The 105,742-nt window shown below is 38.6% G+C and overlaps 3 protein-coding genes across 4 annotated transcripts; 1 reads left to right on the top strand and 2 right to left on the bottom strand.

Annotated features, from left to right (window-relative positions):
• Positions 1-3,142: 3,142 nt before the first annotated feature.
• LOC134813427 (E3 ubiquitin-protein ligase HERC2-like) lies at positions 3,143-97,500 on the bottom strand. Of its 2 annotated transcripts, none has more exons than XM_063821202.1 (91): positions 97,366-97,500; positions 96,897-97,070; positions 96,466-96,754; positions 95,589-95,721; positions 89,916-90,066; positions 89,542-89,733; positions 89,183-89,354; positions 88,840-89,013; positions 86,130-86,263; positions 85,786-85,926; positions 85,088-85,211; positions 84,518-84,621; positions 84,144-84,336; positions 83,716-83,972; positions 83,239-83,428; positions 82,912-83,115; positions 82,629-82,751; positions 82,263-82,480; positions 81,723-81,891; positions 81,347-81,445; positions 80,366-80,527; positions 79,811-79,989; positions 72,244-72,343; positions 71,930-72,092; positions 69,161-69,311; positions 67,813-67,986; positions 66,486-66,592; positions 65,851-65,974; positions 65,081-65,341; positions 64,661-64,884; positions 64,391-64,476; positions 64,171-64,283; positions 63,908-63,984; positions 58,921-59,035; positions 58,544-58,721; positions 58,272-58,374; positions 57,882-58,046; positions 54,957-55,112; positions 54,654-54,772; positions 53,462-53,586; positions 53,225-53,354; positions 52,927-53,082; positions 51,271-51,445; positions 51,022-51,142; positions 50,315-50,449; positions 50,021-50,144; positions 49,668-49,805; positions 49,445-49,548; positions 45,254-45,349; positions 32,746-32,852; positions 32,447-32,609; positions 32,093-32,276; positions 31,714-31,916; positions 31,271-31,535; positions 30,975-31,066; positions 30,686-30,841; positions 30,317-30,473; positions 27,760-27,839; positions 27,419-27,574; positions 24,670-24,864; positions 23,956-24,159; positions 21,698-21,925; positions 21,412-21,564; positions 21,133-21,300; positions 20,764-20,898; positions 20,440-20,616; positions 19,829-19,953; positions 19,589-19,676; positions 19,061-19,192; positions 18,781-18,883; positions 18,348-18,540; positions 17,962-18,108; positions 17,576-17,714; positions 17,173-17,281; positions 11,194-11,342; positions 10,891-10,989; positions 10,540-10,704; positions 10,169-10,330; positions 9,913-9,997; positions 9,131-9,249; positions 8,887-8,976; positions 7,688-7,864; positions 7,341-7,532; positions 6,520-6,624; positions 5,842-6,049; positions 5,522-5,656; positions 5,126-5,316; positions 4,626-4,767; positions 4,307-4,461; positions 4,077-4,169; positions 3,143-3,728 (listed from the first exon to the last, which is right to left on the bottom strand). In XM_063821202.1, exons 1-91 carry the CDS (start codon positions 97,435-97,437, stop codon positions 3,597-3,599), a joined length of 13,632 nt encoding a protein of 4,543 aa, XP_063677272.1. In that variant the 5' UTR covers positions 97,438-97,500; the 3' UTR covers positions 3,143-3,596. The 2 variants fall into 2 exon arrangements, with proteins under 2 accessions (XP_063677272.1, XP_063677273.1); XM_063821203.1 differs by having other exon boundaries at positions 45,260-45,349.
• LOC134813428 (uncharacterized) lies at positions 56,598-57,467 on the top strand. Its single transcript, XM_063821204.1, has 2 exons — positions 56,598-56,817; positions 57,123-57,467. Exons 1-2 carry the CDS (start codon positions 56,602-56,604, stop codon positions 57,372-57,374), a joined length of 468 nt encoding a protein of 155 aa, XP_063677274.1. The 5' UTR covers positions 56,598-56,601; the 3' UTR covers positions 57,375-57,467.
• On the bottom strand, positions 59,684-60,417 carry LOC134813429 (uncharacterized). The gene is made up of 2 exons (XM_063821205.1): positions 60,332-60,417; positions 59,684-60,146 (listed from the first exon to the last, which is right to left on the bottom strand). Exons 1-2 carry the CDS (start codon positions 60,335-60,337, stop codon positions 59,709-59,711), a joined length of 444 nt encoding a protein of 147 aa, XP_063677275.1. The 5' UTR covers positions 60,338-60,417; the 3' UTR covers positions 59,684-59,708.
• Positions 97,501-105,742: the final 8,242 nt, after the last annotated feature.

The following is a 105,742-nucleotide window of genomic DNA, read 5'->3' as shown; positions in this document are numbered from 1 at the left end:
GTCATACAACGTATGACAAATTTGATGGTGTGCGGCTTTTGGAGCAAAAGTAGCTGTAAAAATCGAGTAATTTGACAAAATTCTGAAATTCGTTGATTTTTGTTGTATTATTCTGTCATACCTTCGGTTCTTTGAATGATATCATTTTGAAAATTGGTAAAAACCTTCCAATAGGGCTTTCACAATTAATTGTAGGCTGAACTGTCCATGGTCCGTTAATGAACTGACCATGAACTGACCATGATATGACCATTGACCCAGCGCGTGCTACTTCATAGCACTTGTTTCGGGAAGAAAGCGGCTTATAAGTTTATAACCAACCATGAGACACGCGCCGAGTTGGACTCGTCGACGGTCTTAACGGGTGATACTCGTAAAATATTTGTTCCATATATCAGGACCGTCGACGAGTCCTGGTATAGTAGGTTATAAACTTCACCTAACCATGTGTTTTCGCGCCACTGCAGGCGCGCTTGTTTCACAAGTCAAGAGGCGGGCGCGCGCTACTGCAAGCGCAAGGGCTCTGGATAGAGCAAGTTGCAAGTGAAATATTCACATAGCTTGAAAAGTGCAGCGCGAGCGCGCAATTGCAGTTACATTAGGGGGTGCACGATAAAAATAAACTTGCTCGGATTTCAAAAATTTTTGTACCACTATTTTCTAGAGACTGTGAGAATTTTTACAATACCAAATTTGTCATACCTTTTTGGATTAATTGACGATGTCAATTCATGGAAGCTCGGCGCGGCACAGTAGCGCATTTCGCCGATCTTGCTGTGAGAAGTCTCGTTGAGTGCGCGGCGCGGCACAGTAACGCATCGCGCTACAACTTTTTGAAAGATCAGTGAGTTTTGCCTAGATGCCATATTTGATGGTGCGCAGCTTTTGGAGCAAAAGTAGCTGTAAAAGTCGCGTAATTTGATTAACGGGTGCAGGGTGATACTCGTAAAATATTTGTTCCATATATTGGACTGCCGACGAGTCCATTTCGGCGCGCGTCCTGGTAGGTTGTAAACCTAAAAGTAATTTGACCAAATTCGTTGATTTTTGTCGTATTATTCGGATATATCTTCGGTTCCTTGAATGAGATCATTCTGAAAATTGGCGACGACCTTCCAATAGGGCTTTCACAACTGTCCAAAAAATTTGGTGGATATCAGAGTTGATATAGTGATCAAAATGGGGCAAAATACGTTGCTTTTAGCTGTAATATAATGTCTGATGGTTGGATTTACCTGGGGACTTCAGGCTATTATGTTCATAATAGAGATTAGGCGGAATGACAGGCTGAGCGCGGCCCAGTAAGGTTGGATATGCTTTAAATTTTCGGACACTTTCCTTGCGTAAGTCTATGAGTAAGCTTACCAATTTTTGTTGCAATTGGAGGTCGTGAAGGATACTCAATATCTATTTGTTTGAAGAAAATTGTGCTGGCCGAAATTAGCGCTAAAAAACCATCCTACAGTCGGCACGCGCGGCTCACTGTCGATGGCGCACTACCTAGTTACATAACCTACTAGCTATCTACAATTTAGCTAGCTATATAAAATCTTTGCAATTCAAAAACGATGTATAAGACTGCTATTTGGTAACATTCCCAATTTTGATCATAAAGAATACTATTTAACCTGTGCACGTTCAAGAACTTATAACGAACATATGGCTAGCAAGAACTACTGTCTTGAACACACTAAACCGCTATTCACCGAGCAGAAAATTATGAACCTGGAGAATCTGCACATGTACCATACATTTATGGAATTATTCAAAATTCTTAAATTTGATGTCCCCCAGTCGATTAAAGATCTTTTCAAGTTCTGTCCTAGAAATGAAAAACTTCGTCTGATTGTCCCATTACTGAGGTTAGATATCTCCCAACAAAACTTTTTGTACACCTCTACGAAAATTTGGAATGACCTCAGCCCCTATGTATTCGAAATATGTGATGCTAATGTAGATGGGTTGATAATCCCGGGTTCTTCCAAGAATTCAGACTTATCAGCTTCGTCAGGTGTTATTAAATCTAACCTTAAAAAGCACTTGCTATCCCTCCAAAATCGAGATGACCCTAATACATGGTAACTAATCTATATTATATCTCAAACTCTACATCCGGTACGGCTCTGCACACATGATATCTCTCTCTGCCATGAAACATGGCTAACCTTTTAAACTGTGATTCAAAACCTAAAGCTAAACTAAAACTCAACTGGGCTCTCCTTTGTCACCAAACTAAACCAATAAGTAATTTAAGATTATTATATTTTTCTATATTTGTATACTGTAATTAGTATATTGACGTAGTGGATGGTTGAGGGGGTTTCAAGCACAGGTCACTCTCAAATCCTAAAGATAAGCAGTGGCCTTCGGCACTTGAAACCTCTTCAAACCTCCCCTGATTTATTTATTATTGATATTGTTTGATTGTGCCGTAAAAATAAATATTTGTTTTATTAAATATTTGTTTTATTATAGCTTTTATAGCTCGAAGAAGATCAGGACTCACTGCACATGAAATCCCGATTTACCACTGCCATATCATTGATCATTGATCCCCCAATTAATACTTTACATACATTTCCTCCTGCTGCTCAGTGCTCCTGGACTCTCACGTATGCAGCAGAATCTCGAAAAGCGCCGCACATAGGGACAGGCACGCCTGCAGAAGGGTTCCACTTGCTCTAACCAGAGCCCTCTCGCTTGGAGTAGCGCGCGACCACCAAGGCGACGCGCTTATTCTACTTGTGAAACAAGCGCGTCACGCAGTACGCGTGAAGGGTTCCACAAATCCACACCATCATTTAAAAAATTGCAAATTTCAATCCATTCTAACTCGTGGCTTTGCTTACAGCTTATGGGGCATTAAGCTATTATTTCATACGTTGTATTTGTACGGTCCTGGTGCTTAATGCCCTTTAAGTTTACGCACATTTTACATTCAACATTAGTTTCACTTCTACCACACGTATACTGTATATTATACGTAAGTCGTAGATGCACTACTGGGCCGAGACGAGCTATGAAGGATTGACTTCGTTAATCAAATACGTGAGAGAAGCGGCCCATAGACCAGAAAGCTGAGTCATTTTATGTGACAAACCAAACATTGGACATAGGCAAGCTAAACAAGTAAAACAACAAGTTTTATAAAATTCGTTCAACAGCAGATGTGAATAAATTCTATTTCTATAGAATTTGATAAATCGGAGACGTAATACGATTATCGATATTATAACAAAGTACAAGGCGGTATGAACAAATAAGTCCGATTATTATATAGAACATTTATCACATGTTTTAAATATTATTTCGAGTTCGAATGTGTAGAAACTTAATTTACAGAAGATGAGAATCAACAAATTGAAAGGATTGAATTGAAAGTTAAAACGTAACTCAGTTTCAATCAAACAAGTAATAAATTCGTGGAAAGATAATTTGAATTAGAAAAAAGCGAAAACTTGGATATTACATGTAATACAGTACCCGCAAGTGTACGAGACTGTGAGTGTCACCTTGAAAATACTCAAATACTTACTTACACATGCTGCATAATACTGCACTTCGTCTTAACATAATACAAAATATACAATTATCATTTACTGAGATCCCAGTTCGATATCACTGTCCTCCCCATCGCCTATACCCTCGTCACGTGTGATACGGGCGTAGTCATCTGTGTCTATTGATTTGCAGAAGTTGATGGCGTATCGGAGCTTTTCTGTTAGAATCTGGGAGAGGAATGTTACCAACGTGAAATAAAAGTCTTTAAAATAGATTGAATACTTTCTGCGACAAATTTAGGCGCCAAAATTGGTATAATCATGCACAAGATTGGACCATTGATCAATTTACCAAAAACCTAGTGCGTATCATTAAAAAGTCGTTAACAGCCAATGTTGTGGCAGGTAGAAGTTATCATGGGAAAAATTAACAGTGAAAAGTCTGACAGTATAGAAAATTGATTCAATATTGCACCATCTCAAGTTATAATGATACGGTCAGAATTTTTAACTTGAGTGAAAAAAGAAGAAGAAAAGTGAGATCAATCCTGTAAAGTTTCAGTGATAGAAATGAACCTCTTTTGAAGAGTAGCGAGGCATCTTCAGGAGGAAGAAGCAAGTGTAACTCTCCGGCATGTAGTGATCAGGTGGTTGGTATTTGTCCAGAACCTAAGGGAGGATCATTCAGTAATTTAAATCACGTCGTCAGAGAAAGCTTAAGGTTAAGATGTGCGAAAAGCGAAGTCAACAAAATGACTGAAACCATTGCAGCTTAATTCCAGACAAACTGTGAAGTGTTAATGTACCTGCAGAACGAAATCACGACCCCTGAAGTCAGCTATGTTCCGAGGTAATCGAGTTCTACCCCAAACGAAACGCAAGAAGAGTGATCTCTCGCTGGGTGAGAATATTTCCAGAATCTCCCAGAACCACTGGACGAGCGGTGAATTGTATTCCACGCCTGAGTAAAGAATGGTGTAGGAAATCCTAATGTTACTGAAGTGTTCGGTCTAATTTAAATGAGTTTCGACAAGTGGTCGGGTAGTCGTCGACTCCTTTCCTTCCCCTCAATAATTTGAAGGAAAACAAGAGATCTGTCACACAGTAACATTAACAATATTTTACCTTTGTAAACAGCAACAGACTTCAGCATGTCTAGTGGTATGTCAGGATGCCCACATACCATAGTTCTCAGCTCCTCCCCAGTAAACAGTGATAACAGGGGGACCGGTATGACTTTAGCTAAACCTTCCACCACTGCTTGCACCTGAATTGGGACAGATTATTATTACCTTACAGTCGTCGCTAAACAAGTTAACGGGACCTTTTGTAATTGTTGTTACTAGCCCCAAACTAAATAATTAGATAAATACAAAAATAGATTGTTTCATTTGCAGGCAGAGGTTCTATTCAGGTGGGGATAAAAAATCCCTTATCTTTACTATTCTTGCAAAATTACCCGTTAAATACAGAAAGTATACGGCAAGTTAAACAACACCGTATCCAACGCTTGTAAATAGCACCTCTGATAACTGATTGCAGGTACAAATATCGCAGGTAAAAACTAAAAATATCGGCTAGTTACAATGAAACCCCCCGGCCCCCTCCCTAATCCAGATACTGACCTGGAAGTCGAACTCATGCAGCCGGTAATCAAGAGCGCTTTGCACATACTGATCCCTGTTAGTCAGGTTAATACGGTGGTAGGTGGAGCTGAGTGGGACCTCCTGTCCCGCTGCCCCTGGTGTGCTAAATGGCATGTCTATTGCGTCAAACTCCTCTTCTTTGTTCGGTAGATCTCGGAAGAAATTTATGCCTGCGAGAGAGAAATTCTCAGATATATGTTACATGGGGTCATTTTTATATATTGCGGGTTGGTTTCAAAAAGCACGCAACTCGATTCGAAGCACTGCAATTTTCTTTCAAAGCAGACGGTGCTCATCAAAAGAACATTGGAATTCTAAAGAATTGATATTCTTTAGAAAAAAGTGGACTGAATAATAGAAGCGATTGTTTCGTACCAGCCATATAGTCCTTGTCTATTTCAATCATATCATCAATTGAGAGAGGGAGCCCAACTAGTAGCTTCCACATAGGGGGCGCAATGTCCAGAGCTAGAGGAGACCCAGTTCTTACTGATATTCCCATCAATATTCCTGCGGATAAGGCAAGTTTTTAATTGATCACAATCTAAACACAAATATTTAGCATACCTGTCCTGAGTTTTACTAACTTACTAATGTGGACACACTTTCACTGGAAACATAAGGTACATAGCCAGTATTATTTTCATCTAGATAGTCCAAGAGAATTGATAAGCTAATGGAAATGTAGAATTTACCTAGGAATCTGAACATGTTTGTCTCCTCAGGGCTAGTAGCAGCAGGATTAAACAAGTAACAATCCCTGTTAACCCCATTGTCGACCCTGCCGTTGGGGGTCAATATAAAGAGGGGTAGAACCCCCGACTGCAGCTCCTCGCACATCTCCGCTATAGACTCAGAGTATCCGCCCCCAACATCGTCTACGCTCTCCCCCACAAACCGCACCTGGATATGGTTTTACAGTTTTTACATAGGGGGGGGGGGGAGCCAAGTGGATATTTGTAGATATTTGTATATTAATGTAGAATGGATAATCCACGAAAAAAGTGGATGACATTCTACAAATTTATACATTTATCTCCAAAAATTCAGTAGAATTTCTGGGCACATATTTGAGATATACATTTTTTGTAGATAAATGTAGATATTTGTAGATTATTGTAATGGATAATTCACGAAAAAAGTGGATGACATTATCCAAATATCTACAAATATCCACTTGGCTCCCCCCTACATAGTTTTACAGCCCTAGACAAGGACAGTTATATTTCGTATGCCAAATTTTGGCCATTTTAGACTACATCCCCATCCCTACGTAACATGAGAACGATCCCTTATAAAGTCGATGAAACGAAAAATGTAGACTTAAACTATAACGGTGATGCACTATTTAAAGGACACCGCAAAGTTCTTACCTTCCAAGCTCGGTGTGGCAGCAGGAACGATTCAGAAGACACGTTGATCAGCATGGAACACGCTTGAGCGAATATAGTCCTGCTCCAATCTTTAGTACCACGAGCCTGAACACGAATCAGAGTTATACTACAACTCCTTATATGGGGATCACGTGGGTACATATTATTAAGTTAGAATTGGAGAGCATGATTTCTTTTTCTGGATATTGGGTAAGTAGTTGCTACATTTTCTTGTTGCTTTTCGTGGGAGCTAATACGCTTAACGAGTTAAACTTCTTTCATTAGCGTCTCAAATAATGCCTCAACCCTCTCGGTTTTACCAGCTTTGGAGTTCTTGAACCCATTTAATATTTTAGAATACAGCATCGATTTTCTTAAAATAAAGCATACGTTAGTCAATAGTATCAAACAATGCTCTTGATTTCTAGAATGGACAAAAGAGAGTATTATAATATGATTTATGATTATCATGCAATCAGATAAAGAGAGAGCAAGCAGAAATATTTTCAAATCAGAGAGATCTAATATTTCGGGTTCTTTCGTTGAATAAGCGTTTCAGAATTTTTAGCTAATTATTGGCTTGTCCGTGAGATATCATAATTTTTGTTGTTCTAGAAATTTTGCCTTTCAACCGCAGATACACCCAAAATTGTATCATTGATTGTTTAAAATGGCAAAGGCATTTAGACTATAATATCTTACTAAACAGAAACTATATTCATTATTATTTCTATATCTATTTATACTTTATAGCTCTAACTATTATCTGGCAAAGAAAATAGCGTCAATAACAATAATTAATAATAATAGTAGTAACTAACCTGGCTGCTGAACATTCTGTTGAGCTCCAGTATGGGTCCATGCTGGCGGTCTCGTATCATGGTAGCCTGGACAACTTTCTTGAAGGCCGTTTCCTTGTGGGACATAACCAGGGTGTGTCGGAGAGAGCACGTGACCTTGTGACCTTGTGAGGTGGCCTCTAAACTGAACATCCTCAGCGCACATGAGAATATCTGGGGAGGATGTGGTTATGCTTCTATATATTGGTGTACGTGAAAGCAGTTGTATACATTGTATTGCATCAGTCTACATAAAACAGTTAATAATTTAACAGGGCAGAAAAATGACACCAAGAACTGCAGCCATGTGTAAAATGCCACCAATAAACCTCAGAGAAGGAATGGAGGAGGATAAGTCTGTTTCTGAGGTTCTCGATAGGAGTATCCAGTAAGAGAGGGTATTCTGGGGGGATGTTGTCCGGTTGTTTGGTGGAAGCACTTTGTTCTAACGTGCTCCAAGCTATAGCGTGGGCACTTCCGCAGGCTATTCTGTTGATACGTTTACCCTGTAATTATAAGGGAGTTTAAAAACTTGATAGATATTTTATATGGCAATTAAGAAAATATACATTAGATATCACATTATGACCTCGACATTATTGTATAATGTATATGTACCTTGATTATACTATCTGTACAGCTGTAAAATCATCTTAGCCTGCCTGACTCCATTCAAGCTAATCGAAATCCAAAAGCAAATCTAAGGTTATTTTACAACAATAGAATAAAGCTGGCGACATGACGCTTCTTCGCCTCAACCAGGTCTGTTGATTGGGGGACTGGTCCGTAGTACCAGCCAATGTTTATTCAAAAGTAATATATAATTGGAATAAGTTAAATATTCATCCCCGAAGGGCAGAATTCATCCCCGAAGGGCAATAAATTAATGTTGGCCTAATTTTAAATTATTGCTCCGTCATTATCCAAATAGCTGGAGGAAGCTCTTCCTCTTCAGTTTAAGAATTTAAATCTTTGATCACGTGATTGCGTCAGATTTAATATCTTCCGCTCGCTACAACTAATTACGAGGAATTGGTGGCCGAGATTTTCTCGCTGACAGGTTTGAGATTTTCTGAGTTGATTTATGAGTTTTAGTCAAGCATTAAGACAGTGATGTGCTAATATATGAAACATAATTAGATTATCATATCACGTGATATCCAATTTTTTGTAAATGTCTCACGACAGATTGCTAGGGACACCCAGGCAGTTTATATGTTGATCGTTATGTTAAATATCACTTATATTCGAATAATCAAGCAATAATTGTTCGTCAAAGGAGCATCCGATCCCTGTCAATCAGCCCACCATTAATCAGAACAAAATGTCGATTATTAGTTATTATTTTGGTATACTTTGGCTTTCGCTTTTTTGAATTTGAGGGAGGATCTTTCTCGCGCTTATTAAGCTGTCATTTTGCAGGCTATAAACTGATACACTATATACTCATCAGGTTGAAAGATATCAAAAAATTTGTGGCAACTGGCAATTTCAAGTCTGTAAGCAGAGAACAACAAACAAATCAAACCTGCAATGAGTCTATTAGCTGGGGTGTGGGAACAGCGTTTGTTTTTCCGTTACCACACTGACCTTCGTCATTATCACCCCATGCGTACACCTGACACATTTTACCTTGGTTAATACCCAAATATTATTAATTAAGATCTTAGTTATAATACAAACTATCGGTACTTTCTGGAAAAACTCTTGTTAAAATCGTCGAAATAAGTTTTAAATAAATATTTCATTGAAACAAATGAGGGGGAACAAACCTGATGGTCATCGGTAACGCACACACAGAACAAACTGCCGCAACTGATCTCAACCACTTTCTGACCGTTTAGACCAACCACACGTTGTGGCCATCTCACGTGATCCTCACTACTGTGCCCTGAGAAGGAAAACTGTTTTAAAGGAGGATAATTTGTTTAGAAAGTAGAAAAGGTTATTTTGTTCAGAGAGGTATACTTAGTTTAGACCTTCTTATTTTAAATAACTGTTTTAGAGCACTATCATTTACAAAATTATATTTTCATCTGTTTTATTTCAATGCTCTATGTTATATAAGGGACTTACAATGATCAATTACAACCTAATTCTAGAACCGACCCATTTTCTAAGAAATAACCGGGCCAAAATAAATTAAGAACAGACAAAATCTCATGGTTTTCAATTCAAAGAGGATTACGCAAGTCGGGAGAAGTTGCACGGAGCGTTCGTTAATAAGGTATAATGAATAATATAAGTAAAACACCTTGCGTCAGTCGTAGAGTCAGTATATAAATTTAGTTCTCGACAGGGACATGTTTACAAGGAGACCCCCATTCCGTATTCTTACTCCGTTGATAACAACTGCTTGAGTGCTTTCCATACAGCTACTTGCCCCAACGCATAATATATTTCTAATTGTGTATCATCCTCTTTAATGAAAATCCTTCACACTTCTGACAGTCTTTGATTTGCTACCGATAAGGACTATAAAGTTAACAAAGGACGCCCAAAATAAGTCATATAATGGAATCTCTCAAACTGCATGAGTCCAACAGGAACTAACCTAGTCTGTGATAGTCTCCTTTTCCCCAGGTGTAAAGATCACCGTTCCTGCCCAGAGCCATAGAGAACTGACTTCCGCACACAATCTGTAAAGAAAGCAACCTTAACTTGTTTATTTGAGATAAGATAGTGTTTGAGGTAACAGCAACAGTAGCGCGATCCTTGATTAGAATGTTCATGACAACTTGGTACACTTGACATCCACTTAAAATATTACGTTTCTGCATTCCAATGAAATAACAAAAAGAAATATTCACCTTTACTATTTGACACTTGAGCAGTGGATCTATCTTTCTGGGTACCTTGCAGCCGTCACTGCCGCCACGACCCAACTTGCCGTAGTCCCCGTCCCCCCAGGACCACACAACGTCACCCTCTGAGATACAGAGGGTCTGAGCGTCCCCACTTCCACATGCAACCTACAGGCAGGAATTATTATTATTATTCCCTATCACTAGAGTACATGTTAGAGTACATGTTTGAGTACATGTAATAGAGTACAAATCCGAATATATGAATAAAATTGAACTTGTCACCAGCAATTCTCAAGTGAGAACGTTTTTGTGTATTCGGCTAAAGGCCAGATGAAGGAGCGAAATTCTGTCCCAAATCAATATGAGAGGCTGACCTGCGTGACTTTGTAAGTCTTGAGTGCTTCCACCATCTTGGGTTTCAGCTGATCGTCGTAATCTCCGTGACCTAGTCTGCCGTAGCGACCCTTGCCCCACGTGTACAAGCGACCAAGTGTCGTTATTGCTGCACTGTGGGCACCGCCAGCTGACACTTCTATTACCTGGGGAAATGTTATCTGAGCATTAGGTCACATTTTAGAGTCACGTTCAGCAATAAGCTGACTGCTCATCTAAGAAAAACAAAAGAGTTGTACAACTAATGATAACACTCAGTTGTGAGACTTTCAATTGCCGTAACTCCTGAGTTTCATGTGTTACTATGCAGTATACACCGTGTTAAAATTCACCTGTTTTCCCCTGAGAGCCTCGATGACTCGTGGTCGGTCCTGGTTGTTGCGTGAACCGTGTCCAAGTTTCCCGTCGTCCCCTTCACCCCAGCTGAAAACCTGGAAAGGAACATTAACAGGGCCCTTCGGGGGAAAACGCACAGAACTACTAATACTATCGATATTAATACAACTTGTTGGAGAAGTAACAATGACTCAGGGAGTTTACAAATTGTTGGAGAAGTAACAATGACTCAGGGAGTTTACAACTTGTTGGAGAAGTAACAATGACTCAGGGAGTTTAAATGTTAAGTTTTGAAATACCTCGCCGTCTTGAGACAGAGCCAGACAGTGTTTTCCGGTTGAGTGGACTGCTATCTTAGTGATAGTAATGTGTTGGATGGACTTGAGCAGGGTCGGCATGGAAACGGAGTCATTGCTCCCTATACCCAGTCGTCCGTACGTTCCGTTACCTGTCAATACGGAGTGTTAAGTTCACAGTTTCTCGATTAGATGTGGTATGAGGTAGTTGTTATAGAAAGGAATCTAGAAGTTCTGACCCCTTTCTTTATAGAAGTCTTACTCTTTGTGAGGAGGCAAGCTTCATTACCCCTGAATTTAGATAGCCCCTAAATTTAGAGTTATCAGTGTCATTCCTTTGTAATTGCTAGTTTTTTGGTGCCAAAGTTTCGAGCGTTGGATATAGTGAGAAATATAGTCGACTGAAGGGACTTTCACAACAAGTTCTGCTGTACTGGGAAGGGATAATAACGAGGTACGGAAATAGAGTACCTCTATCACAAGAGTTATATAATGATCTATTAGATCTCCCATCATGGTTGTGGATCTCGTACAATTGTGGTGCTTGCTTCAGTTGCGTTTCTTATGGAGTGCTCAGGGGATCGATGAGTTGCAATTGGCATGGAATGAAATGCTCGTGTGATTTTAGGGATTGAATCTGGATTTAGGCCTGAGCGTAATATATACTAATAATCTCAAGATGTATGTTTGTCTGTTCGTTCGCTCTGACGAAGCCAAATGATAAAGGTTTTTTAAATCGGTCGGTGGTAAGTGGTTTAATTGATGGTTTTTACCACAAATGTGACAGAAAATGGATCACTTTTTCTCCCTCCTCCCTCCCTCTCCCATTACTGCATAGGCAGCATTGGTATATAAATCATAATTAATTTAGCCTCGATATTCACTGTCATGTAATACTATAAGCTTATTAGGCACTCATTGCGGTCTGTTTGGACTGTAGAGGGAGTTCATACTTTCATACGACAATGTTATGCGTGTTTTCAAATATAATAGGCGGGTTTATACTTTTGTATTTCAACTGCGATAGTGGTGTCCCGGCCGTAGGCACGAGTTACACTAGTGCTTACATAATGCTGATAATAAATATGGCTTACGCAATATGTGAAGTAAATATTCAGATCAGTACTTTTATTTTAGTCAAATGATGGAGTAGTCCGCTGTTTATTAGTCTCATGATTGAATTACTGATAGTTGGATAATATCCAGTTGGAAGAGACAAGGACAAATGAAACAGGAAGTTAGGAATGTAGGCAAATTTTCGGCGTCAACGCCATTTTCGGGCTCAAATTATTTGTTTTATAGTAATTTTAGTCACTCTCTTAACTGAGATCACATTCAAGTAGTAAAAAAAAGCAAACCTTAGATATCCCCTCATCCTATTCAAATTTTTTAACATTTTCAAAAATATGTTATTCTTACATCGATTGTTAGATCGCTCAAAGGTAAATAATACGGGTGATCAATGCAATCTGCATAACAACGGATTATAGCTGAGAACGGCGAATTATCTCTTATTTGGTAAAAAGTTGGTGAAAGAATTGACCAATCAGCGCTGGCCAAGGTGACCGACTATCTTTTTCATTCTCATTCATTCTGATCTGCACGATATTATGAAGCCACACACAGCACTGTCCTTTATGCAGCCACGTACTACACGGCACCTCATAAATATCTGATTTGAATACATGTTTTGAAAATATTTTGCTTCCATTTTAATCTGTCTCTTAGTGGTACATATTTACATTATTTCCAGTATAGTTCACTACGTTTTTCAGGATTCCTCGGCCATCCGATAACATTTTTGTTATAACGAATGGTTGACGCGAAATTAAGCTTTGTACTGTTTTGCGATTGTGCAAATACCGATCACGTGTTTTACATCTGTTTACATCTACTATTTTTCTTTCAATGGATAGTTCACGTTCATCTACATAAAATTAAACGATCCAGGGAATAAATGTGTCTGTATAACTGCAACTGCCTACAATAAAGTCGCGTCCCAAACTATCGTCAAGTTGATTAATGATTATCCTAGTTTGTAGCAAGAAGGTCCAGTATGCAGATGGAAGTGATCCTACCATATGCCGTGATCGGCATCATGCTGGCCTTCTTGGGTGTGGGAGTGCTACTCATTATCTGCAGTATCGTACAAGTGTGAGTAGCTTGGGATGAGAACCTGCTTATTTCCTTTTTTAAAGAGCTTGAAAACGGCTAGCTCGTTTACTAATTCTTCAACATTGGAATTATAGTTTTGTTAACTTTGTTATATAACCATGCACCCGGCCATGATGGACTTTATTAGCAAAATTATTTATCTTAATCGATAATTTTGTGGTGAAAAACAGTCGATGGTATAGTAAGAAAAAATATAGTAAGAATTTTAAACTTTTTGGAATTTTAGAATTTTGTCACTTTACTGATTACTCTCAAAATGATACTAAAAGCACAATTTTCAGAGTGATCCAAAGGTGCAGAAATCCTGAAAACGGTGACCAAGAAGGTGATCTGGAGAAGAAGATAGATCAATAAGATCCTCCTTCCCAGCTTATTGTCACAGGAACTCGGTGACAGGAACTTAGGAACTAAGTGACAGACACTTAGGAACTAAGTGACAGAAACTTAGGAACTAGGTGACAGGAACTTAGGAACTAGGTGACAGGAACTTAGGAACTAGGTGACAGGAACTTAGGAACTAAGTGACAGAAACTTAGGAACTAGGTGACAGGAACTTGGCAAGACATATCAAAAGCACTTTATAACAGTATAAAACTCTTTGACTCGGAAATCATTTCAAAATTAGCAGAACATATCTCTCAAAATACGCTTGTTTCGACGTGCGAGGAATCGGATGAATTGTACATACTTAGGTTTAAAAATGAGCATCTTGAAATTAATCTTACTTAGGTTATGAGCGCAGTTAATAACATTTGAAATAAAAATAATTCTGAACTGTAGTGTAGTCTTTGTGTAGCAGAAATATTACCTTCAGAATGAATAAAAAGTTGGAATTGTTTTAATAAATGATATGGATCATAATAAGAACTGTTTGAAAGGCTAGCTGATTTGATATCCTGTTTATTTTATTTGTTATAAAATTTCATTCTTCTAATTATATTTTTATCACATTTGACTTACCAAAAAACTAAAAAAAGCGAACATAAATTATGCCATATTTATTATATTATTCATGTTTCAAAGGAAACTTACTTACTACCTTTGCAACAAAGAGTATGTCAACCTTAACAATTAATTTAATTAATTTGATTAATTTGATCATTTAACTATTTAAACACCTTACGAGACATATTTATACTCGACGAAATTCCGGTGACTTAAATGATTTGGGAACGAAAATATGAAATTTTTTTCCAAAAACCAACTCAGTTCGTACCCCAAATTAAATTATGGTATTTGGGGATTTTTTTCATTTCTTTATTTTACAAAAATAATTCCCAATATTTGAGAAAATTAATAAAATAAAATATGAAATGGAAAAAATTAGTCAATTTCTTGTTGATCTTCTTGATCTTCTGGTTCAAGGACGTTTCTATCTCCAGTGTAGTCCCAGGTGTAATATTAGTGTTCATTTGTTAGATAAATCATATTGATAACTTACTATATTGATAGTAAATCGACAAAGTCATAATACAAGAAAATACGTGAAAAATAATTTGGGGAAAAAAATTATGGTGATCTTAATTTTGGTAGTCCGAAAATATGGCGTTTTTTTCGGAAAACCACCAACTTTTGTACTTTTAAAACATGTCTCGTAAGGTAATTGATTGATTATATTAATTTTAATTGCGTTTTGCTCTCTCTTCTCGCTTTTTATCTACCATGGCAACCTACTAGAGAGTTTATGATCTAGATTGTCGTAAAAACTTGAAAAGCTTGATGGCCGTTTTAAGCTGATTGCACGTCTACCTATTTGTTTAAGACTTCAAATTTCACTCCAGCGGGTTGTCATGGTTTGCTGGAAATTTCAATCCTGGGTATTTTTAATTTGCTGATTTTATTTTTTCGTTTGTAGTAAAGAAATAAATTTGTTTTAGTGCCCCACAAATAAAAAGTGAAAACCACAAACTTTGACAATTTAAATAAATCGCCAGCTTCACGGATGCTCAGTTAATGTATTGACGCACGTGGTTACGGCTACCACGATGTTGTTTAAATGAACATCATAATCCAGTTACGACTTTTTATGTTATTACTTAAATGAGACGGTTTTCGTTCATAATCACGTCAAATGGTGATCTGTATCATAAAATCACTCCAGTACTGACACCAAGTACAGTAAAATTCTGATTTACCGCACCCCGATTAAGTTTAACCCCTAACTCGGTAAATCGGGGTTTTACATATATGTCCTTAATTTCTAAGGCATTTTTTTTGTCTACTTCCCTAGGAAACAGGTTCCAAAACTCGGTTGCTTTTACTACCGAAGAGTCCCCCAACGAGTTGAATTGGATCATTTTACGGGAACAATGGCTTTATTACCTTCTTAGTACCAACTAAAATGTATTATTCCCGACATTTTAGCAGAGAGAGAGAGAGAGAGAGAGAGAGAGAGAGAGAGAGAGAGAGAGAGAGAGAGAGAGAGAGAGAGAGAGAGAGAGAGAGAGAGAGAGAGAGAGAGAGAGAGAGAGAGAGAGAGAGAGAGAGAGAGAGAGAGAGGGAGAGAGAGAGAGAGAGAGAGAGAGAGAGAGAGAGAGAGAGAGAGAGAGAGAGAGAGAGAGAGAGAGAGAGAGAGAGAGAGAGAGAGAGAGAGAGAGAGAGAGAGAGAGAGAGAGAGAGATGATCTCACTTCTGCAGAAAGAAGTTCTTTCTGCAGAAGTTGTTGTATCATGCATTGAGAATATATCTAGCGGTGGTAGAATGGGGTCTGTTTTTTCTGATGGACCGCATGTTGCTGTACTTAACTGGAGGGGGTGGGGGCGCCAACAGGGTGGGGCAGTTTACTGATAACCATGCGGACAAATTCGGGTTTGACATATTCGAGTAAATTGTAAATATATAATACACACATGGAACCCCATTATCCTGACTATCTACGTCCTGACACCTTTAGTACTAATCCTATAGTACTATTTAAAATAAAAAACTAATTTACTTAATCTTATACGACTGACACTGAGCTGTATCTCAAGAGACCTTCGCTGTATATGCAAGGAACATCTTAGGTGACTCATTAGCACTTATATTATTAGAAGTGCTATATATATAGCACGTGCAAGTGCGATATATTAGAAGTATATCTAAGGATAGAAGGACTTGGATAACTCTGTCGGCCGATGTAGCTTTCAGTAGATCGACAGAAACATTTTTGGAGATAGATGTTAAATACTTCGCGACTGTAAGAATGTTAGAATAAAGACTTGACACGACCTTCTTAGAAGCGACCTAATACTTATAACAGTTGTTGAGTTGTAGCAAATAATGTGAGACTGATAACGATGTTGACATTGAAATTGATCTGGTAAAACTGTTGTATCCCTTGTCCTATTTCTAGGTGCTACTCATTGAGGAAAAATAACATTTCAGTCGGATATTTATCTTGCGCAATATCTTCTAGAAAATTATGGTCATTCTTACTTAAAGGTAGAAATATTAAATCGCACAATAAATGTTATGTCTTATTTGAATGTGTCTTCTTATAGGACCATTTACGGATTAATCGACAGGAATTTGATATCCCAAAAACTTTCTTTCTGTAAGTGCGAGAGCTGGGGCCGTGATACTTTTATAAGCCATTAATGCTTTGTCTCATGTTATGTGAGTCATAGCAATGGAGACAAAGCATCTAAAAATATCACGGCCTTGCAGCTCTCACACTTACAGTTCAAAGGAAGTATTGAAGGACTTAGTATCGCACCTGCTAATTCACAAGTCACCCCGTGATATGATGAAATGACGTCACACAGCGTGACATGACGTCACACAACGTAAAATGACGTCACACCACGTCAATTATCAGTATCTTACCTGCTGAGTAGACCTTTCCGTCAGAAATGATGAATATGGTTTGTTCTCCGGCAGCCACTTCAGTAGGCTGCAAGGCTGCTATACTCTCGCAAAAGGTTGGTTTTGTCACCTGAAGATGATGCAATAAATCATTATTTTCTCTTAAAAAGTTAAAAGTCTCTTCAAAGTCTTTTCAACTTTTATACTTTTATAGGTCGAACATTATGACAATGATGCCTTATAAGGCTGAAACTGGGGTGCTTTTAACCAGATGAGTCATCAGGCATGATTGTCAGGTCATTCACCTGCATATAAATTGTGCAACAAACACGGCAGAAAACTGCGATAAGGTGACCAAAATTCAATGACAATTAGTATGAGGATACAATCAAACAGGATCAAGAGTTCAGGGGGATTATCAAACCTTTTGTCCCTCTATTCCGCCGAGCTGGCCGCGATGATTGTGACCCCAAAGGTAGAGAGCTCCACTACCAGAGGGTGTCAGACTCCACTGGGTGGGAGAGGCACTCTGACAGGCTAGCAGCTGGATGTCCATCTCTTGTCTGGGGTGAAATAAATCTTAGTCATATAAAGTCTTGTATTAGATCATTTGAGAATTTGAGGTTTTGAGTCAACAGTTCCTTCCTGAACCAAATTATGTTCATTTCACGAGATTATCTGAGCATTATACTATTGTTATTTGTAAATATACTTTACAAATAAAAAAAGTATAAAAATTGAATATTACAACCGTAAAATAAGGTTATCAACTTATCTCAATAAAAGTGCAGAATAATCTTTAGTACTCACGAGAAAAGGGAGTTGTTAGCATAGGACTGGTCACTGACACCAGGACCACATACAGTTAGCACTCTGTCATGCACTTCAGTCAGGAAGGGGGACGGGAAAACAGTTCGTTTGTCCAGAGCATTTGCTACACGGGCTGCTGAACAATATCTGGAATATGCAGGTTTAATATTTTGATGATTCAGTTCCTGCAAAATTCTTTTGAGTTGGGAACTAACAGTAGTTCCCCAACTCAATGTTTCATCAGTTCAATCCTCAGATTTTATGTTTTATGGTAATGGGGATAAGTTTAATTTCGAAAAATTTCATCTAAACGCACTTACAGATAGATCATGACATGACTATCATTCATTCAGTCACACTGACACGGTATCACGTGATCAACTCACTTGATAAACCAGCTCCACTTCTGGATGTCTGAAGACCGCTGAGTGATACATCTGTCCAGCCCCAAGTCGCAGCAGAAGGCCACCAGGGTCTTGAAGAACTCTGTGTGCATCAGCTGCTTGCCTCCCAGTACCAAAGGTGCCTCGTGGTCGTGCTGTTTCTGTAGGACTTCCAGCAGCCCTTTTACCAGCACACCTGGTCAGAGTGGAATTTATTTAGCGGTTTCTGGGAGATATTTTTTCTTTATTTTGGATTCTTGGAACTATTTATGATAGATAATAATGATTCGCAAATATTCCGGTGTAAGTTTGCAAATAGCGAATCCTATTCCGGGTTAATAAAGAATTTTAGAGTCGACTTAAAGACGTGGAAGTTGAATGTCAATGATGGTAGGTCATTCTAGTACCAAAACGGACACCACACAACTTGACATACCTAAAGAATTGTTGATTCCCTCGGAGCTGTTAATCTGGTTTTGTAGAAGTTCTTGTACGTCCAGTGATGGGCAGTTGTCCAGTTGTAGCACACCCCGTAGATGCTGAAAATGTAAGAAAATGCCAGTCACCACCCCATGCAAATTTTTAAACCGTACTTTTATCAATAATTGTGAAACGGTAGTAATCAGGTTTATGCGGGGTCATTTTAGTCATTTCCAGGTTAATATACCAACAATCCTCTCCCCTCATGGTACAAAATACTTTTAAAAATAGTTAACCTGTAAGGCCCAAGTTCGTTTATCAGCTGACAGTTGACTAAGTTGGGCACACGAAGCGAGAGCTGAGGTTAGTCTCTGGATCATACTGGCCACACCACTCTTCTCTAGGTCCTCGTCAAGTAGACACATTACCTGTTACACACGAGTCATTACACATTACACATTACACATTACACACTACCTGTTACACACGAGTCATTACACATTACACATTACACATTACACATTACACATAACACATTACACATTACACATTACCTGTTACACACGAGTCATTACACATTACACATTACAAGCAGTTGTTCAGTTGTTGTTGGTTAAGGGATGATTTCAGGGCAGTATTATACGCGTTATAACGTTATTATAAACAAATTATAGAACAGGCAAGAACCATCAACCATGGCTACAAGTAAACATTCGATTGTTTTATTTATCACTATAATTAATATCATCCGACTGAAATAATAATGGACTCTTTAGGATATTTCTATAAAGATTGAGTTTATGTGTTTTAAGAACAAAACCAACCATTTCGATGCTTGGTTTAGCTTGAACCAATCTGTCGGGCATAGCATCCGCTGATACTGGTGGAGGGAGGATAGGGAAAGCTTTGAACCTGCAAACGTTATTTAATATATTCGGTAACATTTTCACTGGAGACAAATCTAAAATAGGTAGAGGAAATCGCATGAACCAAATTAATTTCTTAGTTGCAAAATTTCTAATGAGTACAGAGGATTCCTAGAAGTGTTTTTACTGAGCACATACTTAAATCCCCATCCAGCAGGCGAGCTGTCGCTGGAGAACTTCCAGTTTATTTCCGTAGTGTTTATGTGGATGTCTTTTGCCCACTCGGACTTGTCTCTTCCGCTCCGCGTTGCGATTATGCGACCCTGAAAGGTATTCAAATTTATTTCAATATATTAACATTTATTTAAATTTGAGTATTATGTAGTCTCTTCAGACCCAAAATAAATCAAGAATTAAAGATAATCAAAAAATATGACGACCAATGCAAATATTGGAAATATACTTGTAGTGGTTGGGTCTTATGGATTTAGTGTTTATGGTAGGTCACCTTGTCCCATTTCTACCCTCTTTAAGATTCAATTTCTACGTAGTGAAGCTTTTGTTAAACTTCGAGTCCAGAGTGGCCGTTACTAGAATTTATTTTAGTGGAGTTCTGCGATTGGGCAGTTCTATGATTGAGTGACTCTTATACTGTTAAAAATGTTTCTATAAGTGACTTTGAAAAGACTTGAGGGGATTAGAGTGGGTGCCTATATAAGGCGAGAGCGAGGGGGTTCGATACACCAATTCGCGCTCTCGGTCATTAAAATTTACAATAAATCTGTATAACATATATACAAGGGAATAACCTTTGTGTCAGCGAATGTCAGACAGTGCTGAGGTTTCTCTGTGCTACACCGTGGATCAAACTCAATCCTGATCCCCACAGCCTTAGGGAACTTTATCTGACCCATGAGGCAGGCGTTGAGAGAGTGAGGGTGAGGAGACTCACGGCAGACCGGCTCTGCGGATCGCTGGTTGTCTACCTGTGGGTTTAGTTGTGTTGTACTTGTAAGTCAACGAGGTACTATTAAAACTATCAGGTGGTTTGAAGTTTAACGGCTGGAAGATTGTTTATCTTGATGAAGTTTAGCGTATTTAACAAAAAGTTTTAAGAAGTACTGAAAAAAAACCTCGGCTACAACGTCTTCCAATTCTGTGATACAAAACTCTAAGAGGATTTCTGCAATTTCAGGATTAGCTTGACCAAGGGATTTAAGGACCCTTGACAGTGCTTGCTTGCCATGCTCACCTGCCCTCCCCACTACCTGATGAGAGAAATATCGTTACCATCAAACATCAATCAAGAATAGGATATAGCAAAATGGTATACGTACACAAGGCTGAAGTAGTCTTTAATTGATTATTCATAAATTCTAGAGTCTACTAAATCATGACAATACATTTATCGTCCAGTGTATTCTTTTGAGATAAGAATAACTAATCGGTTAAGCAACGGTGATAATATTCACACTTCGCCGTAAAATGGTAAAATGACAAACCGCAAGTTTGAGCAGCTCGACAAGGAAGCAGGCGTCCCCAGCGCCCATCAGCTCGAACAGATCGAGTGAGTGCTGGAGTGGTAGGACTCTATCAGTCTCTACAGGAGCTTTAATCCCTTTAACGTGCGTATCTAATGCTGTTATAACACCGTCCCTTGCAAACATCACCTGATGGGTAACACGTTATTACACCGTCCATCGCAAACATCGCCTGATGGGTAACAACTTTCACACTAAGATAGTCACTAAGAGACAATTACAAGTTTTAAAGTTTTTTACCTCCATAGCTTTGATGATAAAGGACAGAGCACCCTGTTTCTGGTCGCCACACTCAAGCCCCAGCATGACTTTAGCCAGTGAAGGCAAAGCTCGAGTTATCTGCAATGATCCGGGAGAGGTGGTGATGGAACATTTACTTGCATCTTTTTTGTTCTGAAAGTTAGAGGATTGAGTCAATACCGGTCAGAAAATCACCGGAGGAAACCAAACATCTAAACAATGCCACATTCCAAGGAAACCTCCAACAGATGCAGAACGAACACGTTCTATCACATAATCCTCAAACCTTGATCATAGAGCTGCCGAGAGGATCAGTAGCGACACTGAACTTAATAGGAGTGTGTTGAGGCTGGAGAATGACCCCGGTCTCAGCCCAGGCCACACAATGGGAGCTCCCACAGGACAGGTGGGTTATCTTCTGAGAGTCCAGACCCACCACTGGTTGGGGGGTCTTGTTTACTGTTGTGCCGCCGTTTCCTTGCTGACCGTGGTCGTTGTCTCCCCATGCGTAGATCTAGAGTGGTAGAGACTGTTATTTTTTGTCGTTATTGAGCCTTATGCGGACGAAGGATAAGCCTTGATCAACAATTATTTGGTTATATTTTGGATTTGCGAGGAGCCTTGTGAACCAGCCTTATTAAGAAGGTGTTTGGGTATATATCTACAGCAACCCGTCTCATCGGTATAGTGAATACAAACATTCATATTGGAAATGGTGGTGTATTTTATGGCGTAATGGTATATTTAAAAAAAATATGCCGTATTCTGGAAGTTTGCGACCTGGAATAGTAACAGCTTGAAAGTGGTTCGATGACAATACCTTTCTTTAACACGCACGTGTGATCAAACATTGGTGAATACCATTTTGAGTTATAGGTCAACCTATAAATTAAAGTACGAGCTATTTCCAGTTGGTGAATACGAATTTCGATTGAGGTCCAACTTTTTAAGTGTCACTTTAACGTGACACTTAAAATTCTTCCTTTAAGGTCGTACTTTAACCAAATTTGGTGAATACGGGCCTTTGTCACGGAAAAGCTTCCAATCCGACAAGCAAGTACCATTTTAGTAAAACACCGAACACGAGATCCGCTTTAGTAACGGAGACAACGCATTAAAATGATCCAGATTAAGAGGAGTGTAATTGCAGTTTCAGCCTTCAGGATTAAATAGTTAGTTAAACGATCACGTCCGTTCAAGACGTGTAGTGGTGCTGGAGTGACATTTACAGTTATTTATAGGAATCAATGATTATTTGTCACGGCGACATTTTGTCAGCCTACGACAGATTGTAACCACGAAACCCTATAAATATGGAGCACCTTTTAAAAGGATCAGCAGCGCCATTTTTCATTTCGTTGATCGACATCATTTTCAATGCAAGAATCTATAAGTCAGTGTAGCAGCAAGGAGAAGGAATTGCTAGTAACTGATGCGTAGTACGCTGTACGATGGAAAATACATTGACATTCATTTGGTCGTATTTTTAGTTTTTTCGTGCGTTTTGGATAAATTGTAAAGCTTTTAAAACAATCGATATAACGTATTTGATTCTTGAAAACTTTTGAAAAATATTCTGTTTCACATTTTTCACCTCTCCGGAACTAAAAAGAGCTAAGCAGTGCAATATATTCACCTTTCACAGAAACAAAGGTGAACAATTTAACGCTACAATTAATTAAAGGGTGCGTGCACAGTAACTACCGGGCTCATGCCTAAAAACTTCTATGGTGGTTGACTATTTAGAAACGAACATAGAACACTAGGTGACTAGAGGGCGGTAATAAGCAGTTACATCACTGCTTATAATGTGATAACATTATTTTCACAACTTTGAGTTGTGAAAATAGTTTTATCCAACGATTTTGACGAGTTGGATAAAACGAGTTATATCCCGAGGTTTGACCGAGGGATATAACTCATGTTATCATATTATAAGCAGTGATGTAAATGCATTCTCTGATGATCTACGAAATGATGTTAGCGAATGCAGCATTTACATCGGAAATTAACGACCGATAATATTACTACATAGAACATTCCAGAGTCAAACTTTCTAGAGGACACATCCTTATCTCTTAAAATTGTTACAGGTCGCTGAGATGTTGCTAATTATTTTAAATTGGTCAAATAAGCTCAGTGAAGCTCACACTCACACAAAACTTGCCACAAATGGTTGACTACTTGTTATTGACATTCTGTAAAATTTTGAAGCAAAAATATTTATCAGAATATAAGTTATACCACTTTCTGTTTTTAAAATAATTAGCAACATCTCAGCGACTAAGGATAGACCAGGGAGATAACAATAGTTATCTCCCTCCCAGTTATTGCACCCCTATTTAATGCATTATATTAGCGTAAACAAGAGTGAGATAACAACTTTTACATTATGGACAGTTACACACTGATCATGAGAGAATCGTTTTTTCCTCTAAAGTAGGAAAACAGTCGATAGAATTGGTAACGTGTAAGATTCTGGACATCATTTCGCACTAAAAGCATTTGCAAAATACTCAGTTTCACATTTCACACATTTCTCACCTCTCCAGAACTAGAAAGAGCTAAGCAGTGCAAGGATCCCACACCGATCTTGACGATTTTAGTGCCAACAAGAGCCTCCACCTCTTGCGGAATCCGGACGTGTGTGTCTGTACCGTGCCCCAGTCTGTAGAACTCACCCTTGCCCCAAGTGTAGACTCTACCTTCCCGACTGAGTGCCACAGAGAACTGAGCTCCGCAGTGGATCTGAGGAGTTTACTGTTAGCACCAACGAATTTCCGGCGAATAAAAAAATTGAGAATAACTACTTCTAGTTTGTTCTATATTCCAATAGTTATAATTCCAGATCCGGGTATTCCTCCCGTAGTATCAAGAGCTTCCTTTATTGTGTGATGCTCAGAAATGGGATCTTCTGGTCCACCACGTTTCACCACAATATGTACACTGAACAGTAACACACCAACAATTAATTTGCTGACATTGGTCAGTCGGTTGGTCACTTTACAATCTCAGCAAGTAAGAAGCTGCCCGAATTTATAACGTATTCAGAACACTAATTCACTAACATTATCCAAAGAAAGTTAAATGGTAAAGCTAGAGTGATGAAGTATGGATGGGTCTTTAAAATGAGATTAAATTGAGTCTTGACTCGCATTCACGCATTGGTAAGTGGTTTCACTTTCAAACAACTTTTAGTTCTGAACAAAGCACTAAGAAGATCCCTTGCACAAAAATAATCCATTAAACTCGGTTAACCTGTACAATCTGAGTCCCGTTGAGACTATCAATGACTTTAGGAACGTGGCACCCTTCGTGACCCCCTCGTCCCAACTTCCCAAAGTCTCCGTCCCCCCAGGACCACACCTGGTCGTTGTCAGTCACTGCTAGTGTTTGTGCGTCCTTGCTGCCACATGCTACCGTCACCACTTTGTAACCCCTGAACGCGGATACCTGCAAGGGACGTTATTAAAAACACTTTTTAAAAAAATACAAATTTGAAATACAAATAAACTTTACATCACGTTGTTGCATATAATGAGTTTCGAACGAAGTTGCTGAATGCTGAGAGATTGATTTCGTAACCCGATATTGCATTATTTATCTATATTGGATGTCGTCACGTCACTTGATAGTTGAAAAAACATTAATGATTTCGTTATTTAATCGATAGTGTTTTGAGATAATACATATTATATTATCATACTATGATTTTTTAGCCTACAATAAAATGCACCCAGAATCAAGATGTTTCAAGTTTAACATAAATCTCCAATACTCGTGCAGGTTTCTATAAGCGTCTGCATGACAGAATCTAAGTATTTTATAAGTGTTTCAATTTAAATTTAAATTTCATGGTGCAACTCTCAAGCTCAGCTTTATGGGCAGCTTGACTCAAAGTCTTTATCCTGATCTGCTATAATATGACAGCAAGCACTAAGCTGGATACTTTTTTATAAAAAGTTGCAAATATTAATGCATATAATTATAACGGTTCGGCAAATGCTCACGTGCAAAGGTTATAATTTGAACGATATTTTGATCTGTTTATACTTTATATTATAGCAATTACGTTGTTTTAGGTGCGTTTCATAATAGGTATTCAGCTATTATTTTGAGCGAAATTATGATCTGTTTTCAGTGCCTATTAAATTTGGATCAGCCGTAACTTCGATTTAATTGGGATGGATATCTTTTGAATCTGTAAACAAAGAATACTATTAGCTCCTTCCTTGTGACAAAAGGTAGAATTATTAAATTTTAGACATGGTGTCAGAACCCAACTATTGACAAATAGTCACTAAGAGGACTAATAGTTAATAATTATCGTCCATTATTAGGTAGGAAATGATAACGCTAAATAGCCAATTGGTTTGAGGGCTGAATACAATAATAATGGTTATCAAAAGAAATTCAGGTCACACACACGAGTATTATCATTAGCCTACAATAAAATGCATATAAAATCAAGATGTTTAGGTATATCTTCAACACTCGTGACTAGCCTCTGTAGTCTGTAAGCGTTCCCATTACTTGATGTAAGAATTCGTTTAATATTTCATGATACTCAAGCTGCGCGCTAAGGTGCATATTACGTATTATATTATTAGCGAGAAAGTACTACTTATAAGCTGGGCAATGAAAATAAGAATCGAGGAATAAATTAATTAAACATTTTTGTCAAGAGGTTACGTTAGAATCAATTAGATTGCTAGAATATTTTCTTGTGTACTTATTGATTTTCAGGCAGGACATTAGGAAAATTTTTAAAACGATCAATTCTGCTTAACGTTTCATTATTCAGATGATGTCGACAAGGAACTCATCATTAAACATGCCTAATCAAACGAGATCGACATGTCATGTTCCAAATGGAAACAGCATTGCACTCCCGCGTCCTACTAGCGATCTGGTGCATAACTGCGATAACCTTCTCAGTGGTCGGCAATCTCGTCGTTCTCATCTCCTCTATTAAATACATTCAATTAAGCTCGACAGGGTCTCAGTGACAATAATCCGGAACATAGCGATTGTGGACATCGCGTTTACCTTCAACGTCGGCATCACACTTGTCTCAGTAATCCAGAACGGATGGAATTTCGGGCAGGTTATGTGCGAGATTTCCAACTACTGGAGTTTGTACTTTGGAATAGCGGAGATTAACCTGATCTGTGCTCTGAACATTAGTAAGCTGACCACGCTGTTGTTCCCTCTGCAGGCCAGGGCCAGGAGGAGAGTCACTGGGGTTATCATCTGCTGCATGATGTGGGTTTTACCACTTTTCAACATTGTTCCAAACATTCTTTTGGGACGAATCGTCGAGTTCAGGCTGTCATTCTTCCGCTGTGAAGGATATTTTGTTGGGAGACTCCTTAAGCTTATACCCTTTATCAATGTGGCGTTGTTTATGCTTTTGCCGATGTTGTTGGTAGCTGCTGGCATCGTTTGGCAGCTCTTCTACCTGAGAAGAATAAGAGGAATCCAGCGACAAGGGATTGTCACCTTACTCTCAATATCCACATGTTACTTCTTCTCCTTCCTTCCGTGGGGCATGTTCTACGTTTTAAGAGGGCCGCTAAACCTAAGTTCTAATGTCTACGCCGCCGTTTATTATTACAGATTTGCGGTTTTTGCTACATATACTAATTTTTCTGCTAATCCGATTATCTATTATGTGTCGTTAAGAAGTTTCCGGGAATATTTATTGACCACCAGTCTTCTGTTGAAGTGTTGGATGAGGGAAAAGGTACAGTCGGTTGCTGTTTTAATTCATCAAATGATTGAAGGTCACGCAGCCTAATTATCAAACTCATGTTAAAAATAAAGATAAAAGACGTAAAAGACGTTTTAATAAAAGTTCTTTTAAATTCGAAATCCTTTTATCAAGAAAGTTTTTTTTGTAAAATAACTCTCTTACACGTCATAAAAAAGAAAATGAATGGAATTAAAAAGCAAAACAAAAACAGAACTAGAAATGAGAGTCAACTAAATCCCCAGAGTCACTAACCAGTTTAGGTTTGTGATAAGTTTTAGTATCCCCGTGTCCCAATCTACCATAGGTCCCCAGACCCCAGGAATAGAGCTCTCCAGAGGAGGTGATAACCGCACTGTGTCCATCTCCGCAAGCTATGTCAACCACACGCTTAGACTTCAGACAATCGATCTAGTGGGGTCGAGTACTATTAATATGGCATGGAGTTAATTGATACAGTGAATTGAACTGTTATAAATCTATAACACGAAACTTAAATTTCACCCTATAATTAGTGATCGTCAAACCAGTAAATTTGAATATAATCTTGGGAGAAACGTTCATATCTTATGAATTAAGATCGATAAGACACGCACCATCTTAGGTTCCTCCAACATGGTGCAGTTTCCGTGCCCTAACTTGCCATCGTCTCCATCACCCCATGAGAATACTCGACCTGAAATAAATAGAGTTATTTAGAAAACAACTCTAAATGCTTGGTAAATACCATTGCATATACCACCCGTATTTACACTTAGTATTGAGTTGGATCATTTTCCGATACGAGATTGGGGACGGGTTCTATAACCAACCAGCCAACAAGCCATGTAGAAAACAAATTGTTTTAACTGACCAGAGCTCCGATCTAATAATTATATGACATAATAACTGATCAATGTCTTTAAAAATTTCCTCAAAAATCCAAAATTTCCTCGCAGATTATCTGTCGCCTTTCTGGGTGTGGGTACAGCACTCTAGTACTCAAAGCCGTATTTCAAAGGGAATGAAGTCAATTTTCAAGAACTAGACCTAATATTGAAGATCCTAAATATATAATATGGTAGATAATATAGAATAATCAGGTCCGTCATTTGTATTCAGTGTCGTTTAACTTGTCACTCGTGTACTGTAGAGCATGTTGTTTACATTATAACCAGGTGATTGTATAGTGGTTATCTTTGACGTACGGCTAGGAGGCTCCGCGCAGACCAACCTACATTACAGTTGAATCATACTTAAACCCAGAATGAGATTGAAATATCCTGTTCTTGTAAATTCGTTTCTTTGAACCTTTAACTGCATTCCCGGTAGTTTCAATTTCCAGTGTTGCAGGTCACTATACTAAAACTCCACTAGAATTTCAACTATACATACAATTTAGGTACTAAACCGTGTACAATTTTCAGCGACCTTAATCATTTTCATGGCAGAAGAAATCTAGCTTAATAAAGGGCCGGGGCCGGGCCGGTTATCTCTACAATTTATTGATTTACACTCCTCACTTTAATTGAAAGTTTTTTATCCTTAATTATGACTTTCAAGTCTGATCTGTTACTCCATAAGCAGAGTTTTAATATATAAATGAAAATAACCACCTTGAACCATCATCACCACAACAGAGATGGACTTAACATTCACCAACTACACTCAATATGGTATCCACAACTCCGCGGTGAGGTACACGTGGGTCTCCTACGGAACCTTCAACATCCTCTCCTCCCTCATCGGGGACTCCATCATACTGGTGGCTTCAACAAAATACAACGCCTTCAAGCTGCACAAGACCATAGTTGCCATCATGCAGCACATTGCAGTTTGTGATCTCATAACCTCGGTTAACCTCACCCTGTTCATCGCCTCGTTGCTAGCTGAACGGAATATCCTGGGAGGGTTTCTCTGCTATGTCAGAGCTTACGTAACCTACTTTTCCTTTCCCGCCAGTTTTTACTTCACAGCAGCTCTGACCACGACCAAGGCTGTTCTCCTCAAGTTCCCACTTCAGGAGCGACACTGGACTAAGAGGAGAGCTCACATGTTGTGTGGGTGGATCTGGGTAAGCTCCTTTTTTACACCCCTTCTTCTTTTAATCGTGGAAAAAGATGACATTCAGTTTGACTACAAAGAGTACGCGTGTAACTACATGTTTTCATCGGATGTCTGGAAATATCTACGGCCCATAGCGGGGATATTCACATCAATGCTGCCCAGCATCATAGTTATCTCCACCACTGCATGGCTTATAATCGAGGCTAGGAAAGTTGCAAAACGGGGTCGTGACAGCCTGCGATGGCAGGGTTTGATGACAGTTATACTAACAGCTGTGGTGTATTGCTTGTCAGTTCTACCCATCACACTCTACCACATTATGGCAGATTTTGTGAAGGATGATCCTAAGGGGTGGTTCCATGTTTATTTCTACAGGTTCTCCCTTGCCGTCATCTGCACTAACGTGATGTCAAACTTCTATATCTACAGTTTGACAGTGAGCAGCTTTAGGAAGTTCCTGCTTTCCAGGGTTACATTGTTAAAGGGGTTATCTCTGGTAAAGGTAAGATCACACAATATATGCTGGACTAGCAAGCTTAATCCCTTTTAATTCTGCATTTTACATAGAAACTGTCAATGTCAAAAAATACAAGGTAAGCTAGATGCACTCACAACTACAATACAACTACAGTTCTTGTTTTCAGGACAAAACAAAGTGAGGAATCAGCGAGTTGTTAGAAGACCAAGACTTGTAACAACGGTGTGATTGTTATACCAAGCATCTTGTTTAACTGATGAGAGACAAGGGCAACTAGAACCCATATCAACTAGAGCCTTTATCAACCTATTTTACTTCTTAAACATTCATCAATACTGAGCAGAGACGTATTATCGTCATTATTTTGGTAACAATTTTGTAATCTCATATTTATCTATTTTTCCTTTTATACATTGACGATTGTTCTGAACTATTTACAACTGCAGATATAGAATTTCTGGTTCCTATTCCAACATTCTTTACGAAAGAAGGTCACTATTCTGCCGACCTCACGTGCAGTGTGTAACAATATCCCGAAGATTTAATACTCAACCTAAATATTGACAACACAACGTCTCCCACAAGTATCATGGTATAAAAATACAACTTTACACCCTGAGCTAACTTACCGGCTGTGTTAATAGCAAGGCAGTGTTTTCCAACAGAATGTATGGCCACCTTCTTGATAACATACTGACTGAGCCCCTTTATTAGCTGAGGTACTGACACGTTGTTGCTGTGTCCCAGACCCAGTCTTCCTTTACTGCCCTCCCCACACGCGTACACCTGATATTATAATACTTCGTTTAGTAACCAATAATTCACACTCTTAATCACAGTACAAATTGTCATGAATTAAATTCTACAATAAGCTAATAAGACTGAAATACAAGTTACAGAATCATACCCGTATTCTCATTACACTTAGATTTCCATGAGTTCCATCCAAATGAACTACAAAATTACGATGGTTACAACCATGTAGAGTGTAGACTAACCTTGCCGTCACTGGTGCAAGCGAAGAGACTCTTACTTCCGCCAGCAACGTGGGTGACCCCAAGTTCAGTAAACACTGGTGACAGAGACGGTGTCTTCACTTTGCTGCCCCTTAAACCTCCCAACTGTTCTTTATCGTTCAGACCCCATAGGTAAACCTGGGTAAATGCGTGGACTTATGGGGCATGTATTACCTGGGTATTAAAGACTCAAAAGAGGTGGGTGATCAAATGGTTTTTTTACTTCCAAAATATTGAAGTTCACCTAGCTGTGTGTTGATTTAGTACTCACATTAATACCGCTGTCCTCCTGAGACGCACTAGTTCCTTCTCCTGTTTCTGCAGTTGGAGAAACCGCGCTCTCCGCCAGCAAGTAGGACAAACCTGCGATAGAAAGTGCATTACTATTCCTTAATTTAAGATTATGACCGACGTGGTTGGAAAAATAATTAGAGAATTTTACCAGAAACATTTAGATAATTTCTAAACTTCTGTTTAACAATTTGTAATTTAACCTTCAAGTCAAAAATTTTACATTTAGGTTTTACACCATGTCATATTATAATAATACCCCCAATAATAATGTACCTTTAGCAATGTCATCCTGTACAGTCCTTGGCCGGCACACAACTCCAATGTTCTTCACTTTTATATCGATACCAGGTCGTTTGCCTCTGATAACTAGCTCAATATACCGGTGCTCCTCGGAACAGTTCCTGAGCAGGGTGGTAACATACTCTCCAGGGTTCATCTCCACAGTGTTCAGCTCCTTCAGAGTCCAGATAGTGTCCCCTCCCAGGACTGTGACTGACATGGGGTGGTAGATCTGCTCTGAGGCTTCCGTTAACATCGTCTAAAAATATAATTATATAGTAGATAGATAGTTGTCAATGGTTCAAGAATTTAATCGAGTTGATGTGAAAAACTCTAATCTGTTCCTTTTCCATAGTTGTTCAACAATAGATCCGACGGTACAACACAGGTACGTGTAGTAAAAAACTTCCACAGTTCTTTTAATGACTGATCCTCACCATGGTAAGCTTGGTAACGAGCACGTTCTGATGCATCTCCAGTCTTATCCAGTGTTTGACCCCACTCCCAGTCCAGTACTGATCACTACCATCACACAGGTAGTTAGCCTGACCCTCCCTGGAACTCACACTCAGGCTCTTTACACACTTCCTCCACTCGTATATCAGGCTGTGTCGGCGTCGCTTACTCCGACCTGGCTTTCCTAGAGATAATCTAGGTAAACATACACACTTTTTTAGACCATACAATATAAGTTTAGTGGAATACGGAATTATATTTATAACTTAAGTGATACAGATTACAGATGAATTTGAATTTATATCCAGAATCTTGATGCTACAATATCCACAAAAATGGGTAACTAGGGTAATAACATACCAGCTGGCATGGGGATGTCTCCAGGTTCGTTGATCCTGTTGAAAGGGTGGGAATGGTTTCTGACGCTCTTAAAGCAGGTGAGGCACATGTCAACTCCTCTACACAGGGTGCAGGAGAAGAGAGGACCTTGAATTGGACACTGGTTACACTGAGTGCAGAAAGTGCCCACGTGCGATACCGGGATCTGCAGGGAGGAGAGATGGGTTAAATGGAATAAATTAGAATAGTCGATAATAATTTGTAGCAAGTTCTACCGTTAGATAGGCTCAAATGCTTAATTACAAAATATGCATAGTCTATCATTATTCATGATAATATTTAAAATATTTCCCGTATGACGGAATAAAAACAAACCTTTTCCATTTCGGAGATGTGTCCAGTCCACTTTTTCTGTTCCGGAAAGTCGACATACACGTCCTGTTTGCTGGCGATGACTTCCGACACTATCCCGATACTTTGGTGGGAGACACTGCCCCACTTGTACTTGGGCGTGGTCACACTCGCTTTCACTCGTACTCTAGGGAGGAGGGGAGTTTCACATTCGGTAAAAACAAAATTGTCGTCGCGGATTATTGGGATAAGACAGCTATGGTTAAAGTTAAGAATTTGGCCTGCATACTTTAATTGAAATGCAGTTAATAAAGATAGCAAACCTGTCTCCTTTCTTGATAGGTTGGTCGTCTTGAAAACCGGTCTGTCCAAGAAGCTGAATATTCACGTACTTAACCCAGTAGTTACCAGCTTTCCTTGTCCAGTTAACCTGGAAATGGTTTGTTTAGAATAATTTAGAGAGAATTAAATTGGGATACGAAGATTTCAGAGACACATAGAATGATAGTTCTCTAATTTAGATGTACCACATTTCATACACAAGAGCTCATCACTACTTATGAACAAAGTTGGTGCAGTAAAGTTTTATTTTTAACTTAGATCTGAAAATTGAGTAACAAGGGACACCGTTACACATTGTTTTTGTGATATGATACATTTAGCTGAAGTGAGGCTCATAATCAAATCATACTCCCAGTTTTCGCTGGAATTGGCCTTTGTACTTTGTTGTGGCCGAATCAAGCTTATTATGATAAACTTGACAAACTGTGATGGTTTCTCGAATGCTTCATTCAACAGTAGCTTCGTGCTGCAGGTGAAGAACATATTGACAGTCCCTTCACTCTTGCTTCTCGGAGCAGCTCTTCTTCTTGCTGCAATAATACAGCTCGCTCTAATTTTATCAAACTGTTTCAAGTTCCCTAATTCTCTTTTATACTTCAACATTGTTCTCGTGGATGCCATCATGGCTGCAGCTGGGATTCTAATGGTATTAATTCCAACCAACTCTTCCGTTTGGTCAAATTATTACGATTTAGCTGGAACACTTCTTGTTTTAAGGTAAGATGTCACCTAAACATATTTTTAGTAAAAACACGCTACTTAACAGATCGAAAGCCAGAAGTTTGTTTCGAGTATTAACAAGTCTGATCTGTTTGAAAGCCAGCTCTAACAACATTATATGCCCAGGTCGGTGTGGTCTCTTACTGTGCTGAGTATGATGATAAACCGGTACAGGATCATCAGTGGAAAACCAGGGTTTTCTATCAGGACCACTTATGTTCTCGTAATACTCATTTGGACGGAGAGCGTAGCATAAGCGGTCTGTTGGTACCTAATTGCCCCAGGAGCCCCTTGGAACCGAGCCAATACAGACATCATTGTTAGAGTTATTCTGAGAAATTTGCTGGTCCTAGTTTTTGCTCTGCCCCTGCCCATTGTAATAGTCCTAATGATGATGATCTCTGTAAAGGCCAGAAAACTCCTTAGAAGAATTGCCAGCCAAGAGAACACACTGTTATCGACCCCAGCCGTGCAACAAATGAGAGCTGACTTGAGGCTTCTCTACGCTTTTGGGGCTGTCTACATCGTAGGGTATGGTCTAAATTTCGTTGTCAGCATAAACAGTTTGATCAACCTCAGCGGATTCCTGCAAGTTCTGCCACACTGGGAAAGCAACGAAACATTCTGTGAATATCTGTTTGCTTCTGACGGACTAGCCAACATACTTATAAACTTCTCAAACTCACTGATAGTTGTTCAAAGCAGACATGTACAGGGTGCACTGAAGAAGATGTACCGAAACACTTCCAGGGTTGTGAGAAAGGTAACAGGACGGGAGGACAGGGAGAGGCTTATCAAGGAAGAAGTCCGAAATGTAGCATCTTGATTCTTGAATCTTTCAGAGTTGGATAATGCTGATCAGAACTTGCCTGCTGAAGTACATATTGATCTTTGCCGAAAACATTTTTAATCTATGGAATTGTTGTCGCGGACCGCGGTGGAGATTATGATTTGTAAATCGTCTGCTTTTATCTGATTTAAGAGACATACAAAATTAAAATACCTTAATTTAGTATACATTTTTTATTTATATATACATTTTTTTTGGTGACCTTAGCCCCTTAATTAATATGGCACAAATGTGGATGAGAAATTCATGTACTTATTCGAGCCCCTCTCTCCACGTTAAAATATTTTAATAAGGTCGTTCCACTTCTTATTCGGTAATAGGGCGTATGAATTTATTGCTACTCAGTGACGAGATGTTAGTGGTTGAGTGTGGGCTGGGATTCCGCGGAGACCATTTATACTCGTGGACAAGGCTTCCACAATATACATATACAAAATATTCTTACAGAAAGAAAACACTTACAATTTTACACTATCAGCGTTCATTGAGTAGATTGGAGCAGCTTTAGAGTAGATTGAGTAGATTAAGACAGTTATTTCTTACAGCCACATTTTATTTACCGCGCCAGTTCTTTAGTGTTCCCCTAATCCGAACCAGTCACTGCTCGCATGATTAATTTGAATAACTGCGACAGTTTATCAAATGCTTCGATGAACAGTAGCTCCGTGCTGCAGATAAAGAACATGATGGTAGTTCCTTCACTCTTGCTTCTGGGAGCAGCTCTTTTCCTGGCTGCAATAATAATGCTCGCTCTAATTTTATCAAAATGCTACAAGTTCCCAAATTCTCTTCTATACTTCAACATTGCTCTCGCAGATGCCATCATGGCTGTAACAGGGATTTGTATGGTATTAGTTCCAGCCAACTTTGCCGTTTGGGTGAAATTGCACCAGTTATCGTTAGCCTTGCACGTCCTAAGGTAATATTATCGTTTAAGAGTCGAATTCAATAAATTTTCAGGTTACAAATTCCATTGATACTTGGATAAAAAGTAACACTTCCAACACTTTTATAAGCTAGCTCTAACAACATTATATGCCCAGGTCGGTGTGGTCTCTTACTGTGCTGAGTATGATGATAAACCGGTACAGGATCATCAGTGGAAAACCAGGGTTTTCTATCAGGACCACATATACTGCAGTGATACTCATTTGGATTGTGAGCCCAGCACATTCAACATTGTGGTATCTGACTCGCAAAGAAGGCGCTCCTTGGAAAAAGCTTAACAGTGAGATCACTGGAGTTATCCTGAGAAACATTCTGGTCCTGGTATTTGCTCTTCCTTTTCCTATTGTGATAATCCTACTGTTGACGATCTTTCTAACCGCTAAAAAAAACCTTAGCAGAATTGCTGACATCGAGAACACGCCATCAGTTCCCGCATTACAGCAAATGAAAGCTGACTTGAGGCTTCTCTACGCTTTTGGGGGTGTTTACATCTTAGGATTTGGTCTAAATTTCGTTGTAAACATGAACAGTTTGATCAACCTCAGCGGATTCCTAGAAGTTCTTCCACACTGGGAAAGCAACGAGTCATTTTGTGAATACCTATTCGCTTTTGATGGCCTGGCCAACATACTTGTAAACTTCTTAAACTCATTGATAGTTGTACATAGCAGACATGTACAGGGTGCACTTAAGAAGATGTACCGAAAAACATCCAGGGTTGTAAGAAAGGTAACCGGGAGGCAAGGCAGGGAGGGACTTATCACTGAAGAAGTCAGAAATGCAACATCTTAACTTAAGATTCTTAAGTATGTGAGAGTTGGGTATTGCTTGATTTTTGAATGTTGATCGGCATATTTTTGCTTTAGTAGATATAATTCTTTGACGGAGACATTAATGTTTAGTTCGAAATTTTTGATGCGGTAGATAAGATTGTTTGACTTGTATTTGATTTGGAATATTGCAACATATTTTAAATACGCTATTACATCTCTTATTAAATTTTGTTCAGCTGCCATTTACGCAGTGCATTTTTATTCCAAAAAGTTTACGAAGTTGTTTCTGTGGTGTCCTAAATCTCTTGAACCTTCATAAACATGTAAGGGAAATTTGTACCTATTCATGTCAGTCCTACAGTGTGAGTAAACCTGTAATTCAACACTGTAAACGTTGATTGAGTAGCTTGAACAGCTTTTATCTAGTAAACGGAGGGATCCTAAGATGAGTTCTTCACAACCACATTTTGCTTCCTGCATTCCCGCACCAGTTCTTTAGTTTTAAGTCTATCCGAACATCAAGCTGCCAGTTCCACTGGTAGTATAATCGTAGTGGTTATATAAATTTGCATGATATACAACGAAGCATGATTAATTTGAATAACTGCGACAGTTTATCAAATGCTTCATTAAACAGCAGTTCCGTGTTGCAGATAAAGAACATGATGACAGTTCCTTCACTCTTGCTTCTGGGAGCAGTTCTTTTCCTGGCTGCAATAATAATGCTCGCTCTAATTTTATCAAAATGCTACAAGTTCCCAAATTCTCTTCTATACTTCAACATTGCTCTCGCAGATGCCATCATGGCTGTAACAGGGATTTGTATGGTCTTAGTTCCAGCCAATTTTGCCATTTGGGTGAAATTGCACCAGTTATCTTTAGCCTTGCACGTCCTAAGGTAATATTATCGTTTAAAAGTCGAATTCAATAAATTTTCAGGTTACAAATTCCATTGATACTTGGATAAAAAGTAACACGTCCAACACTTTTATAAGCTAGCTCTAACAACATTATATGCCCAGGTCGGTGTGGTCTCTTACTGTGCTGAGTATGATGATAAACCGGTACAGGATCATCAGTGGAAAACCAGGGTTTTCTATCAGGACCACTTATGCTGTAGTGATACTCATTTGGATTGTGAGTGCAGCACATTCAACATTGTGGTATCTGACTCGGCAAGAAGGCGCTCCTTGGAAAAAGCTTAACAGTGAGATCACTGGAGTTGTCCTGAAAAACATTCTGGTCCTGGTATTTGCTCTTCCTTTTCCTATTGTGATAATCCTACTGTTGACGATCTTTCTAACCGCTAAAAAAACCTTAGCAGAATTGCTGACATCGAGAACACGCCATCGGTTCCCGCATTACAGCAAATGAAAGCTGACTTGAGGCTTCTCTACGCTTTTGGGGGTGTTTACATCTTAGGATTTGGTCTAAATTTCGTTGTAAACATGAACAGTTTGATCAACCTCAGCGGATTCCTAGAAGTTCTTCCACACTGGGAAAGCAACGAGACATTTTGTGAATACCTATTCGCTTTTGATGGCCTGGCCAACATACTTGTAAACTTCTTAAACTCATTGATAGTTGTACATAGCAGACATGTACAGGGTGCACTTAAGAAGATGTACCGAAACACTTCCAGGGTTGTAAGAAAGGTAACCGGGAGGCAAGGCAGGGAGGGACTTATCACTGAAGAAGTCGGAAATGCAACATCTTAACTTAACATTCTTAAGTATGTGAGAGTTGGGTATCGCTTGATTTTTGAATGTTGATCAGCATATTTTTGCTTTAGTAGATATAATTCCTTGACGGAGACATTAATGTTTAGTTCGAAATTTTTGATGCGGTAGATAAGATTGTTTGACTTGTATTTGATTTGGAATATTGCAACATATTTTAAATACGCTATTACATCTCTTATTAAATTTTGTTCAGCTGCCATTTACGCAGTGCATTTTTATTCCAAAAAGTTTACGAAGTTGTTTCTGTGGTGTCCTAAATCTCTTGAACCTTCATAAACATGTAAGGGAAATTTGTACCTATTCATGTCAGTCCTACAGTGTGAGTAAACCTGTAATTCAACACTGTAAACGTTGATTGAGTAGCTTGAACAGCTTTTATCTAGTAAACGGAGGGATCCTAAGATGAGTTCTTCACAACCACATTTTGCTTCCTGCATTCCCGCACCAGTTCTTTAGTTTTAAGTCTATCCGAACATCAAGCTGCCAGTTCCACTGGTAGTATAATCGTAGTGGTTATATAAATTTGCATGATATACAACGAAGCATGATTAATTTGAATAACTGCGACAGTTTATCAAATGCTTCATTAAACAGCAGTTCCGTGTTGCAGATAAAGAACATGATGACAGTTCCTTCACTCTTGCTTCTGGGAGCAGTTCTTTTCCTGGCTGCAATAATAATGCTCGCTCTAATTTTATCAAAATGCTACAAGTTCCCAAGTTCTCTTTTGTACTTCAACATTTCTCTCGCGGATGCCATCATGGCTGCAGCTGGGATTGTTGCGGTCTTAATTCCAACCAACTCTTCTGCGTGGATAAACTTCCACGAATTATCTTTAGCCTTCCTTGTTCTAAGGTAACATTTTCCTTTAAAATTTATTCACAATCAAAATACTTTTAGGATACAAATTCTATTGATGACGATTTTAATTAACAAAAACGGTAATTTCTCGAGCCGACTCAACATTCAACAACATTATATTATGCCCAGGTCGGTGTGGTCTCTTACTGTGCTGAGTATGATGATAAACCGGTACAGGATCATCAGTGGAAAACCAGGGTTTTCTATCAGGACCACTTATGCTGTAGTGATACTCATTTGGATTGAGTGCACATCACAATCGTCATTGTGGTATCTGACGAGGCAAGAAGGCGCTCCTTGGAAGAAGCTTAACAGTGAGATCAGTGGAGTGATCCTGAGAAATATTCTGGTCCTAGCATTTGCCCTACCCTTACCCATTGTGATAATCCTACTGATGATGATCTCTTGCACGGCTAGAAAACACCTTAGCAGACTCGTCGACGTCGAGAACACACAATCGGTTCCCGCAATTCAGGAAATGAAAGCTGACTTGAGGCTTCTCTATGCTTTTGGGGCTGTCTATATTGTAGGATTTGGTCTGAATTTCGTTGTCAGTGTGAACAGTTAAATAATCAACCTCAGCGGATTCTTACAAGTTCTACCAAACTGGGAAAGCAACGAAACAATCTGCGAGTATGTTTTTGCTTGTGATGGCCTAGCCTGCGTACTTATAAACTTCTTAAACTCATTGATAGTTGTTCAAAGCAGACATGTACAGGGTGCACTGAAGAAGATGTACCGAAACACTTCTAGGGTTGTGATAAAGGTAACCGGGCGGGAGCGCAGGGAGAGACTTATCCAGGAAGAAGTAGGAAATGTAGCATCTTGAGTCTGGGAGAGTTGGATAATGCTGATCAGTACTTATCAGACCGCAGGGAGAAGAGACTTATCACGGAAGAGGAAGACTATCCAATACCTTGAGTACGCTAGAGCAAAATACGTAAATAGTGAATATTACTAGATATTTAATCTTATGTAGCTGCTCTGTGGTGGAGATATTCAGAACACTTATTGCGGTGAATACGATTATTTTAAATCACCCTTTTCTATCTTATTGTTGATATTGAAAATCGAAACTACAAAACACGTTTTTATAATCAATTGTATTATTAAATTTACCGATTGTTAAAAAATAATGTTTTCGGATTTTCAATCGATCCAAGTTCCAACAAACAATGGATTATTTAACAGATTTTGTTCAGTATTTGTACTGCAGCTTTTGCATTCCAAATTCACCTGATGAAATTGTTTCTTTTGTATCTTGAGCACATTTAACTGTCATAGATTGGTAAGAAAATATCGGCATCTAATCATATTCGAGACCTCTCCAGTATTCATTGGCAAACAGCCAGGGAAGAGTGAGAAGGATGAGATTGCACAAAGATCAGCATTATTTATGGATGAGCTTTGGTTCCCGCGATACACATAAAATGAAGTCCCACAGTTTAAAAACACCTGTAATTTAACACTGTAAGCGTTGATTGAGTAGCTTTTAATAGCAATTTTGTCCGGTAAACAGAACAATTTATAAGATTACCTAAAATCATGCTCAAATTTATTTTCCGCACCAGTTCTACTGTCTAAGCTGCTAGCAATGATTAACTTGAATAATTGCGACAGTCTTGCAAACGCCTCACTAAACAACAGTTCGGTGAAGCAGATTAAGAACATGTTAACAGTACCCTCTCTCTTCCTTCTGGGAGCAGCTCTTGTTTTGGCTGTAATAATACTGTTCGCTCTTGTGTCTTCCAAGTGTTTCAAGTTTCCAAATACTCTTCTATACTTCAACATTGCTCTCACGGATGCCTTTATGACGGTAGCAGGGATTATAATGCTATCAGTTTCAACCAAGACAGCCGCTTGGTCTTCTATGGCTCTAAACTTTGACATTTTGAGGTACGATTTCCCTTCGCTCTCGTTTATCAGAATTATAAATCAACGATCTGTCAAGTTGGGCAAAGATAGCTTTATATTTAATTTCCATGAGAAACATATTTTGATATCGCATAGAATTCACAATAGATAAAAAGCGCTCAGAGTTTTTAACTTTAATGAGCCGGCTCTAACAACATTATATGCCCAGGTCGGTGTGGTCTCTTACTGTGCTGAGTATGATGATAAACCGGTACAGGATCATCAGTGGAAAACCAGGGTTTTCTATCAAGACCACATATGCTGTAGTGATACTCATTTGGATTGTGAGCGCAGCACATTCAACATTGTGGTATCTGACTCGGCAAGAAGGCGCTCCTTGGAAAAAGCTTAACAGTGAGATTACTGGAGTTATCCTGAGAAATATTCTGGTCCTGGTATTTGCTCTTCCCTTTCCCATCGTGATAGTTCTACTGGTGATGATCTCACGCACGGCTAAAAAACACCTTAGAAAAATTGCTGATATCGAGAACACGCCATCGGTTGCCGCATTACAACAAATAAAAGCTGACTTAAGGCTTCTCTGTGCATTTGGGGCTGTTTATATTGTAGGATTTGGTGTAAATTTTGTTTTCAGTGTCAACACTTTGGTTAACCTCAGCGGATTTCTACAAGTTGTACCACACTGGGAGGGCAACGAAACAATCTGCGAGTACATATTCGTTTATTACGCCATAGCCAACATGCTAATAAACTTCTTAAACTCACTGATAGTTGTACAAAGCAGACATGTACAGGGTGCACTGAATAAGATGTACCAAAACACTTCCAGGGTTTAGTTGTGAGGAAGGTAACCGGAGGGAGCGCAGGGAGAGACTTATCCAGGAAAAAGTCGGTGGAAATTAATTTTTAGTCTGAAATGTTTGATGCTGTAGAGAAGATTGTTAGACTTCTATTTGATTTGGAATATTGCAACATATTTTAAATCGTGATTACATCTCTTTTTGCCTTTTTTGCAGTGAAGTTTTATATATATTAAGACGCAATAAAATTAGAAACTATCGGGCAACCATGCATGGGGACTTGCCACCCCATGGCAACATTAAATGTGAGTGTGGTGTCCTTAGTCTCTTGAACTCCTTTATAAACATGTAAGGGAAATTTGTACCTATTCATGCCAGTCTTACAGTGTGAGTAAACCTGTAATTCAACACTGTAAACGTTAATCGAGTAGTTTCATGTAGGAAGAGATTATTTATACGATGAGTTATATAATGTCTAACAACCATATTTTACTACATGCACCATTTCCCGTGGCGTTAACTGCTTTTAGTGGCCATAAACCTTTAGTTCTCCTAATCCGAACAAGTCACTGCTCGCATGATTAATTTGACAAACTGCGACAGTTTCTCAAATTCTTCATTAAACAGCAGTTCTGTGCTGCAGATTAAGAACATGTTGACAGTTCCTTCACTCTTTCTTCTGGGAGCAGCTCTTATCCTGGCTGCAATAATACAACTCGCTCTAATTTTATCAACATGCTACAAGTTCCCAAATTCTCTGCTATACTTCAACATTTCTTTCGCGGATGCCATCATGGCTGTAACAGGTATTCAGATGGTCTTAGTTCCAGTAGACTCATCTACGTGGACCAACATTCAGTTTCACGAGATATCTTTAGCCTTCCTCGTCCTAAGGTAATAAATTCCCTAAAAAATCATTCACACTCGATACACTTTCAGGATACAAATTCAATTGATAACAATCAAAGTAACCGACAATTTGAAAGCCAGCTCTAACAACGTTCTATGCCCAGGTCGGTGTGGTCTCTTACTGTGCTGAGTATGATGATAAACCGGTACAGGATCATCAGTGGAAAACCAGGGTTTTCTATCAGGACCACATATGCTGTAGTGATACTCATTTGGATTGTGAGCGCAGCACATTCAACATTGTGGTATCTGACTCGGCAAGAAGGCGCTCCTTGGAAAAAGCTTAACAGTGAGATAACTGGAGTTATCCTGAGAAACATTCTGGTCCTAGCATTTGCTCTTCCTTTTACCATCGTGATAATCCTACTTTTGATGATCTTTCTTACTGCTAGAAAAAACCTTAGCAGAATTGCTGACATCGAGAACACGCCATCGGGTCCCGCATTACAGCAAATAAAAGCTGACTTGAGGCTTCTCTATGCTTTTGGGGCTGTCTATTTCGTAGGATATGGTCCTGATTTCGTTGACAGCGTTGACAGCTTAGTCAACCTCAGCGGATTTCTACAAGTTCTGCCAAACTGGGAAAGCAACGAGACATTCTGTGAATACCTATTCGCTTATGACGGCTTGGCCAATATACTTATAAACTTCTCAAACTCACTGATTGTTGTTCAAAGCAGACATGTACAGGGTGCACTGAAGAAGATGTACCGAAACACTTCTAGGGTTGTGAGAAAGGTAACAGGACGGGAGGACAGGGAGAGGCTTATCAAGGAAGAAGTCGGAAATTGACACATTTTTAATTCACTGATTATGTTAAAACTGACATGAACCAATGAAGCAATTTAAAATTTAATCAAAAACAATATCCACTTTATCAAATCATTAAATTTTAATGATTTGATAAAGTGGATATTGTTTTTGATTATCGTAATATAAATAGCGGATTGATTCCTGAGAATTATGTGGACCTCTGACTTTGAGGTCGGCTACTGAAATGGACACCTAGAGCACAGTTGACGCACATTACAAATTTACTTTTTGTTTTATATCGGTGTTCAAACGCTCTCATATTGTGCGTCATGAACTGTTTAGCTGCTGAGATCAACATTTCAATCTTACTTTTTATAAAAATCTCCTCATTCGACCATACTATACCGGTTAGAAACCTGGTTTAAAGTATATGAAAATAGTCACCTCGGTGCTAAGACAATGTCAGTCAACGTGATAAATTTAACAACGCGCCATATGCGTTAACTATGTTCAGTTTTATCGGTCAAAACGGCGCTTAGAAATACCAGATTTGATACAGAAACTCTCTCAATTTGAATAGTAGAGCAAACCTGGCAATTTCAAACAAAAGAATTATCATTTTCAATACCAACAAACGATTTATGACCATCGCGTTAAATTTCTCACCTCCACAATATAAAGCATCCTCTCATCTCCAACAACTCATCAAATTTCATCTTCAGTAATCAAGCCGATTCAACAAACCCTTCTCAAAATGCAATACTTTGCCGTTGTCTTCACTGCCTTCGTAGCCCTGAGTGTGGCTAGCCCCGTGGAGCTGGAGGAGCGGAGTTTCATGGACACTATCATCGAGATGGTCAAGGGATTTATCTGCGGGATGGACAGCCTTCCGTTCGACAACCCAATGCTCCAGATGGTATTCAACATGGTTAAGGGATTCCTCAACTGCCCGAGCGGACAAGAATAAGATGTGTCTGCTTTTACTGAACTTGCATTATCTTTGAATTATTTTAAACAGCTATGACTGTGAAAAATATCTACAAAATTTTGAGTTTTTCTCTTTATAATGACATGATATCGATATCTCAAAATCAGATAAATTTATAAGCACAAGCATTATGTCCATAATACTGCAACTGTATTAGGTTTGGCAACAAAATAAAGCTGGCAGTTTACACATTTATGTTTCCTTCTGTACATCGGTGGTTCAGAATAAATCCTTGTTGTCGGTCCTCAACATTCTAATCACCCTTCAACAACTCTCGAAATTTACTTTTAACCGCTACATCGAATACCTAAGTACCTAGACTCATATATTAAACAGCTTTTGGATAATTTATTGTGAACGATCTGGACATATTGTTAATCTTGAAATTCATGACCAGGCTCAGTCTGATCAAATTAATTTAACAACCTAAACGGGATAACCGCACAAACTAACAGCTCAGGTGGAACCCTTGAGACAATAATTTTCAGTCACATTTCAGTAAAAATCCGATTCTCATATTTTTCATAGCTCCTCAGTTTTGTCGTGATTAGAAGCAGTGAAGTTTGCAACCATTAATTTTTGTGAATCCCCCGATTCCCAGAAAATTGAACATGAAAGAAACATCTAGATGAAAAACATGACTATAAGCATATTTACGCTATTCAGGTTATTTACATATAAAGCTTTGGTCAAATGAATGATTGTAATGTCAACAGATAAATATATTTGGCGCTGTGAATGCCTGTGAATTGCTAAATTCAATGAAGAAAATAATCGTCCACCGTTCCACACCAGATTAAAGCATGACCTGGTTTTTAAATATGAAAACTAAAATAAATCTGGCGCTGTGAACGCCTGTGAACGCCGCGCCTGTGAATTGCTGAATTCAATGAAGAAAAATCATCCCCGCTTCGCAACAGATTAAAAATCACTTGAAGCCTATTTTCGTTTTTACGTAAACTAAATGTTGGTTTAATGTCTGTTTGTAATAACTAATATAAATCCGGGTGGTGCGGTGAATATATATTATATACTATGCCGTATGAGAGGCAACATTTAGTTGCAGCATCGTAGTTTTTTAAAAGACCATGTTAATTTGACTCATTTCATTTGAAATTATCAAATTTGACTAAAGCTCAGCTAAAACTATTGTTAAGTTCAGAGTTCTATCTTGTTTATAGTGACTGTTTGAGCCCCTGCCATGAAATGTAAGCTATAAATATAGTACCGCTATACGTAACATGATAAAAAAGGGAAATAAATTCCTCACCCTAACATTAAGATCGTGAAGTCCTTCGTTCTCAATCTTCATGACAGGACCGGTGTCCCCGACCATCACGTCCTCGTATGTTGAAATACACTTCACCTGTTGATATACGTGTCAGAAACCAAAATTCAGCTCCGAGTTCTCAGTTCTGATATTCTGTCGCGCTACTATTCTCACGTAAATTTTTGTTCCTTTCAGAATTCAATAACGAAATAAAGGCCATGAACAAAACCATGAAAATACGGACCTTTACTGATAGTTGAAATTCGACATATGACGTCATCTAGCGTCATCTAGCGTCATCTAGCGTGAAATATCGCCAGATGATGATAGATGACGCTAGATGACGCTAGATGACGCTAGATGACGCCAATTAGCGACATTGTCGCTAAGTGCACGGCACCTTTCGAATGTCGCTATCTAGCGCTATCTAGCGCTATCTAGCGCTATCTAGCGCTATATGACGCTATATGACGCTATATGACGCTAGATGACGCTAGATGACGCTAGATGACGCTTATAAGCACGCAGCACTGACGCCAGGCGACAGATAGCGCTATTTTCATAAAATTTCCGCCCTTTTTTTTTGCGACATCTAGCGCTATCTAGCGCTATCTAACGCTATATGTCGCAACGACATCTGACGCAGCGCTATCTAGCGCTATCTAGCGCTATCTGGCGCTATCTAGCGGAGAATGTCGGTTTGTGACAGTTTCCGCTAGATAGCGCTATCTAGCGCTATCTAGCGCTAGATATTGCGGCGACAGCTAGCGCTAGATAGCGCTATCTAGCGTAAACTGTCACAAACCGACATTCTCCGCTAGATAACGCTTGTTAGCGCTAGATAGCGCTATCTAGCGGAGAATATCGGTTTGTGACAGTTAACGCTAGATAGCGCTATCTAGCGCTAGATATCGCGGCGACAGCTATAGCTATGGCTATAGTTGTTAAACGTTAAATATCTAACGTTGGTTATAAGTTTTATTTTTAACGTTGCAAAACGTTTATTATTTGACGTCAGATCAAGGTTACCTTATTAACTATAAACAGAGTTTAAAATTCAACTACATTTTAAAGTTGTATGTAGGTTACATATAAAACGTTGTTAAACGTTAAATATCTAACGTTGGTTATAGGTTTTATTTTTAACGTTGCAAAACGTTTACTATTTGACGTCAGATCAAGGTTACCTTATTAACTATAAGCAGGGTTTAAAATTCAACTACATTTTAAAGTTGTATGTAGGTTACATATAAAACGTTGTTAAACGTTAAATATCTAACGTTGGTTATAGGTTTTATTTTTAACGTTGCAAAACGTTTATTATTTTACGTTAGATCAAGGTTACCTTATCAACTATAAGCAACGTTCAAAACTCAACTAAATATTAATGTTGTATGTAGGTTACATATAAAAACTTTGCCGGTTGGTATAGGCTTAGACTAATATTTTGAGAAAAAGCGGCGCGTGATAGTAAATTACGAGTATCACCCGTTAACGAGTGAGATTCGTCCAGTATAACCTGTTTATGCTCTAACCATAGCCCTCTCGCTAGTACTAGTAGTACGCTTAGACACATGGCTATGTGAAAGAAGATGATGTAAAGATCTAAATGTTAAATTAGCATTTGCAAATTAATAGTATTGAAATCTCGCACAGCAAGTTATTAAAAGAATGTAATGAGAGTCGAGCCGAATTTATTGTTCAGTAATCACATATATAGTACCCACGAGTTTTCAGTTTACGCGTACGAACTACGCGCAAGTATGAAGTGCAAGCGCAAAAGCTTTAGTGCAATTTAGCTACTGCAAGCGAGAGGGCTCTGGTTAGCGCAACTTAAAATGCGATGCATTCAGTATTTAGAATTAATATATTATAAATTTATAAGTTATGCTATGTCAATCCTCTTACCTGGGGACCCAGGCTATTATGTACATGTTCATAAACATTAAGATTTGGCGAATAAAGATTTGGCGGAATGACAGGCTGAGCGCGGCCCAGTAACAATCCTCGGGATCGGAATTATTTTGGATAAATACTTTACAGCTTTGAGCTTCGAGTAATCTATTTGACGATGTTTGTTGTAGCGCGATGCAATACTGGGCCGCGCCGCGCAGCCAATAATATAATGCTTCTTGCAACCACTAGTGCTTTACTAAACATACTTGGTCAGTACGTTACTGTATGTACGAATTTTTAAAAGGTGTCGAACTGTACAAATTTTAAAAAGCTGTCGAGGAATTTTTACCGAATTTTTAAAAACATTTTTGTTTTTTAATCAGTAATCACTTCAGTCCGAAAAATTTGTTATTTTTGTCCGGGAGGTTACATTTCAGATTTAAAATATTAACATGCATTCGCACGTCATCGTTTCCCGCCATTTTAACACAAATTTTTGCAATTAGCTTTTTATTATATATTTCGAAAATTTATGAGGCGAATTTTTCCCAAACTAATCCCGAACTGAAAAAACGTGCCGAACTGTACGAATTTTTTACGACTTTTGTACGAACTGACCAACTATGTTACTAAATTGGCGATATGCACCATGACTGGGCCTCGCCGAGCTGTGAACATGAACAGTGAAGGATTGACATCGTGAATCAACGCGATGCGTTACTGTGAGTGTGTCGCGCCGCGCATCCAAAAATGCTTCTCGGTATCCAATAATGCTTTTCGGCGAAATGCACCACTGAGCTGTGAAAGATTGGCATCATGAATCAACGATGTTAGTAACTTGTATAAATTTCGTCGAAATAGTACGTGCCGCTTTCTTCCGATCCCGAAATGTTAAGGGTCGACGGTCGTTTGACGTTTACATATTAGTATTACGTAATCAGCTGAGGAGCTTGGGGTTTTCAAATGATTATTGATTACGCTAGTGTAATATTGACATAAATATAATAGCTATGGTAAAACTGATTACGGGGTATGTGAACGACCCCTCATTGTTAGTAATCAGTTCCATACATAGCTATTAAGCTATTAGTATTATGTCACAATCACACTAGCGAGCGTAATAATTTGGAAAACCCCGGCCGGCGGCATCAGGCCCTTTATATAATTATAATATGTAAACGACCCCTTGATTAAGTGATATTTAATATTTTGTTCCACTCAGCCGAATATTTGATAAATCGAGTGTAATAGTTGGGTGATTTCGACGAGCCGCGCAAGCTTATAGTTATATCATTTGCATTCTCACTTAAATTATAATTAATTTTCATACACAGTAAAAATTAATTTTCATATAAAATAAAAATAACAAAACACACACACACACACACACACACACACACACACACACACACACACACACACACACACACACACACACACACACACACACACACACACACACACACACACACACACACACACACACACACACACACACACACACACACACACACACACACACACACACACACACACACACACACACACACACACACACACACACACACACACACACACACACACACACACACACACACACACACACACACACACACACACACACACACACACACACACACACACACACACACACACACACACACACACTGGATACTGTGATAGGATATGATATCTTGTGCTATATGTAGCGACGACATCTGACGCAGCGACATATAGCGCTAGATAGCGACATCTAGCGCTAAATAGCCTGGACTGTCACGACCCAAAATTCTTCGCTATTTAGCGCTATCTAACGCTATTTAGCGATATCCAACGCTATTTAGCGATATCTAACGCTATCTAGCGCTATATGTCGCAACGACATCTGACGCTATATAGCGCTATCTGGCGCTATATAGCGCTAGATAGCGTGAACTGTCGTAAACCGACTTATCCCGCTATCCAGCGCTTGATCATTGATGTCGCCTGCGTCAGATGTCGTCGCATTCGAAAGGTGCCGTGCACTTAGCGACAATGTCGCTAATTGGCGTCATCTAGCGTCATCTAGCGTCATCTATCAGCATCTGGCGATATTTCACGCTAGATGACGCTAGATGACGCTAGATGACGTCATATGTCGAATTTCAACTATCAGTAAAGGTCCGAAAATACATTGTTTTGTAATATGTAACTTTTTCTAGTAATGCAACCTTTCTGAAAGTTGGAAGTTTTCAAGGTAAAATTGTTGGACAAATTATTCCCCTTTAAAAATGTGGCATAAATATACGCAAATACCTGCATGCCGATGCGGATGTTCTTCTTGACATATTCAGCGTAAGCGTCCAAAGTTGGGAAGTTAGCTGGCAGTTTATAGTAGGATTCATCGTCTAAATATTCCTCTGAAAAGTTAAATTATATTAGATATATATTATAATATTCATAATTGCAGATATCCTCCATGGAAATACGTTCATATTGCATAGTAACACAAAATCAATGATAATCAGCTATATCATACCTCCGTCCGAGAAATCGTCTTCATCAGAGCTGTCAGTGATGGGAGTGAAGGGAGCTACAACAGCAGGCTGAGGGGGAGGAGGGTTCTCCAGTAACCAGGCCACAACTTGCTCGATACGGGGCTCCACTACTCCCAGTGCTGCATTGGGAAATGGGATAGTTAGACATAACGTCTTACGACAAGGGGTGGTTTAAAAAAAACTCGTGACAATTTCTAACTCTACTAGATGGAGTATCATTCCCATAGGCCTTAAATCCTCTGGTAGCAAAAACACAAGAGAAACTTACAGGTGATCGCATGCTCGATATGGTGTTACTTACAGGTGATCGCATGCTCGATATGGTGTAACTTACAAGTGATCGCATGCTCGATATGGTGTTGGGTGAAGCCCATGTCCAGGATCTGTCGGATTACAGGGGTGATCGGCTTTGGTCGTTGTACTGTGGCTGCCGCTGGTCGCGACTTCACTTTTTTAGCCTGGAAAAAAAAATGTTTTAGTAAGCTACTTTATTAAGAATTCCATTCTCTTGACAACAGGTAGTTGCTATCATAAACAATAATTGCGCACGTTTTTTTCTTTTTTACAAAAAACGGCGGATGGAAAAATCCCAGCTTTCACAAACCTTGCTGCTATATATTATACATACCTTGCTGCTGGGTTCTGATATCGTATCAGGATGGAGTAGTTCTGTCATGAGAAGTTGGGAGAGTGACAAAGCAGCCACCTCTAGCTCCTCTTGTGAGAAGATAGCCTTTACTGGGCTTGGTCTCGTCGCTGATACCTGGTCATGCATACGTGTTAAACTGTGCAGTGATTTTGGACTCGTTGTTTTGGTTTAATTTACAAAATATTTGGCTGGAGCAGAGTTCAGAGCTCGTGATGCGTGCAGTCATTTTTGATATTTCGCGCCAGCGGCCACAATTTAGAATTAGGAACCAGCTGGATTCAATTAAAACTTTCCATGGAATTCGATTAACTAGACGGTAATTCAAGTGGAGTCCATTTAACTGATCAGATCAGATGAATTTCGACCGAATATCGTAAGACAATTATTGAGCTGTTGTTGTTGACCCAGACGGTTCCGGTGGTTCCAATGACTAATTTACAAAAAAGATAAGCTTGAGTATCCTATTGCTAATGCAATCACATGAATATAATATAGAAGCGTCTTTACAGTTTGTGCTAATATTGTTTGGTTGAACGAAATGAATTAGTAGAAAATTTCTCTGTAAGAATAGTAAATCCTGGTACTTTATTTTTGATGGGTCGATCAAATCAGAAATAAGATACTCCGGCTTAAATGACTACGTAATTGAAACTACAGACATTTCAAACAAATGATCTTAGTCTTACCATGAGCTGTCTAAGAAGTTGAGAGGAGCCGGGTTTGTTCAGCAGTTCTGTGGCGCTCGCTTCGAAACCTTTTGGTAAGAGTGAGTTGTCTGCGGGAGCGTTTACCATAATCGCTCTCAGCCTGAAAGTGAAAATGAAAGAACAAACATTTTAAATTTTAATCCGTTAGCCAAATCATAGACACATCAGGAAGTATTTTTTCGAAAATTTGGGCTGTATCAATCATAATCATGCTGTCTAAACTGTTACCTGCTCTGACTCTGGAAGAGGACCCGGGCCGCCTTCAGGACTCCAAAGAGCAACAGTTGTCTCCAGAGAAGACCAGGCTCTATTTTGGGTGGAGGAGGCTTTGCTTTTTCGACTGGCTCATCTTCTGCCTTCCTCTTTTCCCCCGCGCGTTGTTCTGGTTCTGATTCCTCTTTTTCTGAGGAAGATTAAATAAGTTTTTAAGGGTGAGGCAAACAATCCGAACGACTATCAATGTCAGGGCAATGAGTTTTTTTGAACTGACTCATATCTTGGCAACTCTTGTTCAGTTTTAAAAACGTTGTTGAGCAGATATTTAGATCTGTGGCACCACGATCTACAAAGATATTCTATGTGGCCTAAAAAATATTCTATGTGGCACTGGGTACAGAATAAAACACTTCCCATTCATAGTATAGTGTGTTTTCAGTTGTTTTATAGTTTCATACAATCGTATCTGAATTTTTGTTCAATCGTGTGGAGTTTCGCATTAAACACACATATTGACGAAGCCTGGCCCGTTTTTCTGCTGAACAAAATTTTTCAGAATGTCAAATAGACAGCCATCTCAACTAGTCTAAAATTGAACTATTAGATAAAGTAAAAACTTGTTTTTCTACTTGCAGCCTTTAACTTAAATTTCCCACCATTCACCATTCACCATTCACCAGCCGACTATTAAATTCAATTTACGATTCCCACCATCCCATACCACTTTCTCATAAAAGTTTATTGTGTTAGGAAATGAATGAGTGAGAAATTACAAAGACTGAAAAAAAAGTTATTTTCGTCAATTTTGAGTTTAAGCAAAGCTTATTTTTCTAATTGCAGCCTATAACTTAAATTTCCCACCATTCACCATTCACCAGCCGACTATTAAATTCAATTTACAATTCCCACCATCCCATATCACTTTCTCATAAAAGTTTATTGTGTTAGGTAATGAATGAGTGAGAAATTATCAAAACTGAAGAGAGCTATTCGCGTCAATTTTGAGTTTGAGCAAAAGCTTATTTTTCTAATTGCAGCCTATAACTTAAATTTCCCACCATTCACCATTCACCAGCCGACTATCAAATTCAATTTACAATTCCCAGTTCCCACCATCCCATACCACTTAAGTGCACTTTCTCATAAAAGTTTATTGTGTTAGGAAATGAATGAGTGAGAAATTACTAAGACTGAAAAAGAAGTTATTTTCGCCAATTTTGAGTTTGAGCAAAAGCTTATTTTTCTAATTACAGCCTTTAACTTAAATTTCCCACCATTCACCAATCATTATCCGACTATCAAATTCAATTTACAATTCCCACCATCCCATATCACTTTATCATAAAAGTTTATTGTGTTAGGTAATGAATGAGTGAGAAATTATAAAGACTGAAAAAAAATGTATTTTCGACTTTCGTCAATTTTGAGTTGTGAGCCAACGTTATTTTGTTTTTTTGAGTATTTTGAAGATAACTTATATTTAATAAACTTTCAAAGCGCTTATGAGTTGCCCTTGGGCCGGGATCTTTCAATCAATCATGTGGTAACAAGGCCATTGTTGATCAGTTTGTATTTGTAGACGTGACGTTTGTCTTTTTTCTAGCACTCTCTAAGTTTAGCTTACTTATTCGTCGATCGATTTTACAAAAAAAGGGACGCGAGACTTACCCTCAATAATGCTACCCTCGCAGTAGGGCTTGTCTCCAGCACTGAGTGTCCTGGTGTGTCCCTTCTTGTTGGTGGGGGAGAGAGCAGACATGCTCGCTGTTCTGATGTGACCCGTATTCGGAGTCAGGTGGTCCACGACGGGAGTGTCCGCTGGATCTGAGAGTCACTTGGTTAGTGAACGTTCGTGTCCTTAATAATACAGGGTGGCCCAGAACTAGCAGCCCTGTACCTTGGTATACAGTTAGAAACTATTCAAATATAATGTTAGCTTGATGAACACAAACACTTTAAAACTTACCTAGTCTCCTAGACCCACTAGCAAGGAGTATGATAGAAGCCCACACTCCCATGTCCCTGGCTTTCATAGGCAGCTTGTCAACGTGTAGCGCATTCTCCGATACCAGCTGCACTTCACTTAGTAGACACGCCTGCAAAAACAGTTAAGTTTAGAAACTTCAAAAGTCAAAAGGTGCAATATTATGTCTCATCAAAGAGCCGCTTTCATTCCTATGTTTATGAATAGCTGAGCAAAAACCTTTTTACTGTGGTCTTGTAGTTGGAGTGATATCTTCCCAGACGGTTCTATCCGGCAGATGGTGGCGGTACCCCACTTAGGATTATCAACCAGCGACCCGAGCCTCGGCCTTTTGTCCACACCACCTGAATTGTAAATTATTGTAATAATTGTTTCGCTGGACTACAAAATTGGAACTTTTTAGCGTACTTCTATTGCAATTTCGCAGCCGTGCTAAAACTCTTAAGCTAAATATTTATCAGGACTTGTCAAACCTAAAAGGTGCTCGGATTAAGATGCCGACAGGTGTCGACTAATTTACTGCCCCGGCGACAAGTCAATTAATGTTATTCATATTGTTATTTGCGCTGCACCTGCCTAGAAGGGGGATCCTTAATGGGCAAGGTAATTATTTCATAACAGTTTTATACGAGCTATAAAGTCAGGAGGCACAGGTGAACCTACCACGATCCTGTTGCGAAACTTCGTTCTTTTTATTGAATTATTTACTCACCAAATATGTTTGAAACTTTGATATTTGTATTTCTAAGACTTCGTTGTCTGGCAAAGTGGCAATAGTGTTATCGGGATGGGCCACAGAAAGCGATACTATAGAACGATGGATGTTCACGGTGAAATGCGAGTGACGTAAAAGTACGACATGATACGACTGTTCTGGTTTACGTCAATTATCAGTTGGTCCTTGTACGTTGTTCAATGGTATTATCTACTTCAATGAGTTGTCAAGTTCAGTTTTAAGTCAAAAACTCAACAGTTTGATACAATATCATTCAGTTAATTTAAGCTTGAAAAAGTTAGCTCATCGTTTAAATATAGGTTCAGCTACATTTCATGCGAAAACTTTTATGTTATAAATGTGAGATGCCTGAAACATTCAATTGAACATCAATTGACTTGGTGAAATTTCCATTTAGGTCTTTACACATGTTTGTGCAAAGGAAAGTTTTTCCTGGAAAGAAGCCACATGACTGAAATTCGTGCATGCGATTGGTTCATATTGAACTGTCCAATTAGTTTTTGTGCAGGATAATTTATGCCGACTACCTACTTTTTTGGAGGGTATTGTAGGTCACTTAACTCTTTGTGATATTAAATGTCGCGAGGCATTATGTCCCAGATCCTTATCCCGCTAATCGTAGCCTAATATATAACTATATAACCTATTTCATTAAATTATGTCTTTATGACTGACCTATCATGCTAAGGACTGCAATTAGCGGCCCCATTATGCTAGGGTTCCCGATGACCCCTTCGCCATCCTCCGCCAGGGGGATTATGTTCGTTATCGTCTTTAGCCAGTTTGATATGAACCTGTTCGTAGGGTCATGATCAGTGATTAAGTCTTCATAAGTTTTAGCTATTTTCTGAATGGATTAATTAAAATCTTATATCCACGTGGTTTGGTGATATAATTAGAAAGTAACATACTAATACACTTAGAAAGTAACCTACTTATATAGCTATCTCCAAACATTCCACATTGCTGGCAACTAACCCGTTAATACTAGAGTTCCAGTCCGGGAGAGAGTGCAGTTTGCGGAGGAGCATGACAACCTCCTCAGCCACAGTGCTGACGGGAGGTGCTGTGAGGGAGGCGATGCCCTCGTTCGTGGATCGCCCCTGTCTCGCTCTCTTCCTCCTGTGTCCAACCCTGCAGACGGAAATTGTTATATTTCCTAATCCGGCATACAATTTAGTCGGGCGTGAATTGATTTTTACATAAAGTACTCATTCCATCTCCGATGATGTTATTCAAATCTGCGATATTTTGATATTTGCTAATTGCTTGTTTTGCAATTATAATATTGTTCCACGTTTTATCATATTTTTAACTTGCTCGGTGGCTCAGTGCTCGATATTTGGCCATTGGCCTGTATGTCTGCGGAAATACCGTACAAGAAATTGGAAACAAATAGAACCTGTTCCGATTTAGATTGAATATCAACATACTAGGGTAGTTTCAACACAATTTATAATAAGATGAGAGATGAAACTGGTTGTTAGTTGCATCATGTACACTTCCAACGACTAATGAGTCAAGACCAGGTGCGCACTATGCTTAAAATACAACGTTCTTGATGACAATACAACATTATAAATAAGAAATACAACGTTCTAAATAATAAATACATTGTTTTGTCTTTTATGATCAGTTTTTCTTGGTGTTCATAATGCCAGCAATTTTGCGAGAAAAAAATTGTACCTGGTCAACATATCAGGTTGAATAGGTCGAACCTTTAAATGGATACCAATTACCTCAAGGGAGGAGGGGACTTTGTCCTCAGACTTCATATTATTAAGACTAAACATCGATTACGTCAGCAATATATTTTACCGTGTAAGTAAAATAGTAAAATGAGTATCTTAAGAGTTTTCGGACGTTATCTGAGCTGTATTTGAGAGAGAATTATATAATTTACATACTTCATTTTTTGATTGTTTCACACTTCACATTTCATTATTACTAGGTGGAGGTGATGTTGTTGAGACTTTGGGCGGCCATAAAACTCGTGTTTTGAAAGTTGTCCTCTGTACTTGTTTCACTGACCCACGCTTTTTAGCATTTATACATTTCTGCCCAATTTATATGTTTGTTCGATTTGCTGTACAATGTACATATGCATACTACATTCATATATTTGCTATTTTGTAAAAGTTTCGAATAAAAAATCATATTGCATTGGGGTGCAGAGCGCCATCGAGTGTCTACAAGAAAGTCAGGTGACATCACAAATAAGCCAATCAGGTCCACGCGTTGCTCATCGCGTCATCTGATTGGCTGAAAAGAGTTGGTCACGTGACATAAGATCTACCAATCAGATGCGCTGATTTAGGTTAGTAGTGCTTATCTCTATTTTACCTTCCTTCGGGATGTCGTTATCAGGTCGCTATTTAAAGATCATAAGATAACATATTGAGTGTAACCGACGGTTTATGAGAATTAGGTTATCTACGCAAGGAGGGTGTTTCTGATAAGAAATTTAAATGCAAACATGAATTGGATATTATTGGTTCCCATCATGAAGTACTATATCAAGATTGCATATTCGCATAATCTTCCTTTCTTATAGTTGTGTTACAGCTTTAATCGCAAAAAAAACGGAAACTAAATGGAAATTCACAATATCACAGTTAGCACGATGAATCTGTTACTCCCACTCCTAGCCCTCTCACTGACCCAATGTAGCTGTATGGAACTGTCCGCCAGCAACAGTGAAGCAGCAGAGAACTTCCTCAACTTCTTCAGAAACACGGACACCGTCTCCAGGGATGCACTAAAGTTTCTGGATAACGTGTTCGTGGAGATGGCACAGTACAGGTGCAATGTTGGGGGAGCTGACTGTGCTGCTCTGAGGGTAGGTGCAATATGGGGGGGGTTTGCTGCTATGAGGGTAGGTGCAATATGGGGGGGGGGGGGGGCGGGGGGGGCTGTGCTGCTCTGAAGGTAGGTGCAATGTTAGGAGTGGGGGGGGGGGGGGGGGGGGGGGGCCGGGGGGTTTGCTGCTCTGAGGGTCTGTTGATAGTTTTTCCGGTTTTAAATGTTTGCAGTTAATTGAGTTTCAACCTCTGATTGTTTTGTAGAATATCTTTATTTCATAATCACGAAATAATTAAACTCAGATAAACGGCTGACATTTCACAGTTTCCCAACTGTTCTCAGGTGGCAACAGAAGAAGTGAAGATGGCAATAGACCAAGCTGCCCTGCAACCCACCAAGTTCGACCGACTCAACATTGCTCGGATCTACCAAGCCTCTGTTGAGCTGGTGGATGATTTTGGGCTGATAAATGCAATCAGGCATGCGGTTATTCAGTACATATGTGTGAAGGAGCCTGAAGCGTGTCCAACACTCACTGCCTACGAGACGCAAGTCGCGGACGCACTCGAGAACGAGATTGACTCTTACATTTAAGAAACTTGTGTTATAATTTTAGCGTGTCTTGTGGTATTTGAACAATTTGACAACAATTTAAAATTCATCTCAGCTGATAGATTTATAGTTTCAGTGACCTGTACAGTATAGAGTATATTAAGTATCCTGAAAATTGTCTTTCAAAAGTTTAAAGTTGTCTTTATTTAGCAATTTATCCAAACATCGAAAAGTTCGCATATTGATTCTTAGGTGTCCTCCTCGGTCAGTTAAGTATAAATATAAACATTGGAGGTCCATTTTTTCTCGTCACGCCGTCGATAGGAAGGGATTGTTTCCTGAGTCATTATACAGTATACAATATACACACATGTACCAAAATTGCCATCATTGCCATCATAAATACATAGTACATACATTGATAACTGACACTTAAGATCCTAAGTACTGAAACAACGATTTGCCATATCTTATTTCAAGTATGTTGTAGTTTTACGAATGGAAAGGGTTAAAAGTGCAAATCAGGGACTACGTATAATTGCAACTCACTTTGGAAGCCAAGTCTGAGAAACAAGGACGTGACCCAAGATCGAGAAGAGCTTGTCGATGAGTTTAGGGATCTTGCTCATGTCGAACCCTTTACCCCAGGCTGGCAACACCACTCCCAGAAGTCTCAGGACCATAATCTTGTGGAACACTTCTGCTCCCGTCCAGCTGAGCAAGATGCGTTTAATAAATTGGTAGGGTTAGTTCGCCTCTTCAAAAAAGATTTCTAAAAATGTAGGACGTAGGTATAAGTAGTAAATGCATTCAGCCGAGTCGAGCCTAGTCGAGGTAGACCGGATCAGATCAACTCAGTCATACCCAGCCATGAATGTATAATGTAGTGATAACTGTGACAATAACAGAATGTATAATGTACTGATAACTGTGACTTACGTTCCATTACCCTGAGCTCCCTGATTTCCTATAATAGAAAGGAGCAAGTCCATCCACCGTGACTCTGACAGAACGAGGCATACTCTCGGAGTTACAGCTATACCTGTTATGGAAATTGTAACTAAGACACTTTAAGTTTAACAGTATCCGCTTGTATATGAGCACATTCAATAGCAGGGTCCCTTAATTATTTCAACTCTTAACTCTGTTATAGTGAAAATTTAACTTAACTCTGAGATGACCTATAACCATGGTAACCATGATAACAGTACCTCTGACGAAGTTGAGCGAAGCAAATCCTGGATGTTGAGTAGGATCACGTGACCAAGCTTTGAGTTTGTGGTGGAGGAGTGAACACACAGAGTTTAGTCCGATGCTGTGGATACATCCTGACACCATCATGATACGACTAAGATAATGTCCAGCCATTCCTCCCACTCCGACTACGTTCTGAGATACCGACAATATTAGTGAGGGAACATTAGCCTTGAGGACTAATTTGGTGACCATTTTGGATGAGTCACAAAATATTCTAATACCAGCAACTTTAACAGAATCTGATATCCGACTTAAAACTAGAAATATGCACGACCAATTGCTTGATTTCAGGGTAAATCGCTGAAACATTTCACGACCACTGACGACTCACCAAGGACTTCATATCAGCTATCCAGGATTCCCAGGTTTCGATTTCCTCCTCGGCAACTTCCAGATAGGAGTGGGTTTTGTCGAGGTTCGGAACATCGGCAAGTTTCAAGTCGTACCTGAAAAGAAAGTATAGTACAATATCTATTAAGCTTTTCGCGGCGACATTTCTCTCTTTTCTCGAAAGATCATTTAAATTATCTAATATAAGCGCCATCTGAGTAAGTAACAGTGATGGTCTTGAGGCAGATTTATTTCTCTGGAAGGGGAAATTTACTTATTGGTGTCATTAAACCAGATTCCGAAAATTCGTCAATTGCCCTTTCGCTTATGAATACTGGAATTACTATTTAAATACCAATACAGCATTTAAATTTTGATTCATTACAGCTGTGCAAGGTAATTTAGTTCCCTTCAAAGATATCGCCGAAGCCCGAAATCATTAAATTTCCTCAAAATCGATATTGCATTTATCGTCAAAAATACCCCTTTAAACGCAGTATTCGAAATCTTTGGCCGTTTGGAATGGCTTATCGTAAAGTTAAGCTTTAAACGTATAGATTTGTCTCCAAAATCAGGCAATAATTTTGAAATGGCTGCCCAAGTGAAAGCAGTTCCAAGTCTTCCAAGTTATTTATAAGTTTATAGATGATCTAGACCCATAACGGTTCGAAAATTTGATGAGACATTTGCGCAAAGATAATAGGTTTTCTATGAATTTACAAGGAAAAATTCGAATTTTTTTCAAGATTTCAATTAATGAAATAAAATGTTAGATTGTTTTCTTCATAATTATTTGGGGCAGACGATAGATTTGGCCAAGTTGAGAAGTCCAATGATCTCTTGAGGTAGGTTGAGCTGGTCGATGAGTTCTCCAACCTCAGTTCCGCAGGCAACGGGCAGTCCAATTTCCAATAGTTTTTGGATGAGCTCGAAGATGTTATGAGAGGGGCCATCTGCCACTTGATAAGTGAGGTTCTCGGAAAAGTTTACGCAGACGATAGATTTGGCCATGTTGAGAAGTCCAACGATCTCTTGAGGTAGGTTGAGCTGGTCGATGAGTTCTCCAACCTCAGTTCCGCAGGCAACAGGCAGTCCAATGTTGATCAGTTTTTGAATGAGCTCAAAAATGTTGATCGAGGGGCCATCTTCGACTTGATAAGTGAGGTCCTCGGCTCTGAATTCCACGGATAGAGTCATGGCTACTACGACAGCGAGAATAATGAAAACCTGGAATTTTTAGTCAGTCAAATATCAAAACATCAATATAACGGAAACATAATATCATTTTGATGGTACTTCCAGTCACTGCTTGTGTTTGATAATCTACATAAATCACTGCCTTATAGAACGAAAACTAAAGTGACTCTTGGAAAGTGGGCCTACAATGTTGATAGATTGGACAAACCACTCACCTTCATTATAGTTGAGAGAATCTGGTTGATCAAGTATGAAGTGGTTGAGTGAAAAGATTATATGGTGAAGTTGGTAGCCCTCCCTCTTTTATACTTGAAATCTCATCAAGCGACGCACGTGCCCGGACTCACCTGCCCTAGTGCTAATTAACTTATCCAATATTGAACGATTTAAACTTCACAGTTTAGAGTTCTTTCATTGTTAATATCCAAATGGCAAGATTAAAAATCAATTTATATCCAAATTGATTGACTTTTAAAATGTCACGTGATAGTTTTATGGCGGTTTCTTTGTATTGAGGCACCTGTTTGGGTTATAATTATATTAGCACATCCGTGGAACTTGCGAAATCTTAATTCATTAAATTTATCAAACTATTAAAAAAGCCGCATAGAATATAGATCCGACAAAGTTATCTCAATCATGGACAGGTAAGTCACGCCCATTGTTCACTATGCAATTAAATAGTTTCTCAACTTCTGAAGTTGCAAATGCAACAGAGTTCATGATGTGCTTTAAGTGACTAAACACAGCTCAATTTGCACATTTAATATACTAAGTTAAATTCACATCGCCAAAATACAGTCGAACATGTGACGCCGAGCCTGATATTGCTAACGTTGGGTAAGATCTTTATAAAGACATCCGGAAGAGTGGAAAATAACCGCAACTGGCATGTTGTTAGTTGTTGCCATGAATTACGCAAATATGCAGGAATCCTAAAAATTGGGCTCGGAAGGTCTTTTCGCAATGGCCAAAAATAGCTATATACAACTCATAAAACAGAAATGCTTGATAGTTTTATGAGTTTTACCAGTAACTGTATGCTTGATAGCTACTGGCAAAAAAATCGGAGGTATAATCGGCTATTTTGACACAAGATTGCTTTTTTTAGTGTGAATATGCTAGAGCTTTTTTATCTGAAAACTCAAAAGGTGAGATTTCTAGGGTTTTTGAGTTTTCTATCACGATCCTATCCATGGTTAATAATTAGCCAAATCGACTCCGCGCCACGCCCAAACCATTTTTTGGTGATTTTCTCAAAAAAGTTAACTTTTTAGGCAATATTCATATAAATACTTTGTAAAATAATGTGCTTATTTGGCAGCAGTTAATAAAGCCCATACCAAAGTCTTTACGACCTTCATATGCTGGGATAGAGTTTTGCTTGAGAGCGAAAGCCGTATCGTGGGTGTGATTTTTCGATTTAATAAAAGGTTGTGCAATCTTTAAGTGATTCTTATTGTTTTAAAGACCACCTGATGAAATCCATTCTTTAACCGCTTCAAACATTTGATGAATAGATCACTTCAGAACTTAAAAAGAAGTCGACAAACAAAGAAATAGCGATCACGTGCTAATATAGCCAAAAAACGGTGCCTTAACACAAGGAAACATATGTTGGTGGGATTTCAAGTATAAAAGAGAGATATCTATCATAATCAGCATCTTATCCCTCAACCACTTCTTACTTGATCAACCAGATTATCCCACTATCATGAAGGTGAGTAGTTTGTCCAATTTATCAACATTGTAGGCCCACTTTTCAAGAGTTATTTTAGTTTTCGTTCGATAAGGCAGTGATTTACGTAGATTATCAAACACAAGCAGTGACTGGAAGTACCATCAAAATGATATTATGTTTCCGTTATGTTTGATATTTGACTGACAAAGAAATTCCAGGTTTTCATTCTTCTCGCTGCCGTAGTAGCCACTCTTGCCGTAGAATTCAGAGCCGAGGACCTCACTTATCAAGTGGAAGATGGCCCCTTGATGAATATCTTCGATATGATCCAAAAACTAATGGAAATTGGACTGCCCGTTGTCTGCGGAACTGAGGTTGGAGAACTCATCGATCAGCTCAATCTACCTCAAGATATCATTGGACTTCTCAACATGGCCAAAGCTATTATCTGCCCCAAGTAATTGTTAAGAAATCGATAAATGTTTTTATTTGAAAACTTAAGATATATTTCGATTTTTATTTTTATTGCATAGACTACTGGATCACAGTAAAACATTCAAAATTGTGACAAAATTGAACTAATCCCTACTTTATCTGCCCGAAATCTAGAGTAATCATCTCAATCAGCTGACAGCTCCTAGGAATCCTATTATAAGTCTAGACTCTAAAGGCTGATGCAGTAATGAATAAAATGAAGCGATCCCCCTCCAGATCTATTGGTGTGCATATCATACTAAAAACAGTGCCCCATAAAAGATTAAAGACGATTAATAGTCTAAGGAGGTGGAATATGGATGGCTCCAGCTGGGTAGTTCAGAATATTTTAAAATTTACTTATTTTATTGACAAACAAGGCTAACTTTTCGTTTACAGTAGTTTTTCATATGTATACACTAATTTAGTCTCCGACTTCAGCCTGCATAATAATCTGCTTATGCGAACATTATACTCGCTCAGCGTCTCTAAAAGAAATGGGCATAATGTTAAACAATAACTCTTCTTAAAAATTTCATTTAATAAAGCCCGTACCGCAGTCTGTACGATCTTTAGAAGCTGAGGTCCAGTTTGGCTTGAAAGTCAGAGAGTGAAAGATGGGCGTAATTTTGTATTTAATTAAAGATTGAGCAATTTTTAAGTGCAGTGATTCTCTTTGTTTTTAAGACCACCTGATGAAACCCATTCTATACAAACTTCGACAATTTGAAGGGATTTTAGATGTCAAAGGAATTGCTAACACGGATGTGCTAATTTACCCCAAACAGGTGGTTCAAGACAAAGGAAGTTAAAACTTTAAAAAACTGCGTGAAATCAGACAAGTCGGGTAATGGACGATCTAAAAAATATTCTTCATATTTTTCATATGATAATGAAGAATTATAGCAAAACACTGACCCGTTCACAACGTTTAGACTGGATAAGTGAATTAGCACAAGCGCAGGTGGGTCCGGGTACCTGTTTTGGTAGGTGGGATTTCAAGTATAAAAGAGAGATATCTATCATAATCAGCATTTTATCCCTCAACCACTTCCATACTTGATCAAAAAGATTATCTCATAATCATGAAGGTGAGTAGTTTGTTTCATTGATCAACATTGTAGGCCCACTTTCCAAGAGTCACTTTAGTTTTCGTTCGATAAGGCAGTGATTTACGTAGATTATCAAACACAAGCAGTGTCTGGAAGTACCATCAAAATGATATTATGTTTCCATTATATTGATGTTTTGATATTTGACTGACCAAAAATTCCAGGTTTTCATTCTTCTCGCTGCCGTAGCAGCCACTCTTGCCGTGGAATTCAGAGCCGAAGACCTCACTTATCAAGTGGAAGATGGCCCCTCGATCAACATTTTTGAGATCATTCAAAAACTGATCGAAATTGGACTGCCCGTTGCCTGCGGAACTGAGGTTGGAGATCTCATCGCCGAGCTAAACCTACCTCAAGAGATCGTTGGACTCCTCAACTTGGCCAAGTCAATCGTCTGCAAGAACTTCTGAGAATCTACGTGACTAATGACTATGATGGAAACAATCTAATATTTTGTTTGATCATTCGAAATCTTAAAACAACTTAGAATTTTTTCTTGTAAATTTATAGAAAATATCTCGTACCTGTTCTCTTTTCCCATCCGATAGCTGTTAGTCTGTCCAGAGTCCCAGTGAACTCTGACCCAACCGTCAGTTGCAACCTGAAGAGAAAGGAAATTTTTTAGAAGAAATAAATCCACTTTGAGATAACAAAATTGTCTTGCTAAGTACGAGTCATTTCTAGCAGATTAGCACAGTAGGGAAGTATAGCTCATTAACAGATGTGTAGTCACGGTTTACTATATCACTGAGGCAAGTCTAATATTAGAAATACAGTAGATTCAAACCTCGCTGATAACACAACCCTCCCCTGGGGGCTGGCCGTCCTGTTCTCCCCACTTCCAGTCGGGTCCTCTCACTACCCGCACTCCAGGCTTCAACAACTTAGCCACTTCACCCCCTGAACAAATAATAATTTATCAATTTTCAAAATCACAAAGACTTCAAAAAGATCACAAATACACAGCATATGAAATTCTAAATTCTGTGCTACCTCCGGTTACATACCTGACATGGGAGGTGGAGGTGAGGGTCTGGGTGGAGGTTTCACCTCTTCAACTAGAGACAGCACGACTTTGTTACTGCTCTTCATCCTGATTACACGGGGTTAAGAGAAGAAGTAGATTGGTTGATGCTGTTGTAGTAGGAAACTCATTAACTTGTCGTATTTTATTCTTCTTGTAGTTATAAAACTACAATCAGTATCACACTTCAATCTTATGATTTCTAGATAAATAACCTCACCATCACATATAGTCAGCTATTAAAAACACTCACTTGTACTGGCCCAGCAGTCTAGAAACTGTCTCCGACAGGCCCAGTATTCCATTGTTCAGAAGCATGGAAACGGAGGACGGGCTCTGACTACAAGATAACATGGTCAGACACATCAAGAAGAACTTGCTGTGCACATTGGAGCTTATTATTTCGTCTCTGTCACCCTCGGGCGGTTTGCAAGAGTTGGAGGTGTTCCCTCCACTGGGAGAATTCTCGATCAAGTCCTGTAAGGTACTCAGGTACTAGAGTTGTAGGTTATCAGATAGAGAATATATGGGTACTTATTCACTCCAATAGACGGAATGATTCACAATTGAAAAGATTTGTAATATTTTGCTTAGCATCAGGCACCATCTCTGCTTCGAACCTGAACTATACAACTATGCAGAGTGAGCGGCATGTTACTAATTGAACCATTACCTCGAGGGCTAATAAGGATTCCCGCAATTTACACAAGGTCCAATGATCAATCTTTTGAAAGCTGAGGTCCAGCAGCAGTCTCTCGTTGGCTGGAATCAGGTTAATGTTGTCCATGTAGTTCAACAGGGGACTTGGGTATTCTCCAACAAGCCCCATCCAGCCCTTCAAGATAAAGTACTGTACTGATTTCGTCATGTTTGCTTCCGATATCAATGACATGAAAAACTCCGCCCCCTCGAGCCTTTTCTGAGCTCGAAGGACCTGAAGAATTGTTCTCATTAAGTCTGGAATAGTGCCAAGTATTGGCGTAACTACCTCGATACATATTAAATCTCTGAACACCACATTGTAACGGCTGGTATCGAACCGCGTTAATATACAATAAACAAAAAATAACGTTCAAATTCATAGTTCATTCTAAAAAGCAAGTTTCATTATTTAATATACGTACGTGCGTGAATTGCGCGCAACTAGTACCATAAATTGTTTCGCGCGTTCCAGTACGCTAGTTATGTAGACCGTTTCGTTTGCAAAAAGCCATACTTCAGTGAACTTCATATTATACTTCCGCACCAATACAAAATATTGCAACGAAGTCACAGCTGCAACGTCGGGTATCAATGAAGACTTAAAACAAATATTTTTCCGAGAAATGCCAAATGTGTATCATACCAAGACAGGCACACACACACATTTGACAAAACTCCAAATCATCCCTTGTCTATTATATATCCCCTTGTAAATAAAAACATCAAACTCTAATTTCTTACCTGACGCTGTAGTGCATATCTTAGCTTGGCGATATCTATCTTATTATCTGACAGCACAAAGTCCATGATGCGCATTATTATCTGCATTTCAGTTGACATGCTGCCCATTCTATCTCTTAACCACCTGAAAATGGGGAGATAGTTTTAAAAAATATAGTTCAAGTTGAATATTTCCACTATTTGGCAAGAAGCCATAGCATGGCAATGTCCGTTACTATACAAGTATAGAATATAACGATATATATTATATATACCTTGACCTAGTTGCACCAACCGTATCCTTTTACAGGTGTGAATGGTTGTAAAAAGTTAACAAATTTGGTCTTTAACTCAAGTTTAGTAACCGAATACTCAACACAACCAGCCAATACACAAAGGCTGGATTTGCATTATACATATAATACGAGATAGAATACTTCATTTCATGATCCAACACGATGACTGACACACACCGTGTAGATCTACAAGAGTAATTTGTACACCAGATCTCCTAACCTAAGCCCCTATAATAATGTGATTGACAATTATTTACAGGGCTGGTAACTGACTGTCAGTGGTAGAACACGCCAGGTAATTGCTTGCTATACTGTACCAGTACTCAGTAAAGGGTATGAAGCGTGTTACAAATTAAATACCTAACAGATTGAGCCGATCTGAGAGCCCCTTTAACGGGAGTAGAGAGATTGGAACCAGTGCTGGTGCAGGGAGTGGGACTACCAGGGTGGGACGTTGTTGGGGTCGTCTGAAATGTGGCACAAGTTAAAGGATGAGGGGACCTTAGAAAAAGTTTTTTTCTCGTGCAAATCCTTTTATTACATTAATCATAAAAACCACTTTAGTGAAATCCGCAAAGTTGTATTTCATTCGCGCGCCGAGATATCCAGCCAAAACAATTTGAACCTGTGACGTCAATTATGTGAGTTGCTCTGATCCGCGCATATAGAAATACAGGTAAAATGAGCGTGCGGGTATATTTATAGCTCCCAACGTAACACCTAGCAACTCCCTGTATTGTATCACAGTTGATATATCAACATGTCATATCAACACAACACGGTCCTAATAAAAATGGATCGGGTAGGTATGAAATGCATGTCTTCATTCCAGTTGGACAAGCACCAAGCAGCAAGCTTTTAAGTTCTAACTCGCAATGAGACACTACTTATGACGTAAGCAAGATTTGCAACTATTACACCAAACAATATTATACCAGCATAGCAGACGAACACATCCACATTCGTTACGCTTTACACTCAAGTCACAGCAAACTAAAACGGTAAATTATAAATGAGTGTACAACTAAAGGCCGGTACACGCTCAGTGTCAAACCGCACGTGCGCACTCAGATAGGACTAGAGGCGCCAAGGGCCAGCTAGTAAAATGTCTTCTACTACATCATACATTCAATCGATTTTTAGATTGTGTCCATATCGGGTTTCAAACAAGTCAAAACAAAATAGCAGTTTGTGGTTTAGCTAGCGAATGCTACTTATCTTAGCTATTTATAAATAGAAATACCTACTACAACTAGAAGAAAGCCTTTCTGAGTTACATTTAACTATTAATGAGAATTATTCGTAACTTCAAACTTAGACTAATTCAGTGCAACCAAAGATACCGCTCTCGCAAACGCCAAAGTAACACGACGTAATTAAAACATGAGAACAGAACAAAATGTTGACACGAGCGAAGGGTGTGCGCGCACGTTGGTCTTAACACATAAGTGACGTCACAGCCCAAAATTGCTATCAGCCAATAGGAGCGCGGCGTGATATTGCACGAATTATCGATTTCACAGTCCGGCGTATTTTTTGATTCTACACACTTTCACAGGACTTAAACGCGAATATTTGGAAGTAAATTCTAAGGTCCCCTCATCCTTTAAAGTACAAGTCACCCATGCGTTAACATGTTAAAACTTATATAAGCTACAATAAAACACTTTACACACATTACACTTACGCTAGCTTTAGAACTGCCTGGTTTGCCACTCTTCAAGTTAGCGATGACACTTTCCACTGCGCTCTTGAAGCGTGTCTTGTTGATCAGCACGCTGTCTGCACACTCCTGCCGTCCTAGCACCGGTCTTATCTCCCAGAGAAGGAACTTGCAGCGCTCGATCACTGGCGCACACACCTGATAAGACATTAGGTTTAAAGACAGAGCGTTTATAAACGTTAAGTTTATAAAACAGAGCGTTTATAAACGTTAAGTTTATAAAACATAGTCCTGTTTTACTTAGTTTAAACACCAAGTTATGTACACATCCAATATTCCAATAAAAATTACTTCCAGTAAAGCAGTAACTGAGTAACTATGGTTAGTTTAATGTTTATATCAACTGTTAAGTAGTACTTGTGCTTGAAGACTGCTGGAAAGAAAGTTTAAGCAGTGATTTGTGTTTAACTTTGACACAACTTAAGCATGAACAATATGTAACTTAGTAACGGTTCATCTGTTCATATATGAAATGTTCGGAATCAATTTAGCTGCCTCCTTTATTCTCAATTTTAAAACAATCTCGGTTACGAATATACGGTAACACAACTTTTATAAGTTTATACGGTAACACAAGATAACCCGTGTGCTTGTGAAAATCAAAAGTTGACCCGGAATTCGGACAAGAGTCGCCCGACCCTATTAAACATGTATTTCTCAGATAATTTGTGTTACTCCATCAAATCTTATATGATCGATAGAGTGCATTAGTAGTGTATGAAAGATCACGAGCATATTACACAATGATGTACGTGGTTAATGGTTATTGCAAATACTAAGTATCTCTCTAGACCGTGTGGAATGTTAATCAGCTGGTATATGAGAGATAACAGGCTGATGTAATCAGGATACAATTCTGTTCGTAGTAGAAGTGATAACAGTGAGCTGTCAATTAAAGTTTTAATGCTATGTGCAATATCTTTTTATGGCTATTTGCCAAGAAAATGTCCGTTACATTTTGTTAAGTGTTGAAAAGATTCTCATTACAAGACATCATGTGATCCGAGTACATTATAAGCTGGTTAGCGGACATTAATACATTGCTTCAAGATCACGCAACAATGTAGTAAAGTGAAGGCTAGGTCTTGATAAGGACATTCTTGTCAGACCTTTATCTACACAAACATTCATTCACAAATGTAAGAAGATTTGTACTGTTATCTGTTATCAGTGGCAATAAGAAATGGGCAAGGAGAAAGGAAAATATAAAAAAGGTGATAACAATGTTTCTTTTATTTCCATTACAAAACTTGATCTCTGATAAGATAAAGTACGAGATTATGCTGTCTTCTGATTGATCTCCGGTACCTACCTCGTCGTACGTTAGCATGAGTTCCTGTCTGTTATGCATGAGGGTCTTCTTAGCTTGTTGTACCATCTTACACACTTCAGACAGTGTGTCGTTCATGTGAACTTGACAGTTTGTGTGCTTCATCAGGGTAGCAGTCAGCAGTGTGCCCATTCTGGAGTATAACAGGTTAATTGGTCAATTACTTATCAAAAAATGGTCACTTACGAAATCATCAAATCAATAATTGGCGGAGTATTAATTAAATGTTTGATTTAATCGTGATATTAGTATCTTTCTTGTTTATTTAAAGGACCAGTTAACTCAAAAAAAAGTTATCCTCATATTTTGACAGATTGTGACAAATAGCAAACTGAGCAACGAGTCGAAATTCCTAAATCTCTAACTGCTCTCTAACGCGTGTAATTACCGTTTGTATTATTTTGGCGATGACGTCATAAAGTCCCTTGCGCGCACAGAAGAGCTCGTGAGACTGTATTTTACAGGTAAAAATGGACATAATACAATGGTTCTCCCCCAAATAACTCGAAAAGTAAGTGTTTTAGGGTACATGTTGCTTCATAAGGTTGTATATAAACATGGCCATTCTGCACAATTTGCACCCATTCAAAAATCTGTAGGGCCTTCATGGCCCCAATTTACAAGATACCCATATTTTTGCATGATTTCTGGAAACCGGAAATCAGTTTTTCGCCAATAACTGAAAAAGTAAGCACTTTAAGGCATCTGTTTCTTCGTAAGTCATATATAGATATGCTAATTGCGGTTCTTTTGAACCCTGTCTAAAGACTCTATCACGATCCTATCGAAATGGGCTCAGCACCACGCCCAAAATGGTTTTTGGCAAATTTCTCGAAAGTAAGGATTTTAGGCCATGTGTTGCTCAGTAACTCCTATATAAACATGCATATGCCGCTTCGTTTCAGCCTATTTAGAAGTCTCTACGACCTTCAGAAGCAAAAGGTCGGTTACGTTATTGGGTCAGTATCGGCGTGGTCAATATGTCTCCAACCGAAAATCGTTTATTCATACTTTTGGGAAGGTCTTTGCAAAATTTCGTGAGTATACGAAAATTTGCAGGTTTCAATTCCATAAATGACTGGACTACACAAGTTTAGAGTTAACTTTAGAGAAACTCATAAATCATTATTATCTAAAATTAAGCTGTCAGTGTCCATGATCAACCTATGCACTATGACTACAATGTTTTACGTGAAAATTGAAATGTAAAAATCAGGAGTAATATAAAAAGTGTATTTTTAGATTAAAGTGCTATCTCATAGTTAAGAATTGTATAGATTAACGTTTGTCGTTTAGCCATCTAAGAATCGATCGTGCCGTAATACATATGGCCAAAGATAAATAGGGTCAAAGAATAATAGGGTCTTGGAAATTCTATAGTTGTTCAGTGGGTCGATTGACTGAACACGTTTGCACTTGGTATTTAAATTTTACCTGTAGTTTATTTATGGGTAAGTACCGATGATCATACAAGTAGGACGATAACTAGGTAAGTCAAATTCAAAACACTCTGCACACTGTACACTCCAATCAGTATTTAGCAGACCGGGTATTTTTCAGTTCCCACGGCACCGTTCTGATAGCGAGCTACTTCTACTAATGGTCCCATGAGAACGGCCGTAAAATTAGCCAGACTTCTTGTCCTCCTGTACTGTCTGGCACGTGTGGATTAAAGTAAGAAATTTCGCTATGCTAAAAATATAATTGCTCTCGGAACTATGTCTTTTAGGACAGCGAACCATTCGACTGCTCGCATTCTTCCGAACAACTGTAATATTATATTACAGAGTTACACTCTGATCAGCTATATTTAATATATAGCACATTATTTTGTGTATTAGTTTCATGGACTGGGGAAAAATTATCGGTACAGTCTCCCTTCGTTTTAATGAAGCAATGAAAACAATCAAAAATTATCACATATGACATAACTTGTAATAGCAGAAACTTTCTAACCGTACATTCCCAGCCACTGTTCAAGAACTTATGTCACTGTTTAAAATCCTGACGTGAGCACTGTACATCCAATCAGCTATTCATATAGTTAGGGTGATAGCCAAAACTATAAGGATTTTGGAGAACTAGGGAAATAGTCATAACTATAAAATTTGAGTGAGTTACACGTGTTTTATTGACGATGATAAACATTTGTGCATTGTATTACGCTATGCCAGCGCGCACTGAGGGACTTTATGACGTCACGCGGCCACAGCTTATTATTGCAATAACACGCGTTACACGTAAGTTAGAGAGTTGGTTCTTTCGGCGATACAATTTTTTACCAGTTTGTCACAGCTGATTTAAATCTTAGCCAAATTGGAGACTACAAATTTTTCAGTTAACTGGTCCTTTAAATGATTACTCAATAATCAATAGACAATATTATATACGGTTTCAATTATATCAATCATTGATCACATCAGAACATATTCTGCATATAGACTTATTATAGATGTAAATAGATGGTTTGGTTAGGTTTCTACTGTTGACGGCTAGATAATAGTTTGTAAACGAGATCACGACACGAGAGTAAGAAGCAACAACACTTCATGCTGGAGAAACAACTTTGTGTCATAATCTTACATCACTCTTTGAAAATATCCAGGGGATGTTTAGAATAGAATTTTAGAAGGGAGTTTTGGAAACTATTTACTTATCAGGGGAATACAAATTTTACATTAAATACATTAGATTATAAATATTATTATATAAATAAACTTATTTTGAGGACGGAAGGTATTGAGAACTTACTTTTCGAGGGGATGATCAGCGGAAACGTTAGGGAATATAAACCTCTTCTCAGCGCATTGCTTTTTAACTTTCTGTGTGAAGCGAATAACTTCTTCCGTTTCGTCCCCGTTCACGTATGAGTGGAAAAACTCCGTCTGTGGATCCGTGAGGACCTCTTGTAGTTCTGGTAAAGTATATTATGAGGTGAGACATCGGTTATCTGTACAGTGTTGAGGTAGGATATTCTCCTTAAGTCTCTCGTGTATTGTAGGTGATAGATAAATTAATTGTAGGGACTTAGTGGAATGTTAAAAGAAAGTGAGCTTATAACGCACCCATCCCCTGAGAGAATATATCCTGAGAGAGACAGTTCTGAGCGCTTTGTTCCTCCGTAGATACCGGTGTTGAGTGTATCATCTCCTTAGCACAGAGTCCCTGAAGGGTACACTCAGGTTATTGTTATTTTATAGCGTGAATCTTAATTTTAATACTTAAATCTATCATCTAAATATTCTAATCTATTGTACTACTATCACATCAAAAGGACAGACCTGTACTTATCATACAACATTTTCAAAGCTGACGATCAGTCTAATCGAACATAGTTACGATTTTCGAATCACCCCATAATATATATAATAGGGAACTTTTATGATGGTAAACAATCAGTTCTCACGGCCGCGGCTCAAGGGAGTAGATACCTTGACGACACAGCGCTTTAAGGGGGCCGGGGGGGTCTTCATCGAAATTCTCTCGAAATTGATTTTATAGTTGTTTCTGATAGAGGGGAGTGATATCTATCAGCTGCTTTTGGTCCCATGGAAAAATATTGTTCCTAGTCGAAATTATCGCTGGTCAAAGGTCAGCGCTTATGTGTAATTGTATTGCGAGAGCGATTTTCAAACGCGCGCCCTGAAAATCGAGTCCAAAAATCTATCTTCTCCTACATTTTTTGAGCAATCGCCCTGAAACTTTCAGGATATGTTCTAGGGATCATTTATAACAGATCGAATTTTGAGATAGGCCTTAGAACATTTTTTATTTGATTTTGAAAATCTTGGACCTCATTTTTTGACGATTTTTCCAGGTCCAAGATTTTCAAAATCGAATAAAAAATGTTCTAAGGTCTATCTCAAAATTGGGCTCCACAGATCTCTTATAAATGATCCCTAGAACATATCCTGAAAGTTTCAGGGTGATTGCTCAAAAAATGTAGGAGAAGATAGATTTTTAGACTCGATTTTCAGGGCGCGCGATTGAAAATCGCTCGCGCAGTACAATTACACATAAGCGCTGACCTTTGACCAGCGATAATTTCGGGTAGGAACAATATTTTTCCATGGGACCAAAAGCAGCTGATAGATATCACTCCCCTCTATCAGAAACAATTATAAAATTAATTTCGAGAGAATTTCGATGAAGACCCCCCCCCCGGCCCCCTTAAGTGGCTATCACACGCGTTATCTCGCACGCCAGACGCGTTAAGAGCCAATTAAATTTCACAGATTTACTCATGTTCAACCAATTAATACATGATCCAAATACCAACAGGGGTTAATAGTAAATACACATGTCCATTAAAGCTAAATAGCTCGAATAACAGTATATTGTTATAACTCCCTTACTCGGGAATATTATAACCGGGATAAAGTGGTGGGTTTTGGAAGATTCCGCCATATTTTTCCCGGTCAAAAATTTTACCAGTCATAAAAAAACCCGCCGACTCAGATTATGGGGTTCTAAGGGGGTGGTGATCATCATATTTTACCTGGAGTCTCATATGTGCTAGAGAAGACTTTTGAAGCAGTGGATGGAGGGCTGTAACTTTATTGGCGGTTGCTACCATAATTTCGTTATAAAAATCACAATTTGGTTATAGAAATCAGATTTCAGGGTGGACCGTGATTCTCACTTCTCTTGCCCATGAATCAGTGAATCGTAGAGAAGAAAATAATTTATATGTTATAGAATAAAACGAAAATAATAATAATAATATATAAATACGTACCTCACCTTTGCAACACGAGCTCGGAATCGGGAGCTCTCGATACGAGAGGTACGTATCGTAAATGACTCGGACCGAACATTTTCTAAGTCAACATTTTTCAAAGTTTTTCTGAGAACCACTTTTCTCCACGTTTTATGATACTCTGTTCATTATCGGCCGAAAATATCTTTTTTTTAATAATTTTTCTCGAAAAATGACTCGGGCCGAAAATTTTCCAAGTCAAAATTTTCCAAAGTTTTTCTAAAAACCACTTTTCTCCACGTTTCATGCTACCCTCTTCATTATTAGCCGAAAATATTTTTTTGGTTTTTTCGGTTTATCGAAGTCTGCAGTGCGAGCTTGTTTCGACTGTCGAGGATGAAGGTCTCGATGCTCAGTGCCTATTACTCTCCCCTATTACTCACTCCTGCTCTGCCGTTTTCTGACAAAAGTGCTTAAGTAACATTTTGGAAATTTCGGGTGTTTTGGTCTAACTTTTGTTTTTGGGTCAAGAACTATCCCTGAGGACCATTGGATACATTCGCCGACCCCCCGAAACCCCCTTTTTGGAATCCCCTAAAATGCAAAAAATGGTAATTTTTCTGAGAAAAGTGCTTAAGTAACATTTTGGAAAACGGGTGCCGTTTATTTCAAAAATGGTGCCATTTCGGGGACTGAAAATGGTGGCATTGTTTTCTACGTCCAAAACTGGCCTAGTGACAGCAATTTGGTGATCGTGGGTCTTTTGGCCTGGGAGAAAACAATTTATGTCACTTAAGCACTTTTGTGAAAACGGGCTCGTTTTCTCACAAAAGTGCTTAAGTGCCATTATACGTTTAATTAAATGTTGATTCTGCCAACTGAAACTATATAATCGGTACTAACAAATCTAAATTTCCACGACGTATCGATTGGTGATGGTCATAAACTTCAGAAACGCCAGCTTCGCCGTCAAAATTGCCGATTTGTCAATGCAGAAAGTTAAAAAATATACGTCATAATTTGCTTTAAAATTTTTTATTCTCTTATAAGTTGAGACTGGCGGGATTATCGACAGGCAAGGGAACATTACCAAAGAGATAGAAGCGATTTGCCTCACTGCTCCTTCTCTGTTGATATGGAGAAAGTTCTTACTTCTTTTACTACCACACATGCCGGAGTACAAGGAGGCGATTTTTACAAGACGCCTTGTCACATTTAACGAGACCTTCGCGAGGCTGGGGTCAGACGGAGCTCCTTTAGCGATTCTTTGGAATGAGTTAATTGCAGGAAGGAAAGATGAGAATGTGTCCTTGACTTGGATAAGGGCAATAAAACATTTTGTCGCAGGCAAGATTGATGGTAGCAGGGAGATCATTTTTTGGGCAGACAATTGCTCTGCTCAAAACAAGTGTTGGACTTTATTTACTGCCCTATCACTATGTTCAATTATCAACAGCCCAGATGTTGACCTGGACAAGATAACGGTCAAGTATCTAGAGCCAGGGCACACCTTTATGAGTGCAGACTCATTCCACCATAAAGTGGAGTTGTCCATTAAACAATCAGGTCATCTTCATGATTATAAGGACTTTGTTCAGGCAGTTGGACAGGTGGGTACTGCGATAAGCATGAACTGCACAGACTTTGAATCGTGGCCAAGGTACTACGGAACAAGCAACCGTTGTAAAACTGAGCGACCTCTCTTAAAAGATGTTAAAGTTGTAAGTTTCCAGCGTGGGTCTGTAGAAGTGGAATGGAAAACAAATCATGACGAGGTTTCCTTTCATTTCACTCCATTTCTCAGACAAAAAGACGAGAGACTCATTTCCATAGGTTGCAAAATAGCTTTCGCCCAGGAAGAGCCCCGGGGGATAGCTACTCCCAAAAAACAAGACATTATACGTAAACTGCACTGTGCAGGCTTATGGCCCCGAGTAGTAGGGTATTCTGGATGAACTTGCCTGATAGTACAGATATAATATAACAGATCTTAATCGAGTGTTTGACTAAAAATCATCTATTTCTTGTATTATTTACCATTTATTTATGTACAGAATTACTTACAATTAAATGTTACATTTTTATACGCTTGTTTTTCTTTGCCTCGCGTTACGATATCAATAATTCGCAAATCATTGGTCTTTATGAAGAAAGCCTCATCTGAGTTCTTAATTTAATTTCTAAAGAAAGAAACTTATTTATTATTATCCCGTACTTTCACCAATCACCTCTTCGTTGAAATGCTGGTAGAATTCCGACTATTTTTTAATCCGCTGGGGAGAAGGGAGTGTTTTTGTGTTCTTGAACCACCACCAATCAATTTGTCGTAAAATTTTAGGTCAGAATGATCGCAGATAAAGTTCCCACTAATGTGGCTGTACTTAAGCACTTTTCTCAGAAAACGAAATTTTCAAATTTTCTATTTCAGCGTGTCCCCTATTTACAACCAATGTTTCATCACAACAGTTTTAGGCTAATTTTTTGTTTTACTTTCGATGACCAATGGTTTGAACGGGTCATTTTCATCAGAACATGGAGCTTTTTCTGATGTGGCTGTACTTAAGCACTTTTCTCAGAAAACGAAATTTCAAATTTTCTATTTCAGCGTGTCCCCTATTTACAACCAATGTTTCATCACAATAGTTTTAGGCTAATTTTTCGTTTTACTTTCGATGACCAATGGTCTGAACGGGTCATTTTCATCAGAACATGTAGTATTTGCCGATGTGGCTGTACTTAAGCACTTTTCTAAGAAATTCAAACTATAATTTGTGATTTTGAGGCACTTTCCGAGAAGTTAGGATGATGAAACCTTGTCATAAGTCTCAAAAGTCGACAAAGTACCTTTGAAACATAGTGGGTGTAGTTTAAATTGGACAGTAGCTAGCCCAGAGCAATTACAGAATTGAAATCTTTAAAGTCAATTTGCACAAAATGAACCTTGTGTTACTTAAGCACTTTTGTCAGAAAACGGCAGTGCTGTAGCATCTAGTAGCCTACTATGAGCTTTCATAAGCTTGTTACGCCCCTAGTAAGCGTAAATTGATTGAAATAAATTTTCGTGCACATACAGAATGAATGGTTAATAATTTAATATATATGTAGACCAAGCTCTGTGCACGGGATGCTTCCTGGAAGAATCCAGTTCTTTTAGCGGGGCACCCTACCTAAAGCCAAATTGAGATATAATAATCATATTCCTAGAAGGCATCATGTAGCCTCCAGGCTCGACAAACCCCGACAAACCCCGACAAACCCCGACATATCCTTCAACAAACCCCGACAGACCCCGACAAACCCCGACAAACCCTGACAAACCCCGACAGACCCCGACAAACCCTGACAAACCCCGACATATCCCGACAAACCCTGACAAACCCCGACAAACCCCGACAAACCCCGACATATCCCGACATATCCCGACAAACCCTGACATATCCCGACAAACCCTGACAAACCCCGACAGACCCTGACAAACCCCGACAAGACCCGACAAACCCTGACAAACCCCGACATATCCCGTCAAACCCTGACAAACCCCGACAAACCCTGACAGACCCTGACAAACCCCGACAGACCCCGACAGACCCCGACTATCCCGACAAACCCCGACAGACCCCGACAAACCCCGACATATCCCGACAAACCCCGACAAAACCCCGACGTGTCGAGATGTGTCGTATCATGTCGGGCCCACCGGCTACATGATGCCTCCTAGAGAAATAATCAGAAATCGAATACCAATCAAATAATATGATATATATGAGTAGTAACCATATTTACTATGCAAAATGCCCCAACCACATAGTGTAAATTTATATAGAATTCAAATTCCATATCATCATTAAACCTCAATACCTAGTCAATATAATAGCCCAAGCAAAATTAAATAACTTCTTATATACCTTACTGTCATACTACAAATTAATTAAACATTTGAAATCTGTTGACCAAATAAACATGTTAGGATGTCCAATTTAGGTGTTAAATGGTGTTAAAGATAAAATTTCGAAGACAAAATTCATGGCATTAAATGGAGAAAATGGAGAATTACTCATGGGTTTTTCCATTTTCTCCATAGAAAAAGTCTCCATTTTATGCCATTTTATGCCATTGACTTTTGGGGACTAATGGGGACTAAAAATCGTGGGGACTAGAGGTCAACTCGTTGACGTAATTCACCATTTGTCCCCATAAGTCCCCAGAATTTTTGACAGTTATTTATGGTTTTCAAGTTAGTTTAATAACCTGAGGTACTCTAACAGCCCTCAAGTAGCTCCCAAGAAGTCAGGAATGTCCAGTGACCATTTATAAATATTCTAGACTTCAGTCTTGAGAAGTTTACGATCTGGTCTGGAGAAGCCAGATTTTTTGAAATCTAAATGGGGACTAATGGAGACTTTTGGGGACTAATGGGGACTAAAAATCATGGGGAATTGACGTAATTCCCCAAGTCCCCAAAAGTAGTCATTACCCCCCCCCCCCCCCCCCCCCTGTGACTTTTGTAGGGTTCCAGACTGGATAGCAGTACTCTAGCTTAGAGCGAACCATGCTTTTGTATAAAGTCAGCATGACTACTTGTGACCGGTCTCTAAAGGCACTCAATATCCAAGCCGCCATTTTTCTAGCTCCTTGAACTGTCTTCTCAATGTGAGGACCCCATGACCTACTGCTGCTAACATACACTCCAAGATCTCTGACAGTTTCCTGTGGTGATATTGCGTGTCCTTTTGGTGTAGTATACTCAACAGTCTCTGGGTAGAACGGGAGCTCTCTTAGAGCTTTTGATCCATTCAGGGGGTAGTTTACAACCTCAAACTTCTGTTCGTGTAGCTCCATGACCTTTTGGTCTTCTGACGTATGCTGGCCTGATTAGATGGCCCATCATGGAATATTATTATATATATATTTTACTTTATGAATGTCATACTCTCTATAATTTGCCCCTCGCACCTGCAGTAGAACGCGCCGTTTTTTCTTTTATGAAACAACCCGAAACAAGCGCGTCACGCAGTACGTGAGTGGCTAGATTGTAGATTGTTTTATTATAATATTATTTAATTATGTTATTTTGTTGTTATGTCGTGTAAGTTTGTGGAGTAGTAGCAAGAAGGTATCGTATACATTTAAATTTGTTCTCTTGATTATTTATTAATGATTTTATGTAGGGTCGGCACCAATGTTATTATGGTCTTACCACCGTGTTTTGGTTCAGCCGAAATAAATTTTACGTTGATGTTTTTACAATTTGTTTCTCACTCCAGCTGAGTCTGGTAGTGTTGAGTATCATGAATATTTTTCTAGCTCTCTTTTTCCATGTTTTTGCTTCACAGGAGATATTGTGGTCTTTTTATTGAATATAACTGTAATACATTGATGTAAAGTTTATTTGAATTTTGAAATAAAAAAAATGTTGTTAACACGTGACCAATCGATGACTATGTTGAGATCATCTTGCAGTAACTCCACACTACTCATTCCTCGGATAGCCCCAATCAGCTTTGTGTCGTCTGCAAAGCTGAATCCGTTACTATAGCTAATGCTGTTCAACAGATCGTTGATGTACAGTTAATTGCTTACAGGATATTGCTTACATTTATTTTCCTTTAAATAGACGTGTCTTTTTTTCTATTTCTGAGTAATATCAATAACTGTAAATTGAAATAACTTCTTTAACAAGTAACAAAAACAGAAATTTCGGTTGAAAATTTGTTGACCTCTGAAAAAAAACTTGAAAGGTCGGCCACCGGTAAATACATGACCGGGATAATTTGGCGGGTTTTGGGAAAGTCCGCCATATTTTTCCCGGTCATTAATTTTCCCAGTCATAAATTAACCCGCTATAATATTCCCGAGTAAGGTATATTGTCAAACAGCTACAAAACGGAACAAACTCTAGATTGGTCCCTTCTAGAACAATTAAAATTACATACCAACAACAAGGCTAGACTCCGTTCAATATCAAGACAGTGAGCTACAATCTGCTGTTCCTCGTTTACTTCACAGGAAGTGTTAGCCGGGGGACTCTCCTCTAGTATTCCCACAAGATAGGGGTGCAAAACTTGTGGGGGGTCAGGATACGAGGAACGGTTCTTTGTTGATGTGAGGTAGTCTGAAAATGAGGGCGTTATTGATGCTGGCCGGGATTTTGTAATCGATCATTTGTAATAATGTATATGCAAAGAATTATCATGCTTACATATTTTTGTAAAATAATGCTTTAATTGTTTGTCTGAAACAATTAAAATAGGCATTACTGGAACTCCTACCGGCGCTATCTACCAACCATTTTAATCTGTTTTTTAAAACTCATAATTATAAAAATACTTCTACACATCAGCAGTTCTATTCAATGATACACAACTCATTATTAATAAAGAATTCCTGATCACGCGGAAAAGGTCTTCACGTTTATACAACTTTTCACACGCAGCCACGAAGAGACAGTAACATCAAATGTTAAGGAACAATATAAAAGGAAAATTAACCTTCAACAATCTTGACATCAGCAGGAAACTCTCGGGATTCCGCGTAGAAATCTCCGATATTGTAAACTTTCCGGTTCAGGATAACCCAGTTGCTGTTCTCCTTCTGTTCTACTTGTTGTAGAGATAGGGTTGGCAGAACCTCTGTGTTTATCTTGCTTAGCTCTGAGGAATGGGGCATATATTAGAGTAAGTCTTCTGCGTTTTTATGTTCAAGTGTTCAGTAGCTGTTCTAATAGCCTTGCCACTTAATGTTCAGCAAGCCGAGAATGGTTAATGAGAAAACTGTTAGATCCACATTTACAATAATTATAATAATGACTTTCCAACTGGCTGTTTTAAAGATAAAACTTGTCATGCCGCAATTTAAAGTTTTTGTGTGTGTGTTGCTTATTATTGTAACCATGTAAATAATGATGTCATCATGGAAAAGTCTTCGTCAATTAAACAAGAGAGCAGGCAGGCAGGCAAATAACCATTAAATCATAAAACCTGGATAAATTAAAAACCACTTATTATTATCACTATTATCACTTAATGCGGTAATCTGCGCCTATCAAAATGGTTGGAACATTTATTGCAGGCAGGCAAATAACCACTTAATCAAGTTAATAAAGTCGAAAGTCTTAATAATATTATAATAATATAACAATACAATAATGTTACTGATTAATGTTACTTATGTTACTTAATGTTACTGATATAGATACACTAGATACACTACAATAATGTTACTGATACTGTTACAATAAGGTTTTTGGTTTCAGTTCATAGAGCTACACGCCACATATGTCCAGGTTCATTATAATATATATAATGTAGGACTTCTAGGCAATGTGCTTGGTTGTGGGATACACTAAAGCACTAATGTTCCTGATTGCTAAGATAAACACAGAGAACCCAACCTTAGATAACCAGTTAATTTCCAGTTATATAATCTTACAAATCATGAATAGTTCCTGTCTGATAAGCTTAACAATTCACCTGAGTTGAGGTTAAGTCCACTCTCGTCATTCAGGCTTGGCAGGGAGAGGTTGAAGTTGTTGAGTGTGACCAGCAGGTTCTTGAGCTGTGTCATGTTGCCTGCAATCAGGTTCAGGTATTTACATGGTATTTACAGGGTTTATAATGTGATTATGATATTGGAACACACTAGCACCTGCCTTATACGGTGAAAATTGTGTCCACACCATGTTAGTTCAAGTAGTTAAATAGGAAAACTGTAATCTACTGAGAGTAGGGAGGCCCTAGGGACCATCAGAAATCAATATGCAGCAACTCTGATAATTAAATCTGGTTAAATCTAGTACAGGTAACGAGCCCGATATGAATACCCTGTTTCATTAGATTTCATACTTACAAGAAAGGACGATGACCGCAACTCGTTTGAGCTGGAGTAAGACTAGGTTGTTAACAAAGTCAGGGAGGAGGACCCCAATAGCTGAGCCATGTAGGATGGGGATTAGAGTTGGAAACAGGGCCGGGTTAGCTGTCATGATCTCCGTGAACACTGTTAGAACTCTCATGCTCTGAATAGAACGGTAATTAATTATTCAATTAGTTAATTGAAGTAGCCATTTGATCAATGACTTTGCTTCTAGAAATTTAAATTTAATTTTTTATTTAAATTTAAGAATTGGCGAAATTCTTAAACTGAGAGACTAGGCGAAATGTCGGTGAAATTATTGAACTGAGATGGATTAAAGAGAGACAAGTAGACTACATACATAGTTTCCTAGGACACAGACTGATTTTCCAAACGGTAACATTTAAATAATATCATAATAATTTCATAATACATGTAGAAACAGAGAAACTTTATTATCATAGTCATTATCCTCTGAGTAAATCAGTGTATTTATAATACTCATTTATAAATGAGTATTTAAAACTTGCAAACCTCGTTGCAGATCAAGTTGGTGTACTTCTGAAGCAACATCTCTGCCCCGAACTGTAACCCCTTCTCCTCCTCGTCCTCGCACGCTCCCTTGGGACGCGCACGTCCGGAGTTACGTGCTTGACGCGGCATTGAGAGGAACCAGCTGATGAGTCTCCATTGGAAATGGAAGAGGAGCTTTACAACTGATGTGTCCTCTTCTGGGGAGGGTACTGTCTGACCTGGGGAGGAGAATAGTCAATTAAAGAGTAATTCATAGCATTAAACTGGCATAGTAAGTTTATTACCTCAATTCAAATGCTAGTATTGTAATATAAATGGTTTATTTGTTAACCCACAAAACACATAAATATCTGAGAAGTGACAAACCAGTAGCAGCAGCCTGGAGCAGTCCGATACAGTCAGCAGAACTGGAGGAAATGAGGATCTGTATGAGGTTAAGAAGAGGGTTACCACACAGGGCATCCTTATCTTCGTCATCTTCTGATACTTCTGTGGGGCAGTTGTAACTTAGGGATATAATTTAACGTGGCCAGAGTATTTTATGACGTAAGTGTTTGCTGTGAAGGTATTTCATACTCAGAAAGTGACCTGAACATGATAAGTAATCGAGTTTAACATTAGGCTTTTAATAAGCCTAGCAATATCGTACGTTTCTTGCTTTTTTCGTCGGTTTTCCCGAAATGAAGCTCGTTGTTGATGGCAGAAATAAGAGAGTTATGAAGTTCCCATGGAGACAATAAACTCTCAATAAGGAGTCTGAACATGAACTTCTGCCCTGGAGTCTCGGACCCATCACAAATACTGGGTAACATCTTAGCTCGCTCGTTCACCTCCTTTAGCAGGATCATCCAACCTAACGGGAAATTATGTATATTTACATTTCCCGCAACAATCGATAATATCTAATAAATAAGGCTGATTTGATAGTAATATTTATAATTAAATGTTCCAAATAACAGTTAATCTCTAAACTGACCACTCTTGAGAGTATTCTGTGCACAGAGCTGGATATCAGTGTTAACACTAGGATCAGTAGCAAGGAACACCACACGTTCCTTGACAGTGGTGAGGAGAGGTGGAGGGAGGAGGAGAGTTGAGTCTCCCTCACACACTGCAGCGTGAAGTTGCAGAGTTAGCAGGTTCAGACACGACACTATCAGACAGATCTGAGGGGCAATGTCACGTGTCATAAATATGTGAAGTCGTGGGGGTGTAGTTTTAAGGTTAATTTATTAGGACGCAATGAAACTACCGGACCACGATGTATGGGGACTTACCACCCCATGGCAACATTAAAATATATCTGTTACATCGTTTCCTGTTAATCTGGCAATACTACACCTTAGTTCAATAAAATATTGTGTTAAATTTAAAGATATAAGTATAACTAGAATCTCGAAAAAGTAAGATACGCTATTAGTGAGTAGAAATTGAAACATTTATTTCCACTCACCTCATCTTTAGTTGGGTTCAGCCACCCCTCACTCGCAATCCCATCACAAACCACAGCTAGCAACCCCGCTAGTTTCTCTATCGTTCCTATGGAAACGTTCAGACAGAAGGGTATCCTGGTGCCGATAGAGGCGTGCTGCGCGGCGGACCAGGCCAGGGTGTGGTGGGGACCACACGCTATACCCCTGATCTCGTGACCTATTAGTGAGGACACCTGGACTGCTTGTGTGGTGCTAGGTAGGATGGTAGTTCCGTTACCTGGGAGGGAAATTCATTGTTCAATACAGAGATATGACTATATCAACATTGAGTTGTCCTGTGGCAAGTTTATAAAATTGGGCTAACAAGCAATCATAACAACTTCAAATGATCACTCCAGTATAATAAGCCTGACAATGCTCAAGTTAAAGTATAATGTAATCTACTAACCGAGCTGTCCCTTGTCGTTAGAGCCCCATGTGAGCACCACACCCTCAGTGGTGAGCAGAACACAGTGGTTGTACCCCACAGATATCTCCGCTATCTTATGTGTGCCAGTATTTAGAAGAGCTGGCTCCTTCACGTGATCTTCCTTGTCAGGAACTGGCACCATCCTCTTACCCCACCAGTACACTTTACCGTCCTGTTATTTGTTATTGTAACCTTTGTTAACATCTGACGCTTACAATATTATTATCTTATCTTTCAGCCTTAACTTCTTTTTAAACTTAATGCTATTTAATCTCAGGTTTAACAGAATTTGCTTCACAAAACAAATGTACTCGACAGATTTAAACACTGTAGTCCTAAACTTTAGTCCACACCTTAGAAAGAGCCAGTGAGTACTGAGGACCAGCGTAGACATTACAAGCCTCTTTACCGTTCATCTTCTCAACTACTTGAGGGACTGCTGAGCTGTTACACGAGCCTGAGAGAGAGAGCGAGGTAACATTACCTTATATCTTTATATGGTAGTGTAACCATAGTAACACTACCATATAAGGTAATGTTACACAAGCCTAAGAGAGAGAGGTTGGAGTAAGAGAGATAGTTTCAGATAGTTACACTACACAATATAAGAGAGCAATGTTTGTTTTACTTTAGTCATTGGTAAACAGTAGGGACCGTCCTCCATTCAATCTACATTGCTAGTAATATTATATTATACATGTTATTTACAGTTTCTTAACACAAACATACCTTGATAAAAGTAAATATAACACTCTGGAGAGAGATGGATTGTGATGGTGAACTCCACAGCGTTTAATATAATCAGCCATCTATAAGACACCTAGCGTTTACCAAACACACTACATTTACTACTGATTATATCTCTAGCTGTATACTAACCACATGTTAGATAAGCCAGTGTACAATGAGCCATGATAACTAACCTCGGCCAAGTTTACCATAGTCTCCGTCTCCCCAACTCCACACTTTACCGTCACTGCTGACGGCGAGGGTGTGCGCGTCTCCGCTCCCACACGCCACACTCACAAACTCAACGTGCTCCACTTCCTGAGGTGGTGGGTCTTTTAAACGTGTTTATAATTACAGTATATAAAGTGTTTTTGAAGGAATCTTCAGCTAATTTTAATTGTGATGTTTTTCATGTGACGAATGGAATAATGGATGGATCAGTTTTTCCTTTCATATTTTGTGGTTCAAAACTGTTAGATTTCGAAGGAAACGAATAGTCCAGTTACTCCATTCTTTGGGTTCAAATGTTTCAAGAATTTTGTGAGTATCTCTATGAGGTCGACTTATCCAACAGAAATAAAGATAAAAGACCATTCTTCTTCATCAACATAATTTACACTCTTCTCTATTTACTCAAGATCATGGACTTTGACAGTATTTATACCTCATGATATCAAATTACTTCATAAATTTTACCACCGTTTGTCTTGTCTGACAGACTCACCGGAAAATTCAACATTTGTTACGAAAATATAATTTCCTTAAATCATGAAAGATAACAAAAGCATAAGACATTATACCAGAAATTGAATGAAAAATGTTACTGCTGGAACTTTTCTGAAGGTTCCTTACAGTTGAAATTCCAACAACAAGACCCCGGTATCTCACTAACCTTGGTAACTTTGGTAGGAACCATCTTATCGTCGTTGTTGCCATGTCCCAACCTCCCATACTTGCCTTTACCCCACGTGTAGAGCGCGCCGTCCTCTGTGATGCACGCGCTGTGTAGACTTCCGCACGCTATATCTACTACCTGCAACACGTTGTCTTACATACAATGGACAAATTCTTAAAGGTCATACAAAATCTTACAGATCACAATGTTATTCGAACTATTGTAACCTATTAATCATTCATTTTGATTAATGCAGTGGGTGCAGTTCGACCGATGTAAATAATTTTACAGTACTACGAGTGGAAACTGTGTAAAACACAAAGTAAAGATGTGTATGGTACCTTGCTGTTACCGAGGGTGTTGACCCTGGTGGGTGTTTTACAATAACTGTTATCTCTGTTACCCAGCACACCTCCGTCTCCAAAGCCCCAACTATACAGCTCCCCCTGTGTCGTTATCGCCAGGAAGTGCTTACCTGAAATACATGTTAAAGTTAGGGAACTAGTACTCGCGTAACTGGTCTTGTTTTACAGTATCATACATTTTCAGCTCCAATATACTTTCCAGTTCAGTCATTTACTGTGAATCTGGCTTGGTTCTGTCCCGAAAAGGCTGTCCATTTGATTCGTAGTACTGCTTACACAGGGAATGTAACATCCAGCTCTCATACCACGGTTCAGAAGGTGGGAGTACGCCTCATTTTCAAGCGTATTTTCTTATTTAAACCAAGTGATTGTGTAATTGAGATATGGATCAATTCATAACTCAATTAGACATGTTTAGGAGTACACTAGACGAAATAAACTTTGAACACGTGAAATTTAATCAGTTATCAGGGTAAAGACGGGTGCCCAAATACACAAATACACAAATACACAAATACATAGTACATGATATGATACTAGGTGAGATTATACGACCTCTGTTTTTAGCGTTTATTCAACACAACTGGTAACTAGGGTAACCACAAATTGTCTCTAATGAATGTTAAAGTTACAGCTATAAAGGTAACACTTCCTTTAGATATCTAATATGAAGATTACTTTAGCAATTGCTGAATCGTTCATATTGCCCTGCATATTATAGATATTGTCTGTGCAATACCCCTCCATAATACAATCAATATCGCCTGTGTTTCTGAGCTGTGTTTGTGTTTCTGAACTGTGTTAAGATCTGTGTTTCTGTTTCTGAGCTGTGTTAAGTTCTGTGTTTCTGTTTCTGAGCTGTGTTAAGATCTTTGTTTCTGTTTCTGAGCTGTGTTAAGATCTGTGTTTCTGTTTCTGAGCTGTGTTAAGATCTGTGTTTGTGTTTCTGAGCTGTGTTAAGATCTGTGTTTCTGTTTCTGAGCTGTGTTAAGATCTGTGTTCCTGTTTCTGAGCTGTGTTAAGATCTGTGTTTCTGTTTCTGAGCCGTGTTAAGATCTGTGTTCCTTTTTCTGAGCTGTGTTAAATCTGTGTTTCTGTTTCTGAGCCGTGTTAAGATCTGTGTTCCTGTTTCTGAGCTGTGTTAAAATCTGTGTTTCTGTTTCTAAACTGTGTTAAGATCTGTGTTTCTGTTTCTGAGCCGTGTTAAGATCTGTGTTCCTTTTTCTGAGCTGTGTTAAAATCTGTGTTCCTTTTTCTGAGCTGTGTTAAAATCTGTGTTTCTGTTTCTGAACTGTGTTAAGATCTGTGTTTCTGTTTCTGAGCCGTGTTAAGATCTGTGTTCCTTTTTCTGAGCTGTGTTAAGATCTGTGTTTCTGTTTCTGAGCCGTGTTAAGATCCGTGTTTCTGTTTCTGAGCACTGTTAAGATGAATAATAACAACTACACGACGAGAGAGCTGTCCCTTGCCGCATCCAGGCAGCACCATTATAACATGACACATTGTAGTAGTTATCGTCACACATGTAATGCTAGTCAACTCATCTATTGTGTGCACTGTTCCCATACGTTACTCATTAACTATTCATGTGTCCAAAAGTAGTGCTAACTGCGGGGGGGGGGATGCAACGTCAATTAATGTCAATTAATGTCAATTAATGTCAATTAATGTCAATTAATGTCAATTAATGTCAATGTCAGTTTTGCAAAATTTTGGAATACTGACATTAATTGACACGATATTTTTCGACCAGAGATTATGTAGTTCTACCATATTTTTAGCACTTTAGAACATTTATATCATCAATTTATTCACTACTATCACATATGGAAATGTGAAATGTGAAAAAATTCAGATCATTAAACAATAAAACTAAAATAATACGGTTTTCCGAAATTTAATTTTCTTAAATGGGCGTGGCCATCCAAGGGCGTGGTTCTCAACATCATCAGAACTTAAAACCCACATTAAACGAAATGCCTTCATGACATTTATATTTGAATAACGAATCTTAAACAGCTAACATTACTCCTTCATACTAAAAAAGCCGATTCTAGATATTTTACCTGTATAAGAAACCAATAAAATATGGGCGTAGCCGGTGGGGACCGAAGATGGAAGAGTTGGAAGCTGAAATTTTTTTTGGTGGTCTTTGAACCTAAGGATCAACAGATAAGAACATACTCATAATTATTCAAGGACATTTTGTTTTTTTAAACCGGTCTAACTTACATAGACGTGAATATCTTGAATATTTATCGAAAAATGATAATTTCAAATTTCAAGACAAATTAATGTCAATTAATGTCAATTAATGTCAATTAATGTCAATTAATGTCAATTAATGTCAATTAATGTCAATTAATGTCAATTAATGTCAATGTCAGTTTGGGGTTTTTATGGAATACTGACATTAATTGACGTTGCATCCCCCCCCCCCCCCTAACTGCTGCTGACAATAAAGTGTGTGATGTAGAAAGGACAGATACATGCTCTGAGGAGACGTATTTATAGCCGCAATATTATTATGACTACAGCTATATACAGTTATATACTGCATATCTGGCATATCAAGAACTGTAACACAAGGGAAACTTAATTTTATATTTCTAATCAGTATCAAAGATGAATAGATAAAATCAAGTTATCAATATAGTAAACAAGTACATGCATTTCAAATGTAACCTACCCTCCGGATGAGCCACAATCTTCTTGATAGTCACATCATCCTGGATGAAAGCGTCCAGGAGTATGAAGCACTTCTTGAGTCTGGGACCGTTGTTTCCGTGAGTTTGTTGGTAAACTTGTCCGTTCTGTGTTAGTACTACTACTCCAAACTCACAACACGCTATTTGCTTCACTCCTGAGTTACACATTAATTAGTTACACAGTTAGCTCCATATTTAGCTCCATGTTTATATCATTTTGAACAACATCTTAGGCTGAAGATCGAATAGTAGACATTATAGACGACTTACAAACAGCGCAGACCCCCATTATAGATTGGAGGTAGGAAGTAGCCGAACACTCACCAAGTTCTATGAGAGTTTCACACTGGATAGGGAAGAGTTCCATACCAGTACTCTCCTCATTAGAGAGCTGGCCCCAACCAAACACTTCCTGTTCAGGAGGAGATGGTCCAGGAGTGGAGGGGAGGTGTAGAGCTCCTATTCTGTTCAGATGACACAGAACCAACAACGCTCCCTGGATTGAAGGAGTATTAGATATTACACATTTGTGATATATTATTAACAACTTGATCTATAACACCTCAGGTAGTTTTGTCATTGGTTAGATATGAGACATACGAACTTTTTACAACAGGTTGTATTTGTGAGAATAATACGGTTAGAAATTAATAAAGATTTAAAATCAGACAACTCTTCCTAACCATCTTCAAGTTAACAGGAACATCACAGTTGTTAGGGAGATTATTATCCTGTATAAACTCAGCGGGAGGACCAGAGAAAGTGCTGAGTCCGTCAATCTGAGCTAGTTTAGTGAGACTGGGAACAAGGGGAGCTGATAAGACCATCTTATCTGCTGTTATCCTGTTAGATTCCGTCAGTGCTTCTCTGCTTAGCTGGGGCGGAGTTTTACTGATAACACAGTTATAATTAGGATATAGGACTGCTGGCAAAAATTAGCCCGATTGAAAACCTCAGTCCACTTTAAATGTGCAAAATAGATGCAGCTGTACAGCAAATATTTTTCAAAAACACCAAATACCAAGTAGATATCATCAGAGGTAAAGTGTCTCCTAACCTTGAGACACACAGTTACGATATCCAGGAATGCAGCCACGTCAGCCTGCTGCACGGCCAGTTCCAGGAGGATAGCTACACTGAGTTGTCTGTCTTCACAGGGTGCTACACACTTCATTACTTGGGAGGTGGTCACCACGCTCACTAGGAACCTGGCAGATGATAATACGCTTTAGTATGCTTTAAAATATTACTATGAAAAGTAATTATAGTATAGTATTTAAGAGGATACTAAAGTATGGAATAGTGAACTGTAATAATATAATGACCACCATGAGACAGAAAATAACTGCAGTGCAACTGCCTGCTTGATTTCTATGGTTACCATTTCAACCAACTGAGTTGTTGCCTCTTACCTAATCTTTGGTGCGGTCTGCTGATCGATAATTATCAGTTTAATAAATACCAAAAAAATCGGAAAAAAGCATTTATTTTTGGGATTTATTTTTTGCTATCTTCGTTGACACTAAGGATAAGTTTTTTAGAAAATTAACTCAGGAACTGACTAAAGCATGGGGCTGTAATGATCAAAATACCACCATAATATTGAGAATTACAGCAGTGCAGCTGCTGACTGATTTCTATGATTACTATTTTTGTCTCTTAGGCCCTAACCTGACCCTTGGTACTAGCTGGTGATCGATAATTAGTTATCACCTGTTTAATAAATACCAAAAATCGAATCAAAAGAATTCATTCTTGAGCATTAATCTTTGCTTTGTTTCTTGACACAGCCTTTAGAATAGGTTTTTTAGAACATTACCCAGAGCCTGACTATAGAATGTCCCGGACTATCACCGCTGAGTGAACTCAAATCTTAATGCAAACCCACTACTATTTTCTATTATTTTAACTTTCTATATGCTAACACTTTTAAATTTATGTACTGTAATATACTTATATAAAATAAACTTGGACACTATTGCGCACACTGTTCAGTCCTCTATCTGCAACCCTTCCATCACACAAAATCATATAATCGAATTCTTCTTAAGCGTCAACATCGTGACCGAAGTTCTTTGATGCGGAAATCGTGTCCTCCAGGACAATAGGACTACGTAAGTTATATTATATAAGCACGGACGTTGCCAAAAACTAATTATGATTTAGTTTTTTCATAAAATACTTTTCAAATTTTACAGATTACAGCCATGAATAAATAAAATTAAATAAAACGAATTGATGACCGCAATAACATGGACCCATAAATAGAATGCTTAAAAATTAATTTAAAATAATTATTTACTAGAACAGCCTAGCTAATACATAATATCAACTCGAAGTCGTTCAATTTTTAACTAAAATGAAAGTTCATTTTAACAATATTTCGTCATTTAAAATAAACTTGATTCAAAGACTCGATTTCACAGGATTAGTTCGTTACGAAAGCTCCGCCTGTGATGTTTCTCTGGAACTTGGTTATGATCTGTATACAAGCGGTTCTTTACAAAGAATCTTGTGCTTCTGATACAGGTAAGAATTGAAAACAATTAATTGTCTCCATCAACTATTTCATTACAGCTAGAAAATTCTGACGTTTTATTGAATCTTAACATAGAATACATTTCAACGGATATCAATGAAACTAAAAGAATCATTTTCAGGTGTTCCATGTTCTATTGAAGAGATAAACGGTTTTCTAAAGTACGTGTGCAGCAGTACAAATATACATAGAACTAAATTCAAGTGCTGGAATACCGAGGAATTCTACTCTCAACCAAAATCACATGATTTCTACTTCGGACAAGCTTGCTCGCAAGACCCATTATTCTATCAAGCATGTAATAAGAAATTAAAAGATAAGATAACCAACAATGAGCTGCTCTGTGGAAGATTCTTGTGTTCTATTGGCGGCCGTATTTTTCCACCTAATAGAATAATAGGGTGGGGTTTGATATGTAACGGTGAGTTAAACTGCGGAAACACGGATCTAGATGAAGTAGGATGTGATCCAGATGAAGACAAGACCACAATGCTGAGTGGACGCACAGTATTTACTAGGGATATCTGTGACAATGAGTGTCATACTCTAGATTGTGAAGACGAAGCCGTTTGTAATGGTTACACGTACGGAATGTATCGCATTAGAACTCGTACTGGCTTGCTGGCTTACGTTCCTTTAAAGGCCATATGTAATAGTTTCGACGCTCACCTCTGGCAAAAGGATGAGTCCGTGACTAATTGTACAATCACGGACAATACAAAACACACTTGCGAACACATCATTACTGGAGAGATAGTGCCTGTACATAATTTTACCAGGTGCACCCCAATTCCTAAAAGAGCTGAACATCCCTCTGAGTATGGCTATTGTAATTATTATGATCAAATAAACAGTCAAACAAACTGCTCTGACCCGTCCAGAGTTGGAGTTACTTGCGACGTGAACGGATATAAAGCCACTCTTTCTAAATATTTGATCTGTCTAGATGAAAGAGTGAAGGCTTGTGACGATCAAATTGAAAGCAAGTGCTTCTCCACTAAAACCTGTAAAATACACAAACATCTCATGTGTAATGCTAAGCAGGACTGTGAGGATGGGTCTGATGAAAATCACTCCACGTGTCTCTCTAAAACAGAGGCTACTTGTAAGAGACGGGTCGGGAAAGACGGAGATCTGCCCATACCAATTTCCTGGTTAGGAGATGGGGTAAAAGACTGCGAGGATGGTTCGGATGAAACTGCAATCTGGCCAAGATGTGGAATCGGTAAAACACTACGATATGTGCCTAGCAACAAGGCTGTATGTAAAAATGCTCTTATCTGTCCCTGGGGCAACCCAGGCTATGTGGAGCTGAGTGATATATGTGATGGGATAGAAACTTGTGGAAACGAAAACAAAATCTGTTCAATTTCCCGAAGTGCTCACGATATTGTATCATCAGCATCCACAACAAAAAAAGGCCTCACCAAAAGACTATCATATTGCCACAAAGGTATGAAAAGCTTGGAACTATTAAAGGATGCCTGCGTAGAAGAATATCACATCTATCCTGACCACGATTACTTTGGTGTGGACACAAAAACCTCTGTGTTTCTTCCTAGAAGCAAGCAATCTTGTGACTACCTTTACGGAGAGAACTATCTGTACACAAGCTGTACTGGTAGATGCATCAGTGCCTCTTGTCCGCTAAGAAACATTCCAAGATACGAAGTTTGCCCTGAACAATTTCCTGGCCGTATAGGAACTATCACAAACGGAGAGTATCTTGCGTTTTTCACGAAATCATTCGGAAATATTTACAACAACCGATATTTTGTATGCGATAATAGGAAAAGGTGTGTGGATTATGATAAAGTGTGCAATCTTGTAGATGACTGTGGAGACAGTTCCGACGAAGATCACTGCTCTAACCATTTTAAGTGCAACTCTTCTGGGAATTACATACCTAAGTCTAAGAAATGTGATGGAAATTTTGATTGTCTGGACCTTACAGACGAGTGTAATGAAGAGTGTTCGAAGCAGTTACTGGAAACCACTTTACTAAAATGGCTCTCCTGGCTAATAGGTTCCCTCGCAGTTTTCTCAAACATTGTCATCATTATTAAGAGTCTAGCAACGCTAAAACGTTGCAAGACATCAGTTGCGATGACTAATAGATGTTTGATCATTTTAATCGCTTTAGGTGACTTCTTAGTAGGGTGCTACCTTTTCGTGATAGCAACTTACGACGGAATATTATTTAAAAGGAGTTACTGCATCAACCAGATCACATGGATTACAAGCCCCAAGTGCTCTGTAGTCGGCATTTTCAGCACCATCGGATCTCAGGTCTCCCTTTTCGCAATGACAGGCCTCAGTGTCATCAGGCTACATGGCATATGGAATTCTATGAGAGTTCCAGGTGAGGTAAATATGGTGAAATCTCTCCAGGTTGCAGCAGCGATGTTCTCTTTGGTTTTAGCCTCGGCAGTTATTGCAGTTATCCCGATCATCAAGAAGTTCGAAGATTTCTTTGTCAATGGAGTTAACTTCTTAGATGAGCTCAAGATCTTCATTGGAACACCAAATAAGGAAAAAGTTTTTGGTGTAATAGAAGCTTACTTCGGGAGGACCAACCTTAAAGTGGGATATGATGATCAACATGGTGAGAAATATGTTTTCACGGGATTTTGAGTACGAAGACCACACAGAGAGGGTGGCGAAAGTTGATTTCTATGGAAATGACGGAGTTTGCCTCTTCAAATACTTCGTCCAAAATGATGACCCACAAAGATCGTTTGTATGGGGCATCTTAGCTCTCAATTTTATCTGCTTCCTCTTCATTTCCCTTTCATACATTCTCATCGGAATATCATCTCGAAGGTCATCAAAAAGTGTGGCAGGATCAAACAATCGGCAAATGCAGCAACGGAACATGCGCATGAATCAGAAAATAGCCATCATAATAGTCACCGACTTTTTGTGCTGGATTCCCTTCATCGTGATATGTGTCCTCCACTCAGTGAATGTCCTGGACGCTACACCCTGGTATGCCCTGTTTTCTATGGTCATTCTTCCGATAAATTCTGTGATCAACCCGCTTCTCTACGATGATGTATTGACAGAGGCCATTAGAAGTCCTTCATGTTTAATCTGGACCAGAGTTTCAAGCTCTACAGTGTACCAAAGAATTCGGGGATGGTTTAATCCAGCACCAACAGAAACAGTGGAGGTGGAAAGTATTGAAACGAGAGAATCCAAGGCGACAACGAGTGATACTAATCGAACAGGAGAACTAAGTCTAAAAAAGGAAAGCTCTGCACCCAACATTCCTGACCAAAGTACCACCGGAGTAGACAAAGAATTGGAGACCACTACAGCTGAAGGGGATAGAAACGTGAGAGCAGGGAGAGTATCACAGCCCTCAAGAAGAGATAGAAGAGGTAAAAGAATGGTTAAATCCTATCAAGCAGAGTCTGCTGGAGATGGGATCATTGAGACGGAAACATAGCTAGGGGAGAAGGAAGAGAAGTCTCTAGAAGAGTAAACTTAACATCACGAAAGTCAGACAAAGAGGTTATAATGAATGAAGTCAAGAATAAAGACAGCACTCAAAATGATATTACATACTATATACTGTATAAATATGTATAATTGTATGCAAATTTTACTTGCAGTAGTATTGTATAATGTGTATAGAAAATACTGGTGAATGTTTTAAGCTCGATCTAAAAACACCTAGTTTAAAGTTAGACAATTACATAATTGGTAACGAGATATCATTGAATAAATTCTTTAACGACTGTCACAGCTGCATATCCTTTATTCACAACCTTGTTATAGTTTAAATAATAGTATTAATGCAGTCTAAGATACTTGGTAAACATTTTGAAATGTTTTAATAAAAAAGTATTTGATTTCTATTGTGCGTTTCACATAATTGTGAACATTTTTTGTTGTTGATCAGAATACATTTTTGAAAATTTACAATTACGTATTTAATTTATGAATAAATGAATAATCTTATTAAAAGAGATAGTTGTTTTCCTTTATTTTTTTGAATATACCGGTTCAAACTAGAACCTTCCACTAAATTCAGATATTGACTTATTTGCGGGGAATCAATGCGGTAAAAATGTGGTAATTGTGGATTGAGTCAAAATGCCCGAATCAAGGAACATTCTGTGAACATAAAACTCCCGGCCCCCTTAAGCTGCACCCTACAATTTCTCTAGCAATTATAATCATTACTTTGTGGTTTTGTTGACGATGTCTCCCCATACAGAGCTCTTCTTGTGGTTATCGAACAGTAAGGCTGGAGGGAGAGACTGCAGAGCGAACAGGGTGTCTTGTAGCACATCAGTACACAACTCTGTATCGTCGCCTGAGTGAGTTGTAGTGTAAAGAACTGTAATACAATGAACTGTAATTGTAAATTATAACACTCAGATTATTTTAAATTTAAAAGCTTAAAAGATTGCCAACAAAATGTGTTAACAGGTGCTCTATAATATGCAAAGGTTTTCCATTGTACTAACAGAAATGCAGTTAACTAATAGAAGTAGCTAAGAAGTTAACTAATAGAAGTAGACATAGCTTTTAGGGTTTGCAGACTACCACTGTCAAGATCGAACTGACAAAATTTATATTTTATATCAACGTTTATATTATATGCGTGCAGAGTGAGCAAGTACTAACCAATAACCTGTAAATCTTATGTCTCAGTTACACAGCTAATTAGTACTCGCTAATTAATACCAGCTAATTAGTACTAATGAGTGTAATTTTCAGACCTCTGTGCAACTAATTATCACTTAGTAGCGCCTTAAGTGGGTTCAAAATGAGTCTAATAAGATATTTGCCAGAGTGATTATGTATGCTCATTAGTTATGATACTGAATATCTGATGACTGATAACAATACCAGATATTGACATAACACAGGGTGGCACAGAATAAGCTCTATAAGCGACTCTTAGTCGGAGACTGCAATTCAACGGGATAATTGCAGCAAAGTATGGATAATTCCTGTAGACTGTATGACAGAATAAAAAATCACGACATGTAACTACCTCTGGACAACCTGTACTTAAAATAATAAATCACCATAGATTAATTAAGGTACATACCACATCTCCAAGTTTTCTTCAGAAATGCAAAGGCAAATGAGAGTCCAGCCCTGGCACCAAGCTTAGCAAAGTTATCCACTGGGTTGACAGCATGACTGATCTCTGCAACTTCACTCTCACTCTTTGAGTTACAGATGGTTTTCTTCCTTGTTCTTGATCCTTCCATATTGCAGCGGGAGAGGGCCTCGAAGATTCTCTCTGCTATTATCAATCTCTTCTGCATTCTCATTGAAGATATGGTGCAGTGTGCCGCATGTAGTGATATGATACGTTGCTCTGCTGACAAAGCCTGGAACAAAATAACAAAATGTAACTTAAATTTACAAACTTTAGTTGGCAATAATTATCACTGCTTCTACAATCAGAAGAAATACATAGTATCAAGTTTGAACTAATATCTTTAAAAAAGGTTATTTTAAAGTGATTCCTACCTCTAATACTTGTTTACAACTCTCAAGTGATGGCTGCCGTTGCCACGTCCACCAGTCTAATAAAACTGATGAAGGGATATGCTTTTCTGGTCGGCATGACAATGATTCCTCAATTTCATTGTCGATAAGTAACTTTTCCCATAGGTGGGTCCAGCCACCAGGATTTGCAAACAACTGAAAATGATTTTCACTTAATATAATAAAATTGATTTGGAAGGCTTTTGAATATTCTAAATACAGGTTAATCAAACAACGAATATTAGCCAGTAAGATTAGACCCTAACTTACTGGAACGTAGTTTACAGTACTAATAGTCGAATTAACCAGAAATATCTTACTTTTTCAAAACAGCTGATTTGAATATACTTATCACTAAACAGTTCCTGAGACAAAAGCTACACCTATATTATATCAAGTGCATTAGATAGAATCATAGATATAATATGTAAAACAGAAAAGCAGAGCTTACCTTGTAGTCGATTGGTAGCCATTTTGCATCAAATTGAGGTTTTGATTTCAGGCAATATATTTGAGACTTCATTGCTTTATCATTAACATGATTAACAGGCAACTATATTTGAAACTGCCATGCAATGGTCTGAAAACGTTAGTCTATTATGGTTTTATATTTTCAAAAACAATAATATTAGCAACTTCTACTTAAGGAATCTGCAATAAAAAAGAGCAGGTTGAAAGATGTGATTGAGGTTGCCCCATCTCAAGCATGTTCTAGTAAAATCCCACAACAACCATAACCAGGCCTCTCCTGCAAGGAATATACTAGATGTATGGTAGCATTAATCCTAGAGAAGATCAGTACTTTGCTTTTTTTCTCAAAGGGGGAGCCCTCACTCGGTACCACTAGCGTATGAAATCATACCAGTCAAGACAAAATGTCCTGTAAGGTGCTGAGTGAGGGCTCCACTTAGATTGGGTCGTTATCTGCCCACATCCAGGAAGAAAACATCCCCTAGTGTCTGTGTTCTTTGTGCACTTAATGAGATAACAGATTCATAGTAGACAACTTCTAACTATGGAAACCTTGATTTCAAGTACACAATACAAATCATGAATTTAATTGAGCCTTTTTCTTGTTGCAATAAACGGGAACCCTACAAATTTTGCCCCAGAAACATTACAACAATGCAACTAATAAATAATTTCACATACATAGTTTAACTTTAAACCCAAGGTATGAGAAGAAAATGTAAACTTTCAAAAAAAGGTTGCTCCACAGTTTTAAATTTCGCTATGTTTCAACAATTTCGAGTCGTCTGATATGTATGTATGCTTTAACAAATAGTGATTTTAACTTTGAGATAAACTGCTATATTATTATATTTTCGTACCAATGTTCACTTAACTTAACGTCTCTCACTGACACCATCACCCGGCAACCAATTTTAAAGTAAAAAGTAAAATTTATTAACGATCTGACTACAGACTGGCGATCAACGTTCCCCGTATAGTAGCTCAACGGAGGAGGTAATCAGGGCACGTGTTAATGAAAAATGTACGTGTCCTTCCACAATCCCTTCTGTTGGGTCACACGTTATTGGGAACTGAGATCGCTATCGTGTAACTAGAAGCAGTATATGCAAAGTAACTTAGGTGATAGGTGATAGGCAATATGAAATTATACATCTTACTTTAACTTTATCCCGTCACCCATGGACTTATCAATTAAGGGGATTAAGGGCTGGTGGTGGTGTCATCGTTTGTCGTACTCAAAACGTTTTGCAGTTGCGAATGCTGGCCCATCGAGGAAAATCTTTTTACTTTGTTTTTTAACCATTACAAAGTATGATTAGTCGGATATAGTACTGAGTTCAAACAGTTCCCGAAACGAAAAAGCAAAAATTTGACTTTTGTTTCGGCGACTGAATCGTCGATGGGCCGGCAAATATTTGTTGTCGAGTAGTGTTGAATACTCATATTAACATGATTATTGATTTAATTTAGGAATTGTATATAAATATCTTTGACCAAGATTAATTGTCAATGAGAATGCACCCCAGCACTAGGCGCGCGCGGCGGCTTCGATGTTAGCGGCTACAAGCTAGGCAGCAGCAGAAAAAATGCCGCGCGCGTTCAGCGTACCTGTCACCAAGATGTCATGTAGGTCGGGTCGGGCGGGGGTTGGATCGGGCCGGTTCGATCTAGGAATTGGCTCGAACGCTGGCGTGAGATACATATACAAATACATTGAAAGCCGCGCGTTCGATCTTATTCCTGGATCGGGCTGGTTCGGTCTGGTTTCTCGTTCGATCTGATTTAAATCTTGGTGACAGTACGGCTTTTCGTTTTTGATTTTACAAATGACAAAGCAACTTTTAATGATTATTAATAGAATTATCGGATATTTATAATTCAATATGTATCGATTCTTCTGTGGAAAATAAAAATTGTATTTTACTTAAAAATTGTAATATTTTACTTGTATTAAAGACCTGAGTACCATGTCAACTTAACCTTTTACACATTAAACGGCAAAAATTGTGAGCAGCAGAATTAAGAGTGGCCCTAATTATGAACAGTGTATGGAAATTGATTAAACAAGGGCAATCCAAATTAGAGCCGATAATGTACAACTACTTAAAGAAGCTGCTATAAAAAAATTGGAATTCGGGCTGAACATGAGATTGTACGTATCATATAATAATAATAATAAATACAACATTTATAAACCGCCTTATAGCTAAATCATATAACTCGATATAATTTAATCCTGGAGATAAACTCCAGTGCTTTCTAAAGCGGCTCTTACATTAACTGAGCTTAGCTTAATTGAAAATTAGACATGACAAGTTCATTTTACCTATGTAAATGCAAAATCAATCAAATGCTAGAGAAAAGAAGTATGTTTTAAGTTTGGTCTTGAAAGATGTAACTGACTCAGCTGATCTTATGTCGTATGGCAAGGAATTAAATACTTTAACTGCACAGTGACTAAAAGCTTTCTCTGTGTTTACATAGTTAGGAGAGGGCGGAAAACTAAGGTAAAAATAATCATTATCAAGACGTACATTTTTTAAACTTTGCTGCCTAGGAGATATCAACTCTTTTAAGTAAAGAGGAGCTATATTATTTAAACACTTGTAGGCAAGTAGGGCAATCTTAAAATCTATTCTAAATCTAACTGGTAGAAAATGAACTTTCTTAAGAAGTGGAATAGTGTGTGCCTTTCTTCCTCTCCCGAAAATAAATCTTACAGCAGAATTTTGCACCTTCTGTAAACGACTTAAATCATAAGAGCTCAGTCCAAAATATACGCTATTGCAATAATCAATTCTAGAGAGTACTAGAGCATGAACAAGCTGAATCTTAGACAGTTTTGATGCAATAAACCACAAATTTCTGATCTGAATATTACATGCTTGAACCACTGACGTAATCTGATCACTCATTGAAAGATAACTGTCCAAATACAGCCCAAGACTCTTCACAGTTCCACTAACAAAATGTGGCTCTTGATCCTTAACAATCTGTAGAGAGGCTGGAATATTTGTTGAGTCAAATTTAGAGGATATAACGATGACTTCAGTCTTAGAAGAATTCAGTCGAAGGAAATTGTTTGTCATCCATTTCTTGATATCAGACATACAGTGTTCCATATTGTGCTCTAGCTGTGATGGGTCATCAGAATCAAGAGTGAAATACAGCTGGGTGTCATCAGCATACAAATGAATACAGCACCCATGCATACTTGCAATGTTCTCAAGATCTTTGGTGTACAATATGAATAGCAGGGGGCCAAGGATTGAACCTTGTGGCACACCTATCTCAAGAACAGTTGCTGAGGAAGACGAATCCTTGACTTTGACACAAAATGAACGGTTAGCCAAGTAGGACCTGATCCATGTAAGAGCAATGCCTGTAATGCCATAAGCAGATCTTAGCTTCTTGATTAATCTTGGGTGATTGACAGTATCAAAGGCAGCACTCAAATCTAGAAGTAAAAGAACAACTTTAGTTTTCTTGTCAATAGTTATCAAGATGTCGTTATGGATTCTGGTTGTTGCAGTTTCACAGCTATGAAACTTCCTATAGCCGGACTGAACTTTAGAAAGCAAGTTGTTATCCTCAAGATAACTGGTGAGCTGTATAGATACACACTTCTCAATGATTTTTGACAAGAATGAGGGATTGCTAATAGGCCTATAGTTAGATAGAGATTCACCGTCAAGGCCACGTTTCTTCAAACTTGGACGAATGAGAGCCTCCTTAAGTTTTATAGGAAACTCACCTTTAACTAATGATTCATTGACTATAAATGAGATCAGAGGAAGGAGTTCTGGGAGACACTTGATGAGAATCTTTGTAGGTATGGGGTCAAGATCACAGAATTTGTTAGACATATTCTTTATGATGCTTACTAGTTCTTCATCAGACACATGACGGAATTGTACTATCTTTGGGCTATTAGAAAGAGGAACAAATTCATCTGAGTTAGGAGAATCTTGGGATTGTTGTTCTAAATAAATGTTGTTGTATATGTTGTCGACCTTTGATTTAAAGAACTGTGCAAAGTTGTTAGCACTCTCAAGATTTGAAGAGCAAGAAGGTGTAGTAGTACTAACTTTTTCTTTATTGAGCAACTTATTAACGATGGAATAAGTCTTTTTAGCATCACCTGCACTATCTTGTAACCTTGTTTTGTAGAAGTGATCTCTTGTGGATACAATGACTGAGGATGCTCTCTCTGATGCTTTCCTGTACAGTCGTTTATAATCTGGGCAATCATGATTCTTTTGATACAGTCTCTCAATCTTTCTTCTCATTGCTTTTGCTTGTTGACAGTGTGTAGACCACCATTCAGCGTTATGATCTTTTCTTGGGATGAAAGTTTTTTCTTTAGCATGCTTGTCCAAAATACTGCTCAACTCAGACTCATAGATATCAACTGCACTATCGAGGTCATTGAAGCAATCAGTGTCACATAGTTTTGACTTAAGAATGTCCTCAACAAAAGCATCTAGGTCTATGCAAGCAATGTTTCTGTAAATAATTGGTTCTAGAGTGCCTATGGGTGCTGGAGATACATTGCAATTGAAAGCAACAAAGTAGTGGTCAGACGATGTACCAGAATCAGTAATGACAGGATCTAGAACTTCAATGCAATCGTGAGTATAAGAACCATCCCTGGTAATTACAAGATCTAATATGCCCCCATCTCTGTGTGTTGCAGCTGAAATTTGTTGCACCCACCCACAAGACTTAAGTAGTGAATTAAACCTTTGTGCAACTGAATCATTTTCGTCTTCAGTGTGGATATTAAAATCACCCATGATCAAGGGCTTTCCAGGTTTGTCTACTAAATCAACCAAGAGTTGCTCAAAGTCAGTTAGAAATTGGGGGATGTTAGCACTCTGAGATGTGGAGGTGCCAGAACGGTAAATTGAAACAATTCGTAGTATATCTCCAGAAGATGATTTGAAGGTACATTCACAAGACTCAAACGTTTTGAATCGTTTCTTATATAGAACAGCAACACCTCCTCCCCGCCCAGCTCTTGGCTGGCTATGAATGGAATATCCAAGTTCTTTCATCTCAGAAAACTTAGCATTGTCATCTTTTCTCAGCCAAGTTTCTGTAGCACAGCAAATATCAGTATCAAAGTCTTCAAGCAATTGCATGACTCCAGCAGTTTTATTGCAGATGGATCTGCAATTGAACAGGGCAAAGTTCATACTCTGACATTCTGACTTAGAGTTTGTAGCTAGTTTTTTGAAGTAAGGATGTTTTGTTTATACCGATTCAATGCCTGTTGCATGATGGGGCACTGCTCTGAGCTGGAATGGTGAGTGTTACAGTGAGATGAGATTCTTGGATCTTTTGACAGACTGCAATTGCGACATCTATGTCTGCTAGGGTCTTCCTTGTAATGACAGTCTGATGTTCTATGCCTACCGCTGCAATACATACAAACCAGAGTTTCTTTCTCAGGACAATTTTGGGAAATATGGTGGAGCTTCTGACAATTATAGCACTGCTTGATGATGAATCTATCCTTTACAGGACAAGCACTATTCAGAATGAAGATTTTGCCGTCTCCTGTCAATAGGTTCCTAATCTGAGGAGAGACCTTGATCCCAGCAGTAGTGTACCTTAGTCCAACATTTATGTACACAATTTCAAAGAAATGCTCATTATCTAGCAAGTGTTTAGTCCAGGATTTTTCAAGGGAATAATATCTAGAAGAGCTTTTTTGGTCTGTAACCGGAAATCTTCAGCGGGCAAACCAGAGCGATCAATGGTTTCGAATATCTGACTGGGAATATTAGACACAGTGACCTTAGGGAGAGCTTTCTGTGAGAGAGTGATGTGAAAACCAAGTAATTTAATGACATCAGAGTTTTCAATAAGACTTTTAGCCTTCAGCCTATCAGATGAAGATGGAAAAACTAGCGTTATCTTCTTATGTGAATCTAGTAGGCTAGTTTTCATAGCAATCAATCGTGTGTCATAGAGCAACTCAGATAGAACATCTGGAGCAGATGAAATATCAGCAGAAGGAGAGGGACTATCTAGCACAAATATCTCTTTACTTTCCTTGCTAATTTGATTTAAGTTAGCGGACACTTTACTTGGCTGAGGAGAACTAGCACCACCTACAAGAGCTTCAGCAAAATTGCTGTAAGAGGACAGTGCACTTGGAGACCGGGATTGCAAGTTTTCTTTGTTAACATTAGAAACTCGCTCTTCCAGCGAATGTTCAGAGGCTGGAGCACATAGAGCAAGCTTGTCGACAATAATGCTATGCATTTCCTCACGAAATGATTCCAGAAGGGCAGAGTTGATTGCCCTCATCAGATGCTCAACTTTGGAGAGAATATCAGGAGCTTCATCATGACCATTATCATGCAATTCCTACAGACGGACGAGGCAAATGGTTTGCAGTAATCATGACTATCTAGTTCAGTGTAGATTTGATACCCGTACTAAACTACGTTGAACATCGCTAAACATAGTGCAGAGCAATTAAAGAGCCACTTAAAGAAAAAAAGAACGTCATACACAACATAGAAACTGTTCAAAAACCGTATTTAATAAGAATAGATTATAAAAAGGTTCTGTTAAAAATTCATAATAGCGCTCGATTTTTCCATAGATTTTCATAGTGCACTGCACACCTAAAAAATTCAATCGTTTTAAAAACTTGTTTTGTACTATTTAACTGTAAAACAGTGATTAAAACTAATTGTTTTTATAGTATTCAAAAGTTATATGAATTATGATTATTCATTTGCATTATTGATTATATATGTATGTAATAATGTAGCAACCCCATGTTGATCTATTTCACTTCAAATAACGGCCGTTATTTTGATTTCCTAACCATAACCCTAACCCTTAAACCTGCAACCCTAACCCCAACCCTAGGCCTAACCCTGATTCCTAACTAATAAATAAATTGTAGCGCGATGTTGCTCTAACCAGAGCCCTTTCGCTTGCAGTAGCGCGCGACCACCGAAGGCGGCACAGCCCACAGGAGTATATATTCTATTTGTGAAACAAGCGGGTCCGCGCGCAGTACACGTATACACATAGCTATGTGAAAGCGCGATGCGTTACCGTGCCGCGCCGCGCACTGAATGAGGCCGCTTCTCGCAACGAAATGCTAAATCTAAAATCGGCTAGATCGTTGATTCACGATGTCAATCCTTCGCAGCTCGGTGAGGCACAGTGGTGCATCTCGCAGATCTACCGAATCTACTGAATCGGCAAAATGCGCTACTAGTACTGTGCCGCGCCGAGCTGAGCTGCGATGAATTGAAGCTTTTGGTTAGATGAACTATTAATACGAGCTGGAAAGGATTATGGGTTGGCATCATCAATAAAAATACAAATTATGTAATGTATTATTTGTTAACGGTTGTAGGTTTACAACGGATTTTACTAATTCACTCGCCAGCGCGCTATCACGTGGTTTTAATGCCGTGATTTCATTGGTCACCTCTATAACGCGCATTATTTGTGACAGCACAGTTGTTTTCACACAATTTGTCGCCACCGCGCGTGCAATAAACTCAATTTAAGCTCCGATTTGTGACCGAAATGGCCGAATGGGCCATAATAGGGTTTATGCAACGCATGGCCGGTAATTAGCTAATTGAATTTTAGGTACTGTAGGTTGCATAAATTCACGAATTATCAATAATACGCAATAAAATTATTCCTGCAAGTTTTAATTCATTTAAGGTTTTATAGATCTTGTTGGTCAAGGGTAAAATATAAGCAGTATAATAAAACAATATCGAATTGTTTTCAGTTTTGCATCGCGAACAGATACCATTATTTCAAGTTGTTACACGGCCAAGGATAAATCTCACAATTGTTTAGATTTGTAGCTCTGTTTATCAACGGTGAGATTTCTGAAAGGGCAATTGAAATTGAAATCGATTTGACTCTTAAACGTGCCTCAGCTCCAACTGTTAAATAGATCCACATTCTACATTCTACCAGATTCTTATCTATCTAGATTCTACCATATATAGTCGATATATTATATACGGATACCAGAGCACATCACATTTCAATAATTTTACAGCATGTTATTTTATCAGCTACATATGTTCGAAGGATTAAAACACTTATATGACGGTGCTGTTAGAATAACAGAATATTTACGATATAAAACAGTTGACATCAAGAATATTATAAAATTACCAAACTAAGTAAAAAATAACAACTGTCCAATGTCCTAACCATGAACCTGACCAAAAATGTCAGTAAATATCAGTTTATTCGAAATCACTGTCATATCACTATGAAGACCCGTGTATTAGCCCGGTAGGTGAGGTATGATAGAGCCGGCCAGCCCGGTAGGTGAGGTCCAGTAGTTG

The sequence above is a fragment of the Bolinopsis microptera genome, chromosome 3 (genome assembly GCF_026151205.1).
Source record: "Bolinopsis microptera isolate Bmic1 chromosome 3, MBARI_Bmic_1.0, whole genome shotgun sequence".
Taxonomy (NCBI): domain Eukaryota; kingdom Metazoa; phylum Ctenophora; class Tentaculata; order Lobata; family Bolinopsidae; genus Bolinopsis; species Bolinopsis microptera.
Note: the sequence above shows the minus strand (reverse complement) of the source record. Positions and strands in the feature narration are given on the sequence as shown.

Coding starts and splice junctions, on each gene's coding strand:
- LOC134813428 (XM_063821204.1), top strand. CDS start 56,602: ATGAATCTGTTACTCCCACTCCTAGCCCTCTCACTGACCCAATGTAGC. Junction 56,818..57,122: donor CTGACTGTGCTGCTCTGAGG/GTAGGTGCAATA, acceptor AACTGTTCTCAG/GTGGCAACAGAAGAAGTGAA.
- LOC134813427 (XM_063821202.1), bottom strand. CDS start 97,437: ATGAAGTCTCAAATATATTGCCTGAAATCAAAACCTCAATTTGATGCA. Junction 96,755..96,896: donor GTTGTAAACAAGTATTAGAG/GTAGGAATCACT, acceptor ATTTTGTTCCAG/GCTTTGTCAGCAGAGCAACG. Junction 19,193..19,588: donor CTAAACCAAGCATCGAAATG/GTTGGTTTTGTT, acceptor CGTGTGTAACAG/GTAATGTGTCTACTTGACGA.